We start from the raw sequence: 103,289 nt of genomic DNA, 5'->3' as shown, positions 1-103,289 counted from the left end.
AACCTCTGGTCTGAACCCAAACAGTGACAGAAGAATGTACTCTCAGCCTTTCCCCCATCTGCAAGGTCAACCCTCAGACCATGAAGTTAGTACTGAATTATAAGGAACAGCTTGTCCCTTTTGTTCAACTCCTCCCTTCCCCTTTCCAAAAGTGCCTCTTCAAGCCTATTGGGATACCAAAGGTGCCCAGTGCCAAGTAGTATATTTTTTAAATTGAACTTTGAATTACAAAAAGAATACATGTTAATTAGAAGAATAGATCAAAACAACAGAAAATATATGGTAAAAAGTAAAGATGCATTTATTTGTTAAGCTGCCCTCAGCTACACATGATAGAAATCCTTATAAGGATATTTTCTAACAAGGTGTCCAGAGGCCCTAAAAATGCCAGGTCACTGGGTCTGCGTCTCCATAATTCTCTCGGCGTTTCCTTCATGGTTGCAATATGGCTGCAACAACCCCAAGCATCACATCTTCACCCCAGTATCCCAAGCAAGAATGGAAAGGGAAAGGTCAGAAAGAGGTTTTCTTTTTACCAAAGAGGAAACTGTTCTCCCAGCAGTTTCCCTTCATATCTCACTGGCCAAACTGGGTCTCACGACCAGATGCAAGGTGGGCTGAGAAAGCCAACTATCTGGCAAAAAGGAAAGAGATTGCCACACCTGGCTCGGGCCAATCATGATTCATCCCTATGCTACCCTAACAAGATGGTTTTCGCAAGCAAAGGATAAGTGGGGAGGGTCATTGGATAGGCAACTTTAGGATTTGCCACAGAACTCCTTTCTTCTCCCCCAGTACCACTCTTTTCCCCGGGGGTTCCCACCATTAGCAGCAGTTTGGGGTGTATCCTTGCAGATTTTTCGGTACATACATGCAGACATTTGGTCATTTTTCTTCTCTTCCACATTGTCAGAGTTGCAATTTTACTCTGTTGTTCTCTTTTCCATGGGATCTAAAAGAAATCCTGATTGCTCAGAACCAGAGATTGGTTTAAAGATGGACCTACTCGGGGCGCCTGGATGGCGCAGTCGGTTAAGCGTCCGACTTCAGCCAGGTCACAATCTCGCGGTCCGTGAGTTCGAGCCCCACGTCAGGCTCTGGGCTGATGGCTCGGAGCCTGGAGCCTGTTTCCGATTCTGTGTCTCCCTCTCTCTCTGCCCCTCCCCCGTTCATGCTCTGTCTCTCTCTGTCTCAAAAATAAATAAAAAAAAACGTTGAAAAAAAAAAATAAAGATGGACCTACAACCCAGCTATGGTCAATAAGACATGAGGGAGATTTTACTGGAGGGTTCTAGAAAAAAGTTTCTTTGCTCTTAAAAAAGAGCTGGGAGGGGTGCCTGGGTGGCTCAGTTGGCTAAGCGTCCAACTTTTGATTTCAGCTCAGGTCATGATCTCATGATTCATGAGTTCGAGCCTGAAGTCCGGCTCCACACCGACAGTGCGGAACCTGCTTGGGATTCTCTCTCTCCCTCTTTCTCTCTGCCCTTCCCCCGCTCATGCCCTCTGTCTATCTCAAAATAAATAAACTTTTCTTAAAAAGGGCTTGTAGATAAACAAACCGAGCTGCAGCAGGAGGAGACCATCCTTTCTCTTCTGCTGGTCATTGAAATGTATGAATGGGATGCTGGAACCGTAGTCAGCATTTTGCAGCTCTGACAAGGTCTAATCAGAGGGTAGCAAGGTAGAAAGATGGGAAGTACCCAAGTCCTTGATGAGGAAGTCAGGTCACTGAATTAGCCATCCCAGAAGTGTTCCACCTCTGGACTTATTGTTATGTAAGAGAATATGTCTTCAATGCTGAAGCAAATTATCTTGGGGACTTCTGCACCAAAGTCAAAATCACCCATTTGATACACATATATAGATTCGTTTGCTGTTTTTCACAGAAATGGAATCAGTTATATGCATTGGCACGGAGTTCATTTGCAAGGAACGAAACCCAAAATAGCAGTAATGGAAATAAGACAGGAGTCTATTTCTCCTTCATGTAAAAGAAGTCCAGGGGCGCCTGGGTGGCTCAGTCAGTTAAGCAGCTGACTTCGGCTCAGGTCACGATCTCACAGTCCGTGAGTTCGAGCCCCGCATCGGGCTCTGTGCTGACCGCTCAGAGCCTGGAGCCTGTTTCGGATTCTGTGTCTCCCTCTCTCTGACCCTCCCCCGTTCATGCTCTGTCTCTCTCTGTCTCAAAAATAAATAAACGTTGGGGCGCCTGGGTGGCTCAGTCGGTTAAGCATCCGACTTCAGCTCAGGTAACGATCTCGCGGTCCGTGAGTTCGAGCCCCGCGTCCGGCTCTGGGCTTGATGGCTCAGAGCCTGGAGCCTACTTCCGATTCTATGTCTCCCTCTCTCTCTGCCCCTCCCCCACTCATGCTCTGTCTCTCTCTGTCTCAAAAATAAATAAAAATATTAAAAAAATTTAAAAAAAGGGCGCCTGGGTGGCGCAGTCGGTTAAGCGTCCGACTTCAGCCAGGTCACGATCTCGCGGTCCGTGAGTTCGAGCCCCGCGTCAGGCTCTGGGCTGATGGCTCGGAGCCTGGAGCCTGTTTCCGATTCTGTGTCTCCCTCTCTCTCTGCCCCTCCCCCGTTCATGCTCTGTCTCTCTCTGTCCCAAAAATAAATAAAAAACGTTGAAAAAAAAAATTTAAAAAAAAAAATAAAAAAATAAAAAAAATCAAAAAAAATAAATAAACGTTAAAAAAAATTTAAAAAAATAAAAACGTTCTTCTTTTCTAGTACGAACATTTAAAGCTATTTTAAAAGGGATGCAACTCTTAATCTTGGGATTGTGAGTTCGAGCCCTGCATTGGGTGTAGAGATTACTTAAAAATAAAACCTTTAAAAATAAAAAATAAAGCTATTTTAGAAAAAAACTACATAATTTATATAAAGCTATAAATTTCCCTCTACGCACTGCTCTAGATGCAGCCCAGAAATTTTAGCGTGTTGTTTCCATGATCACTCAGTTCAAAATATTTTCTAATTTCCCCTGTGATTTCTTCTTTCCACAGGTGATTCAAAGGCATGTGGTTTAATTTCCAAGTACGGAGGGGGGGCAGTTCTACGTATCTTTTTTGTTACTGATTTCTAATTTAATTCGACTGCAAACTTGAAATTTGTTCTATAGCACAACATCTGGTCTACCACGATTCATGTTCCACTGTGCGCTCGAAAATACTATTCATTCCATGATACTATTGAATACTGTTCAATGTCATGATTGGGTGGGGTGCTCTAAAATGTCAGTTAGGTCAAGGTAATTACTAATGTCGTTCAAGTGTTCCACACACTCACTGATTTTATCCCTATCACTTCACCAGTTGCTGAGAAAGCAATGTCGGAACCTCCAATTATAATTGTGTTGTGTCAATTCTTTCTGTCTATTTGTTTGTTTTCACCTTGTTCTTTTTTCATGGGTGCCAGATATTCCACAATATGGATGTACATAGTTCACCCACTGAAGGACATTAGTTTACTGTAAATGTTCTGCCCTTACAAACAGGGTGGCAGTGAATATTTTTGCACATATAGGAGAAATCACCAAATGCAAATCTACTAGGTCAAAGAACATGCACCTTTTACATTCTGACAGGCACTACCAAATTGCATTCCAAAAGGACTGCTTTTTTTTATATTCAGACCAACAGTGCCCAATTCCCCATACCATGACCCACATTAGGTATTACTAATTTTTTCTCGTTTCACATTTTCTTGGGGCCAGGATGAGGAAAGTTTGGAAACAAAGATGCCTCATTACTTACTTTGCATTTCCTTAATTATAACCAAGTTGAGCAGTATTCCTCTTGGTGATTGTGCCCCTTAGCTGCCCAAAACCCCAGTGAAGCTTTGAAATTACAGCTTGTAAGGGCTGGATTAAAAATCTCAGCCAGAGCTATTCTGCTCTTTATTATCTGCCTGAGGCAGAGGGATGTTCTTTCTTCCAGTTACCAGAGCCTTGGTTAGAAGAGGAAGTCTGGAATCAGCCAGATCTGAGTTTGAATCCCTCTGGCTCAGCCATATGACATCTCTGACCTTGGACAAGTTACTTAGCTTCTCTGAACCTTTGGACCCTCAACTTTACAAAGGGGGTGACAGCACCTTGCACAGGTGTTGTATGGATTAGAAATCGGATACATAGGGGCATCTGGGTGGCTGAGTGTCCGACTTCAGCTCAGGTCATGATACCACGGTTCAAGCCCCACATAGGGCTCGCTGCTGTCATCGCAGAGCCCGCTTCAGATCCTCTGTCCCTCTCGCTCTCTGCCCCTCCCCCACTTGCACTCTCCTAACAATAAATAAAACATAAAAAAAAAAAAAAAAAAAGAAAGAAATCGGATACGTAAAGCATGTAATACAGCATCTGGCCTCTAGTAGGCTCTAATAACAATTAATAAAAAAAAATAGGTATTCGTTGAACACTTGCCATGTGCAGAGTGCTCAGCTTATTTTATTACCCTCACAACAGTAAGAGACAACACCATTTACAGATGGGGAAAACTGAGGCCCCAGGACGTGTCTTGTCCAAAGTCACACAGTTTAGTAACCAGCTAAGCCAATGAATAAATCAAGAATGTCTGACTCCTGGAGTGCCTGGCTGGCTCAGTTGGTGGAGCGTGCAACTCTTGATCTCAGGGTTGTGAGTTCTAGCCCTACATTGGGTGTAGGGATTTCTTAAAAATAAAATCTTAAAAAAAAAGTCTGACTCTCAAGCCTGCTTCCCAAGGTAGCTAGCTCATTTCACAGATTAAGAAACTGAGGCCCAGGAAGATAAAATGACATACAAAATTAAAGGGTCCCAGAGCGGCAACCAGTTGACCAAGTAAGTATTTCCCCTCCTTCTGGGTCCTGGTGACCAGCTGGAGAAGAGGCTAGAGAGAGTGGAGGCAGGGACGGCTACCCAGCAGAGGAGTCAAGAGCATGGAAAATGTCTCTTTCAGCCAATTTTCCTGAGGAACCCTGGCTGGGGCTCAGGGCTGGGAATAGAAAGCGTGCAGGGAGGAGGCAGCAGCCGCGTCCATCCGTCCATCCGGAGAAGCTGTTTGCAAAGTCCTGCTGAGAGAGACAAGTGGACTGGGGGCGGGGGGGAGAGGAGCAGATCCCGGGGGCCAACGGTCTGGCCTCTGCCCAGGGCCTAGTCTCCTGGGAGAGGGGGAGCAGGCGTCCCCTGAGCTCTCTGCTTCCTCCTTGGGCTCCCCTGCTCTGCCTCTCCTGCTGTGCCCTCCCCACTAGTCTGGGCATCAGTCATCCCGGAATTGAGACGCTGGCAAGTCTGACTCTCTAGGGATTATGCAAAGCCTAGTCCGAAGGTGCAGTGACCAGGAAGAAGGACGGATCCTCCTCTCAGAGATCTTGATGAGGGCTTGGCTTGATCCTTCGCTACTCAGTGCCTATAATGCCACTATCAGAGACACAACAGAGGCTCGCGCTCAGCCAGTATGCAGAGTTATGGCCACCCCAGTGGTCAAAATACTTAGCTATTTGCCTACTTGTTGTTAACAACCCCTGTCCCGAGTGCCCTCCAGGTACCCCTCAAGCATACTGGCCACTCTGGACCCTCCTCTGGGACTCCCCAGACCTCCCCACTTACAGCTACTAAAGGGATAACCCCTGCCACTGCAGGGCAGTCCAGGCCTGTGTGGACGGGTCCGTGAGCGATGGCCAGTCAAAACAGTTGTTAATACTTTTCCGATCATTCCTGGAAACTACCCTTTGGCTTAAAACTTGGTCTCTTATTTAAAGGCAAACTGATAGGAATCTAGAGTGAAAAGGGCCTTGTGCAACGTCTTCATTTTCCGGATGTGGAGAAAGGCCCAGAGAGAAGCAAAGACTTGCCCAAGGTTACACAGCGGGTGACGATAAGAGAAGGCATGACAAGGCAGGTCCCCGACTCCTGACGCCATCTTTGGGCGTCAGTTTCTCTGCCCCCCCCCCCACAAACACTGAACTTCAGTGGGTGATGGAAGGAGGTGACGGCGAGGGACCTGTGTCGAGGCGGGACTGATAGCCAGTCCATTGGCTCTTGGACCTTGTAATCATAGTCATGGCAACAGTCACCTCGGTCACTATCTCCACAGAGATTGTCGTCAAGGCAACCACGACCTAGGGCCCCAACTTCCTGACACCAAGAGCCTTAAGATAAACCAGAAGCAAGTCTTTTCCATAGCACTGACCCAGATCGGAGCTCCGAGTAGGAAAGAGACTTGCCTGACATCACACAGCAAGTTGAGGGTGAAGGCTCTCACAGCCATTCCGTCCTTTGGCTGACACCCCCACCCTTGACCCATTTTTCTGCCTGCCTTGGTGCTTCCCACATTCCTCCAGCCCTCAGTCAGGGTCTCCTTCCCACGGCATCTCACCCTTGGCTGCCTGTCAGCCAGATCACCCTCCTGGGAACAGGCTGACATGATCTCAGTGTAGAACTCCTCACAGGGGTTTTCATCATTCGCTGGGGTTCCCTGGGGGCCAAAACGTCTTCGACACCCTTTGGCCCCCCAAAGAAAGTGATCTCTCCACTGGAGGAGCTTCAGGCACTCTTAGCTCAGAATTGAGAAGCTCTTTGGGGGGGGCGGTCAGGCCTGTCCTCTGTGTAACACCAGAGTTGCTGCCCCATCGTGGAAAGGGCTCTGGGCTGGGAGGACAATGGCCCAGATTTCTAGCACAGTCCTGAATCTGATCCCCTGTTGCTTTTCCCAAGTCCCTTCTTCTCTCTGGGACCCTGTATCCCCACCAGAGAGACGGGCACGAGAATACTGGCCTTCTTCAGCACCACCACCGCCCGAAGGCTGCTGGAGACCAGATGCAATCCAGCATTTTAGTGTTACCAGAGAATGATGTGGTTCAAAGACCTGGCCTCCCTTCCGGCCTTCTCCTTTTAGAAGAATGGAATCTCAGGATTGGAAGGACGGTCCTGGCACAGGCAAGGGCTGGAGCCAAAACAGACAGGCTGAAAGAATCTGGAGACCCAAGAGTAGTTAATATGTTGAAGTGTAGGTATGGTGCTGGGGGCGAAGAGAGACTAGGCCAGAAGGAGAGGCCAGAGGTGAGTGAAAACAATCAATCGGCAGTTCTAGGGGGAGGACATTGCCTCAGGGACTCCCGCCTGGGTCTGACCCTTGTACTCCCGGGCGCCGTGGGACACAGCCATGCAGGAGGAGAGACGAGAGCATACCAGGAATCAGTCCCTCATCCGTTAATTCATGAATACTTATTAGACATGACGCAGGCTGTGTGACCTCGGGCAAGTTATTTAGCCTTTCTGAACTGCAGATTCCTCACATGTAAATGAGGGCAATGAAGATGCCTGCCCCTGGGATGGCGTGAGGATCAAATGGGTTGGTTACTATATACAGATGTCAAGCACTCCATGCGTGTGCGTGACAATGACCATGATGATAATTGAGTATCCACATATGCTTGGCGCTCTCTAGACAGTAGATGTGCAGGGTGAACACGGATGAACACTGTCCGTCATTCTGCCCTCGAGGGGCTCACAGTCTAATGCAAGAAACAAACCAAAAAAGAGAGCCTCATAAAAGCGGAAATAATAAAAAAAATAATAATAATTACAGACTGTCACATCAGATGGAAACCTTAACCCCCAGACTCAGGTGTGCAAGAAATACTCATTTCTTTCTTTTCTCAAAAAACAAATCAATTTCAGGATGCCTGGCTGGCTCAGTCGGGACACTATGTGAATCTTGATCTCGGGATTGCAAGTTTGAGCCCCACATTAGGGGTCTCTACCCTTTAAAAAAAAAGAAACATGGGGTGCCTGGGTGGCTCAGTCGGTTAAGCATTTTGACTTCGGCTCAGATCATGATACCACAGCTTGTGAGTTTGAGCCCCACGCCGGGCTCTGTGCTGACAGCTCAGAGCCTGGAGCCTGCTTCCAATTTTGCGTCTCCCTCTCTCTGCCCCTCCCCTGCTCGCACTCTCTCTCTCAAAAATAAACATTAAGGGGCGCCTGGGTGGCTCAATTGGTTAAGCATCTGACTTCAGCTCAGGTCATGATCTCGTGGTCCGTGAGTTCGAGCCCCGCGTCGGGTTCAGGGCTGACCGCTCAGAGCCTGGAGCCCATTTTGGATTCTGTGTCTCCCTCTCTCTCTGACCCTCCCCTGTTCATGCTCTGTCTCTCTCTGTCTCAAAAATAAACAAACATTAAAAAAAATTTAAAAAAAAATTAAAATTATTTTAAGAAACAAAAAAATAAATTTCTACCCCTACTGCCTCCATCCTTCTGGACTAGAGAGAAATTTAATCTCTGCCCTTACTGAAGGCTACTCCCCGCCTGAGGACAAGAAGGGAAGCCAGGGGGCTCTCCCTGGCACTGGACCACGGGAGGCCTCTGACGGCTGTGCGCAAAGCCTCAACAAGCCCTAAAGTCCAAGCCTGCTTCCAAGCCTGGGGCCTCAAAGTCTTGCTGGAGTCTGGCATCTCCGGGCCTGGATCCATCCCCACAGAGCCTGGCCACCTGTCGCTGCACTATCAAGAAGGGGGCAAGAGGATCCCCTCCCCCCACCCCACGCCAGCCTCCATCGACCTTCCTTCACAGCTTCCTAGAGCTCCTTTGTGTCTCCCACCGTCCCTGCCCTCAGAAGCAAGGAGCATTCTCTCTGCAACAAGAATTGGCAAACTCAAGAGTCTCTGGAGACCAAACACTTAACAACAGCAACCAAAGTGTGAAGCTTGGTACCGAGAGAACACGTGCTCTACCTAGAGAGGGCAGCACAGCTCAGCCCACAAAACTGCCATCAGGCCATGCGGTCTAACGGTTAGGAGCCCACATTCTAGAGCTTTGCTACCTGGGTTCAAATGCTGGTGCTGCTGTTTACTGCCCGTGAGTTCTTAGGCAAGCCACTTAACCCCTCTGTGCCTGCTTCTTTAGCCATGAAAAAGAATATTTGTACCTACCTGTACAACAGCTCCAGGGGAGAAAGCACTTTGAACGGTGCCTGACATCAGTAGGTACTCAATATATATTAGTGGAAATACAAGCGTGAGATTGCCAGATCCCCTAAGTGTTCAAGAGAAGCTAGAGATCCAAATTTTTGCTTTGAAATTGCTTTTTCAAAAAATGTGTACTTATTTATTTTGAGAGAGAGAAAGAGAGCACGAGCATGAGTGGGGAAGGGGCAGAGAGAGAGGGAGAGAGGGAATCCCAGGCAGGCTTTGAGCTGTCAGCACAGAGCCGGATGTGGGGCTCAGTCTCATGAACCATGAGATCATGACCTGAGCTGAAATCAAGAGTCAGACGCTTCACTGACTGAGCCACCTAGACACCCCCAAATTGCTCTATTTTTGAACTTTGGCAAGAGTGAAAACAGTTGTTGAACCCGTGAAGGTGAAGGTCATACAAGACACATCTGTGAACAGGACTGGACCTAGGGAGCTGAGTTTCCGTATCTGTTCTATGATGTTTAAACGTGTACAAAATGGAAGCCAGAGAGGAAACCGTCTTGGAGGCAGCTTCAGCTTTGAACTCTATGACCAAACCTTCCCTAGGCAAGAAATACAAAAAGGGGAGGAGAAAAGAGGGACAAAACCACAAACTGATATGTCAAATTACCCTGGTACACAGCACATTACCCACTGCAGTGTTATGTGCTATGAGGATTTTTTTAAGATGCCGAGATAAAGAATTTAAGGTAACATTATCGACTGATGAATGGGTAAAGAAGATGTGGTGTGTATATATACAATGGAATATTACCCGGCGATCAAAAAGAATGAAATCTTGCCATTTGCGACAACATGGATGGAAGTGTTGTATTACGCTAAGTGAAACAAGTCACTGGATGATAAAGATAAATATATGATTTCACTCATATATGGAATTTTAAAAAAAAGAATATAGGGGAAGGGAAAGAAAAATAAAATAAGATAAAAACGGAGAGGGAGACAAACCATAAGAGACACTTAAATATAGAGAACAAACTGAGGGTTGCTGGAGGGGCGGTGGGTGGGGGAATGGACAAAATGGGTGATGGGCATGAAGGAGGGCGCTTGTTGGGATGAGCACAGGGTGTTATGTGTAAGTGATGAATCGCTAAATTCTACTCCTGAAATCCATACTGCACTATATGTTAACTAACATGAATTTAAATTAAAAAAAAAAACTAATTTAAGGCAACATTTAAGCTAAGACTCATGAGAAGGAGCTAGCTTAGCCAAGAGAGTCAAAAAGAGAGAAGACCAGGAAAGGAGAAACAGCTTATGCAAAGGACCTGAGGCTGAAAAGAATTTAATGCAAAAGAGGAAAGCAATAATGGATGAGCTAAGTATCTTGGCAGGGACAGTGCATTCAGGGCCTTGAAGACCATGGTGAGGAAGGAGCATGAGATTATCTTGAGGGCAGGGGGACCATTGAAGGGTTTCAAGCAAAGAGATAAGATACAGGGGGGGTCTCCAGGAGTTGAATGAGGAAGCTGTTGAAATGGCCTAGAAGAAACAATGTGGCCTGGATTGACCAGCAGCTTTGGGCATGGACAGCCCCAGACTTCGGTGTCTGAACTGGCCTCAAAGTCAAAGGCTGGATTTAGGCCTGAGAGCAAACCTACTGCTTTTCCATAAGCCAGGCAATGATTGGCTTTTCCAGAGTCAGCGTCCCTGGGACCGTCCTGGATATCCTCCTACCACCTATGCTGTGTCCGTTCACTGGCCTAGTCTGCCCTCTGCTGGCAGAAGAAGGCACTAGCGCAACGGGAGCATCTGTCTCTGGAAGAAACAGTAACGACAAGAGAGGACACCCGGGCTCCCAAATCTCCCCCATCTCAGTTCATCTTTATCTCAGCACCTTTATCATCCAGTGACTCTGTTCCGAAATGTAGGACTCAGTTTCTCCTCCTCCCTTACACCCCATCAGGGAGTCTTGTTGATGCCGTTTCCTAAATAGAATCCTAAATCAGAAATTTCCTAAGTATATCTTAATCACACCCACTGCTCCCCATCTCCACGAGGCCACAGTAGCCAAAGCCGCTTCCCTCTCTCCTTTGGTCTACTTACCTTGTTCTGGCCAATCCATTTCCCACTGGGCAGCCAGAGCCCTCACGATACCCTCTAATGCCAAAATTCTTTCTCCTCAATGGATAGCTCCCCGCACCGCTCAGTGTGGAGCCCAACGGGGAAATCCCTGGCATACACATGCCCTGGCATACTCATGTCCTTTCGTTGGCTCCTCTCCTTCCTCCATCATTGCTGTTTGTCTCATTCTCTGCCTCCTGTTCATGTCTACCACAAAGCAGATTTGCTATTTCTGTTTCTTTGGCACTTGCCAGCCAGGGCTCTCGGGGTCTCACATTCCCCTGGTGCGAATTGTCAAGGTCTTCCCATGCTAACCATACAGACAGTTGCTTCCCTGGGAAAAATACCAATGCCAAGGCGATAACACTTTCACCCTGAGTACAGTGTGATGCTAACATGCTAGGACTCTAATGTCTCATCATTCCAACATCCTATGGCTTGGCCCATGGTTACAGAAATCCTCACTGACCCTCCCAACCCCCACCATGTAATGGAAGGCTCACCCACCCCAGAGGCCTTCTGACAGTGGGGCGGCACATCATGACCACCCTGAACCAAGAGGGTTCATGAACCCAGGAGCCTCTGGGTTCCCAAGGCAAATCATAACATGTTAACTTAGCTCATGGGAGATGCCATTTGTAACGCACAGGTTTGCTGTGAAAGAGAATAAAGACAGGGAGCAGAGACGAGCCGAGAGACAATCCTGGCAGCACAGGTGCCCTGGTTTCGGAGCGAAACTGAGGCCCAGCTCGGTCCCTGACGTCCTGTCCACAGGTTCAGTTATTCACCTCTTCCTTGTTGTTCAAGAGCCAAACATTCCTATCGTTGCCCAAAGTGTTTCCAGCTGGGTTTTCAGCCCTTGCAAACCAAAGAACCCTGACTCACTGTCTGAAGGGCACTTCATTCCTTTTGCAAATCCAGCCTCTGTCCCCAACCCAACAAAGAAGAAAGAGAACTCTGAAATGAGTCTTTGCTTCAAGTCTTCAGAGATCTTGTCTTTTCTTTCTTTTTTAAGTAGGCTCCATGGCCAACGTGGGGCTTGGACCCATGACCCTGAGGTCAAGAGGCACATGCTCTCCCGACTGAGCCAGGCAGGCGCCCCATGTATTTTCTTTCTTGAATCTCCAAAGTAGAGGGATGAGTTCATCATACTCCTTCCTTCATGGCAGACTGTCTTCACTGCTGTCCAGCAAAGTCCCTGTTTTATTTTACTTATGTAAGTTTTGTTGTTGCTGTTGTTGTTTAAAGTTTATTTATTTTTGGTAATCTCTACACCCAACGTGGGGCTTGAACTCGCAACCCCGAGATCAAGAGTCGCATGCTTTTCCAACTGAGCCAACCAGGCACCCCTGTTGTCGTTGTTTTAATCCCCAGTTCCCACTCTCATTCCCACCCCTCTCTAGGGAACCATTCTAATGTGCTTGATGTATACTCTTTTCTTTTCTTTTCTTCTTTTCTTTTCTTTTCTTTTCTTTCCTTTTCTTTTCTTTTCTTTTTAGGATTTATTCAGACCCAGGGTTTGGTTTGTTTTTTTTTTATTATTTATTTATTTATTTTTAATTTACATCCAAATTAGTTAGCATATAATGCAACAATGATTCCAGGATTAGATTCCTTAATGCTCCTTACCCATTTAGCCCATCCCCCCCCCACACTCCCTCCAGTAACCCTCTGTTTGTTCTCCATATTTAAGAGTCTCTTATGTTTTGTCCTCCTCCCTGTTTTTATATTATTTTTGCTTCCCTTCCTTTATGTTCCTCTGTTTTGTATCTTAAAGTCTTCATGTGAGTGAAGTCAAGAAATTGGTCTTTTTCTGACTGACTAATTTCGCTTAGGGTAATACCCTCTAGTTCCATCCACGTTGTTGCAAATGGCAAGATTTCATTCTTTTTGATTGCTGAGTAATACTCCATTGTGTATATATATCCATTCATCATCCCTCAATGGACATTTGGGCTCTTTCCATACTTTGGCTATTGTCGATAGCGCTGCTATAAACATTGGGGTGCATGTGCCCCTTCAAAACAGCACACCTATACCCCTTGGATAAATTCCTAGTAGTGCAATTGCTGGGTGGTAGGGTAGTTCTATTTTTAATTTTTTGAGGAACCTCCCTACTGCTTTCCAGAGTGGCTGCACCAGTTTGCATTCCCAGATGTATATTCTTTAATATGCAAATATTCCTGTTAGATTTGCAATGTTGCTATGTGATAAGGACTTGTGATTTATGGAAATCATGTTGCACATTTCTTCATACTCAGCTCCACGTTTTAAAGATCTCTACATGTTGATGAAGATTAGGGAGATTATAAGGGATGTATTTGGTGCCCCACCCAGATCCCCTATAACAGACATAGTGGCCCATCCCCCAGCTGCTGGGAGTGTTGGCTGAAAGCCACTGGCAATGGCCACCTTCTCTGGAGAATTGCCCTTGGTCAAACGGGGGACAACTAGTCAGGGTACCTCACCTCCAACTCTTACACTTTGGCCAGTGACGGACAGATACAGGGTACAAGAGGTCAAGGCAGGAACGATTCTGTGATGCCCCAGAGCTCTCCTTGGGGTCACAGAGAACGAAGTCTCTGGCTGAGACCTCCTCCTCACTTAGCCTTTTATTTCCTGCATTCCCTCATGCCCGTCCCCCTAAAAACACTCTCCCTCAAAATCGCTTAAACAATGGGGTGTCTGGTGGCTCAGTTAGTCGAGCGTCCAACTCTTAAATCTCAGCTCAGGTCACGATCGCAGGGTTATGGGATCAAGCCCCGTGCTGGGCTCTGTGCTGAGTATGGATCTTGCTTAAGATTCTGTCTCTCTTCCCCTGCCCCTCTCCTCTGCTCAAACATTCTCTCTCTCTCTCTCTCTCTCTCTCTCTCTCTCTCTCAAAACTAAATAAATGTTAATTTTTTTAATAAATAATAATTAGGCCAGGGCAAAGGGCATATACCATGACTCCCCACCAAACCAGGAGGCAGCGTCACCCCAGCTGAGCATGCTCTGAGATTGCTTCTTGTTGCTGGCTAGCGTTCCATAGACACATCCATCACATTTTGTCAATCCTTCCCCAGTGACACAGACCTAAGTTTGCTCTAACTTCCTGCTACCAAGAAAAATAACAAACACTGCTGGAAATCCCTGGGCATGTCCCTTGATAGACCCGCGTGAAAATTTCTCTAGGATTATGGAGCTGAAAATAATCCACATGAGCCATTTGGGCCTCCAAAAAGATTTTCCAGGGCACCCGGGTGGTTCGGTTGGTTGAGTGGCCAACTTCAGCTCAGGTCATGATCCCGTGGTTGATGGGTTGGAGCCCCACATCAGGCTCTCTGCTGCCAGGGCAGACCCTGCTTCAGATCCTCTGTCCCCCTCTCTCTCTCTGGACCTCCCTGCTCATTCTCTCTGTCTCTCTCCCTCTCTCTCTCTCTCTCTCTCTCTCTCTCTCAAAAATAAACATTAAAAAAAAGATTTTCCTGAATGAGAATTCCAGCCCTAAGGCAAGGAGGTATGGAAACACCAAAAGTGTTTCTCCGTGTTTCTTTCATCTTAGTGAAACCCCAGGGGCATTTCTGCCAGCTCTACTCTGCCAGAGATACAGGGGTTCCTTGGGGTTCCCCAATACTGGAACCTGACACAGAGCTGACGTTCAACTCAAGCTCGGAGGGATTGTGGGGTGAGAAAGTGAAGGTTACCTGAAGAGAATGGTATATTCCCTCATTCATATACAAACATTTATGGATCACATACATGTAAAGGTCCCATGGCCTTGGAAGATATTGAGAACAGTAAACATTTATAGAGTTTTACTGCTTTCCTGCCCATTCTCGTACAGGGATCAAGAACATGGGACTATTTGGGCCCTCGGGCAGACATATACCATCTAAGAATAAGGAGCTTCTCCTACACCGGCATTTTTCAGACTAAATGTGCATGTGGATCAGGTAGAGATCCAGTAGTCTGGGTGGAGCTGAGATTCTAGATTTCTTCCAGGTTCCCAGGTGATGCTGATGGGGCTAACCTGGGCACCACACCTGGATTAGTGAGGTCTTACAATCAACAGACAATCATCACACCTAAACAATCCATGTTTGAATTTTCCCACTCATCTCAAACTTTCCTTTCCAGGCTTTTTAAAAATGTTGTGACCCAGGGGCGCCTGGGTGGCTCAGTCGGTTGAGCGTCTGACTTCGGCTCAGGTCATGATCTCGCGGTTTGTGAGTCTGAGCCCCCCCGTCGGGCTCTGTGCTGACAGCTCAGAGCCTGGAGCCTGCTTCGGATTCTGTGTCTTCCTCTCTCTCCGCCCGTCCCCTGCTCACGCTCTGTCTCTCCCTCTCTCTCAAAATAAATAAATAAGTAAATAAAGAAACATTTTTAAAATGTTGTGACCCAGGAACCAATCAAGAATGGTACATTACATTTGTTTCCTTTCATCAGCAACAATCCCCCCATAGAATTTTTCCCCCATGGCACCAACATTTTTGAAGAGTCCAGGCTACCTGTCTTGTAGAACCTTCCACAGTCTGTACTTTTCTGACATTTTCTGAGGTTCTTTCATGAGTAGATGTGAGTCAAACATGTTTGGCAAGAAGACCACCCAGATGATGTGTCCCACACCTCACATCACCTGTTGTCATATTGTCCCACCCCATCCCATTTTGTCACTCCATTGTAAAGGAAACCTTTTGTAGCTAACAGGTAATCTGTGAGGTGACACTCTAAGACCGTACGGATAGTTCCTCAACCTTTCTCACAACAACTTTAGCATCCGTTCACACTCTTTGCTTGTGGGGTCTGGAAATATTTAAATATTTGATAGTGTGTGTAAGTGTGAGTGAATATGTGTGTGGGCATAGATGAGGGAAAAAATCAGAAAATCTGAAACCCATTCATGGTGACTGAACACAGTAATAAGTGAACAAGAGAGAGGGACTACATCCGTCTCTGGAACAAATATTTGGTCATTTAGCTACCTCAGGCTCTCAACAGGCTGCTTTCTTGACGTCAGTTCAGAAATTGGGAAAGTAACCCCCTACAGCAGGCTTCAGCAGATAAAGCCTCAGGGAACCCACCTGCAGACTGTCTCATCCCCGTCTCCAGACAATATCAAGACAGGTCTGCTCCAAGCCAGAAATCCAACCCTCCAGAAGCCTTGACAGGATCTTTCTGAACTTGGGTCAAACCCTCAGTTCCCTGGGTCACATTCACAACCTCCCACTCTGGAGTGTGAAGAGAGATGGCCGGATCCGCCTTAGAACAAACTAAATCAAGTGCTCAGCCTAGCGGGAGACAGGAGTGTCCAACTTCCGGTCACAGACTCTCAGCTGGGGAGGCACAGAGCCGTGAGGCCTGGTTGCTGGGCAAATCCTGTGGCCCGAATTATTGATGGATGAATTGATCGGGCACACCACCTTCACCCATCCATTCATGTCAGGCCCAGCTTAGTGAAAAACAGAGGCTGAAACTGTACGCCATTCTCCCAAAACTAAGTTACTCTGGTCCAAACTCCTTAGCCTCTTGTGTAGCTGGAATATTGCAAAGAGCAAAGGCTTTGGAGTCCTACAGACCTGAGCTCAAGGATCTCCTTTTCCACTGCTGACTGTGTGTCCTGGGCTGGCTAGTTTAGCTTACCTCAGTGAGGCTCAGTTTCCTCATCTGTAAATTGGGACCAATCAACTCCTACCAGTATTGTGGAGATAACACACACACACACATACACACACACACACACACACACACACACACACACACAAAGTTACTAGTACAGTGCCTGGCATGTCCTAGGCAAATAACTCTATCATTCCAACTCTTATAGTCTGACTCCTTGCCTTTGTCTGCCTTCACCATGAGCCCCACGCTCCAACCCCACCTCACCACCTGTCAAGCTTGGACCAGGCCATGGGATTTTATACCCTCTGTGTCATTTATCAACTTATTGCCTCTCAGCTCTCAGTCCACTCTTTTTGCCTGCTCTGGGCTGATGGAGATGGGCCTTGTAAGTATTTCTCCTTTTCCAGCTGACATAGTTAAGCTTTTTCAGTACCGTGTACTAAAGGGACATTGGAGGGGTGCCTGGGTGGCTCAGTCGGTTGAGCGTCTGACTTCGGCTCAGGTCATGATCTCGTGGTCTGTGAGTTCAAGCCCCGCATCGGGCTCTGTGCTGACAGCTCAGAGCCTGGAGCCTGTTTCTGATTCTCTCTCTCTCTCTCTCTCTCTCTGCCCCTCCCCACTCATGCTCTGTCTCTCTCTCTCTGTCAAAAATAAGTAAACATTTTTTAAAATAATAATAATAAAGGGACATTGGAGGGGAATGGATCTTCCTTCCTGGTTTCAGATTGGCTTGCTTCCTGGGTTCCAGGAGAGCATACTTTTTCTCCATCACTTGGCCCAAAGTTTCTCCAGTGCTAGGTTTCTGCGGGGTGTAACTTTCTCAGTTTGTCTGCCACATACTTTCTCCAGCTTTTAACCAGGGCAGCAATAACATAGCCAGGAGCCCCAGACAGCATGGGACTGCACCCAAACTCAGATCACGTCTACCCACACCTTCTCAGCCCTGGACACACATACATTGGAAGCTCCACAGGGCTGTCCATCTACAGAGCCAACCACCTGACTTTTGTCCGCTGGAACTGACTGAAGGGAATCACTCTACAGAAGTGCCCAAGCCATATGCAGAAGTACACTAGATTCCTAGAGAGGGAGATATCTATGAACTGTTTATGTCCCTTAACATGCTATGGAACACACAACTACACACTAACATCCTACACGCTTCATATTTTATTTTGCTCATTTTATTTATTGTTTTCCCAACACCTCCCCCTACCACTGCACTAAAAATGCAACAACCCTCATGAGTATAGGGACGGACTTTTGCCTGTATTCTCCCTGTGTGCCCAGAGCCTAGGACGGCGTCTGGCATATAACGGGATATTCAAATACTTAAGGAGCGATGCAAAGATTCAATATTGGATGAATGATGCATGCAGAAACAAATTCTCAGTTATTCGGATGAGGACTTGTAGGGAGCAGAACAGCCTGGGATCAAGGAAGCCGGCGAGCACCGGGGCATGGGGTCCTCGGGTCTCTCTCTCCGGATGGATGCCCACCGCAGCGGTCCAGTGTTCCTTTCCCGACCACTCGCGAGTTGCTTAGCAACTGGTCGCCCGGCCCTCCGCTTCCATTAGAGGGCGCGCGGGCGGGGAGACGTGAACGCGCACGCGTGCGCGGCGCGGGCCGGCAAGCGGGGCACGTCACTTCCTGTTTCTTTAAGGGAACGTGGCTTTTCCCTGCAGCGCCTGTCTTCCTGTCTGCGTCTCTGCTGCGGCGGCCGGAGCTGGAGTCGGACCCCGAGCGCAGCGTCGCCATGGACTCGGCCCTCAGCGACCCGCACAACGGCAGCGCCGAGGCGGGCGGCGCAGCCAACGGCACGGCGCGGCCGCCTTCCACGCCCGAGGGCATCGCGCTGGCCTACGGCAGCCTCCTGCTCATGGCGCTGCTGCCCATCTTCTTCGGCGCCCTTCGCTCCGTGCGCTGCGCCCGCGGCAAGGTAGGTCGGGTCGGAGGCAAAGCCGCACTCGCTTTCCACCTCCTCTCCGGGACGTGACTGACGCGGATCCTTCCCCCACCCGCCCTACACGGGACAGACACTACCTCTCCCCGGACACTGACCTTTCCCAGCTTGGATCACCACCGCTTCCCCACCACATCCGGGAGCTGGCCTTAGGTGTCCCGGGATCTGACACCTTCCCAGATAGGGGACTGGCTTCTACCCGCAGTCGGACCCTGACACATCCCTCCCTCTCCGTGCATCATGCTGCAAACACTGTCAGCCTCACATGCGACTCGGGCATGTATTGTTCTGAGCCTACTGGACCCAGGCAGATCGGCCGCACCCTCTGCTCTGGCTGCCCATCCCATATGGGGCACCTCATCTTGGGCTCTGGGTCAACCCCAATCTGTACCTGATGGGGCGCTGGTCCTGACAACTGAGTGGTACAATCCCTTGTCATTCCTCCGTTAGGAACTCTGCCTCACCCACCCTAGGGCAAGTTCTAGGATCCAGGTCCATCCCTAAGCTGTGACACCTGCCTAACTGGAATCTGTGAACCGCAGTGCGCTTTCCTAGAACGCCCAGATCAGGCCCCTGCACTGCCTCAAAAAAAATTAACCCAAGGATATAGCCGCAGCTGAAGCCCCAATTTTTTGCATCACCTCTCAAACCACTTCCACGCAGCTAGCCCCTCAGAGCCTGACTCCATAGCACTTCTCTTTTTTACCAGGCATAGACCCTTCTTTTGCTGGTTTGCTCTCCCTGACTGGTAGACACCTCCTACCTTGGACCTGTCCTGGGCTGAACCCAGACCCTACCTCAAAGTAGCTTTTCTTCCTGTGCTCCCTAAAACAGTCTCTCCACCAACTTTGGCTTACCTGCTGAGGAACTAAGCCGCTATGGGCCTCTCTTAGACTAGGCCAGATCCACTTCTGACCTTCCTCAGTATATGTCCCATTGGATACCTAAGAGGACCCTGGCACCTTCCACCCCCTGACTTCCTCCCCTCACCCTTCTTCCCTGTATTAAGCTCTCTCCAGCCCATTACACCGGTGGCTTCTCACTTCCTGGCACCCTCTCCCCTCCTGATCTGTAACTCCTCCCTGGCCCAAACCTGAAATTGAACCTAAGCGGAAGCTGTCTTACCCAAAGAGGGCAGGTCCACAAAGCAGCTGCCACTTCGGAAACTGCTCAAGCCTGGGTTCTCAAAACATTACCCAACTTGAGGGCTGGCACCTTCCTTCCCCACGATCAGAGAACCTGCTGTTAGCTCCTTCTGTGGACAAACACAAAGGGGAGTAGTCAGGCAGGGCTTAGGTGGCCCCATTTGCCTGCCTTTCCATTCTACCTCTTCTAAGCAGAGTTCAGATGGCTTTCAGCCTCCCTGCCATGCCTTTTGGGCAGACACTTGTGTGGGGCGGGAGGCGGGGGGTGCTGAAATAGACCAGGACAAAGGAAAGTGAAGGTGGCATGGCGTGAGCTGATCTGAGAGGGGCTCCCAAAACTGAGTAATTCTCCTTGGTGTCTTCTCCACAAGGATCACTAATCTCTTAAGAAAACACGTTACTGACAACAGAATTTCCTGAACCTCCACTGTTGTTGGGGGGGCATGCTGCAAAAATGAATCGGTCAGAGCTCTGTCACCAAGGGCTTTAGGTGCCTGAATGGAGAAGGAATAGCTAGTTATGTGATTGCAGTACAGTCGTGCTGCAGAGTTTAGGGAGAAAGTTGGAGCACACCTGAGGCAGGGCAGAGAGACTTTGTGCTGGAGGTGGGCTTGAGCCTTGATGCAGAGATAGAATTTCAGCTAGAAGACATTCTAGGCAGAGGAAACCAGGTAAGGAGCTGTATGAAGCAGTTTAGGAGGTGGTGGAAGGTCTGGTGTGGCAGGCACAGAGGGTGTGCATAGAAGGGAGCTTTCGATCCACCGTAGCCTCTAAATACCTCCGCCACCGTCTCCTGCAGGGTAGGGGAGTTAGAAAGCCGCATGAAATCGCTGGCAGCCAGACCCACCACCAATAACTAGGATATTCTGAGAGGTACAGAGCCTTCACCGTCTTTGCTTCTCCCAGGAACTGAATGGGACAGACGGAGCCAGTTTTATTTTCCCTGTGGTACAGAGAAAGAAACTGAGAGTCAGAGAAATGACTTCTCATGATCCCTCTGCCAATTAGGGACAGAACTAGGTGTTGCTAGATCTAGTCCAGGTGCCTCCAAAGACCCACACAAGTGGCATTTGGGCCTAGGGGAGGAAAAAAAAAAAAAAAACAAGCCAAACAGCTCCCTTTTTCTACCCTGACTCATGTTTCCCTGGTCATGTGGCAAGGAGAGAGAAAAGTTAGTGTGGGGGCCCAGGAGTTTTGATTTCCCACCAGTGTTAGACCTTAAAGCCAGCTGAGAGAGGGCATGTGAGGACAGAGTTCTCCCGGGAGCCAAGTTGTCCATAACAGGCAGAGCAAATTGTGAAATCATGGGGAGAAGAAGGTGGAGCATCCAGGAGTGTGTTGGGAAGAAGTAGCCATGGGAGGAGCAGCCTGAGAGGGGTGCCCATCCCTGTCAGAGACCTGTGTTCCCAGAAGGGAGCAGATCCCAGCCCAGGCAATAGCTGGGGATCAGATTGCTTCAGAGGCTCTTGGCCTGTAACTCAGAGGAGCCCCTCAGCCAACTGGACTGGGCTCCTGCTGTGTGCCAGGCCCCGGGCTGGGTACCAGGGGTGCTGGGACAACGAAGGCCAGGACCTGCCCTCCCGGAGCTTAGTCCCCATAGAGAAACAGATGTGTGAGCAGCCGCCTAAACCGAATCCTGACATGCCTTCCAGAGGAGAGCACAGCTGCCTTTACACGGATGGGCGCAAGTTCAGCAGGCAGAACAGGAGAGAGGGAGGCGTGGCACCACGGAGTGTGTTCAGGGAGGCAGTGAGCACTGTGATGTGAGCTGGGGCAGGGGCTGGGAGATCGTGACAAGAAGATGCTCAGGCAGCCTGCAGCCTTCCTGGGCGACAGCATCCTGAAGGCAACAGAGCAGTTCATCTTCATAGTTAACAAAGCGACCACACACTGGCGCTTGTAAAGCCGTGCAGAAGTATAAAGGAAAAACCTCCTCAGTGCCACTCCTCGAAGGAACCCAGTTAGCTGTTTGGTGTGTAATCTTCCAGAACTTGTCCTGTGTGTATACAAATGTATTATGCATGTGCCTATGTGTATACACGTACATAGGTTTATTTTTACAACAGTGGGATTTTACAGTACTTACTGCTCTGCAATTTGATTTTTTTTTCCTGCTTTAGCCCTATGTCTTGGTCATTTTTCTATGTCAGTACATGCAGATCTGCCTCATTTTATGGTGGGGAGAGTGAGTAATGCATGCTTGTGGCATAGATTTCCAAAGGCGCAGAGGGGCACATGGTGAAAACCCCCCACCCACCCCTGCTAGCCATTTTCCCTCCCCAGAGGCAGCCCCCTTTACCTGTTTCTTGGCTGTCCATCCAACAAATTCTGTGCCTTTACAAATAAATAAGCATATGCTTTCCCCCGTCTTTGTTGTATAACTTCTATGTTGTTATAAGTACTCTCTTTTTTGCACCTTGCTCTTTTCACCAAATATATGCTGGAGATCAAATACGTCAGTACATACGGAGTGGTCATGTTCTTTAACAGCTACATAGTAGCCTACCTGTGTCCCACAGTTTGTTTAGAGCACTGGTTTTCAAAATGTGGTTTCCTAGACCAGCAGCGGCAGCATCACCTGGGAACTTATTAGAAATGTAGATTCTGAATTAGAACCGAAGGTGGGCCTGGCAGCCTGTTTTCACAAGCCCTCCTGGCAATTCTGATGTGTGCTCAAGTGCGATTTAGAGTCCTCCACTGGTCGTTCAGACGGGTGTCAGTCTTTTACTATTACAAACGGTGCTGAAATTAATCTAATACATTTGTTACTTGACACTTGTCTGTGTTTGTGGGATGATTTTTTTTTTTTAATCGATCTGCTGGGTCACAGGCTATGTGCATGTTTGACTTAGATGGATTTTACCACATTTGCACCATAGAGGTTGTATAAGTTTTACACCCCCACCGGCAGTGACCTCAATTCCTGGGTGACGGCTGTGTGATAGTCCAGTCTCCAGGGCTTTCTGAGCCAGGTACGTATATGATACAGTCAAGCCTAGGCTTCAGAAAGTGCTCCTGGCAGGGTCAGTGATGGGCGGGAGAGAGGAGAGGAAGGAGGCTGGTGAGGTGGTCATGGTAAAGACTCAAGTGGGGCACAGGATTGGAGTGGGTAGTGCTAGAAACGCCTATGAAGCAGAGTTGTGGTGACGTGAATGAGTGAGTGTAGTGGAAAGGAGAAGAGACCCTGGGGTCTCCAGCTGGGGTGTCAGAGGAACACAATGGTCCACAAATCCCAGATCATTTCTAGGGCATGGCCTGGAAGCAGTACTCCCAGAGCTCAGGCCGAGCCAATGACTTGAGGTTGGGCATCTGTCTTCCCTCACTACTTTTGCTTCTGCCCTGCTAACTGAACGTCCAGAATGTCACTGGAAGCTAAATTTATTTCTCCTATTTGTGTCAGCTTCCCCCCCCCCGACACACACACACACACACACATATTCTCTAATTACGTTTTGCGTTTCGGGAGCTATTGTGTTTGCACAAGAGCGTCTGGCTTAAAAATCCACATTGAACTGATGGAGAATCCTCATAACCTTTTGTATTTTTGTAATGGTGAAGGTCAACTGTTTTATTGCCACAGGCCCCCTGAGCATCCTGTCACCGCTTTCCAGCAGGAATTTCCAGGTAGGGAAGGTAGAGGTCATCTAGGAAGTAGGAGCTAAGAGTTGGCACACTAGAACCAGACTGCCTCAGTTTGAATCCTAGCTCTACCACTCACCAGCCGTGTGACCTTAAGCAAGTTGCTTCACCTCCCTGAGCCCCTGTTTCCTCATCTGTAAAGTGGAGCTCTTAAAAACACCTGCCTCATAGAGTTTTTGCGAAGATGAAATCACGTAAAGCACCTAGAACAGTGCTTGGCATCTAGAAAGCTGTCTGTAAATGTTATGCTTATTACTGTTGTCACATTTCCAGTCTCCCATTCAGACCCGGCATTGCAGCATGGGTATTTACACAGTCACCCGCCAAGGAGACCAGGTTCCTCTGTATAGTGGAGCATGTGTCCCACCTTGGCTTGTTATCAAGTAATTTTAAGCCTCTCCCCACCCAGGTCACTGGGCCGAATTAAAAGGAATATGTGGAAATGAGCCATAACACCGGTTTGTAGGTGAGGCCAGAGTCCCATGTGTTCTGCACCTGCAGCTCCCTCTGCCTTGTTCCCTACCTTGTACACAGAGCGGATTCTTCAATTCAGCATTTATCTCGCTCCTGCCCCATACCAGACCCTGCGCTTGACCTTCAGGGCCTTGCCCTGCTTTCATGTGATTCCCTTCTACACCACCACCACCACCACCACCACCACCACCGTCATCTTACAGAGAGTCTAGACAGCTTGTGTGATAGCTCAAGGCACAACACTAAGTATTTCCAGTGCAAAAGTCATAGAATCCTGAAGCTCACACAGGATGAGCAAATCGAGGCTTTGAGAGAGAAAATGACATTCCTGGGTCTCACAGCTGAGAAGAGGCAGAACTGGAAGTCGGGCTGGGCTTTCTGACGTCAGAACCTTCTCTCAACCATGTGGCACTCGTGCTGGGTATCACACCGGTATACATCTTACTTTGTCACGTGTCACATTGTATTGTGATACTCTGTTTACACAGCAGGGTCTTGGCCCGCCTGCCTGTGAACTCTCTGAGATCAGCAGCTGTCTAATTTATGTTTGTGCCTAAGCTCCTGCTACAGGGGACATGCTCTGGATTTGTGGAGGAATTTTCCCAAGCCCCCCCCTAGCACGCTGCTGCCCAAAGCAGAAACCTAGGGCCAGGGGAGAAGGAGGGAGAGAGCCCTGCCTCTCTCTGTCAGTACCACTCATCTGCCCCACTCCCCACCTCCCAGCAGAGCTGCCCCCGGGGGCTCCGGAGACAAGGGTCTCCCTCCCAGCCCAGTGCCTAGCCCACCTCAGTCATGCGTGTTGGGGTTTGGTGAAGTGCCTCCCACTCACCTCTCCTGACCATCATGGCTCCTCATGCAGTCATGGTACTTTACAGTTTGCTATTTCACATCCCATCTCATTTCGTTGAAGTCTTTTGGCCCTTTTAGAGGTAAATAAACCTAGAGATTGTGCTCCTGTTTGACAGATGGGTAAGCTGAGGCTCAGAGAACAAGGACTTGCCACAGTCACCCAGCAAGCTATTAATAGAGCACTGCATACCTTGGCCATGCTTTACATGCGTCATTTGCAGGTGTGTGACTTATCTGTAGGAAAAATTCCCAGCAGTGGAATTGCTTGGTCAAAGGTATGTGCATTTGTTGTTTTTTTTTTTTTTTTTAAGTTTATTTATTTTGAGAGAGAGAGAGAGAGAGAGAGAGAGAGAGAGAGAGAATCCCAAGCAGGCTCAGCACTGCCAGTGTAGAGTCCGATGCGGGACTCGAACTCACGAACTGTGAGATCATGACCTAAGCCACAGTTGGACCACCAAGCAACTGAGCTACCCAGGCATCCGCATTTATGGTGTTGACAAATATTGCCAACATGCTCTCTGCAGGAAGACCGATTTACCCTCCTGAAGGCACTGTGGGTCAGGCCCTGTTTCCCCACAGCCTTACCAGCTCCACCTGTTAGTCAGCATGGGGACCTTTGCCATTCTGATAGATGAAAAATGGAATCTCTGTGTACTTCATTTCAAGTTTCTCTTATTAAAAAAGTGAGGGTGAACATGTATACCTGCGATTAAAAGCTTTAGGTGGTTCCTGCTCTGTGAACCTTCTCTGTCCTTGGACATGTGCAAATTACAGTTTGATGCAACTGCTAAGTCGTCCTCCTCAAAAGGCTGGACCAGTGTATACTGAAACCTACAGTGTATGTGCATCCCCGTTCCCCCACCCCCCCATCTCCATCTCATAACCATTTAACGGGCTTGCTGCTCTCTGCCCCCCTCACCTTCCCCTCCTGCAACTTTCCTTCCATCCTTGAGCAGAAGGCCTGCCTAAGCCAAAATCTTCCCTCTCTGGGCAACTTCCCCTTGAGCATGTTTTGTCCTGTTGGTTTTTAAGAGGCAGCTGTGAGCCAAAAAATTAATGAGACTCTACGGCTGAACATGATCCCTTGTCCCAGGCGTGCTGGTACCTTACTCATAGGACAGATGTGGTGATGGTGGACTCTCGGGCATTGTGACGAGAGAACTTCGCTTCGACATGGGCAGAAGTCTCATCTGGCATTGCTAGGACTTCAGGTAGCTAGGTTATAAATAGAATTACACATATAATAGGAATTGCCTTGGGGGGAGTAGGCTTAGCGTGGTGGGAAATCTGGGAAAGGTTGGTGGCAGGGACATTGGCCAGGTCCTTGAGGACTGAGGATCCTGCCTAGCAGAGAGGGCATGGAGAGCATGATGATCTTGAAAGCTGTTGACTCTGTGTCTTTTTACTATAAATTTAAACCAGAATTCTACTACCATTGATGGATTTTCATTAGAACGTTTTCTGGCAGGAATTCTATGAAGCTGATACAATCCCTGTGCTGCACTGTTGCCCTACTTTCATTTTTTTCCATTTTTAAAGTACTGACATTATTTTGACTACATTCAGGTTTTTTTTCATGTAAATATTTATCCTCTGTCATCTCTTCACCCAAATCGCATTGTCGCCAACTATGGCATCTGCCATTGTAGATTTAATTGTGGCTTTTACTCTTACCAGATTCACTTTTCCCAGTCAGATTCCTTAAGTTTAAGTATTGTCCAGATTTTCTTCTTACAGTTGGTGTCTTCCCACATACGGTGTCCGCGGCTGTTGTTGATTTGTTTCTACTCGTACCTATTGGATAAAAAATTCATCCCGTTTAGCTAATCCAGAAGGAAATTGGGAATAGTTCTCACGAGGTCTAGGACTACTCTCGTGTTACCAGTTTCCAGGGTTTTTTCTCTTGATTATCATATACTGGAACTGCTCTCGTTGTCACCCTTCTCCCCAGATGGGCCACATGTGCCCCGTGTCCTCCCTGGACTGTCCCTGTCGGGGTCCAGATCTCCCCAATGGCAAAACGGCAGGGTAGACCATCTTGCTCCAGACCGTCTTTGTCACACGGACAAGTCTTGGGTCCAGAAGACGTGGAGGGGAAGGAGGTGAATGAGCTGTGGCCTTTGGAGGCCCGAACCACAACCCCTGCTCACAGCCACCTTTCTTGTCTGCTCCAGAACGCCTCGGACATGCCTGAGACTATCACCAGCCGGGACGCCGCCCGGTTCCCCATCATCGCCAGCTGCACGCTTTTGGGGCTCTATCTCTTTTTCAAAGTAAGTCCTTTGCCACCTGTGTGTCATTTGGTTTCAATAACTTTATTTTGTTTTGTTTTGTTTTTCCCATCACAGGGGACATGCATGTTCATTTGTAGAAAATAAAGAGCAGGGGGAAAACCATTAATCATTCACCCCTAGACCGACTCCGTAGAGATAACCACTGACAGTGTTTGGAACTCATTCCCATGGTCTTTATTTCTCTTCTCCACGTAGCTCTTGTGTTTTGTTTTCACGACACTGTTTTGGTTGCACTGTCGTGTTCATGCTGGGACGGGGTGTGTAGCTTGAGTCTCCGCCACGCCTCTGCCCTACTAATTGCCTTCTTCTTTTTTTTTTTCTTTCTTTCTTTTTTTTTTTTTTTTTTAATTTACCGAGGTTTATTTTCCCAATAAAAGTTACACAGGCTCAGTGTTGAAAACCTGGAAAACACAGAAAAGTAAAAAGGGGAAAACAGCAGTCATCCAAAACCCCACCACCAGAGACAATCACAGATTCCCTTTGGAGGTGTGTCCTTGTTCTGTCTTCCCGGTGCGTGGTTGTCCGTCGCTGTGGCCGCGCGGCCGGCGTACTCACTTGCGTAGCTGCTGCTTTCCCTCCCCACTAATGACGTCATGGGCATTCGCTCACGTGACCTCAAACTCTTCTTACGCTTCCGTGTTTTTTTTAACGCAGCACGTAATATCTCCCGACTGTGAAAGCAGTGGTATCTGCGGAAAACTTAAAGGGAGGGGAAGATATCAAGAGAGGGAAGAATACGCAGAGGTGACGATCGCTGTTAACATTTGGGCAGGTCTCCTTCCAGGCTTTTAACACGCACGCTTTTAACGTAATTAATCATCCTCTTGTAACCGAAGCGGTGTGTCTTTTGGTTTTGCGGTAGTGCTGCGTCACAAGTGCTTTTGTCCTGGTCACTGAAAGTTCCTCAAGAAGGACTTTTAATTTACATTTAAGACATGTTTTCATTTTTAAATGTTTTTTTATTCTTGAGAGCGAGAGAACAGTGCGGGAGGGGCAGAGAAAGAGGGAGACACAGAACCCAAAGCAGGCTCCAGGCTCTGAGCTGTCAGCCCAGAGCCCGACGCGGGGCTCGAACTCACAGACTGCGAGATCATGACCTGAGCTGAAGTCAGGCGCTTAACCGACTGAGCCACCCAGGCGCCCCTAATTTACATTTTAAAAATACACGTAGATGGTTAAAACACTGTTTTCAGTCTAAGGGAAGGTGTCAGTGAGCCATAAGCTTCTCCCTAGCGTAGCGTCTTGTGAGTCATACGCGTAGATCTACGTTTATGTGAAAATTTAAAAGCATAGATCTGTGTCAGATAAAGGGTTCTTACCACGGAGATATTTTTGTATCGGCAAAAGTCACATCTACCTCATTCTTTTTAGCAGCTGCTTGTGGTTGTATTTTACGGAGGTGGCCCTGAGGGATATCTAATGCTGGGCTATCACCGCAGGGCCGTGTGAACATCACGCACAGTATTTTGGCCCGGCCCGTATTCTCAAGTGTATCTGCAGCGGGAGAAGCAGGTCACATACCACCTCCACTTGTCATTTGAATAGATAGTGCCAGATCCCTCCGAAAAGACTGCACTCATTTACATTGCCTCTAACAGTTAGGAGTATGCTGACTCCCCTGTACTTTCACCTGCATGGAGCAGTATCCGAATTCTTTCCCAGTCTGTGAGTGAGTCAGAAACATAATTTTTAACGCCGGTTTGCTGTTCCATCGCTCCCTCGTTGTTGGATCAGAGCTGCACTTCTTAACGGTTTCAGGATACCCCCACAAGCAGATTCCCCACAGCTCACCTCCAACATCCCCCTCACTTTAAACAGAAGAGGCCATCCCAGTTTTTACTCTTAAAAATAAGAGTGCATCAAATAACGTTAGGTATTGACTGATGGTTTTTTTTTCCTGGACCTCAGGTGAAGAGTTGAATTTATTCTCTGCTTTGGTTCACAGCCCACGATCATGCGTCTGTGCCAGGCTCCCCTTCACCCCTAGTGCCCGCCTCCATTTCCCACCTCATCTCCCTCTCCACGAGCAGCACCCGCTCTGATGCGTTTGCTTTATGTCCTCAGATGTGTGTCTCCTTATAAAATGTACGGTGTTAGTATATCTGTGTGTGCCGAGAGTCTAGCTTCCCTAAATAGAACTGTGTGGTACATCTCCCTGTATGCTTTCTCTCCCCGCTATACTTCTTTTTTTTTTTTTTTTTTTTTTAATGTTCTTATTTTATTTTATTTTTGAGACAATGCAAGAGACAGAGTGCAGTCAGCGGAGGGGCAGACAGAGGGAGACACAGAACCCGAAGCAGTCTCCAGGCTCTGAGCTGTCAGCCCAGAGCCTGACACGGGGCTCGAACTCACAAACCGTGAGATCATGACCTGAGCCGAAGTCGGACGCCTAACCGACTGAACCACTCAGGCGCCCCAGCCCCTATAGTTTTGAGAGCGCTCTGTGGCTGTCTCTACATCCAGCCCATTGCCCCCAACTTGGCTTTTGGCAGATAATTCTCAAGTCTCTGCCGTGCTGAGTGCCAGGGATATATACCCAGGCCCTTGCCTCAAGACCTTCTAACGTTTTTACTACTTAGGATTCTTTCCTTCGGCCAGGTTCCCTCTGAGAGAAATTTCTGGCAAGTGAAGGCATAGGCATTTTTCTTTAAAGCACTGGATGCTCAGCCTGTCCCCCTCTCCAGGTAGGTAAGCCCCAGCCTGCCTTGTGGCAGAGGACACAGCATACCTCTTGCCCAGGTCTCTAGAGGGCCCATACTGAGATTTCTGAGAGGCAGCTGGACAACACAGCCAGCGGATTCTCACCAAACTCTGGGCTGGCAGCTTGTGGAGTGGTTTGCCAAACGGTGGTAGCCCTCAGCCCCTTTCCTCCTCTCCCGCCGGGTGGGACAGAGAGAATTTGTAATGTTTTTCAATATCCTAAAATTTATCTTCTCCTCACCTCATTCAAAACTGATTATTCGAGGCAGCTTATAAAAATTATACCCAACAGTGTAAGGAAAAAAAGTAAAGGAAGAAATTGGGGTGAAGGAGAAAATTAAAACATGAGAAAACAAAGCCTTGGGTAAGGACCACACCCTGACCCCAGGCTCTAAACTTGAAAGACTTGCACTCTTGTCAGAGTGACTCTGAAACCCGTGTGGCTCTGAGTTTCTAACAGCTAAAGCACAAAGAAAGCCAGACCTGGTGCACCATTCACAGGCCGCACAGTCAAGCCCACTGGGTAGCTCAGAGTTGCAGCCAGAGAGGTTTCGCCAAGGGCCCACGTGAAAGGAACGCTGCCGAGAGGTTATGCCGCATCTTCTAAAACACGGCCCACGTGCCATGGAATATGTCCATGGGGCCTTTTCTTTTCCTAGTCACATTATAGGCCACTGCTTTGCTTATCTATTCATTCTTCAAACATTTATTGAGTGCCTGCTATGTATAAGGCCCAGAGTGAGAAAAACAGCTGACCCATCCCTGCCCTCGAGGAGGTTCTTATTAATTGGTGGAGGTGGACACCAGTCAATCACATCGATAAATGTGAAGTGACGGTCCCGGGAAGCATCGCAGGGGCAAGGTCTGTGGCACCAGGGAAGCACGGAAGAGCCAGCCTAGCTAGCGGGAACCTGCTCCTGCCCCCACCCCACCCCTGCACCCCCCATCTCAGACAGCAGCACCTCCGCTTCTGCCGGTCCAGAACAGATCTGGAATCTGACTGCTGCTCATCCCTTCCCTCCGTCCCCCAGCTGAGGGCACCATCCTCCATCCGCCAGACTATGCAGTGCCCTCCTCACCAGGCTGTCTGCTTCCACCTTTGCCCTGTGGAGTCCGTCTTCCACACAGCAGCATGGGATCCTCTCACGCCGTCAGATCAAGCCAGAGCCCTGCCCTCAGCCTCCAATACCAGCCTGCCTCACCCAGAAGAATCCAGTTTTTCTCGTGGCACTGCAGGGTTTCTCTCCCTCTTACCTTCCCAGCTTCATCTCCTGATACACCATCCCATTACTCCTTCGGCTCCAAGCTCACAGGCCCTCACTGTTCCCCACACACATAAGCAACGTACCCACCTCAGGACCTTTGCACTCACCCTCACCTCTGCCCCAAATGCTTCCCCTGCCCGCCCCCCGGCCCTCCAGTATCCTCACAGCAGCTCTCTTGCTTCGTTAAGGTTCTACTCCTGAACAACAGAAATATCTTCCCATTGGGAGGCTTTCCCTGGCCACTTGTCTACAGGAGCAGCTCTCCCCTCTTCTCTCTGTCTCCTTGCCCGGCCCTGCTTTTCTGAGCAGCATTACCCCCTGACAAAATATAGTGCATATTTGTTTCTTTTGGGATTCTTTGGCTCATGAACTCCACGAGGGCAGGGACTTGTAGGCCTCATTCCTTGCTGTATCCCCAGGGGCTCTCACAATGCCGTGCGCATAGTAGGCAATCAGTAAATGTGAGCTGAATTGATGAGGGGTGGTTGTACCCAGGAGAGCTGCTCCGAGCTGAGAGCTAAAGAGGGAAGAGTGGCCTAGGCGAGGAGAGAAGAGCGTGTGCACAGGCTGGCTAACTGTGCCGGGGCTGTGGCGCCGACAAGGCCCCGCAGAAGGGCCACTGTGGCCACAGCAAGTAGAAGGAGAACAGTGTGGCCTGAGCCGCAGCTGAGAAGGTCCGCAGTGACCGTCGGGGGTGGTGAGGGCCGAAGGGAGCGTATGAGTCTCGAGCTTATGAAAGCGAGGCTTGAAGTAGGGGAGCAGCGAGGGGAGACAGGCGTTTAGACAGATTCCGTAACAGCCTCCTTGCGAGTGCCTGGTGCCCCGTACCACGGCTACAAACCCTCCTAAAAACAAACTCAGCAGAGGGTGCGGAGAACATGGAGTGAGATGGCAGAGGCTTCCCAGACTCCTGAATTCACAACAGTGACAGCTGGCTTCGGAACACGGTGAAAGAGAGCTTGACAGTAAGGCCGAGAAGCCGAAGTCAGGGCCTGCTGTCATAACTTCCAGCCATCACCATGGGAGGAGTCATCCAGAAGCACATAACGTAGAGGATGAAGCAAGGCACGAGTGACTTGTAACTAGTGTGCTTGGGGCGTTGGTGGCCGCCGTAGGGGGCTCCCTAGATATTTGGGCAAGGAGAAGGAAACTTGGAAGAGGTCATTCTGAGGTTCAGATGACTGCCTTGGGACTCTGCACTCCAGACTGTCCTCCCCCGTGATTCCCACCCGAGGACGCTGAGCACAAATCTATTGCCTGTCCCCCGATAGCGGGGCCACCAAGCCCGAAAGTACAGACTCCTTTGCGAGTGCATCTGGGGACCTGAGGTTCCTCCTTCTTCTCTATAGCCACAGGAGCTAGAAGGCCCCTAGCACTCCCTGAGATTCTTCCTGACACCGTTCCCTAACTCCAGCGGGTGAGACCAGCCTGGAGAAGAGAAGCGGGGACTCTGGTTTCCTCCTAGCCACTGGCAACCCTGACTTCCTGTTTCTTTTTTTATTTCTGCCTCAGATATTTTCCCAGGAGTACATCAACCTCTTGCTGTCCATGTATTTCTTCGTGCTGGGGATCCTGGCCCTGTCCCACACCATCAGGTCAGAAGGCATCTCTGCAACATTTGAAGCAGCTTTCTCAGGAACCAGTACAGGGTCTTGGATGAGAACATGACCTTTGGCGTCATTCAGAGCCAGGTTTGAATCCTGGCTGTAAAACCCAAGGGCACCTTTCCCCTGTGTTACACCGTGGATGACCTAGAACAAGAACCTTAACCTCTGGGGGACACCGTTTCCTTACAAGGAGTCATAAGAGTATCCAGTGGGTGTTTCCCACCAGCACGGTTGTTGGGAAAGTTAATTTGTGAGCAGTAACGTGATGTCAGTCGTCACGGTGCTGAGGTGGGGAATACCAGTGCCACCTGCCAGGTGTTGTAGGCTGTTGTGCACCAAGCACTGAGCCCGGCTTCTCCCACGCGATCTTATTTCATAATGAGAGAGAGGCAGTATAGTGAGAAGAGTGCAGGCTCTGGAATTTGATTACCTGAATTTGAATCCAGACTCTGCTACTTAATAGCCCTGTGGCTTTGGGCCGGGTATTTAATCTCTCTGGCCTCAATTTCCTCACCTGAACGTGGAGGAAAATAACGGAACCTACCTCGTGGGTCGTGTGGAAAGCTTTTCGCGTAGCATCTGGCACCTGATGTGTCCGGTGACTTAACTGTCGTTGCCATTATTACCTGTGCTCATCTGCCAGGTCACTTTATGAGGTTAGCTGTTGCTTTTAATCCCGTGTTATCTTCAGAAACTGAAGCTCAAAGAGATTAAGGAATTGGCTAGGATCACACATTGGATAAGCAGCAGAGCCAAGATTCAAATCCAGGTCTGGGTGACCCCAGAAGCCCATCTTCTCACTGCCAGCCTGCTAAGACTGCCACGTGCTTATGTCCGTTCTGTGGGGATGAAGGACCTAGGCCAGAGGCCCTCAGGGGGTGCTGCTGTTAACGTTGTGGACAGGCCAGTTCTCCGTGTGTTGTAAACATTTGGCATCCCTAGCCCTGCTTACCGAATGGGAGTTGTGTCCCCCGCCCATCCCCTAGCTTGTGACTACAAAAGCGTCCCCAGCTGTTTTCACCTGATCCCTGGGGGTGGTACAGCCTCAGGTTGAGAACCACTGACCATGAGGTGGCCAGCAGACCAGGAAGTTCCCAGAAGGAAGGAACTCAATTTGTAGTCAACTTTGAAGGGTAGGAAACCTGGAAGAGGTGTGAAGGAGAGGGGGAAGCCAGGAGCTGGAAGGTCTGTATGCAGTGAAGGCACAGTCAGGATCTTTCCACAGTAGTCAGAGAGAAAGCTAGAGAGGAAGCGCAGGGCCTCTTCACCAAAGGCATTGGAAGCCATTTGAGTTTGGCTTTGCTCCTCTAGGCACACTGGCAGGACAGTGTGGTTGGTAATCAGGAGCGTGGGTTCAAGAGACAGTTGGTCCTGGGACCAAGGCCGGCTCTGCCGGCTGCATGATTTGTGTAAGTTTCTCAAGCCATCTGAGCATCAGTTTCTTCACCTATAAGACAGAGGCACTACAGCACCTCCTCATTGGGGCGTGGGAAGGAGCAAGCGAGCCACATCTATCACCTGCCTGGAGCTCGGTGCTGGGCACACTGTGAGTTGTGCCTCTGGCCCAGGGTCGCATACTTGAACTCTGGTCTTCTGACTGAGTTCATTGTTGTCTTCAGCTATACCTACCCTTTACCCACAAAATCTTGTTCTGGCCATCTTATGAGAACTTTAGTCCAGCCCCGTCCTTAAAATTAAGGCTCAGAGAACCTACCTAGGTAACTTGGACCTAGCAGCAAGATAGAGGCAGACCCGGTCTCAAAGGGCAGACCTTTCTATCTGATGGATCTGGGGTGGGGTGGGGGCAGTCACTTCCAGGCACTGGGGCCCCTCCTTCCCCATGATGATTAGGATCGCCCTCCCCCCCTTTCACCCATCCCACCCCTGCATCTGAGAGGCTTGAGATTCCCAGGCCTCTTGGTGGCCCAACCCCCACCTCAGAGTGAGAGAACCCAGTATAGTTTGTTTGTCTGTCTTTTAACTAACTCGTGATTTTGACTGGTAGAAATTACTGACGGGAATAGAACCAACAGCAAATGGAAGTGCGTGTAGTAAAAACTACATCAGTGACCGAAACTTCACGGAGGAGTCATTTTCTTGATAAAGTTGAGGGCACGGTATTTGACACATGGGAAATTCCGACGTCCTAAGGCTAACAGATGACCAGGGACAGGCAAGGTGTTCACCGCACAGGGTCAGGGCTGTCCTCTGAAAAATTGCATATGGACCAAAAACAGTGGCATGAAAGAAATTGCTTTGGAAAATTTACAGGGAAAAGAACTAATCAGATGCAAATAATTTTAGTAAAAAGGGCGGAGGGCATAATTTAATCAACGTTGTTTAGAAAGCTGAGCCAAAAATTAAATTTATTTTTCTTCTTCAGTCAAATTGAGTTTCCTCAAATACTTTATCTAAGAAAGTCTACAGTGTTGTTAGCATTTCCATGAGCTGTTTATATCCAGACTTGGAGTCAGACCTCTGTCGGGATCCAAACCAGAGGGTCTGAAGGTGGGATTCGGGGAGGGTGTGGCTCCAAGGGGTTGTGTGACCACCGGGATTCACAGCTGGTGAGAGCAGACGGGGTTTTGAGCCCAGGTCTGTCCGACTTTGCAGCCCATGTTCTTTCCAATTTGGTGAGAGTAAAGGGGAAGCAGAGCTTGGAGGGGGTGACTGGCTGTCCCCTTGTAGCAGTCCTGCGGTCCCCAGAGGACTGGGGTGGGGAACAGACCTGCTGAAGGGCTGGAAGAGCCCGCCCCGAGCCAGATCAGCCCCGGGAGGAGATTCGCATGGATCCTTCCACCCCCGCTGCCATCGCCTGGCCGGCCACCTGCCTTCACCTTGTACAGCCACCGAAACTCGAGCCCCTGCCAGCACCCTTCCTGCCAAGCGAACCTCAGCTTATTTTTATCATATCTGCGCTCACACCCCCTCCAGCTGACCTTTAGAGGGAAAAGGGCCCACAAGGCAAAAATCTGCCACCCCGGGAGGAAAAGGCCAGTTTCACTGCCCCCTTGCTTTCCACTCCCAGGGGAGAAGGGCACCAGGATGTGGTTTCCCAGCAGGAAGCGGTGACCTTTATTTAGGTTTGATGTGAACCATCAAGGGCCAGAAAGAATCTGTCTGCTACAAAGTCTGCATTCAGAGGCATTCAGCAAGCGTTTGCTTACCACCTGCCTCCCAGGCACCAGGCCTGTGGTGGGTGGGGGTGAAGGTGATGAGACAGGACCCCTACTCTCAGGTTCAGCCTCACCAGCCAGGTTGCTTGACTCCTGTCCCATGTCCTCCAGCAGCCCTTCTTTTCTAGGGATAACCAAGTCGTCAGTCTAGAGACTTCCTACTTTAAGTCGAAGCTGCAGTCGAGCTTACAGGGTGTTGAGCATTCATTTAATACCCTTAATAACTAAGAGAAAGATACTATCGTAGTGTTCCAAATGATCCAGATGAAGAGACCGTTGTACAGAACAGTTAAGTAGCTTTCCCAAGGTCACGCAATTGATCAGTGGCCGGGTCAGGATTTGAAGCCAGGAAGTCTGGCTCCCAGAGTCTGTGTTCTCAGCCACTGCACCCTGCTGGTTCCCAAGTTCAGCATCAAGCTCCTCAGAAAGAGACCGAGCTGCGGTGAAGGGCTTCGCTTCTCAGCCTTTTCTCGGCCTCTGCTTCAAGCTCTGGCCCAGCATCTCCCAAAAATGATTCAGCAAACGGAGCTGAAAGTAGTTTCCAGCCTTACCTGTCCCAGCCTCTGCCCCCCACCTCTTCAGAGCCCTCCTGTGGAAGCCTGCTCCCGGTTCCGTCCTTGTGCCCACTACACTTCCGTTCACAAAGCCTTCTCGTTCATGGCACAGCCCTGCAGACAGGCGTTGGCTGTGTGATGAGTGGGGAAACTGAGGCCCTAAAATAGTTCTTAACTCCACATCTTCTTTCTCTAACCTCCAGGGTCTTAGAAAGGGAGCTCTCTTTCCCTGCCTTTACTGCTGTGCCCTGGGTACCTCTTGGCCTGCCTCCATTTACCTACCAGTCGGGAGCACCATCCTGGATTTGCCCACCTCATCTGCCATTGTCAGTCTGATCCGGTGTTGCCAAATGCTTTTGAGCTCATGCTCTGGACCAGTGCCAACGCTGATGGACACTCACAGTTCTTACCTCCCTGCTGTGGGTCCAGAGCTGGACTAAAGCCTCTTCCCTGCCTTCTCTCTAGCTTTACAGCAACCCTTTCAGACAGTGGTATTATTACCCTGACATACAGCTGAGGAGATGAGCCACTGAAGTGAGTCGCCCAAGGCCACACAGCCTGGTACATGACAGAATAGTCTTCCGGGCTGGGCTACCCCCAGGGCCAGGCTGGGCCAAGAGGTCCTTATCTGCTCATCTTTTTCTGAAGGTGATCCAGAAAAGAATTTCCGTTGCCTGCCTGGCCAAGGCATAGAGTACACTGGATAATCAGAGACAGTTTTTCCAGAGATGAAGCTAAGCCCATCCTGAGCAACAGAGGCCTCATGGAAGAAGTGAATGTGAGGTGCTTCCCCCCACCCCCCATCCCCCACCTTGGGGCTGTGATTCATCCAGCTAATTGAGTCCAGCTGAGTTTATAAAAATCCAGGCCTGACAAGTCATGGAGTCAGAGGTAGGCAGTAACCATCAGGTCATCTGACTTGATAGGTCTGGAAGGGAGTCCAAGAATAGGCATTCTTGACAAAGGACTCTCACAGAGACAGTAAGTGGACCAGGCTTTGGCCTCTCTTGCTGTCCTAAAAGTGCATTTTACATGGAAGTCTGCCCCTGCTTCGTGCCTCTTGGACGATAAGCAAGAGGCAGTGTGGAAGCACTAGGAGTCCAGAGGCCTAGGTTTGCGGCTCAGCTCAGAGACCCTCAGCTGTTGACCCCGGGCGGTCACTAACTCTCTGAGGGTCTCTGTTTCCATCTGTAAAATAGGGACAATGACTCTTCCCCACCGGGGCAGCCGTGAGGGTGCCAGAGGGCAAGAGCTGTGAATGGGTGCCTCTGGGGTGGTGTTGGGGCTGTGACTGCCCGTGGGGGCCCAGTTTGCCAACCTGCTTTGTCTTTCCTTCCAGCCCCTTCATGAATAAGTTTTTTCCAGCCAACTTCCCGAATCGACAGTACCAGCTGCTCTTCACACAGGGCTCTGGGGAGAACAAGGAAGGTCAGTGCTGCCCGCTTTCCCTTGCCTTGGGGATCTCCCACCTCCGTTCCCCTTTGTCTCCAAATTCGGGGCTCTCCAACAGAGCGAGTGATGGAAAAGGTGGGCTCTCGAATTACATCACCTGGGCTCCCGTCCCCACTCTGCTGCTACCTACGCATAGGACTCTGGGTGAACGCCTTTACCTCTCCGAGCCTTGGGTGTTTTGTTGGGTGTTTTTTTTTTTTCATCTGTAAAATGAAAATGATAATCTAGTACCTCCCTCATAGGCATGTTGTTGGGACTGCGAGTACGTGATGAGGGGAGCACTCAGCACCCTGCCTGGCTCACAGGAGCACTCAGTCAAGCTGGCTGTCATGGCTCCTGGTGTCATACCTACTTTTAGTGTGATTACTCTCCCACCAAGACTTGGAAAAGGGGTTCTTTGGCTTGAAAAAAAATTGAGAACTATGAGGGGCGCCTGGGTGGCTCAGTCGGTTGAGCGACCGACTGCAGCTCAGGTCGTGATCTCACACCCCGTGAGTTCGAGCCCCACCTCGGGCTCTGTGCTGATGGCTCAGAACCTGGAGACCGCTTGGGATTCTGCTGTCTCCCCCTCTCTCTGTCCCTCCCATGCTTATGCTCTGTCTCTTAATAATAAATAAACATTTTTTAAAGATTAAAAAAAAAAAAGGCTAAGCTTACACCACAGAGTCTTTGGGGTCCCAGGTTTCATCTGTCTTGTACTCTGCCACACTTGGGTGGCCCTTAGGCCCAGGATGATGTACCGTCCCTCCACAGGGAGGGAGAGGCAGCTGTATCATGGGCCCGTGTTAGCTACAGGGCAAGCCAGAAGATGTGGCCGTGAGCTAACTGACCTCATGTCTAGTTAAAAATCGCCAGGGTGCTATTACCGCAGAGGAGAGAACAGAAATTGGGGCCAACCAGCAGTCCACTCCACTCCAGAATCTGAAAGAAATGGCTGCACTCTGTGATCGTGGGCAAGCCCCACCACCTCCCTGGGCTTCCTTACTAGGAAACTTGAAAGTGACGGAGATTGGCTGTAAAGGGATGTCTACCATAGGGCTCCCCACGGGAGCAGACTCAGGGACTCCCTCCTGCTTTCTCTCCAGGCCTCCCACTCTTACCTCCTCCTCCTTCCTCCTTTGCTGGTGAGGTAGGGCTGCCAGCAACCTTCTTGGTTTCCTTTGGTGGCAAAGTAGAGAGATTCCTGAATGAACTGGGACCTAGCTAAAGACCGGGGCTCAGTGGCAGCTAGTATTCATGGAGCACCCACTGTGTGCCAGGCACTGTGCTGAGTGCTTTCTAAGGACCATCTCACTTGGTCCCCATGGCGGCTCTATCAGGGAGGTGCTGCAACCCCCTTGTTACAGAGGAGGAAACTGAAGCTCAGAGAGGGAACTGCCTCCCCCAAGGTCACCCAGCTACAAATGCTGTGTCTGTGCTTCTGGCACCTCAGGCCACCTCCCACTGACCCTGTGCCAGGCCTGAGTTCTCTCTGGGCCTCCAGTCCCTCCACTAGGAAATCGGGGAGGGGGGGTGCTGGGGAGGCTCTGACGGTGCCCACAGCCATGCCCTCCTCCGTCCAGGGGCTGACAGGTGGGAGGGGCAGCCCCGCCCCGGGGAGTGGACTTACCCGGCCTCTCTGCCCAGAGATCATCAATTATGAGTTTGACGCCAAGGACCTGGTGTGCCTGGGCCTGAGCAGCATTGTGGGCGTCTGGTACCTGCTGAGGAAGGTAAGGAGCCAGGGCCCGGGGGAGGGGACGTGGGGGCAGAGGGGGCAGAGAGCTGATCTCACTCCCCCCTTTCCCCAGCACTGGATTGCCAACAACCTCTTCGGCCTGGCCTTCTCCCTTAACGGGGTGGAGCTCCTGCACCTGAACAATGTCAGCACCGGCTGCATCCTGCTGGGCGGACTCTTCATCTACGATGTCTTCTGGGTGAGTCGGGCAGGGACACAGAGGGCCCCTCGCTGCCTCCTCCCTGTCTCTCTGGCCCCGGCGGCAGTCATCTGGTGGAAGGCAAGACCCCAGAGCGGGTCCTCTCTGGGTCCGCTTGCCCTCATCTGTGAAACAATGAGAGAACAGACACCCCCCTTGGCTACGAGCCCACGGTGTGCCCGGTGCCTTCCAGCCACTCTCGCCTCTTCCCGCTGGTGGCCCTGGCAGGGCACTTCCTTTCCCATGTCTTCCCAGCAAGCGAACTGAGACTCAGTTCAGGCAGGGGCGGTTAATGATGATGAATGGGCCCAGTGAGGGCACTGATCCAAGGACAGAGGCTGCTGTTGGCAGCACGCCCTGGCACACACCAGCCCTGGGCCGAGGGACCTGCCACACACACTCCCGACAGGCATTGCCGAGGCATCAAGGTCAGCCTGACTTAGGCCCCCTTTCCCTGGCCTCATGCAGCCTCTCTCCACCTTAAGTGAGTGGTACTGAAGGACTTTATCTCTTGGGAGGGGCAGAGCCCTGGGCAAGCAGGAGGCCTGGCTGTGGCCATCAGAGGCCCTCTTCCAGCTCCTTCGAATCGTCTGTTTGTTGCCCAGAACCAGGAGCCCCATGAGGTGTCCATGTGACCAGTATCGGTGGCCACCTAATCTCAGCTTCACATCTGCTCTGGAGCGCCTCCTCACTCCCTGCCCCTCCCTGCGGATCTCAGGCAGCATCGCATCCAGAACCCCTAGGACAGCCATTCTTTCCCACCTGGCCCTCACCTCCCTCCAGACTCCTGTCTTCTCCTCCTAGGTATTTGGCACCAACGTGATGGTGACAGTGGCCAAGTCCTTTGAGGCACCAATAAAACGTAAGTGATCACATCCTTGTGGGGAGCCCCTCTGCTTCTGCCTCATGGCCCTTCCCCTCGTGGTCCTGTTTTGGTCAGTACCTCTCCTTTGGCTCTTCCCCACGCACCTCCTCCTTCTCCAGGCTTCCCTGTGTCTCAGGCTGGTTTCTTTCCCCTCTTAGACTCATCTGGCTGTGTTCGTGCGCAGCCACCCTCTGCCCAGGTCCTGGCGTCCGGCCGCTCGGGCCCAGTGGAGTGTGACACGGGATGAGCTGGAGGGGAGCCAGCATAGAGGGGGCATCTGACAGAGCCTGTGGTGGGGCATGCGAGGACTCTCCAGGAAAGGAGATTCCACGCTGAGACCTGAAGCCTCACTGGATGCCTAGCTATGGGCGCCATCTGTCCCAGACCCCTCCCACTGCTCAGGTTTTGTTCTTTGGTGTAGCTACCCATTGTATAAATATGAGAAAGTCTAGCTGTAGGCACCTAGGCGTCAGTGAGCAGTGCGGAAATTTTTTTTTTAATTTTTTTTTTAATATTTATTTATTTTTGAGACACAGAGACAGAGCATGTGCAGGGGAGGGGCAGAGAGAGAGGGAGACACAGAATCCGAAGCAGGCTCCAGGCTCTGAGCTGTCAGCACAGAGCCTGACACGGGGCCCGAACTCGTCAACCGTGAGATCATGACCTGAGCTGAAGTCAGACGCTCGACCGACTGAGCCACCCAGGCGCCCCAAGCAGTGCGGAAATTTTATCTCACGCTATAGCAGGCCCATGGCAGAGCGTCTCAGGAGTGAGTTAATGACCCTCACAGGGTGGAGGCCCCAAGAGCTGGCTTGCTCCAGTGTCCACACCACCATCTTCAACACGTTCCCCTGTCCCTTCAGCTCATCACTCCATGGTCCCAAGCTGGCTGCCGCAGTTCCTAGCACTAACTGCCCGTGTCCAGGGGCAGAGAGGGAACTCTGTGTCTCTCTCATCAGAGAGAGATTTTTCCCCCACAGGCCCAAATCCAAACTGGTCATCAGCAAGGAGGTGGGAAAAGTATGATTAGCTTTACGTTTAAGGCTCAAACCACTCAGTCACCTCCTGGGATCACGAGACCCAAAGAAGAAGATGGGATGAGTCAGGCCGATCGCAAGGAAGAGGGTAGCGTCCTGTTGGGAAGGCATCATCATTGAGAAGTGAGCGCCACGGGCACTTGGCAGCCAGGGTGAAGCCAGCCTCGGAGAAGCAAGAAATAACTGTCCTTCTCACAGTCATACCCACCGCTGCTGCAGACTGGCCTCCATGAGCTAGACAGGCTCCTGGCCAATGCTGCTCCCAGATGCTATGGTCCCGGCTCAGAGACCCCGAGGAAAGGAGTTTCTGCCAGCTTGGGCTTGAATAAACTGATGGGGCCCAACCCAGCCCATGAGCCAGGCCCTCCCACTGGGAAGATGGGGTATCACAATGGACAGGCCTGGGTCACTGCCCTCCTCGGTGTCTGGGAGCAGGGTATTTGAATTGGCCGTCCCCCAGAACCAAGGATGTGAAGCAAGGCAGTTCTCCAGCAGGAGAACAGATGCTGGGGCCAGCCGGAACAGCAGCTATTCCCCACGTGCTGTGATAGATGAAGCCAGCCAGGGTGCCAGGAAAGCTTTCATGAAGGATGAACACATGTTTGCCGAGTAGGCGGGGGCAGTATGCAAAGGGCAGAGGCACAGAAATGCGTGGAGGGCCCCGGGAGCAGAGAATCGGGGAGGGATTCTCATGGCTGAGTTTAGGGGAACAGCAGAAAAGAGGCCGGGTTTGGGAAGTCAAGAGTATCGTGCCAAGAAGCCTGGGCTGCCCAGTGGGCGGTGAGTGAATTACTGGAAGACTCTGAAGGGGGAAGTGACACTATCATACTTGGGTTCCAGCGTGGGGAGAAGCCCCATTGCCCTCCACTGCTAGGTGCAGAGCTCAGGAACGATAGCACAGTGGTTAAGTCAGGCTGCCTGGTCTAGAATCCCAGATCTGACACTCGCTGGCTGTGTGGCCTTAGGCAAGAGACTTCGCCTCTCTGGGGCCTGGTTTCCACATCCGCCACTTCGAAGTGGATGGTAGCAGGATTGGGAAGATTGAATGAGGAGATCTGTAAATCACTGTGACTGTGCATTCAATGTGGAAAGAAGTGGGAGGGGAAGGGCATCTGGGTGTTCGCTAGGGAGGCACAAGCCTCCCCCAGTTTACCTCTGCTTACATATCATTGGCCAGAGCTAGGCCCCACAGCAGGGTCTGTGCTAACAGCTCAGAGTCCGGGGCCTGCTCCAGATTCTGTGACTCCCTCTCTCTGCCCCTCCCCTGCTCGCTCGCTCGCTCTCTCTCTCTCTCAAAAATAAATAAAAACATACCAAAATTAAATTAAAAAAAAGAAGGCATGGGGTGACGGTTAACAATGTGTGCAAATCATCTGATCCTCACACAGCCCTATGGGGTCAGTTCTGTTATACCTGTTTCACAGATGAGAAAGTTAAGGCACAGAGCAGTCAGGTGACCTGTGCAAAGTCACGAGCAGAGCCAGGATTCAGACCCACTCAGTCTGACCCTGAAGCCCACACCTAATTGCTCTCCTGCATAGCTTGCAAGATGCTGTGGGTGAAGTCCGGTGACAGCCACCTCTTGCCATAACTGGACACAGAAGGAGGCATTTATCTCAGTGTGTGTTTATATAAATAAGCAAGTGGGTCAGCGTGGTTTTCAAGTGGGGGGCTTTAAGTACAGAGAGTGTAGGAATGTGGCCTTTTCCATTCAGCATATCCAGAAGGAGCCTATAGCCAGGGCGCTCCCTGCTGCGGACCAGGCCCCACCACCTGTCTCTACCCCTGCTGTAGTGAGACGGAAAGCCTTTGAGATGTCAGCACCGTGTGGGCTCTTTGGTCTCTTTTGTACATGTGGCTTTAGGGTCAATCCCACTTAACCAAAGGGTTCCATAGCTATCAGAGGTCACCGAAAGGGTATGGTGTGTCTTAGCTTAGATTCTTCCTCTTCTAACCAGCCGTGATTCCAGGTGGAGGCTTTGCCGTTCAACCTGTCAGCATCCTCTTACTTCCCCTGCCCCCTTGACCGCAGGTGTGCAAGTTTTGTGTCACAGAGGTGGGGAGGCTGGGAGGTGGTCTGAGCTGGGCTTTCGCCAATTCCTTACATCCCCGCCTCCCCCCCCACAGTGGTGTTTCCCCAGGACCTGCTGGAGAAGGGCCTCGAGGCAGACAACTTTGCCATGCTGGGACTTGGAGATATCGTCATTCCAGGTGACGGGGATGGGGTGGGGGCCGCAGTGCGAGTGGTGGAGGGACTGAAAGGTGGGGCAGGAGCACTGTGACACAGTCTCGCCCGCCGGGAACCTGGAAGGGTGAGGCCGGGCGATTCCAGACACCCACCCCGTGGCTCAGCCCAGGGTCTCAGCACACATTGTAGAGCGCCAGTCACATGCCTGGCCCCGGGCTGGGTACTGGAGGGACGGCAGTGAGTGAGACTGTCCCCACAGAGCTTCTGATCTGACGGAACACACCTTACTCAAGAGCTGCAAAAGTGTCTGTGGCCGACCGAACCATGTTCTGTGAAAAACACAGTTCATGACCCTCTCACACCTACACACGTACGCTTCCCTTGCCAGTGTTTATAGGTATTACCAATATGCTAGAACTGCCAAGGCCCCTGTGGTCCTCCTCCCCCAGCTCCCAGGAGAATGTGCCCGGGTGTGTGGGCTCCTGTACTCTGGGCAGAGGGACGTGTGGCACACGCCTGCTCGTCCACATGAGCTGACCTTTGGACCGTCTGCATGTGGGCGCCAGTGCACCTGTGGCTGTGGGCATGCATCTCTGGGGGCCCACGGCCTTGCCTTGGGGTGCCGGAGCCCGAACCACCAGTCAGAAGACTCAGAGCTGCTGCTCTGCGCGTAGCTGCAGCGACTGTGCCCGGGATACGCACATCCTGGTGACAGGTGTCCAAAGGGGACACTTGTTCCTGTAGTCCAGAGGCTCAGACTCAAAGGATCAGAAGCACCCCTGGTGCTTGCTTGAAAGAAAGAACAAATGAAAAGCCAACCTGTTCTTCACTCGAAGAAGTAACAGCAGTTCTAATAACCTGAGGTGGCACAGGCACTTCCGTCGTGACACTTGGATTTTGTGTGCGGTAAGGCAGTGGTTTTCTCTTTTACCAGTGAGGGAACTGAGGCTCAGAAGTAAATGGACTTAACACACCTTCACACGCTGGCCCCGGGCCAGGGCCAGGACTCAGGTCAAGTTGTCTGTCCGCAGAGAAGGGCTTCACTGTCAGAACTGCCCTCTACCAGCAGTTACAGTGAGAAGAGGATGATGAGCACAGCTACCATTCGCCAGGCACCTGTTTCGTGCCCACCACCGTGCCGGATGCTTTTCATACAGTGTCTTTGCTGCTCCTAGCAGCCCAGGGAGCTAGAGGGTATTTCCATTTTACAGACGAGTTAACTGAGATTCAGAGACTTGCTCACGTTCCTGGGCACGTGGGGGTATGGTCTTGAACTCAGGAGTTTCCATAATTTGCAGTGCTGGGAGGCAGGGAGACGCAGTTCCGTCAGACAGAAACTGAATCCTGGAAAGCAGTCAACCCACCGTGCAGGACACCGGCTGCCCCAGGCACCCACACAGACTTCCCCGGTAGCCTTGTTGGCTATAGTTCTGGACTTGAGGTGTGCACGGGGCGTCACTGCACGTCCCTGTGTATCTAAGTCTTTGAGCAATTTCTGTAGGTGGAGGTTGATGACACCCTCACAGCGCCCCGGTGATGCTCTTCAGAGGATAACGGGTTGCTGCACACCGTTGTTTTGAGGACCAGATGCATTACTAGGAGTGAAAGCTCTTAGCAGAACTCTGGCCCCTGGATTGGTAGGAGAGCAGATGTAGAATTCGGCCGTGGGGGGCGGGGGGGAGGGCACTGGGTTCCCAGCTTTGTTTCCAGAAAGGCAGCATGTATCTTCTCGTTGCACCCGCCCACTCCTTCTCACACACAGCCTCATGGTCTTCAGGGAGGATTAATTGATTTCCCGATTTAAAATAAGTCCTGTGTTAGGGCGCCTGGCTGGCTCAGCAGAGCACGTGACTCTTGATCTCGGGGTTGTAGGTTCGAGCCCCACATTGGGTGTAGAGATTGCTTAAGGATAGAATCTTTTAAAAATACAAGTAAAAAATAAGATGATAAAATAAAAAAGAGTCGTATGTTGCCATTCGGTGCTTCTGACCAGTACAGAATGTTTTGTTTCTTGAGAGCCTACTCTCAACTAAACGAGATTCAGCCCTTGCCCTGTCTGAGCCCAAAGACCAGTAAGGGGGACAGACATTGGTATGTGAACAGCATACAGAGTCTGGGCTAGCCTGCTGTGTCTCAGGGACTCTGGCTTTTGGGGGTGTCTGGGCTGGGTTTTGAAGTGCGAATAGGAGTGCAGCGGGTAGACAGAGTTAATCCTCTCCTGCGCTCCCCCAGGGCCTCCGGGTGGTCTTCTTGCTCCTACTCCCTCCAAGCAAGCAATTGCCACATGATTTGTTTTCAGAATCTGTTTAGGTTTTTCCCCTGCTTGTAATTTAATTCTTCCACGTGTTCCCTTAGTCAGGATGGAGACCCAGTTCCTCCTTGTGCCCCATGGCCCTCCCTGCATGGCTGGTCCAGCCCCTGCATCTCCTGCTCTGGGCTGCGTGCAGTCTCAGCTGGCGCCTTGACCCCTGCCACAACTCCAGCCCCTCTTTCCTCGGGACCTTTGCACGTGCCGTTCCCTCTCTCTGGCAAGTGTCACTTCCTCAAAGAAGCCTGCCTTCCTCTTTCCCTCCACTCCCCCCTAGCCTGGCATATCTCCTGATAGACCTTCCCATGACACAGAAAGCACCCTTTCACGGTATGATCTTACATTGCATTTTGTTACTGTTTGATCAGCTTGTCTACCTCCTGCCACCTCAGCTGAGCTCTGTGTGCGCAGTGGTCTTGCTTACTGTTGCCTACAGTGCCTGGTACTTATTAGGAGGCCTTAAGACACATACGGGTGGATGGACCCAGTGTGACACAGTGTGGTGCTCTGAGGTGCCGCGTCAGTGTGGTCCCAGACTAAAGCAAACCCCTGGGACCTTCTCATTGTTCTAGGTGGCCTGATGGCAGAGAAGCGGGATTTCTGCTGGCAGTTGGCAGTGTTGGCCACACCCTTGTTCCCCAGTGATTGCTGCATGACTGGGAACACGAGGCTGGGGACCCGGTTGCGTGTTAGTTTACTACCCCCCGCTCCTCCCCATCCCAGGCAGGGGACTCCATCCCCGAGCCTTCCTGAGTGCCAGTTTCCCTGCCACCGTCTAACCCTGGCTCTCTGCCCACAGGGATCTTCATTGCCTTGCTGCTGCGTTTTGACATCAGGTAAGCTACCTGGAAGTTCTAGCCCTCAAGCTCCATGAGTGGGGGGCCTTCTCTGGGCAAGGTACTCCAGGGGCTTCCCAGAGGCTTTCAGACGCCCAGAAGAGTAACTTGGAGATCAGACCCTCCACCTCCATGGCAGCCAGTGCAATTCTGATTTTGTCTGCACTTGACGTCTGAGTGTTCAGAGAGCCTATGGCCAGAAAGAAAAAAGGATCACGGTCCGAGAGATTTAAACGCGAAAGGTCCTAGTGGTACTCACGGTGCTTTCACTGTGTGTCCTTGCCAAGTGAGCTGACCTTTCTGTGCTAAGGTTTTGCGTTCTGAATGTAGTGTATTACCAAGAAAATCTGGAGGGAGTAAGCACAGGGCCTCAGGGCAACCCAGCTGCAGCCCAGTCAGCCGTCACCATGTATTATCAACTGAGGGTCGGGTCACTGCATCCCAGCTGCTCTAGCTGCTCCCGCCCTCTCTTTACTCAGACTTTTTCAGTCCATTGTAGGAAGTGAGCACAGGGAGAGGGAAGGGGGCCAACTTGAGTCCCCACTTCCAACAGAAGAGGTTGCACTGTTAACTGAGCACTTGGGCCCCTGGGCCTCCCACCAGCAGGTGGCGCCCGGTCTTCCCTGTGTAAGGCTGGCAGCGTGTATGCCGAATTTCGAGGTGGTTCATGAACTTTTCTTAATCTCCTCGTGCCCAGTAGTTGCAAAAGCAGTAATGGTGTCGACAGTGATAGCAAGAAACTCTGTACCAGTGTCACTGAAATCGAATTGGCCTATGAAACTTGACCCTGCCGACGTACATCTGGGTTATTTGTGTAGTACCACTCGGAGCTCACGAACATGGGCTTACAGGCGGCCTTTGGAAGGGACCTGGCCAGTTTGTAAGTAGAGGCACATCTGTGCCAACTGGCTGTAGTCCTGGCTGTTCAGAGGCAATGCAGAGAGAACCCCAGGAGAGTCCCTGGGCCACTGGCTAGGGACACAGATTCACATTCGGCTGCCAGCACCCTCAGAGGCGGGATCTCCTTCCTAGCCTGAATTTGCAGGATCAGCTAGCCCTTCAGAGCTGGTTCCAGAATCCGGGCGGCATGCCCGAAGTGGTCAGCTTCACCCCAGGGTCCACGGCAGCATAGCTTCGAGAGCACTTGCAGCTCTGGGCTCAGCAGCAGCCAGGACAAGGAGAAAAAGGACTGGAAGGACTCATTCACTCCACAGATGGTGCTGGGAACACGCGGAGGTCATAGAGCTGATGTGAAAGGGAAGTCCCGTCATGGCAATGTATCCAGCCCTTCTGAGGCTGATCTTGGATGAATTGCCTCCAGGAAGCTACTGGCACTTTATCCAAGGTAGTCAGGGTCTATTTAGCGTACGGAACAGGTTGCTGAACTGTTACATCCACTGTACTGAAAAGTAATAACTCAGCTTTGCAGCTTCTGCATCGGTGTTTCTCAAAGCATGACTCCTCCATGTGAGATTCTCCTGGGTGGTTTTTCAAAGTGCACATTCCTGGGCACCTGGGTGGCTCAGCCAGTTAAGCATCTGACTCTTGATTTCAGCTCAGGTCATGATCTCGTGGTTCGTGAGTTCAAGCCCTGCATCCGGGCTATGTGCTGACAGCACAGTACCTGCTTGGAATTCTCTCTCTCCTCTCTCTGCCCCTCCCTGACTCATCTGCATGTGCTTTCTCTTTCTCAAAATAAATCTATATTTTTTAATGTAGGGGCGCCTGGGTGGTTCAGTTGGTTGAGTGCCTGACTTCAGCTCAGGTCACGATCTCATGGTTCATGGGCTTAAGCCCTACATGGGGCTCTCTGCTGTCAGTGTGGAGCCCACTTCAGATCAGATGTCTCCCTCTCTCTCTGCCCCTCCCCCCCACTCGCATTCCTTCCCTCTCTCTCTCAAAAATAAACTTTAAAAAATATATGAGGGGCGCCTGGTTGGCTCGGTTGAGCGTCCGACTTCGGCTCAGGTCATGATCTCGCAGTCTGTGAGTTCGAGCCCCGTGTCGGGCTCTGAGCTGACAGCTCAGAGCCTGGAGCCTGTTTCAGATTCTGTGTCTTCCTCTCTCTCTGCCCCTCCCCCACTCATGCCCTGTCTCTCTCTCTCTCTCTGTCAAAAATAAATAAACATTAAAAAAAAAAATTTAAAAAAAAATGGTCAACTGCTAAAAAAAATATATATATGTGTATATATATATATATATATATATATATGAAAAATAATTTTTAAAAATGCAGATTTCTGGGGGCGCCTGGGTGGCTCAGTTGGTTAAGTGTCCAACTTCGACTCAGGTCATGATCTCACAGTTAGTGGGTTTGAGCCCTGCATCGGGCTCTGTGCTGACAGCTCAGAGCCTGGAGGCTGCTTTGGATTCTGTTTCCTCTTTCTCTCTCTGCCACTCATGGTCTGTCTCTGTCTCAAAAATAAATAAAACATTAAAAAAAATTTTTTTTAATAAATAAAAATGCAGATTCCTGGTCCTTGCCCTAGACCTATTTAATCAGATTCCCTGGGATTTGGACCTGAAAGTCTGTTGTTTTTTTGGTTTTGAGGGATTTTTTACAAGCTTTCTAGGGAACTTGTATGTTGGCTGAAGTCTCAAAGCCACTGTTACAGGTCATGGTGCTCGATATTCGCAACCACTGAGCAGATGGGTCGTGGTTTTCCCGTTTTGCAGATGAGTAAACTGAGGCCTAAAGAAGGAAAGTGACTTGTCCAAAGACACGGCTGGGGCAGCACCTGAATACACAGCCAGTGCCAAACTCTCAGCCGTCCCAGCCGGCCTCCATGGAGGCTCTCCCCGCGGAAGAGGTGGCGCTGCTCCCATGCCTGTAACTAACCCTCCTCCTCTTTCTCCCCACACCTTCCTGAAGCTTAAAGAAGAACACCCACACGTACTTCTACACCAGCTTCGCGGCTTACATCTTCGGCCTGGGCCTTACCATCTTCATCATGCACATCTTCAAGCACGCTCAGGTGAGTAGGACTGTGCTCGGTGCCTCGGGAATGTTCTCACTGCAGGTAGTAGGGACTTACATACCTGGGGCTTGTCTGTCGCATACACAAGCAACCCAGAGGTAGGTGCTCCCCAACGATGTCAGAGTGCGCACGTCTGTGACCCTTGGCCTTTCCCCCATGGCAGGATGCTGCTGCTTCTCCAGGGAGCACAGGCACATGAGTGGCAAGGGAGAGGAGCACGGATACCAGCCACGCCTGTGGCCTTCATCAGGAAGGCAGAACCTGTCCCGGAACACTTGTCAGATTTTTGCTCGAATCTCATGGGCCAGATCAGGGTCACATGGCCCCTACTGCAGGGAGCCTGGGAAAGAGAGGCTGCAGCTTCTGAGCCTCCGGAGTGGGGCCAGTGGAACAGTGTCGGGTGGGTGTTGAGTGTTTCAGCCCGGTGCCCACCCTACCGGGTGAGGGAGAAGCTGTTCGGGGCCCTCCCTGACTCCCCAAGCATCCAGCCTCTGCTTCCTCCTCCCACCAAGATGGGTACTGAGCCGCCGCAGAGTGAAGCAGGGTGGATGAGGGCTGAGAGCTTTTATTGAGACCTGAGGAGGGGGCAACAAGGAGGAGACCGCCAGCAGATGGGCTTGCTGAGTACTGGAAAGCAGGGCCCTTCCCGTACACCAGTCTCCATTCAGTTCCTCTCGAGGGTCCTCACGAGCAGGTAAGGGAATTGGAAGTCAGGTGCCACATGGCAAGCATGTGCTAGAGCAAGGATCCCAGATTGTGACATGTGGAAACCAAGCCCAGGCTCTGAACCCCTGGCAGTGGGAGAGGCTGGGTGAAATGAAGGCCAAGGGGACTCAGGGGGGAGGAAGTCCAGACTCCCCCATCTGTTCAAAGCAGGACTGTGGGCAGGTTGCAGAAGTCCTGCTTGATTTCCTGTGGTAGTTAATTAAGAAAAAAAAAGTGAGATTAGTTCATCGTAGCTAGCTTGGAGTTTTTTGAGGACGAAATGAGTTAGCGTAAGGAAAGTGCTCACAGTTGTGCCTGGCCCAGGTAGTAGTAGCTGTCATTGTTGTCACTGTCCCCTCCATCCTCCACTCCCTCTGCTCCCCCGCTTTCTCCCCTCCCCAGGGCACCAGCCACAGAGAAGCCACCTTTGAATTAATCACAAGAGCTGTTGGTTGAGCAGTTACTCTGTGCCAGGTGCTGTGCTAAACCCTTTTGCTCATTAACTCATTTAGTTCCTACAGTACCTATGATGTTTATGAACCAAATAGTAGTCTCTTTCTACAGAATGTCCAAGGGCCAGAGTCCCCTAGCCTATAGGTAGAGAAACCAAGAACCAGTGAAGAGCCATGTCTTATTCACTTCTACCCCAAATGACCTGCAAGCCGAGAGTGACACACACCTGACAAGAAGGTCTCCAAGAGTGACTGGGCCTGGCTTGGGGGACGAACTCAGAGTCGTCTGGGAGGTCTCTGCTCCCAGCCCAGATTCCAAGCCCGGAGCCATTCCCCCAGAGGCCACCAGGTGGCAGCCTAGCCTGCTGCCTGGGCTAGACTCGAGGATCCGGTTGGGAGCTCCCATACTGGCTGGAGAGGTGGTCCTCTGTGCAGGGACACTGTAGGCCAGAGAGAAAAGGAGACTTCCTGGGTCACACAGCAAGTTAAGCTGGGCCCTGGCTGGAGCCCCGGACTCCTGACCCCTGGCCCCAGGCCTGTGCTGCCCCCTAAGTAGCAGCCCAGCCATTGCCCCATCGTCATCCACGTGGGCCTCCCCCTAGATCTTGGGAAGGGGATCCAGGACACAAGGGCAGCCTGTTTCTTGAAGACCCTCTTCCTCTCCATGACACAGGCAATCCCAGTGCCAGTAATTCCCTAGGTGGAAGTCCCAGTGGTGCTGCTTAAGTGGTTTTCAACCCATGTAGCCTCTACCAAAAACCCACTCCAAGCCAGGGGTCTGGCAGCCTCCTAGAAAAGCCCCCTCCAAGATGATCAAGTGTTCTCATTGTACAGAGAGAGGGAAGCAGTTTAGCTGTGGTCACACAGTAGAGCAGAGGCCAGATGGAAAGCCAGGAGCCTGACACCCAGTTCACCATCCCAAGCTATACATCCTAGCCTCTCTTCAGCGCCAATTTTGGAGAGGTTCCTCAGTGCCTTGAGAGGAAAAAAAATAGTAGGCGTGTATTCCAGTGATGATAGCAAAGTCGCCACCTCTCAGAGGAGCCTCAGTGGCCCCCGGCCCTCAAGTGAGGCAGGCCTGGAGGGAGCCAGACTTCTTCCACCCTCCCCCGGGAAGCCCTGTACCTTGCCCAGCCTGGTGCTGGTGACTTAGAGACAGAGGCACCTGGAGCCACATCCTGGCCAGCTGTGTGATTAGGGCAGTCCTTTCCCTCCTCTGATCCTCAGTCTCTTCATCTGTAAAGTATAAGGAGATCTTTTCAGGAATTAAATTCTATTAAGTTTGTATTTATTTCATTTTCTGTTTCACAAATTTCTGCTTTTTGCCTTCATTATTTGCTTTCTACTTTTTGGTGTTTTATTCTTTTTCTGGTTTCTTGACTTGAAAGTTAAAATTATTTCAAGTCTTTGGTGTTTTCTAATAAATGCACCTAGAGTTAATAGATTTTCCTCTGAGTACTGCTGTGGCTGCCTTTCACAGGTTTTGGTGTGGACTTTAGTCATTGTCATTTCTATCGCTCTCCAAAAGGCCTAAAGCCTAACTCGCCCAAGTCCTGACTCAGCAAACACCTAATATAGTGAGAAAAGCTCAGCCATTTACACACCTCGTGTGGCCTTGGGTGAGTCATTTCTCCTTATCTAAACCTCAGTAGCATCATCTGTAGAACTCAGATTGTGTTACTAGCTCCAAGAGTAATACATAGGAAGCGGTGTGGTACATGACCCATGCGTGGCAGGTGCCAAGAAATGGTCTGAAGGTCAGGCTTGGGGGGCTCTGGAGTCCTGTCCTCTGAGCAGGGGCTGGCTTCCCCTTCGGAGTGAGGTCTCACCTTACATCTACAAGACACCCTCTTAACTTTGCAAGCACCCATGAAGAAGCCACTTGCTTAGGATTTACCAGGCCTCCTCCTGAAATGCCAGGAATAGAGCAGTGACGAAGACGGCCGTGGACCCAGCCCTCGTGAAGTTCACAGCCTAGCAGCAGAGAGGCTGAAGTCTGCAATGATACAGCAGTGTTCCACTCCACATTGCCAGAGAATGCTGCAGGGCATGGCAGGGGGCCTTGAGAGTGGATAACAAGGGGGCCTGGCTCCGTGCCAGGGAAGGCTTCCCCGGAGAAATAAAACTGAGCAGAGGTCCAAGGAGGAGGAGTCTAGGCAAAGGTGGGAAGAGCATCGCAGGCAGCAGAAACTGCCGGTGCAGAGGTCCTGTGGCTGGAGGTGACAAGGAGGACCAAAATCAGGTCCTCCTTCCTATCAGAGTAGGGCAGGTCAGGTGACACTGGAGAAGGAAGCGGGGTCACGTCTCACGGGGTCTTCAGGCCCTTGGGAGCATTGGTGGTCATGGAGGGCTGGGCAGTAATGTCCAACTTTCGGATGCTGTGGGGAAAAGAATAGGTTCAGTCCCCAGTTTACCGTTTAATAGCTGAGGCCTGTGCTGTCCCCTGTCCTCCCGAAGCCTCAGCCTTCCTCCTGTGAACAAGAGGATGGTCATAGGGAATTGGAGATGGGCTGAAGTGTTCCTTGGGAGGCTGAGCTCAGCATAGTGTGTGCAGCACATGCTCCATCCTGCCCTCCAAACCCAGCTTCAGCAGGAGTCTCCGCACACAGGATCTGGAGCCAGACTGCCTGGGTCATGTTATTGTAACAACACCTCCTGGAGTGTTTGTTAAGGACGCAGACTTCCACCCTCAGACTCGGGAAGCAGGGGTGAGATCCGAAGCCTGAGCTCGGCACCTGCCCTCACCCTCTGGCTCATCTGTTCTCAGCCACCCCGCTAGTTTCTGGGACTAGGACCCACCCAGGAGGTTGTTTGTTTGAACCTGATGTCCCAGGTGATTAGGATACTGCCAGCCAGACTCCTGGGGACCCTTAAAGCCCTGCATGCTTGAGTTTCTTTGGGTTCCTTGCATTCCCTCCCAGGGAGGAGCAGCCTGGTCAGAGAGCCAGGAGCCCCAGATAAGGGCCCAGCCACTGACTTGCTCTGGGAACCTGGGCAGTCATTGTCCCTCAGTTGCGCCCAGAAGAGGGTTGGAGTGATGGGCGTGGCCCTGAGCAGGTACCCTATACAGCATTTCATCACCAGCCTCTGTTCTCTCATAGCCTGCCCTTCTATACCTGGTCCCCGCCTGCATCGGCTTTCCCGTCCTGGTGGCACTGGCCAAGGGAGAAGTGACAGAGATGTTCAGGTAAGGCAGGGCGGGGGCGGACGTCCGCATGGCCCAGGTGCACCTGCAGGCAGCTAGTGGGGCCTGCCGGGGCTGCTTGTACACGTCTCCAGGGGAACATTGTTCCTGCCACCAGCCCACCTCTTGTCCTTTCTGCCAGCATGTGGGTGCCTGGCCTGTGGCGCCAGCGGGCACCTTTCCTCGGGCCGAGAGCCAGGGGAAGGCAGCCCCCACATCCAGATGCCTGCTGGGTCTTGAGAAGGGACTGGCTGGGAGAGTTTCCCCCCAGGCTGCCCCACTGTCAGGAGCCCTGGGTTCCCAGCCTGACTCTGCCACATGACTTCAGCCTTCCTTTCCCCGACCTCAGCTTTCCCATGTGAGTAATAGGGAGGATCCTAGTGTGGTGGGAGGTGCCCCAGGTTGGAAATCAAATGTCAGTCCCTGTTGAGCTGCCTCAATGGCTCTGACCCACAGCTCTGTCTCAGCAAATGTCTCACGCACACACATACCCCTTCCCCGTGGCCATACGCACACCTGCCACGCCCTGTGCACAGCCCCACCCATACCCCAAGGCCTGCGTGACTCTGACAGGTGTCTGTTCCCCAGCACCACTGACCCCGCCTGCCGGGGACCCAGAAATAGCTGCCAGCTGCGACTGAAGCTGCCCACTCGGGGGCCTTCCACCCAGCTCCACCTGCCTGGCCTCCAAGTTGTCCCTCGAGTGCCTGCCAGGGCCATCTGTGCACCTGGCTGCCTGCAGGGGAACCCGTGACTCACCCCCTCCCCCGTACCTGCCTCTGCCCTCCCTGTCTTGCCTAGAAGCCCCAGGCTCCCAACCTGCCTGCCTGAATCTCCTGGCCGGGCAAAGCCCTGTGGACTCACGCGAGGCTGGGGGATGAACTTGGAGGCAGATCTGGGGGCAGGGGTGGGATCTGGTGTCTGAGCTTAGCACCTGCCCTCACCCTCTGGCTCATCCATTCTCAGCCACCCCCCTGCCTTGGGGTAACCCCCTCCCGCCAGTCCCAGTCCTGTGGTGTCCACACTGGGCCAAGCTCTGAATATCCACAGCCAGGGCACCTGTTCGGTGCTGGGCTCCCCTGAATATTCTACCACTTAGGCACTCTACACCCCTTCTGCCCCCACCCCCAGGATATCCTCTGGTTAAGGTGAAAAAGCAGGTGGTCTCTCTCTTTCTCCATCTCTCCCTAATTCTCCACCTTACCTTTCATTTTACTTTTCCCTTACGAGGCTCTCTCTTTTTTTATTCACTTATTTTCAAATAGGTAACACAGTCACATGGCTCCAAATTTCATAGCCATGGAAAGGAAAACCCCCTGACACCCCAGCCATCTCAGAGCTCTGTCGCATAGACGTTCAGAGAACGCTTTGCTCCTAACAGCACGTGTGCGCGTGCACGCTCCTGCACAGCCGGTGGCCCTCTCCGAGCATTCTGCATCTGGGTTTTTCACACCACGGTAGATCTCAGAGACGTTTCTGCAGCAGCACGTGCACATCTAGAGCATCCTTGTTCTTTTGCACAGCTGCATAGTGTCCCCTTGTACGGGTGCATCATTTTATTCTCCTAGTAATTCCGGCTTCTTTCCGCGGAGTCCAAAAGTGCAGAGGAAGACAAAATTAAGACACGGCTCTGCTCCCTGCTCATTGCAAGAGAAGTCTCTGTCCTCCCCCGTCTTTTCCTCTCCATCTCTTTTTTCTGTCTTCTCTGTCTCTCACACAGCTACGAGTCCTCGGCGGAAATCCTGCCTCACACCCCGAGACTCACCCACTTCCCCACAGTCTCGGGCTCCCCAGCCAGCCTGGCCGACTCCATGCAGCAGAAGCTAGCTGGCCCTCGCCGCCGGCGCCCGCAGAATCCCAGCGCCATGTAATGCCCGGCGGGTGTCCACCTGCCCGCTTCCCCCCACTGCCCCGGGGCCCAAGGTAGGGCAGACATCCCAGCTCCAGTGTACGGGGCAGGGAGCATTGCCAGGGGCAGGCAGCAAGTGGCACCTCCACAGCCATGAGGCAGTCACTACACCCAGCCTCAGGGCCGGGAGCAGGGCTCTAGAACCTCACTGTCCTCACCGGTAGCGTGGGGCTCATGCGAGAGAGAGCGGACAGTACAGCCCTTGTCGTCCAGGAGTAGATATTCTTACATGTAACCCTGGGCAGATCACTTTCCTCTCCCGGAGCCTCACTCTGTTCATCTGTAAGTGGGCACATTCCTGCCTCATGGGGTTCACCTGGGGAAGAGATACAGGTACTACCCTTGGTGTGAACTCAGTTGTTCAATAAATGGGGCCCATAGCAAGAGCCAAGCCAGGGTGGCGGCCTTCGAGAGTGGCACCTTGCCACTTGCCAGTAGAGCAATCCCCTACCTGCCTGCACCCCTGGGGCTGAGTTGTTTGACCCTTGCCATGTGCTCTGGGAAGCAGCCCATCTCCATAGCCTCGTCCTGGTTGCCCCATTTTTTCCCCCACTCTCTCCAGTGGAAAGTTCAAGAAGCTTAAAGTTAGTCCACCCAAGGCCAACCAGCCCTTCTTCCATCTGCCACTGCCCTTGCCACCTCGTGGCACCACCAGGCACAGAGAAAGGAGAGAGCAGCCTGTCTGAGGAGGGCATAAAGTGGGGCCAGGGCCAAGTACTGGAAGATGCTGGGCCATGGATGCCAGGCTGGTGTTCCTCGTGTGCCCAGGGATTTTCCTGGGATGGTGGGGAGGTGGGGCCCAGAGATTCTGCCCTCCGCCTCCTCTAAAGGTGTTGTTTTTTATTGTTTTGTTTTTTTGGTCAGTTATGAAGAGTCAAATCCTAAGGATCCAGCAGCAGTGACAGAGGGATCCAAAGAGGGAACAGAGGCCTCGGCATCGAAGGGGCTGGAGAAGAAGGAGAAATGATGCGGCTGGTACCTGACCCTCTGAGGGCCAGACCAGGCAGGCGGGGACGGACCAGCATAGGCCTGCACGGGCAGAGGGCGCAGGAGGCCTGGCAGCTCCGGGAGAGGGGCGGGGGCAGCAGGATCCCTCCAGCAGGGCCTCCCGTGGCCTGATTCCCTCTTCCCCCTTCTCTGGCCTTCTTCTGCCCCTTCACATCCCCTGCAGGCAAAGGAAGCCCCCAAACTCCCCCACCCTCCCAGAGGCCAGGTGGGAAAAGTGGGTCTGATTTTTAGACTTTTGTATTGTGGACTGACTTTGCCTTACATTAAAAATTCATCCCATTGCCCGGGCAGGCCACTGTGCCCCTGGAGGGGTTCTCTGCACCCAGCATATTGCATTGACTTTACTAGCTCTCACCCTCCCACCCAGAAACTTCCCTGCAAGCCCCTTCCTGGGGACTGTGAACTCTCACAACCTGGGGGAGAGGCCCCGACCTCCAGGTCCTTCCATACTCCTGGATGCCCACCCAGTGCCTGGCTAGCTCAGCCTCCCATGGATACCCTCTAGCCAGCAGAGGGGGCCCACGAGCCTGCCTTCATTCCCCCCCACCCCCACCCTTTCAGTTCTCCTTGCCACTTCCTCCAACATTTGGGGGCTATGAGGCTGTGGGACAGGTGCTCTATGTGTCACCCACCCACCCCAGCAAGTCCACAAGGAAAGTACCAAAAAGCCGACCTGACTCTGCAAGGGGACCAGTATCTGCAAAGCTAGTGAAATGTGCAGGGCCTCATGGATCCCAGGGATGAGTTTAAATTTTATTCCCAGGCTGGCAGGAGCCTGCTTCTCTGGGCCTGATGTCCATATGGCTTCAGCTGGAGAGCACTTGGACTCTAGGTCACCCTGGAGATCAAGCCCCCATCATTCCTATTCTGCTCATTCCCAGGGTTGTTCCCACAATGACTGTGCAAGGCCAGGAAGATGCTGTTGCTAGAAGCCACCCACCCCACCCCACCCCCACATTGACGCCACTCACAGCACAGGGGCCAGGGCCCCTGAGAGGCTGGAGTGGGAGGACAGGAGGCCCAGTGCTTCTGGGAGGTGATCCAGGCCCGAGAGCTGGAGATCTCAGAGCCAGCGTTTCTCCAAAGTTTGCTGAAGACAGCAAGCAGCCCAGACCTGTAGGAGAATCTCCAGTGGACCAGGCGAGGCATGGGCACCGCCCTTCTCCACCTGCCTGGTGCGGGGTCACTGGGTGGAGAAACAAGTGGGAGGGGGTGACCACCAGTCTGAGACTCAGGCCTCCAACTCCCATTCCAGAGCTCTCCTGCCCAAGCTTCGGGTTCAAAGGCTGGAAATAACAGTGGCTTCCAGACAGTTTGGAGGTGGCCAGAAGACAAGTATGAGCAGAGAATAGGAAGTATCTCTATAATAATCACACCTCCATACGGGATTTCACTTCATTTCCGTCTTAGGCTCCAGGTGCTAGTATTAGTCCCCTTGTGCAAATGAGACAATTGAGGTGGGTTGCCCACGGGGGTGGATATGACCTCAAGCAATCCATGCTGAATTCCAAAGTTCCTAAGGACTGTGCAGCTCCCCTCTAGACCCTGGGCCTGCGTCACTGACTGCTGTTCTGGGCACCTTTGAGACAACCGCCCAATTTCTCTGGGCCTACAGAGAAGGAAAGAAAGGGTAGGAAATCTCAAAGGTTTCTCCCAGCCATGGGGTCCCTTTCAGGGGCTTCTCGGATCTCTGCCGGCTCCTGCCGCCTCCAGAGGGGAGGCCGTGTGGTCCTGGAACAAGGCCCCTCTGAGGGCAGCAGATGGGGCAGGCAGCCCAGGCACACAGCATGGTTGGCTCTGCGGCCCAGGGCCCACAAAGGCTTCATTGAGTCACCGCCGGCCCCCGGCGGAGGCTGAGGTGGCAGTGGCGCCGGGCGCCTGCCACCTAATGACCGTCCTGGCCCGGCCAGATGTTCCACAGACCTCGGCAGCGGCCATCCAGGGCCCGCCCGGCCAGCCGGCACCGCAGAGGCCACTCTAATTCCAATTAACCAGCTTCAGCTGAGCAAACAGCGGGCAGCGGTGGCCCAGCCCGGGCGGTAGGCCCGGCCCGCAGAGCCTCCGAGTCTAGACTCCAGATGTGAACCGCCACCGCCAGAGTCCCATGGAAAAATGGCACCAGGCCGGGCACGGATTGGGCCTGCACGCGGGAGAGGTGGGGGTGGGCGGGTGGCTGGGCAGGGCTCTGGGTGGGCCTGGTGCCAGCCTCACCCTGGGGTAGGGGTGGACTCTTGGGAAACAAACTGCTCCAAAACCCCCAAGTTCTGTCCCTGATAGAGGAAGTGTTCCTCTCTGGCCTCCCATTTCCCCTGACTACAGTAGGCAGCAGGGGGCTCCAATGGGGAGGACCAGCCCTGCTGAGAGCCCTGATACGATTTCCTTTGTATTTAACATGTTTCTAGCAAGATGTTAATGTATTTTTAAAACATTTATGTGATCGTTATAACAACCCTGTAAGGTAGTACCATCATTTTTACAGATAAAGGGAACTGAAGCAAAGAGACATTAAGTGCTCAGGGGGGGGATCTGAACCCAGGATGTCTGGCTTCCAAGACCACGATGTTCACCACAGGTGCTGTTTGACATAAATCAGGATACTGGAATCCAGGTTCCCTTCCTTGGGAGCAGCGCTGGAGAAGAGGGTCAGCATCTGGCGGAGCAGGGCTGGCTGCCACCCTGTGCCTGGAGGGGCCTGCCCGCTCTGTCCTGTTTCCTCAGCTGTGAAAAGGGTAAGACCCTCCCAGGGCCGCTCCAACTTCTGGGGTTAAAGCCTTGAGATAACCCTGTCAGAGCTCAGCACCAGGAATGAGCTGGGCACCGGTCAAGTCAGTGGGCACAGCAGGGAACACAGGTCAGCCCCCCCCCCCCCATTCCCGATCTGAAACTGTGATGGGGAAATAGACTTGAAACGGCTGAAAAAGTGAATAATGTCAACACTTGGGGCAGGAGTGGTGCCTCCGGTTTCCACAATCTTGTCCGGGGTCCCTTAGAGGCAAGGCGAGAGCTTTCGAGATCCAAGAGGTCAGAGTTCATCGAATGTCCTTGCACACGTGGGAAGACTGGGCCCCACCCCGCCAAGGAAGGGCAAGCCTTACCCGGGGTCTCACAAGGAGTGGATACTGGGGAGGGGTGCTCCGACCCCCGCCGGCTTTCCCACCGCTGGGATTCCCTCCGCGACTCCAGGCCGGGTCTTGGGAGGCGGACGCATCCTGCCCGCGGGTGCGTCAGGAAGGGCCGAGCGGGAAGGAAGGCACCACCCCCACCCCCGCCGCGGCCACACCTGGGCTCTCCGGGCGGGCGGGGGGCGCGGGCCGGCGCCTGGCTCCAGCGAGTCTGGGCCGCCTCCCCGCGCCGCCTCTTGGGGGCCGCCAGATGGGCCGGCCGCCCGCCCAGCGACGCAGGCAGGAAACGGCCGCCGGGGCTGCCAGGGACGCGGCCGCGAGCGCCGGGGGCGGGGCCCGGTCTGGGGCCGCCCCCTGTTGGGAGGGGCCAAGCGGCCAAGCGTGGTGTCGGGTCAGCGGGTGTGGTTCCTGAACTCCCTTGGGCAAACCTCTCCCTTTCTCTGGCCCTCAGTTTCCCCACCAGTGGAACGGGTCTGCTTTTCCTAGCTCTTTTCTCAGCACCACACGACACGGGGCAGTTTCTTGCCCTTCTGTTCCTTTGTTCCCTTACCCGGGAAATGGGGTGACGGTGACGGGCCATCTCCACTAAAATACCAACTCTGAGAGGGCTGAGCCGCCCTCGCCACCATTTGAACCTGGCCCAGTGACCGAAAGATGAGAACACTCAGTACTCTAGGGGCCTGACACATAGTAGGCACTTCATAAACGAACACACGTTACCTTGAGTCCACCGCTTACCAGAGGTACAGCTTCAAGCAAGTGGCTTCTTGTCTCTGAGCCTGTTTCCCCATCTACCTCGTGTGTGGCTGTGAGGATTAAGTGAAATCATCACGGGAAGCACACGTAACAGGTCCTCCGTAGATGATATTTACCAAAGCATCTACCAGATGTGTAAAAAGAGATATTATTGGGGTAAATTTGAAGGCCAGAAAGATAAAAAGGAATTGGTCAGCTTGGGAGGAAAATTCTGTTGTATTGGTATTCTTTTGTATGTTTTGTATTTTTAAAATTTTGAGCCAGGTGAACATACTTTTCAAAAACAAATACAACTGAAATAATACAAATGAAATGGAGAATAAAAAGAAATCCAACCCCAGCAGAAAGAAATATTAACTATTATCTGCCTCTGGCAAAGGAGGCATCTAAAACTCAGGAAGGGTCTGAAACCTGCCCAGGGTCCTGAAGAGCTAGGAAATGGCAAGGATGTGATTTGCACACCAATTTGTTGGACTCCAATCAAATACACAGAGGAGAGATCACAGCTTCCAGGAGAGATCCAGTCTGAGCAGAGGGGCCAGATGAGCGAGAGTGAGATAGAGTGAGAGAGCCAGCAGAGTGAGAAAGAGTAAGAAATGAGGAGAGGTAAGCAGGTCCCACAGGCCAGGCCATGGAGTGTAGGTTTTATCCTGGAGGCAGTGGGGATCCAAGGAAGGATTCTGAGCAAGGGAGTGACATGGTCCTTTCTAAGCATTAGAAATGGAGGTCAGGAGCCAGGTGTGGAGCTATAGGCCAGTGATAGTGATGTTAGGGCAAGGGCCATGGACATGAATAGACGAGAGCAGGCCAGAGAGTGGACCCAAGTTCATCCAGATGTCCCTCTGTAGCACAGCAGGGCCACAACCCCAGATGTCCCAGCTCTATTTACCTCTGTCCTTTTCCTTGGAGGTTTTGGGGGGGTTTTCATGTCTATTTTTTGAGAGAAAGAGTGCACACGCCAACAGGGGAGGGGCAGAGAGGGAATCCCAAGCAGGCTCCATGCTGTCAGCGCAGAGCCGGATGTGGGACCCCAATCTCACAAACCCTGAGATCATGACCTAACCTGAGCCGAAATCGAGAGTCTGATGCTTTACCAACTGAACCACCCGGGCACCCCTGCTTGGAGGTCATTCAACCCACACCACTCTCACCCTTACAAATGTCCTGAGACCCCTGAAGCAGCCCTGGACCTGGTGAGGTGCCAGGAAAAAGCCTAGATTTCCAGCGACTTTCAGCTGAAAGAATCGGGGACAAGGGTGCTGGAGGTGGAGAACTGAGAGGGTGTCAGCACCGCCCACCGAGGGGCCCTGGGCCAAGGGTCTGGCTCCTGTTTGCATGCACTTTGTGCATGTACGTGATGTTCCACGCGTGTGCAATGTGCATGGTTTGGGTGTGCGCACATGGGCGGATCTCTATGCGTGTGAACCTGCACAGGAAGTCAGCCTAGGGGACTCGCGCACACCCTTCCCTGCGGGCAGTACAGATGACACTGTACCCTGGCAGTGTAAGCAGAAACCTTCACTGGAAGAATAAGAAGAGCAGCTGCCTTTATTGAGCACTTACTGTGTCCCGAGCACCAAGTGTTTACATGCAGTACACCCTTAAAGCTCACATTGCCCTCCATGTGGCGAGTCTCCATTATACAGATGAGGAAAATAAAGGCACAGAAGAGAAGGCACCAGCCACCGCCCGCCTGCAATCAAGAGCCTGCCCAAGCTCTGGGCTCCCATGAGGCCACCACCTCCTTGTCATTTTTTATGCCATTAAACAATCATTTACAAAAACCTGTTACTATCCAGAAGCTGCATCCATGCCCTGTAGAAAATTAGAATATGTGTTTTAAAAATGGGAAAACAGCATATTCCTGCCACCCAGAGATCATTGCCTGCCGTTGATACTTTAACATAGATTTCAGATTTGGGGTTTTTTTTTTTAATGCTCATTATGTCTTTTTTGTAACGCAAATTATATCTAGGCTGCATCTATGTTGACATCTTTTTTTGTTTCCACAGTTAACAACCTTCCCCTTCCCATTTTGGTCAGTTGTCAACTCAGCTAATGCCCTGACTGCATCCAACCTTTTTTGTCATTTAAAGGCAGACCAGGTGAGACAAACAGGCTATCTGCATGTGAAGGCAGACCCCTGTGTGGCGGATGAGACCCGCTGGGATCTGCGGTGAGCCCTTCCTCCCCTCTGGGCCCTGCCCTCCTCAAACCTAAAGAGTGGAGTGGCCCGGCCCCATGCTCGCCTGGGAGCAGCCCTGCGGGGACAGCGGAAGGAAACCCAGAGAAGAATGAGCCCTTGGCTCTGCATTCAAGGCCTCCACGTGCCTGTCCCCCGCAGGCAGGTGCCCACCCTTGCTGCTAAGAGCTGGATGCCCACCGCTTCTCGGGCTCCCCCAAGGGCCAGCCGGGGCACCCCAGCTGGAATGGGGGAGAGGGGGTGGAGGCACACTAGACACACGCGTCACAGATGGTGGGGGACAGTAGAGAAAACCCAGGGGCCAAGGCTGGGGAGCCAGCTGCCCAAGTGTGGAGTTGGGGGAGGGGCCAAGGCCCTCTCTGCTGGACCTGGGTCCTCTCTTCTGGAGAGTTGCCCTGTGCACTTAGGAGTACGTGTGTGAGCCTGTGAGAGCGAGACCGAATGTGTTCTTTCGAGAATCCCTGTGTGCTTGGGTCTGTACAAGTATGTCGTAAGCACGAGGACATCTTATGTGGGACAGTGTTGTAGACGTGCCTCCACCTGGTTGCGTCTGTGAGCATGCACTTGGGCTGTGTTTAAGGGTGTGTGTTTGTGAGCAAATGCCTGCCCTGGTGTGCGTGTGAGAGAGAGCAAGATCGATCGTGCATGACTGGGAGAGTGTCTAGGCTTATGAAAGGGTTTTTGGAAAAGCTTGACTTGGAGGAACTTCTGCAACCTTCTTCCTGCCTACGTGTGTGTGGGTCTGTGTTCCAGATCTCCTTCTGTGGTCCGTGCTCCCCTCTGCGTGGGTCCCTCTGAAGCCTCAGTTCTCCTACCCGTGAGACGCGGGTGCTTGGTGACTGGTCACTGTTGGGGTTGTTCTGATCACCCTTATCTTCCTCCACCGCCTGCCTCCTTTCCAAGCACTGGCCAGTCCTTTCTGCTCCAGTCAAATTGATGACATCTTTGTTTTTTAAGCCGAAAACCTGCTTCTCCCAATTTGCTCAGCAACTCTTTGCTAATCACCCTGGATTTACCTAGGACATATTTTACAGGAATGAAAGAGCCATTCAGGGAACAGCCTGGAAAATGCCCCCACGGAGCTGCTGATCTGTGCGGCATGCTGTGAAAGGCTCTGACTTTAACTGTTCAGGCCCAAATGTGCAGCGCTATCAACGGAGAGGGGGAAAACAAGGGTTTTTTTGTCCTTTAAAAAAAAAAAAAATCTTTTTGTTTTCAATCTATGTCTCTCTCAAGCCCCACAGGATGGAGATGTCCTAAAATAAGAAATTAGACAAGAGGGGAATTCCCATTATCTGAGTTTTTTTAATGGGTCCCTTAGGATTCCACAGGGACCCCCTTCCCAGCTGCTGTGTGGTCCAGGCCTGTGAACGCCAAGCCCCCCGCCCTGGGGCCCGCGCCCACCCACCACCCAGCCCCGGTGGCAGTTTCCCAGGATTCACATGGTAATGAAGGCATCCATCTTCTCCCAGACACACACTGGGCCCTCCGACCCTCCCCGGCCCCCCGCACAATGGCCCCCAGCGCCTCGGCCTGCCACCTGTTGGACTTTCCCAGGGAAGGGGGGGAGAGGGTGGAGGAGAAGAGCCCCTTCCTCCCAGCCCCCAGCCCCATTTGCCCCCTGGTCCTGGGAGTCAGACACGGGGAGAGCGCCCAGGTCCTCGACTCCCCACGCCCCTCAGCCGTCTGCCCCCTCAGTTTCCTCATCTGCAAAATGGAGGCGATGTACCTGGGGCACGGTGTGGCTGGAGGGATTCCGTGGGGGATGGCGCCAGGAAGCGTGGGCTATGGACAACGGAGAGTCAGACCAATGACAAAGTGTCAGGAGTCGCTGCATCCTTGTCAGGATGCGTCCCCACCACAACCTTTCCGAGTGGCACTGCTAGAATCCCATTTGCAGAAGAGGACACTGAGGCCCAGGGAAGACGGACCGTGCGCCCAAAGCACCACGGTCCCCAAAGCCTCAGAGCCCTGGTTGGAATCGAGGTGTGCCTCACCCCAGAGCCTGAAGTCTTAACCCCTACATTAGATCATTACCACCATTATTATCCTCACAATTACTGAATTAGATAATGATCCTGGAATGCATACTTCTGCCTTGTGACAAGTAACAGGGACCTGGGGTGGGGGTGGGGTGCAGGGGGAGAGCATTCCCAGCAGGTCTCTGAGAGCAGGGATAGTTACCAGTTACAGCAAGCAACAGAAAATCAAAATCATGGCCTCTTTAAAAAAATTTTGTTTACATTTATTTATCTTTGAGAGACAGAGCGAGACAGAGCACAAGCGGGAGAGGGGCAGAGAGAGAAGGAGACCCAGAATCCGAAGCAGGCTCCAGGCTCCAAGCAAGGGGTCCGCGCAGAGCCCGACACGGGGCTCGAACCCACGAACCGTGAGATCATGACCTGGGCCGAAGTTGGTGACTTAATCAAGTGAGCCACCCAGATGCCCCCAAATCATTGCCTCTTTAAATGGAGTCTTGGGGGAGCCCAGCTGGCTCAGTCGGTAGAGCACACGAGTCTTGATCTCGGGGCCATGAGTTGAAGCCCCACGATGGGCAGAGAGTTTACTTAAAAAATAAATGTATTACCTATTTAAAGAAATAAGTCATAATAAACGGAGTCTTTGGAAATCACTGGATTCTGCCCCACCCCCCGGCTGCTCCCCAGTGCCTTCCTACAACTTGCCCAAATCCAGCACCCCACACACACACACTTAAGTATTCAGAGGTTTTCTCTCTGCATTTATGGGTGCACGGATAGGATTAAGGAGGATTTTAATTTTGTTTAGAGTTGACCTGCATGTCCAAATTCTTTATAATGAGTATGTATTACCATTGTAACCAGCTTTTACACCAAGAATGAGTCCATTGTTATGAAAAAGCAGATCCTAGAGAAGTACATACAACAAAAAAGAGAAGGTCCACCTTCAGTCTGAGCCCCCTACTTATAGGAAGTATCCAGAACAGGTAAACCTGTCGAGACAGAAAAGAGGGAATAGATTAGTGGCTGCCAGGGGCTGAGAGGTAGGGGCAAATGGAGAGTGACTGCTAATGAGAACGGAATTTCTTTTTCTTTAGAACATCTTGATGAAAATATTCTATACTTAGCTGTCATGAAGGTTGTGCAACTCCATGATGTACTAAAAACCGTTGAGTCGTACCCTTTAAATGGGTGCATTGTATGATATGTGAATTGTATCTCAAGAAAGCTGTTGGAGAAGGGCGCCTGGGTGGCTCAGTCGGTTGAGCGTCCGACTTTGGCTCAGGTCATGATCTCGCGGTCCGTGAGTTCAAGCCCCAGGTTGGGCTCTGTGGGCTGACAGGTCAGAGCCTGGAGCCTGCTTCAGATTCTGTGGCTCCCTCTCTCTCTCAAAAATAAATAAACATTGGGACGCCTGGGTGGCTCAGTCGGTTAAGCGTCCGAGTTCAGCTCAGGTCATGATCTCACGGTGCGTGAGTTCGAGCCCCGCGTCAGGCTCTGTGCTGACAGCTCAGAGCCTGGAGCCTGCTTCGGATTCTGTGTCTCCCTCTCTCTCTGCCCCTCCCCCATTCACGCTCTGTCTCTCTCTGTCTCCAAAATAAATACACATTAAAAAAAATTTTTTTAATAAAAATAATAATAATAAATCCTTAAAATTTTTTAAACAAATAAATAAACAAGTGTAAACATCTGGGTTTTCCTCCTCAGAGGCAGAGATTGATCGGTATCCCAGCGAGATACAAACAAATGCAAAACAGGTATATGATCCTTTTTCTTTTCTTCTTCTTTTCTTTTAAGTTTATTTACTTATTTTGAGAGAGAGAGAGAGCAGGGGAGGGGGGGAGCAGAGAGAGGGAAGGAGAGAGAATCCCACATAGGCTCTACACTGTCAGCACAGAGCCTGACGTGGGACTTGAACTCACAAACCATGAGATCATGACCTGTGAGCCAAAATCAAGAGTCGGATGCTTAACTGACTGAGGTACCCAAGCACCCCTTTTCTTTTTCTTCTTTTAATTTTTTTTTTAATTTTTCTCCTGTTTAAAATATAAGTAGATGGGGTACCTGGGTGGCTCAGTCCATTAAGCGTCAGACTTAACCTCAGGTCATGATCTCCTGGTCTGTGAGTTCGGGCTGTGTCGGGCTCTCTGCTGTCAGCTGGGAGCCTGCTTTGGATCCTCTGTCTCCCTTTCTCTCTGCTCCTCCTCCTCCCCTGCTGTCACTCTTCTCTTTCTCTCAAAAATAAATAAACATTTTAAAAAATTTAAAAATAAGATAAAAATCTAAGTGGCGGCAGTCTATATGCATAGTACTCGGCAACTCATTTTGTTTGGGGTTTATTTCCACTTAACAATGTACCGTGTCGATCTTAGGTCCCTGTGACAGGCAGCTTCCTCCTTCTCTTTGACAGCTGCTTGGATTCCGTTATATGGAGAGAACATCCTTCATTCAACCAATCCCCTAGTGATGGGTTTTTTCCAGTTGCCTGTTCTTCCTGTACATACATCATTTCACACATTGGAGTGTGTCCTTAGTATAAATTCCTGAGAGTGGAAGTGCTGTCTCATGATTTCCCAGGGCCACATGGCATTTCGTAGTTTATTTAACCATTCTCCTTTTGTTGAACACTTAGGTTGCTTCCAATTGGTGGCGCTTCTGAACAAATTTGCTATGAACCGAATAAATCCGCTATGAACACTTTTACATCCCTCTCAGACCCCTTGAGCAATGTGTTAGGACCTGTGGATCCTCCCCACTTCTGGCAGCCACCCTCAGGGAAAAAAAAAAAAAATGCATCAAATTCACCCAACTTGGAAACCTACCCAGAAGCATCAAAGTTAAGAAATTCTGATCTGGGGGCATCTGGGTGGCTCAGTCGGTTAAGCGTCCGACTTCGGCTCAGGTCATGATATTGCGGTTCGTGGTTTCAAGCCCCATGTCGGGCTCTGTGCTGACAGCTCAGAGACTGGAGCCTGCTTCAGATTCTGTGTCTTCCTCTCTCTGTGCCCCTCCCCTGCACTCTCTCTCTCAAAAGTAAATAAAACATTTAAAAATTTTTTTAGAAAAAAGAAAGAAAGAAACTCTGATCTAAACCAACTGCTGCCATCATTCAAGTGGAGAAACCCGAGGGGGTCAGGGCCATGCTTCACACAGTGGGGATAATGACTTTGCAGGGGTAGCATCAGAGCTGTTGAGATTCAGCACAGAGTCAGGTCACACAGTCATCTCTGCCGAAAACCCTCCCTTGGCTCCTGCCTCACCGAGAGTAAAAACCAAAGTCTTCACTGTGGCCTATATGATCCCAGCTATGCCTTCTACCCACTCCCCCGTATCTCCTTGACCTCACTTCCTAGCACCCTCCTCCTTGCTCATTCTGGCTAAAGTCACACTGGCCTCTTGAACACACCAGGCACACTTCTGCCTCAGGACCTTGGCACTGGTTGTGACTTCTGCCTGGAATATTTTTCCCCTGATAGCTGAAGGTAGTGAGAGAACAAGTTTTGTTTTTTTGTTTTTTGTTTTTTGTTTTTTTTTTAATTTTTTTTTCAACGTTTTTTATTTATTTTTGGGACAGAGAGAGACAGAGCATGAACGGGGGAGGGTCAGAGAGAGAGGGAGACACAGAATCGGAAACAGGCTCCAGGCTCCGAGCCATCAGCCCAGAGCCTGACGCGGGGCTCGAACTCACGGACCGCGAGATCGTGACCTGGCTGAAGTCGGACGCTTAACCGACTGCGCCACCCAGGCGCCCCTTTTTGTTTTTTTTTTTTTAATTAAATTTTTAAATATTTTTTTATTTTTATTTTTAACGTTTTATTTATTTTTGAGACAGGGAGAGACAGAGCATGAACAGGGGAGGGGCAGAGAGAGAGGGAGACACAGAATCTGAAACAGGCTCCAGGCTCTGAGCCGTCAGCACAGAGCCCGACGCGGGGCTTGAACTCACGGACCGCGAGATCATGACCTGAGCCGAAGTCGGATGCTTAACCGACTGAGCCACCCAGGAGCCCCAATATTTATTTATTTTTGAGAAAGAGAGAGCACGAGCAGAGGGGCAGAGAGAGACAGAGACAGAGAATCTGAAGAAGGCTCCGCGCTGTTAGTGCAAAGCCCAATGTGGGGCTCGAACCCACCAACTGTGAGATCATGACCTGAACCGAAGTTGGACTCTCAACCATCAGAGCCACTCAGGCACCCGGAGAACAAGTTCTTTACTGAAATATCACCTTTGCAGAGAGGACTTTGTTGACACACACCCCCCCAAACCCCAGCCCTCCTTATTCCCTCCTTCCTGATTTATTTTTTTCCATAATATTTATCATTAGATAATATATATTGCACTGACCCTGTTCACTGTGTGCCCCCCCCCCCCAAACACAAACTCCCACAGGACAAGGACTTCTGTCTGTTGTGTTCACTATGACATCCCAGCTGGCTCAGAGCCAGGCATACAATAGGTGCTCCCCAAATTCTTGTCCATCGAGGGTAAGAATAAAGTTTGCAAAGCACGTAGCACACAGGAAAAGAAGTGTGGTATCCAGGAACCCACAGGCTTCCAGAATCCTGAACTCCGACTCTAGCCCTGCCACAAAATTGCTGTGACCTCGGCCAAGTCACTTATCCTTCATGACCTCCATGCTCGTGCTCCCTCGATCCGGAGGGGAACTTAGCGCACGCTCGGCACAGCGTGGTTGTGACAATTAAGGTAATGATGTTAAGTCCGATAAATGCTTAATAAACGTCAGCCAGCACTGCTGCCTGGACGGTGGTGGTGCAGCCCCGGGTTGTGCGCGGACACCTCCACACGTCCACCTGCCAGGACGCCGCGTTAATACGGGTGGCTGGCGGGAGTAGGGCACAGGGGCAGAGCTTTCAGCCCAGATTCCTTTCTGGCACTTAACTGAGACAAGTGGGGCGGCTGGGGGCAGGGCCAGAAGTAACATATTTGCCCTAGAGAAGCCCTTAGACCCTGCCTCGGCCCCTCCTCCCCAGTTGCCCCGGGCGGTGGACACCCCGGCCGCACCTTGCTCGCTGCTCGCCCTCAGCAGCCACAGGGGGAGGGCGGCGGGAGAGCAAGCCGGGTTTTCCCAGGCTCCCCACCCCATCCCGCGAACATCTGGCCGCGAACATCTGCCCCGAGACTTTGTCGCCCGGCCCCAGGCCGGCCTCGCACCCATCTGCCGGCGCCCGCGGCCCCCGCCCATCTGCACGCGCCCCCTCCCCCCCGGGGCGGTTCCCGGCGCCCTCGCCCCCGCCCTCCAGGCTCGGTTCCCACGGGTCTAGCGCGGGAAGCCGGGCGGCCCATCTGCCCGGCGCGGCGGGTGCAGCCGCCAGGCGTCCCCAAGGGGCGGGGCGCCGTGCCCAGGAATGCCTTTCAGGCGGGTGCGCGCCCCGAACAAAGCCCGGGGTGCGGGGCCTCTCCTGCACCGCTGGGCCCGCAGTCCCCGCCCCCGGGCTCCTCCGGGTCTCCTGCTCTTCCCTCCGGGGCCATTTGCCAACCTGCCCGCCTTCTGCTCCCCACCTCTGCCGCCTGCAGCGGACAGTCGGGGTGCCCCTGCGCACCCCTCCACTTCCAGCCCCTAGACCCGTAACTGTGCTGCTCCCGCTGCCTGGAGACGCCGCGGTCCCTCTCTCATTGCTCGCCTAACTTGGGCTGTGAAATGTAAAAGTTACCGACTAGTAACAGCGATTTGTGCTTCTAACACCACATTCCCACCACCCAGAGCTACCAACTGTGGGCAGCGCGCTGTATTTGCCCCCCTTTCATCTCCTTTTTTTTTTTTTTTAAGTTTATTCATTTTTCAGAGAGAGAGAGACAGAGTATGAGCAGGGGAGGGGTAGAAAGAGAGGGAGACACAGAATCCAAAGCAGGCTCCAGGCTCCGAGCTGTCAGCACAGAGCCCAACGCGGGGCTCGAACCCACAAACTGTGAGATCATGACCTGAGCTGAAGTCGGACGCTCAACCGACTGCGCCACCCAGGCGCCCCTCATCTCCTTTAAAATAAAAACTTTAGGGGCTCAGTTTTATATTTTGGTTGAGCCTGGGACTCTTGATCTTGGCTGAGGTCACGATCTCATGGCCCTGGCATGGAGTTCCCTGCTGAGTGTGGCCTGCTTAAGATTCTCCCTCTTTCTCCCTCTGCCCTTCCCCCACCCCTCAAAAAAATAGAGAAAATAAATAAAATTATGTCTTAAAAATAATTAATTAATTAACAACAAGACTTTACAGATCGGGCTGACCATTTTGTAACCAGAGCCGCTGCCCTTTTCTCCAAGACTTTTTGTCACCCACTCCCCAACTAGCCATGACTTGGGCATGTTTCCTTATACCCTGACTACACATACATGTATCAGTGTTACTTATTGTGTGTGTGGTTTTTTTAATGTTTTATTTATTTTTGGGAGAGAGCACAAGTGGGGGGCAAGAGGGGAGGGGCAGAGACAGAGGGGGACAGAGGATCCCAAGAGGGCTCTGCTCTGACAACAGAGAGCCCAAGAGGGCTCTGCTCTGACAACAGAGAGCCCAATGCCGGGCTTGAACTTAACAGATGGGTGAAATCATGACCTGAGCCAAAGTGTGACGCTCAACCCGACTGAGCCCCCCAGGCGCCCTGATATTAGTGTTACTTGTGTGTGTTTCTGTGTTTCCGCTTTTTAAAAAAATCATTCAGCATTTTCCCCAAGTAACATCAGATCTTGCGTGTCTCCAGCAGAACACACATAGGGTTAATTCCTTCCCGTTAACTCTTGCCGATTGTGCCACTGTCATTTTGTTTCCGCTTTCCGTGGTTGGACAAGGAGGTAGTTTTCCATCTGTTGCTGCTGTAGACAAAGCCGCCATGTCTGCCCCCCCCCCCACCCCCCCTCGTCTCCGGTGTCTGGTGTGCAGAACTTGCAGGGAGTGTCCGTGGGAGTGAAGTGCCGGGTCACAGGGTGTCCCAGGGTGCACTTTTACTCGATATTGCCAAATTGAGCCCCGAAGGGATCATACCAGTTTACACGCTCACCAGCAGGGGATGAGGGTGGTTTCCCCACATTCTCACCACATGTTATCTTATGGGACTTCGAAGATTTTGCAGTTTGATGTGGCACTTGCGTCCTTGGCTCGCTCCACATGTGAAATGCTGGGGCTCAGGAGCGTCTGTCTTGCTTTTCCTCATCTTTTTTCATCTCAGCCCAGATTTTGCCTCCTCTTAGGAGAAGGCCCTCCCTGACCTCCCTTAGCGGAGGGAGGTCTCTCCGGGCCACGCCTCCTCAGCCTCCTGTGTTTCCCCATCACAGCACCGGGTATAGGGACATGACCGCCTCCCCCAGCAGACTGGGAACTCCCCAGGCGGGACCCAGGTTTGCAGACCCACTGGGCAGGCTGCGAGGAGCCCCGAGGGGCTACAGAGAGTGCCCTCGGAAGCCTTCATCTACCCAAAATAAAGGGCTCCTCTTTATTTCTTCTTTTTTTTTTTTTTTTTTTTAATTTTTTAAAAACGTTTATTTTTGGGGCGCCTGGGTGGCTCAGTCGGTTAAGCGTCTGACTTCGGCTCAGGTCTTGATCTCACAGTCCGTGAGTTCAAGCCCCGCGTCGGGCTCTGTGCTGACAGCTCAGAGCCTGAATGAAGCCTGCTTCGGATTCTGTGTCTCCCTCTCTCTCTCTGACCCTCCCCTGTTCATGCTCTGTCTCTGTCTCAAAAATAAATAAACCTTAAAAAAAAAAAAAAGTTTATTTTTGAGAGATGGAGTACGAACGGGGGAGGGGCAGAGAGAGATGGAGACAGAATCTGAAGCAGGCTTCATTCAGGCTCTTAGCTGTCAGCACAGAGCCCGATGCCGGGCTCGAACTCGACCTGAACTGTGAGGTCATGACCTGAGCTGAAGTCGGGTACTTAACCCACCGAGCCACCCAGGCGCCCCAAAGGGCTCCTCTTGCTAATTCCTACAAAGTGCCCCCTTGGGACGGCAGCAGCCCACAGATCTGAGGCGTCCGCGTCCCAGCATGTGGCCACAGCAGCCAGGAACCGACCACCCGGCTCGTACTGTTCATTTCCACTTGGTTACTCCCAGCTGCACATGGCTCCCTGAAAAGCGTCAACCCGCACTCATCTTGTTCTTTCACCGCTGGGCCTAGCTCGAAGCAGACGTGCACTAATTGTTTATGGGATGAATGGTTGGCACGTAACGACTCTAAAGTTTTGTAATTCAGTGGTGGAGCATATACCCAATTACTTAACAGGGGTTACGTGGAGGAGAGGTAGAAACGTCACAGTACTAGGAACGACTCGAGTCGGGGCCCCGGGCTGGCCCAGTCGTTAGAGCAACTGGATCTCGAGGTGTGAGTGCAAGCCCCATGTTGGGCCTGGAGCCTACTTAGAAAAATAAAAAATAAAGTAAAATAAAAAGAACAATAATAACAACTAGAATCTATTGAACGTTGCCATTGCCAGACACCGTTCTAAGCTCTTTGTTGTGACTCAATTCATTTAAGCTTCATGGAGATGGGAACTCATACCTTCCTCACTTTCACAGATGGGGAAACTGAGGAAACTGATAAGAGGAAATGAGGTGACTTGCAGTCAGCTCATAAGCAGAGGGCAGGATGCAAACGGGGGCTCCTTGTCTCTCTGAGAGACCTCGGTCTGCAGTGTTCTAGAATAAAGTTATCTTCTTAAGTGTTTCTGAGATGTCGACTTCCTTTCAACCGGAACAGCTTTGCTTTTGCATCAGCAAAAAATAATAAGCCTTTTTCAAGACTTAAGAGACCGTCGTGAGTCACAGTATCTGAAGAGTAGAGCCACTCCTGTGACCTGAGGCAAGGGCGCAGCGGAGGTGCCACCCCCTAGTGACAGGGTACTAGGGTTGGGGTGAGCAGAGAGGGTGGGGACTGCTGCAGGCTCTTCTGGGTGGGCAGGTCCTGGGCAGGTCTTGAGAGATGCACCCTCAGCTGGTTCCAGGTTCCGGGCCCCCAGGCAGGGGGAGGAGCCAGGTGTAGGGAAGGCAGGTGAGTCAAGGGAGGGCTTGGCCAGCTCGGGGTAGAGGGAGAAGAGGTGCGGCTTCCGGGACGGGAGACTTTGGGGCCTCCCGTCCATCCCCCCCGCCCCCCAGAGGGCATATGAGGAAACACCACTGGAGACCCACTAGAGGCCTCTTGCCGGGTCTCCCTTATCCCACCTCTGGTCCTACACTGCGCTTGCCCAGGGTCAGTCGTCTCTGCCGGGGCTCTGCAGAGGGCCCCGAGTTGGGGTGCTCCTGGCTGGTGCCATCGGCCTCCGGCCGCCGAGCTCAGACCGGCTCCCGCAGGACGAGAGGCCCCAGGCCTGCATTCCCTGGCAGGAGTTCCTGGGGTCTGCGCGGGTGTGGTCGAGTGGTGCGTGTCCCCGGGGTTTTCGCGGGATTCTGAACCGCGTGTGTGTTGCGGGGGTGACGTCCGCACCCGAAACGGCTGAGAGGAGAGGAGGCAGTATGGGTGCTTGAACCAACCGGTGGCGGTGAGTGTGGCTCAGGGAGGTGCACTGCCGTCGGGAGGAGGGGCGCGGGGGCGGGGAGGTGCTCCGTCAATTTGCACGTCATTTTCTCTAAGGCTGCGGGCACTGTCGGTGGGCACCCGTGGGGCCAGCGCGGGTCGTGTCTGGTGGCGCAGAGGAGGGCGTGTGCCTGTGTGTGCTGTGTTTGTTGGGGGCCTTACTGTGGGGTGTGGCTGTGGTGGGGTTCTGGGAGGTGTGAAGGTCAGGTGTGTTGATGCGTTGCCTCCTTGGTCTCCGAACTCTTGCCGGTGTGTTAGTTGTGCGGAGTTGGCTTCCGATGGTGTGGCTTGAGGTCAGCGCGGACAGAGGGTGCGTAGCTGTGTCGTGCGTGCTGAGGGGCTGCTCTTGTGTGTCGTGAGATGCTGCTGTCCATCGGATGTGGCAGTTACACACAAGTGCTCTGTCTGGTGTGCAGATAGGCGTGTTTGTAGTCGCTCTGTGGGTGTGGGTAGCACCGTGTTTGTGCAGCCGTGTGGCTTTGGCCTGTGCTGAGTGTGGAGCTCCCAGGGCCTGACTGCCCTTCCTCTTGGCCCCTGAGACCCCAGGACAGCAGTGGTCCTTTGTCAGGCCACAGGAAGGCCCCACCCCCTCCATCTGCAGGGGACCCAGGGAGGGGCCCAGACTGGCGGGCTCCAGCCTCCCTGTCCATTGTTCTGGGGCCTCTTTGGAAAACAGGATGAGAGGCAAAAGGTGGACCTAAGCCTGGACCCCTGTACTCCCTGAAATGACCCAGGAGTCCAGCACAGAACCCTTAGGGCGGAGGGTCGGTAATAGTCCCCATTTTGCAGATGGGGAAACTGAGGTCCAGAATGAGAAAGGGACTGGGCAGAGGTTTCACGGCAGTTAAGGACAGAGAACTTGAAGCCTCCACACCCTCATCTGCCCCTCCAGGGCCCCTGCTGGGTGTGGGGGGTGGAACAATGAAATCCCTAGAAGGACACACAAGTGTATTCTGGTTCCCATTTCTTTTCTTTTTCTTTCTTTTTTTTTTTTAATGTTTTAAAATGTTTATTTTTGAGAGAGAGACAGAGACAGAGACAGAGACAGAGCTCAAGCAGGGGAGGGGCAGAGAGAGAGGGAGACACAGAAGCCGAAGCAGGCTTCAGGCTCTGAGCCGTCAGCACCAGAGCCCGACGCAGGGCTCGAACTCACAAACTGTGAGATCATGACCTGAGCTGAACTCAGATGCTTAACTGACTGAGCCACCCAGGCACCCCTCTTTTCCTTTTTTTTTTTAACGTTTATCTATTTTTGAGAGAGACAGACAGAGAGACAGATCACTAGCAGGGGAGGGAGGGAGACACAGATATGAAGCAGGCTCCAGGCTCTGAGCCGTCAGCACAGAGCCCAACGCGGGGCTCAGACTCACAAACCGCGAGATCATGACCTGAGCTGAAGTCGGACGCTCAACCGACTGAGCCACCCAGGCACCTCTGGTTCCCATTTCTGAGAGCTTACCATAGGTGCTAAGTACTGAAGTGTCATATCTGTAGGTTAAGTTTATATTTTGTCCCCATTTGGCACATGAGGAAACTGAAGGCCATAAGGTAACAATTCATTGATTCAACAGATATTACTCTAAATATTACTCTCTTCTAAGTACCATGCTGTGCGACTTTGACCTCACTGATGGAGAGTGCAACTTCACAGCTGTTTTTTTGTTTTTTTTTTAAAGTTTATTTATTGGGGCACCTGGGTGGCTCAGTTGGTTGAGCGTCCAACTTTAGCTCAGGTCATTATCTCACAGTTCGTGGGTTCGAACCCCACATCGGGCTCACTGCTGTCAACCTATCAGCACAGAGCCCTCTCAGATCCTGTCTCCCTCTCCCTGCCCCTCCTCCACTTGCACTCTCCCCAAAATAAATAAATATTTAAAATAAATAAGTAAATAATAAAATAAAGTTTATTTATTTATCTTGAGAGAGAGAGAGAGAGAGAGAGAGAGAAAGCTCAAGAGGGGGAGGGACAGAAAGAGAGAGAGGGAGAGAGAATCCCAAGCAGGGTCTACACTGTCAGTGCAGAGCCCGATGCAGGGCTTGAACCTATGAACTGTGAGATCATAACCTGAGCTGAAGTCAGATGCTTAACCGACTGAGCCACCCAGGCGCCCCAATTGTATGTTTTTTTTAAGTAATCTCTATGGGGCACCTGGGTGGCTCAGTCAGTTAAGCCTATGAGTCTTGATTTCGGCTCAGATCATGATCTTGCAGTTTCGTGAGTTTGAGCCCCGTGTTGGGCTCTGTGCTGGCAGCTCTCTCTCTCTCTGTCCCTCCCCCACTCATGCTGTCTCTGCTTCTCTCAAAAATAAATAAATAAACAAAAAATTTTTTTGAAATAAAAGTAATCTCTATGTCCAACACGGGGCTCAAACTCGTGACCATGAGACCCTGAGATCAAGAATTGCATGTTCAGCCGACTGAGCCAGCCAGGCATCCCCTGTGCTGTGGGGCTTCTAGCAACTCACTTACCCACTCTGGGCCAGGGCCTGTGCTTAGCTCTAGGCAAACAGCAGTGACCAAAGGAGCCATGCTTCCTACCCTCCTAGGGCCCTCTTAGGGCTCACAACTGTACCTCCTGGGGATAGAGTTGGGAGGGAGAGCATGGAGCGAGGAAGATGGGCAACACCCAAGAAAACAAAGATCATTTCAGATGGTAATAAATTCTATGGATAATTAAGACCAGGGGAATGTGAAAGAAAGTGAATACCCATAGGAGGTTCTAAGAGGGCCTCTGAGGAGGTGACATTTAACCTGAGACTTGAAGAAGAAGGAGAAGTCTGGTGCTGATCTGGATCAGTGTTCTAGGCAGAGGGAACAGCAAAGGCAAAGGCCCTGAGGTAGGACCTGCTAGTGTAGCAGAAGAGGCCCTGTGGTCAGTGAGAGGAAGGGTGGGGAAGACAGCGAGGTTTGAAGCGGTGAGCCGGGCCTGCAGGCTGGGGAGAGGTTTGGATTTGATCCTCAGTGTGATGGGCAGAGAAGCAATGTTGGCTGAGGCACGGTTCTGGGGGTAGAGTTGGGGGGGGGGGGCTTGTCGTCTCCTGTTACAAGGGAGGGGGCGGAGACTGCCAGAGCCAAAGGTCTCTCCCCCGCAGCTCCGGCAGTCCCAGCCCAGAGGCGCCGGCCTGGCGGCTGGAAGACCATGCTGTGGGCACATCTGGGGAACAGCTGCCGGGCCAGGGCCAGAGCAGGTCACGTGGCACAGGCTGGCCCGCCCTGGAAACTACAAGGCCAAGACTCCGAGAGGGGCAGCGGTGAACGTGCCGGGCACGAACCCGTGTCAAAAAGGATGCGCTCTGCAGTGTAGACACACATGCACACAAGTCTTTCGGCCCCACACGGCCAATGCCTCAGAAGCCAGAGCCCTGAGATTCAATGCCTTGTCCCAGCTGATCTGAAGCAAATCACTCAACTTCTCTGTGCCTCGGTGGCCTCAGTTATAAAGGGAACACAATATGACTACTTCTGTCATGGGTTGTTTTTTCCTTCATTCGACAAATCAGATGGTGCCAGGTGCGTGTAAAGGGCTTCCAAAGAGACCACGAGCACGAACCCTGGGCTGGGACCACAGGAGTTCATTTAATGAGTCCTCCAAATTTCCTGGCCACCAAGAGGAGTCTGTCAATCTCAGCTGACCAGTAGGTAGGACTGGGAGGAAAATGCTCCCTCAATAGCGCCAAGGAGAGGGTGAGAAAAATGCCCATTTGGCAACCAGATACACAGGGAGTCTTTGTTTCAATTCCTTGTCAGGCCTTAAAACTGTAAGAGGGGCCCCTGAGTGGCTCTGTCAGTTGAGCGTCCGACTTCGGCTCAGGTCATGATCTCACGGTTCGTGAGCTCGAGCCCCTCGTCGGGCTCTGGGCTGATAGCTCGGAGTTTGGAGCCCGCTTTGGATTCTGTGTCTCCCTCTGTCTGCCCCTCCGCTGCTTGCACTCTGTCTCTCACATTGTCTCAAAAACAAATAAACCTTAAAAAAATTAAAAAAAAAAAACTGTAAGAGATGATAACCAATGCCTGGGAGTACTGAAGATTTTCTGGAATGAAATGAAGCCAACTTTTACCCCTAGGCCTGGGATCAGTGTGCGTATAGGAGGATGTCCTTATTTCAGTTGGAAAGTCTGAAGGGAGTGCCGTGAAGAGAATGTTTCAGGGGGTGTGGAAGCCCGTCTTACAGAGCCCACTAAAAACCCCCAGAAGCAGAACCGTAACCAAATGGGTCCTAAGGGCCTGGCTTGGAATTGACCAGTTGCTACTACCATCGGCTGTTTAGTTAGCATCTACTGTGTCCCAAGACCATGGCAGGCACTTTGCCAGCCTAATCTCAGTGACTCCTCTTAGTAACTTAGGGAGACTTGTACCTTCAAATCCCGGCTCTACCGTGACCAAGCCACAGGACCTCAGTTTCCTTGTCTGTGAACTTACCATTTTGCCAGTGGGGAAGCAGAAGGCTCTGAGAGGTGAAGGGTGTTCCTCCAGGTCACACGGTATAGCAAGGATTTGAAGCCTGAGCTGATGGAGCCTGAGCCCCGGCCCTTTCAACTGGTCCACAGCCAACAGACTCTCCTCAAATTGTCAAGGTTTTACATGTGTCCAGACACCAGTGCCCTCACAGGTCTTCATTCAGCCCATTTCTCCTTGTGCCTTTCCTATACAGAATGCCCAGAGGATAAGTCACCTCCTCTAGGGAGCCTCCCTGAAACAAACTTAAAAAAAAAAGAAAAGAAAAAAGAAGTGGGCAAAAGATTGACAGGTAGCATGGGGGTCTCTGCGATGGAACTGTTCTGTCTTCACTGTGGTAGTGGTCGTGTGAATCTGCACATGTAATAACATCGCATAGCACTAAAAACACGCCTACAAATGAATGTGTGTAAACCTGGTGAAATGTGGTTGTGATTTCGTATTGCCAGATGATACCCTTAGGAAACTGGGTGAAGGCTAGAAGAGATTTCTCTGTATTATTTCTTTTAATTTAATTTTATTATTTAAAAAAACCTTTTTTTTTTTAACGTTTATTCATTTTTGAGAGAGAGAGAGGGAGACACAGAATCCGAAGCAGGCTCCAGGCTTTGAGCTGTCAGCATGATGCAGGGCTTGAACCCATGAACCGTGAGATCATAACCTGAGCCGAAGTCAGATGCTTAACCAACTGAGCCACCCAGGTGCCCCTCTCTGTATTATTTCTTATGACTACATGTGAGTCTACAGTTATCTAAAATAATGGTTTTTTTAATGAGCAAAAGAAGTGAATAACCCTAAGAAGATATATGGATGGCATATAAACACATGAAAAGATGCTCAACATCCTTAGTCATTAGGAAAATGCAAATTAAAACCGCCGTGAGCTTCTACCACCCATCTGTTAGAATGGCTGAGAAAGGGGTGCCTGGGTGGCTCAGTCGGTTAAGCGTCCGACTTCGGTTAAGCGTCGGACTTCGGCTCAGGTCATGATCTCGCGGTCTGTGAGTTCAAGCCCCGCGTCGGGCTCTGTGCTGACTGCTCAGAGCCTGGAGCCTGTTTCAGATTCTGTGTCTCCCTCTCTCTCTCTGACCCTCCCCTGTTCATGCTCTGTCTCTCTCTGTCTCAAAAATAAATAAACGTTAAAAAAAAATTTATAGAATGGCTGAGAAAGACTGAGCATACCACCTCTTTGAGAGGACGCAGAAGAACAGGACTCTCAGCACCCCTGATAGGAATGTAAGTGGTACACTCACTCCGGAACACAGTTTAGGAGCTTCTTGTAAAGTTACATACATTCCTGCTTTGTGACCCAGTCATTTCACTAAGTATTTGCCTAAGAGAAATGAAAGCAAAGATTCATAGACTCACTTGTACACAAACGTACAGCAGCTTTATGTGTACTACCCCCAAACTCCAAACAACCCAAACGTCCGAGACAGACGAATGGATAAGCAAATTGTGGCATATCCACACACCGCTACTTCTGAGCAATAACGAAGAATGACCACGGATGAATCTCCAAATAATTATGTGGAGTTGAAGAAACGAGGCTGAAAAGCCTTTACTTATTATTTATTTATTTATTAAAAAAAATTTTTTTTTGAGAAAAGAGTATATATACAGTATATCCTATACTCCATTTATATGAAATTCCAGAAAATGTAAACTAATCTATAGAGAAAGTTAGTGGTTGCCTGGGCACTAGGTGAAAGAGGGGGGAGGGAAGGATTACAAGGGGCAGTATTTGTGTCGAAAGTTATCAAAGTGTACACGTTAGGGGCGCCTGGGTGGTTTAGTCGGTTAAGTGTCCGACTTGGGCGCAGGTCATGGTCTCACCGTCCATGAGTTCGAGCTCCACATTGGGCTCTTGGGCTCTGCACTGATAGCTTGGAGCCTGCCTGGGATTCTCTCTCTCTCCTTCTCTCTCTGCCCCTCCCCGACTCATTCTCTTGCACTCCCTCACTCTCTCAAAATAAATAAACTTTTAAAAAGAAATTTAAAAAAATGTACAAGTTAAATATTTGCAGTTTGCATGTGTCAATTACACTTCAATAACACTGTTTAAGGACAAATCTAAGAATGAAACATCTATGTGAAGGTAAAAGTGAAATTCCTACTTCATAGTGTTCTCCTTCCCTTACTCCTCTTCACAGTGGTGAGTCATGTCAGGAATTTGATGTTTGTTTATCTTTTTTTTTCTTTTTTTTTCTTTCTAACACTTTTTGTTGAGGTGCAACTTATTTATTAATTTAAAAAATTAAACTTTTTAGACATTTATTCATTTTTTGAGAGACAGTGTGAGCGGGGAAGGACAGAGAGAGAGAGAGAGAGAGAGAGAGAGAGACAGAGGGAGACAGACTCCAAAGCAGGCTCCAGGCTCTGAGCTGTCAGCACAGAGCCCCACGCGGGGCTCAAACTCAAGAACCGTGAGTTCATGACCTGAGCAGAAGTCAGACGCTTAACCAACTGAGCCACCCAGGCACCCCCTAAAAAGAATTTTTTTTTAAGGAATATCTACCCCCACACTGGGGCTGGGTCCTGGGATCAAGAGTCCCATATTCCACTGACTGAGCCAGCCAGGCACCCCTGGTGAGGTGCAATTTAAATACAATGAAATGCACGAAGTATACAATTCAGTGTGTTTTGACTAATTCATGCACTGTGTACCCCACACCTCATCATCATATAGAACATTTCCATCACTCCAGAAAGTTCCCTCACACCTCTTCCTTGGCAACCTCCCATAAGCAGCCATCATTCTGATTTCTTTCACCATAGATTGGTTGTGCCTATTCTAGAACTTGATATAGGAGAAATCACACAGCACTGTGTTTGAAATTCTTCCTGGAGCTTGATTTCCTCCCTTTTTTATTTTTATTTTTATATTTCTTAAGGATTTTATTGTTAAGTGATCTCTACACCCAACATGGGGCTTGAATTTACAACCCCAAGATCAAGAGTCACATGCTCCGCTGACTGGTGACCTGACTCAGCCAGGTAACCCCTATTTCCTCTCTTTTTAAACATTCATTTCCAGATACACTTGTACTTGGGAGCAATGTTTGCTTTTTTACATGCAAGAGGTCCTACCTTGACCCCCAGTCTCACACTTGCTTTCCCAACAGCAGAATCTAGGTATCTCTCAGCCATACTTCCCGTCTGCTGCCTGGCCATTCCACAGCACTGATGTTCCATTCATAGTGTATATGTTCCATTCATAGTTTACATAATGCCCCGTTGGTGGACATTGAGGTTATTTCAAATTCCCCTCTTGCCAATAGCACCTCAGTGAACATCCTTGAGCAGATATCTTTGTGTCTGTGAGTGTAGGTTTCTCTGGAATTAATGCCAGCAGGTAGAATTGATCCGTCAATGAATAAACACTAGGCAATGAAATAATACTGTAATTTCCTCTGGCCAGTCATTATCCTTCCAATTCTTCAGGAATTGTTTCGCACACCAAAAAGTTCTCTCTGGTCATTGGAAGATTGCTAAACAAGGCTTAGGGACTTTGGAGAGTTGGGGCGAGGGGTGGTAAAGGGGATGAGGAATCCAGTTAATTAATTAATAATGTGTCTCTCCTTTGAAGCTGGTCTCACCGATCAGTTTTCCTGGTTTCCCCATGTGGAGGCAGAAGCCGGGGTTTACTGGCCCCTCCCCTAGACTTCTGTGGGAAAAGCAAACCGGCGGATGCCCGGTGAATTAATTGCTGGTGGGGGGTGGGGAGGGACCATAATATCAATTCTGTCTTTGGTGGGCACAGTATTTTAGTCCTGCTAAAGCTGTGTGCCCTTGGGTGGCTATTGTAATCCACCATGTCCCCGCCTGTGGCCAATCTAGGGCTCTGGAGCAGACTGCCCACCCCGGCAGGAAGGGATTGCATTACAATAAAGTGCCCCTCTTATAATAATGCAACCATTACCATAGCCATGGCTCTTGGGAGGCTTTTTGAGCCTCAGTTTCCTCCTTTCCAAAAAAACAACAGAGCCCCACTCGAGAGCTGGGGCCAGGGTTACAGAAGATGATAAGGGCAAACGCCTCACACACAGTGAAGTACACAGTGCCCGACGCGAACTCAGAGTTCAATAAGCCGTCACCTTTGTCATTATTATCAAAATACCAAGCAGATGCTGTATTAGGAATCAGAGAGGGCGGAAGACCACTAACTTCACCCAGCTTCAGAGTTGGGATCAGAACTCTCCCCAGACGGGAGGGGAAGCTGGGGTGGATAAGGAGGTGAAGAAACGTCCCAGTGATCTGAGGTGTGGGCCTGGTGGGGCGATTCCCAGGTGTGGAGCCGGGAGGTAAGGTGACCCTTCCCAGCGACCGCGCCCGCGAGGAGTGCATTCCCAGCCTTCCCGCCCGCCCGAGGTCCGCAGGTGACTGGCCGAGCGGGGCTCAGTGGGGGAGCGCTCTAGCCGGGTTTGCAGTCTCCATGGCGACCGCCCGCGCGGCGCCAGCCTGACAGCCCGTCCCGGTTTTATGAATGGGTGACGTCACGGGCCTGGCGTCTAACGGTCTGAGCCGCTTGTTCAGACGCTGACACAGACCCGCCCGGGAGGTGGGGGGGAGACTCGAGCTCCGCAGCTGCCGCGCCGTGGGAGGGAGACCCTGATCGGAGGTCTTGGGGGTGGGGGGGAAGGAGGGGACAGGAAACAGCCAAAAAAGGGAGAAAAATTCAAAAATAACTAGTCGATGAAGATACGGGGAATTTTTGCAGGGCGATGCAAACTTAGGGTAGAATCAGGGGATGCAGACCCCCTCGGGGCTCCTTCTATCTAGTTCGTGTCCCGGAGGACCAGCCCCCCAATGCCAGAGGAAGACTTTCTCGAATTAATTGCTCCCAGTCCGAGGAGCCTGGGTATATAAAAAAAAAAAAAAAAAAAAAAAAGGTCCCAGAAACATTAACCAGCAACTTTCTCCGGGAATTGGGTAAGGGAGACCAGCTCTGGGAAGCAGAGTGTGAAGGGGGGCCCGCTTTAAGTTTTGGTCCAAAGAGCCGGGAGATCAGGCTCCCAGAAGCCCAGGCCCCAGTCAAGGGCTCTCTAGATAACCCAGAGCCAGCCCCTTCCCCACAGGGGCCTCAGTTTCTCCCATCTATAAAAGGGAGCTGAGAGGTGAGAAAATGAACCTGAGAAAACGGATTGTTCAAGTCATTTTCCTGTCGGCAAAGCCTCCTCCGCGAGGAGCCCAAGGTAGCCCTCGCCTCCACTAGCCACCCCGCCCCGTGCCCTCCCACTCTCTCTGCTGCTGAGACTCGGGTTCCCTTTCCAAGGCCGCGAGGGTGCACAAGCAGAGCAGGAGGCGGAACCCAGAGGCGCTCGAGGCCACGCCTTGAGATCTCCCATTGGCTGCTTTTGAACCCCTGAGCCCGCCTCTAGTGGGGTGTGTTGGGTTGGCGGGGGAGCGCCCGGCGTCTCTATAAAACGTGGGCTGCGGGGCTCCGACCTCGCATTCTACAACCGTCTTTTCCCTGCTCCGAGGTCTCTCTTTGCCTTCGCCCGGCGTCCTCTGTGCGCTTCGTTGCCTTCTCACTCCGACGCCAGAATCATGAAGGTCGCCACTGGCAGCGCCGCGGCCGCCGCGGGCCCCAGCTGCGCGCTGAAGGCCGGCAAGACCGCAGGCGGCGCGGGCGAGGTGGTGCGCTGTCTGTCCGAGCAGAGCGTGGCCATCTCGCGCTGCGCGGGGGGCGCCGGCGCGCGCCTGCCTGCCCTGCTCGACGAGCAGCAGGTGAACGTGCTGCTCTACGACATGAACGGCTGCTACTCGCGCCTCAAGGAGCTGGTGCCCACCCTCCCCCAGAACCGTAAGGTGAGCCGGGTGGAGATCCTCCAGCACGTCATCGACTACATCTGGGACCTGGAGTTGGAGCTGAACTCGGAATCCCAAGTCGGGACCCCCGGGGGCCGGGGGCTCCCGGCCCGGGCTCCGCTGAGCACCCTCAACGGCGAGATCAGCGCTCTGGCGGCCGAGGTGAGGTCCGAACTGGAGCACGAGAGCATTGTCCTTCTGCAGATGGGGAAACTGAGGCCCGGGTGGGGGGAAACTCGGCCCGAGGTCCTCCCCCTCCTTTCGGGCGCTTACTTGCCTACGCGAGATCGGAGAGAGCGCTCCCTTAACGCTTCTCTTGGGGAAGGGCTTGCAGCCTCGTCCCTTCCAACCTGCCCGTCTCACCTCTTCTCTCTCGTTCCCACAGGCGGCTTGTGTTCCAGCGGACGACCGCATTTTGTGTCGCTGAAGCGCCTCCCTCAAGGACTGGCAGACCCCAGCCCTCCAGGGAGCGAGAGGAATTCGTGCTCTCTGATCCTACCGAGCGCCTCGCCGGAGGTGGGGAGTAACAAGATTGAGATCAGCGACCGTGGGGCGCTTGCTGAATGCAGCCCAGGGTTGGCGGACTGAGAGGGCAGGCCGACCCTCCCCTCTCCACCAACCAGCCACCAGAGACTTGGGGGGACGGCCCCCCGTGTGTTTCTATTTTTTGAAAAGCAAACATTTTAAAAAATGGTCACGTTTGGTGCTTCTCAGATTTCTGAGGAAATTAATTGCTTGGTATTGTATATTACAATGATCACCGAGAATATTGTTTTACAATAGTTCTGTGGGGTGTTTTTGTTTTTGTTGTTGTTGTTATTAAACAAATACTTTAGACTGCGGTACAGTTGCAGTGACTTCTTGGACTCAGGGGAGGGCCTTGAGGGAGGGGGTTGACCCCTGACCCCATTCCCAGCTGGTGCTGGGAGGGGGGAGGGGGACTAGAAGGCCACATCTGGACTGTCGCTTTTACCGACCTGAACTGAGTGTTTTCCGGTGTCTTTCAAGTCAGTTCTTTTCCCATCACTGGTCATTTCCCTGCTCCCCAGTGTCATAAAATTAAATCCTCTAGACTTCTAGAGTCTTGCCAAGTGGTCATTGGGCCACCTGGGTCACCTGGGGAGGTTAAAATGCAGATCAACCTAAGTCCCCCTCTGGGTTGAGTATTCAAACAAACCATGTAAGTCGGAGAACCAGGTCACTGGGCCACCTCCCTCTTCACCCAAGGTAGAGGAAGGGGAGATCTAAAGGAAAGACTTTCCCAGAGCCTGTCTGAGGTAGGACTTCTGTCACCCCATTTCCCAATAGGAGGTGCCTTCCCCGTCTCCCTGTTGGGCCGCCTAGCCCTGGATTGTAGCAGGCTGCCCTGGGGCTCCTGGCTTGTCCAAGTGGGTGAGCAAGTTGGCAGGGCCAGCCTGGGCACAGCTGCTGAGCCACCTGCTCTGGGTCCAGACTTGGCCCCCTCACCCTGGCCTGGGTATGCCAACAGCTCAGACAAACGTCTCTCCCTCCCCCAGGGTTCCCGTGTGGGCCAAGGAGTGGGCGAGTCCGTCCCTAGCTCCAGAGCAGGAAAAAGGTGTCACTCGCAAGGGACTATCTGCCTGGACATGTGTGAGTTTGTACACGGGGTGGCCCTGTGTGTGTGTGTGTGTGTGTGTGTGTGTGAGAGAGAGAGACAAGAGCCAACTAGTAATTCTCCCCCACGGGGTTGGGTCATCTGTTGGGGTACAGGCCTGGGAGTGTGGATAAGGATGTGCACGGGGGTGCGTGCAGGAGGGCAAATGTGAGCACATGTGTTCTACAGATAAGTGTGTGCAGCCGCCAGCCATTTGGGCTTGTGTGTTCTGCCTAAATGCATCATGGGCATCTCTGCGTGGGTCTGGCTTGATGGATGGGTTTGTGTGTCCCAGAGATGTGGAACCGCACTGTGGGTTTCTAAGTGTGTAATTGTTCCGTAGGCCGGCTGGCATTCCTAGGCCTCCGCTGGTCTGGGGTGGAGGTGTGGGCAGCTGTGTTCAGGCAAACCCTCCCTCAGGAGTTCAAGTACCCACCCTGGGAGCAATTATTAGGCCCTGGGGCATCACCCCTCAAGTATCCCTACCACGTGGGTTCCGGGGGAACAACCAAGCCCCCTGCCAGGGCAAAGAACTTGTCCCCCAGAGGGTAAGGCCTATTAATACATTTTCCAATAAATAGAATAAAGTAAACAGCACCTAGTACCACGAACCTGTTCCATGCTCCACTCTTTACATAGCGGATCCCATGGATCCCTGTGGGGCTAACGGCTGCATTCCGATTTACAAGAAACAGGCTCAGAAGGGATGAACAGCATCAGCAGCCAATGAAAGATTATCACCCACTGAGCACTAACATTGAGCCAGGTACCTTCCCACCCGGAGCACGTTATGGACTTAATCGAAGAACACGGCATTTGGAGGTAAATCATGTCCTTTGCTACTCCCCGCTCCACACCCCACCCCGCTGCTGTTTTGTGGCATCGACTTCTCAGAATTGTTGTAGAGAATAAACGGAACGGAGCGCTTCGCACGCAGTGTTTGGTAGTTATAAATTATCATTATTAACTGTCGCCTGTGTGTCCTTGGAGCGTCCTCAGAGGCACACGTGTGCACCCACTCCCTCCCGTGTGCGCCCCCCCCCCCCGCAAGCCCACCCACGGGCACGTGGGCGTGTCCCCCCGCCGTGTCCTCCCACGCGGGAGGGCCTTCCTCCAGGGGAGGAAGGGGCTGTGGCGGGGGCCTCGGCCACCTCCCCCGCCATTCAGGCACACTCTGGCTTCCACGTTTCCCTCTTTTCCCCTTTGGCCGGGGCCCAGCCCATCTGGAGGCCGGCTCGGCGGCGGCCTGGGAGCGTTTCCATCAGCTGGGCCCGAGGAATGCGGAGCTATTTAACCTGAGCATCCCCAGGTGTACGGAGGCGCCTGGCTGTCTGGGGCCCGCCGCCCTTGGCACGGCCGCGCTAGACAAACAGCGCCGCCCCCGCCCTGCCCCTCCGCCCGCAGCTGCAGCCGGGCCTGGGAACCGGCGGGCGCCGGGCTTGCATCAGGCTCGCCTCGCAGGGCGGGGGCGGGGTGGGGGGACACGACCAGGGGCCGTCGTGACTGTGTGTGTGTGTGTGTGTGTGTGTGTGTGTAGCACGCAAAAACCTGCTCTGTGTATGCACAAAACCCTGCTCTCTGGGGTGTGTGTGTGGGGGGGGGGGGTCAAATGCAAAACTCTGCTCCTTTCAGTGCTGCTTGGGAAACCATTAACTCCTTAACCCCTCCCGGACAGGGTGCAGGGAGGAGCAGGCACAGAAGCCACAGAGAAACACCAGGACGGTTTCTTGGGCGTTAGACCGACCCTGCCTGTCCATGGCTGTGGGTCTGAGACTCGAAGTTTTTTGGGTTTTTTTTTTTTTTTAATTTAACAAACATCTATAGGGCACTTATTATGTGCCAGATATCATACCAAGGTCTTTTAAAATTTACTTCATCTAGCCCTCCTCACAGCTGTACCAGAGAAGTGCTATCATGCTCATTTCAATCAAAATAACAGCAACGACAATAATAATAGGCTAACATTTCAGTTGGGAGGCTGCTGGATCAGCCTGGGGATCAGCCTTGCCGCTCATCACTTCACCTGTTTCAGCCTCCATTTTCTCATCTGAAAAATGGGATCCAGAACGTTGCCTCCAAGGATCAGGTGAACCAGAGTATATAAAAAGCTTTAGCATCGTGACTGGCTCATAGTGGACACTTAGTGTATGTTGGTGCTTTATGGGCTTATTGCTATTTCTACTTTTCAGCTGAGTAAAGTGGAGGCATCAATCAGAGAGGTGACGGGACACTGACTTAGAGGGCTTTTCAGAAATCAGGTTGGTCCAAACAAGGCTAATGAGGGGTTTCAGGTTCCCATAGGACATCCGGTTGGGCCGTTTCATCATAGTTCCGGTCGAAATCATACCTGGTCATTATATATTTTTGTTTGAAATGTATAAGCTGGAAAAATGCAAGACACATAACGCAAATCACAATGTTTGCAACCCATGTTTTGGCATTTCTTAATTAAAAAAAAAATCGAATTATAGCCCCAAAAGATGGAAATGGCCCAGGCTTTCTTGACCTCTAAGAGGTGCTGTGGGTGCAGGTTCTTCTGTGGGAGCCGGTTGTGAGAGGCAGGTCACATAGCTAGACCCAGGTCTCGAAGCAGGTAGAGACCAACCAATCTGTGGAAATGTCTGCTCCTTCCGAGGCCGAGGGATCACCAGGCCCTTACCTCTGGATGCACACTCTCCCCTCTGCAGAAGTAAGGGTGCTTCACACACAACCAACCAACCTTGCACCTGCCTGTTTGAGTTGCCCAGGGCTCAGAGTTGGCTTAATAAAGAGGTACCCTGGTACCCCCCACATTTTTGTCTCCTGAGACTAAAAAGCTCAGCCATATAACCTTTATTTGTGCCAGCTACTCTAATTTGAGGTCCAGGAACTTCTGGCCAGATAGGGCTTTCCACCGCCAGGGGTCATACAGAGCAAGGCTTTCCTGGGACGGGCGGGCCTATGATCCCAGCACGGCTGCCGGAGAGAAAGGAGGTGAGTCATGGCCAGGCCAGGGTCCGGGAAAGGGAAGGGAAGGGAAGAGGAAACCAGAAGGCCTGGAGGCGCACATGGTTGGAGGGGGAGCCCTTATCTTCCCAGACCCGCCCTGGCTGGTGCTTCCTGCCCTAGCTCTTGCAAAATCTCTTTCCCAGCGCTGCCCCCAAGGTGGGTGCCTTGGCCTAGTACAGGGTTGCATCAGGGGCTTGTGCAAGGGGCAGCTGGGGACAGGGGACTGGGGCAGTGCCTGCAGGCCAAGAGGGGCAAGAGAAGGCAGACTCAGCTTCTAGGCCCCGTGCCACTTGTCACCGCGCACTTGCTGCACCTTCCAGGCCCTCGACATCCTCAGCTTTAAAATGGGTGTTACAGTCATTGTTCAGAGGTTTCAGTGACCTCATCCTGATCCCATCCACTCCTCAAGCCCCAGGCTAGGCTATTGTCATCTCCACCTGGAAAACTGTGCCAGCCTCAACTGGTTTATTCAACAGATAGTTATAATGCTCCTACCATGTACTAGGAACTAACAGGGCTGCAGGAGCTAACAATTTAGATAAAAATCCTTGCCCTCTTGCAACTTACGTTCTAGTGGAGGAAGACAGACAGGAAATAAATATGCATAGGTATAAGTAGAGGCAGCTTCACCCAGAAATTACTGAAGCTTAAACTTCAAGTCTTCTTGCCTGGAAAGAGTCCTAGAAACATGTTCATGGTGTGTGTGTGTGTGTGTGTGTTTTGTAAAATTTGCAAACCATTGTGCCTAGGATGCAAAAATCTAGGTTCCATGAAACCTAGATTCTCCCCTGGATATGCAAAGGGGGAGGGGCACCTGGGTGCTCAGTCCGTTAAGCCACGGATACTTGGTTTTGTCTCGGGTCATGATCTCAGGTTCACGATGAGTTCGAACCCCGCGTGGGCTCCGCTCAGCCAGTGCAAAAGCCTGCTTGGGATTCTATCTCTGGCCCTCCTCCATTCGCACTCTCTCTCAAAATAAATAAACTTTAAAATAATCACAAAGGGGGTGGCGCCACAGGATCCAAGCTTGAAGGCAAGGGTGCAAGAGGCGCAGCAGAATCAATTCTACGGGTGTTAGTCGTTTCTTCAGCTACAGCCCCCAACTTCTGCCAGTGGTAGGGAAAGTTGGGTAGATGAGAGCACTCCCGCACGCCGCTGAACAACTCCGCGCCCCAGCAAACGCGGGCGCCCTGCTGGCTCCGGCCTTCCTCGGTCCACTTGCGCCCCCTGGCGGGAAGATCCAGAAGTGCGCCAGCGCCGGTGAGAAACCAAGCAGGGCCGTCGGAGCCGTACGGCGGGCGGCGAAAGCTGGTGCCTTGGCGGCCTCTGGCGGACTATCTGGAAACTGCAGGTGGCTAGAGCTGTACGCACATTGGAAGAGCATTTCTGTGTCTGTGAATGTTTGTGTACAGGTACGCCGCAGGCTTGGAATCCAGAGATATCCGCCTTTCAGCCCTTGCTCTTATCAGGGCATTAGCTACCCTTTCCCCAACTCTTTCATCCCCTTTTTTCTTCCTTGCTCTGTGACAACCCCCTCTGAGGCCTCATTACTTCATCTATAAAAGCAGATCTTGGACAAATCCTTGAAATGTTTCAAAAACTGTGAAATGTACTATATATACAAAAAAGCAGATATTGGCTAATGTATACAGTTTGAAGGTAATAATGAGCACTCAAGTACCAGCCACTCTGCTTAAGAAATGAAAGATTAGGATGGGGTGCCTGGGTGGCTCAGGTGGTTAAGCATCCCACTTAGGCTCAGGTCATGAACCCACCCACGGTGGGTTCAAGACCCGCGTTGGGCTCTGTTGCTGATAAGCTCAGAGCCTAGAGCCTGCTTCGGATTCTGTATCTCCCTCTCTCTCTGCCCCTACCCCTGGTCCCTCTCTAAATATTTAAAAAAAAAAAAAATTTTTTTTAAGAAATGAAAGATTAGTTTCTTTTTTTTTTTAATTTTTTTAACGTTTTATTTATTTTTGAGACAGAGAGAGACAGAGCATGAACGGGGGAGGGGCAGAGAGAGAGGGAGACACAGAATCCCAAGCAAGCTCCAGGCTCTGAGCCATCAGCCCAGAGCCCGATGCGGGGCTCGAACTCACGGACCGCGAGATCGTGACCTGAGCTGAAGTCGGATGCTTAACCGACTGAGCCACCCAGGCGCCCCTAGTTTCTTTTTTTAATGTTCATTTATTTTTGAAGGAGAGAGCAGGAGCGTATGCACAAGCCAGGGAGGAGCAGAGAGAGGACAGAAGATCCAAAGCAGGCTCTGCGCTGAGAGTGGAGAGTCCGATGCAGGGCTTGAACTTACGATCCAGAAGATCATGACCTGAGCTGAAGTCAGACTATTAACCAACTGAGCCCCCCGGGCACCCTAACAGACTTGTTCTTTTGAGGCCCTTGTGTGCCCCTCTAGATAACAAACCCCAGCCCTCCCTGCAACACATTGTCACGATTCAACTTGGTGTTAATTAGTCATTTGTTCTTTTATTTTTTCCACATGTGCACCAGTTTGCATCCTGAAATACGTTATTACTTAATCTTACCTGGTTTTTGCCTTTTATGTAAATAGAATCATACTACATGCAATGTTTTGTCACGTGCTCATAAATTACACAAGAATCATCCATGTTGGTGGGTGTAGACTTAGCTGCATAGTCCTCCACAATGTGATTTATTTACCTGATCTCGTGTGGATGAACCTTTGGGTTGTTTCGTGAGTTTTGCTATTGCCTAGTGGTGTGGCTCTGAACGTCTTTGCGTGCGTCTCCCAGTGAACGTGTGAGGAGGGAGGGCGTGCGCACAGTTTCAAAGTTACCAGGTTGGACTAGAGTCTATGTTCATATTAAAAAAAAAATTTTTTTTTACATTTATTTATTTTTGAGAAACAGAGTGAGACAAAGCGCGAGCAGGGGAGGGGCAGAGACAGAAGGAGACACAGAAGCAGGCTCCAGGCTCTGAGCAAGGGGTCAGCACAGAGCCTGATGGGGGCTCGAACCCACAAACCGCGAGATCACGACCTGAGTCGAAGTCGGATGCTCCACCGACTGAGCCACCCAGGCGCCCCAAGAGTCTATGTTAATGAAACAGAGGAGTCAGAACTGGGAGGTCCCCAAGGTATCACTGAACCCAACACACTTATTGTAGAAAGGGAGACCCAGAGAAGTGAAGAGTGATTTGCCCAGAGTCCCACAGCCTTGGTCTCCTATCATGGCCCCGGAGTAATTTGGGGGACATTTCCTTCCCATTTTGAGGAGTAGCAAGCTTATTTATTTATTTATTTATTTATTAAAAAGTTTATTTATATAAATAATCTCTACACCCCACTGGGGGCTCAAACTGATGACCCAAGCTCAAGAGTCGCATGCTTTCCAACTGAACCAGCCAGGCACTCCTATTTTACCTTCAAAATTGTCCTCTCGGCTGCTTTTAGAATTCTGGGCAAAGTGGAAGCACCGACTGCTCCTTGGAGAGCGTCCCACGGGCAAACAGACTCACATTCACCGGATCTCCAAGTCCTGCCAATTTAACCCCTGAATGTTCCCCAAATCCACGCACCTCTGCCCATCCCCCCCCCCCACCCCCTGGTTGCCATCATGTTTCGTCTGCACATTGCAGTAGCCTCCCCACTGGTTCTCCCTGCTTCTCCCAGTGTCTGCCCCATGTTCTCCACACAGCCGTCAGAAGGACCATTCTAGAACATAGGTAGGTCCTGTTGCTTGCCTGCTTAAAACTTTCCTGCGGCTTCCAGTTGCACTTAGAATGGAATCCTAGGGGCGCCTGGGTGGCTCGGTCGGTTAAGCATCCGACTTCGGCTCAGGTCATGATCTCAAGGTCCGTGAGTTCGAGCCCCGCGTCGGGCACTGTGCTGACCGCTCAGAGCCTGGAGCCTGTTTCGGATTCTGTGTCTCCTTGTCTCTCTGCCCGTCCCCTGTTCATGCTCTGTCTCTCTCTGTCTCAAAAATAAAAAAATAAACGTTAAAAAAAAAAAATTTAGAAAAAAAAAAAAAAAAAAGAATGGAATCCTAATTGTTTCCCTCTCAACTTTACTGGAAACCTAAAACTGTTCCAAAAGTAAAATCTTTAAAAAGAATCCTCATTTCTTTCCCACGGCTTCCGAGGCACAGTAAGGTGTGGTTCCCACCTGAGTCCTCCTTCTCCTGCACTCCCCCTCATCTACCCTGCTGTCCTCTGGTCCCCTTCCAGTCATTCATTCCTGACCCCGGGGGCCTTTGCACATGCTGTGCCTGCTGTCTGAGATTCTGTGCCCCACAAATCCTTTTGTCTTTCAGGGCTAAGCCCACTGTTGCCTCTTCAGAGAGGTCCTCCCCATTCACATCTGTCATTGTCCTTGGGGGAAGTTGCTTAACCTCTCATGCACTCAGAGGCTTCTGATCCTCATGGCGGTTTTTAAAAATAACCGCGCGCGCACACACACACACCTCACAAATTCTTTGACACTTCCTCCCATCAGAAGGTGGCTCTATGTGAACCTGGATGGGCTTTTGTGACTATTTTAACCAACTGATTACAGCAAAAGCGATGCTCTGTTTTCCAAGGCTAGATCATGAAAAGTCATGCAGCCTTCTGCCAGGTTTTCCCCGGGGCGCTCAGTCTGGAGGAAGTAGCCGTCCTGTGAGCCTGCCATGAGACTGTCACGCTGGCAAGGCCCTGTGTAGTCACTCTGGATGACACTTCCAGCTGAGCTCAGCCTTCCAGCCACTCATGTGGGGGTGAAGCTATACCGGATCCTTCAGACTAGCCTGTCAGCCAGCTGAGCCCTCCTGAGAGACCCCAGCTGATGCCACAGGGAACAGAAAAATGACCCAACCAACCCCTCCCAGAATTCCTGACCCATAGAATCTGTGACATGTAATAAGATGGCTGTTGTTTAGCGACAATAGCCAAAGTATGGAAGGAGCCCAAATGAATGGATGGGGATGAATGGATAAGGAAGATGTGGTGTATATATATACAATGGAGTACTACTCGGCCATCAAAAAGGATGAAGTCTTGCCATTTGCAATAACGTGCATGGAACCGGAGGGTATTAGGCTAAGCGAAATTAGTCAGAGAAAGACGAGTATCATATGACTTACGCATATGTGGCATTTAAGGTACAAAACAGATGAACATAAGGGAAGGGAAGCAAAAAATAATACCCAAACAAGGAAGGGGACAAAACAAAAGAGGCTCTTAAATACAGAGAACAAACGGAGGGGTGCTGGAGGGGCTGTGGGTGGGGGGATGGGCTAAATGGGCAAGGGGCATTAGGGAGGACACTTGCTGGGAGGAGCACTGGGTGTTATATGTAGGGGGTGAATCACTGGATTGTACTCCCGAAGTCATTACTGCACTATATGCGAACTTGGATGCAAATTTAAAGTAAGTAAATAAGTAAGTAAGTAAATAAATAAATAAAAGTTAGGATATCTATAATAAATAAAGAAATAAAGAAATAAGAAAGAAAGAAAGAAAGAAAGAAAGAAAGAAAGAAAGAAAGAAAGGAAATGGATGTTGTTTTAGCTAAGTTTTGGGGTAGTTGGTTGCAGAACAATTTATCCCCGGAACAATCTTGTTTGTTTCCTTGTCCGTCGTGTCTCCTTTCTCTCGAAAAGGTGCTCCATGGGCTGCTTTGTTCTGGGCTGTGTGCAACCCTGTGGAGCACAGAGCCTGGCACACCGTTGGTGCTCAATAACAACCTGTTGAATAAATGAGACGATGGGTGAATAGAAGTATGCACACCAGACTCGGGCCCGGCTCCATTCACCCTGCTGAGGAGCGTTTCTGGGATAATCTTGCAGATATCTCGGTACTGGGAAGATTTCTGGCTTCTGCCATCCCCTGGCGGCCCAGTCCCTAGCCCTGGAAGGGGGTACAGAGAGTGGCTCTGGTCACTGAAGCTCACTGGGGCCTCGGCGCCCTTCGGTAAGTGCTACCTGCCATGGCCTCTCCATGACGTTCTATCCTCCAGACTTCGCCTAAGGAGGCCTCCTTTATCTCAGGGCACCGCCTCCAGAAAGCTGGCCCAGTTGGGCACTGTCCCAGGCTGGTCCTGGCCTCCATAAACCCCACTCTGTCCCCAGCTTCTTGATCACAGACAATTGCAGGGATTCATCTGCGATCAGCCCCACCCAGTGCCTTCGGAGCACCTCTTTTTCCCACATTGTCACCTCCCAACCTGCACTTAGAGCCCTCTCTCCCACAGTTCAGTCCTCAAACCATGACAGTCCCCTTCCCAAGATACCTACTATGCGTCATGCCCTGTGATGGCTCTTTTGCTGTGGTACCTCATTTCAATATCTCCACAGCCCAGTGGGATCAGGTTCATAAGTACCCCATTTTATTTATTTATTGTTTTAAGATTTTTTTTAAGCAATCCCTACACCCAATGCGGGGCTTGAACTCACAACTCCGATATCAAGAGTCACATGCTTTTCAGACTGAGTCAACCAGGTGCCCCATTACTATAAAGAGAAGGATCCCCTAGGGGGCGCCTGGGTGGCTCAGTCAGTTAAACATCTGACTTCAGCTCAGGTCATGATCTCACAGCTAGTGGGTTCCAACCCCACGTGGGGCTCTGTGCTAATAGCTCAAAGCCTGGAGCCTGCTTCGAATTCTGTGTCTGAATCTCTCTGCCCCTCCCCCACTCGCGCGCGCGCGCCCTCTCTCTCTCTCTCTCAAAAGTAAATAAACATTAAAAAAAAGAGAGAGAATGACCGACTAAAGGATGCTAAATTCAATGCATTAAACTTTAAGCAGACACAGGCTATTTTCATAATTTCAAAGTATCTCCCTTAACACATTTAATCATCATGCAGAGTAAAACGGTAGTTTTATAGCAGAGAAACCCAGCAGATAACACTTCAGACAAGTGATCGAGGTGAGGGTCACCAGCCTCAGGTTCCGCCCCCCCCCCCCCCCCCCCCCCGCCCTCCCATAGGACGCACTGAGAAAGGCGTGATGTCGCTTCTGTGATATTTTTCCCAATAGTGCAGAACTTCAACTTGATCATGAGAAAACTTCAGACAACCGGCAACCGACAGATATTCCACAAAATAGCTGCCTGGGCCTCTTCAAAAGTGTCAAGGTCATGAAAGAGAAGGAAAGACTGAGGACCTGTCATAGACTGAAGGAGCGTAAGGAGACATGAGGACTGGACTGGGTCCCAGAACAGAAAAGGAGTGCAAACTGGTGAAATCCAAATAATCTCTGTCCTTTAGTCAGTAGTAATGGGCCAAGGTTAATTTCTTCATTTTGATAAGGGCTCTATCATGCAAGATACTGACAAATGGGAAAGCTGGGTGAACTGTCTGTAACTTGTTTTATTTTTGTTACTTCTGTAAGTTTAAAAATTATCTCAAAGGGAGGGGCACCTGGCTGGCTCAGTCCGTGGAGCATGTGACTCTTGATCTCCGGGTTGGGAGTTTAAGCCCCACGTTGAGGGCAGAGATTACTTACAAATAAAATCTTTAAAAAAAAAAATTTTTTTTTTTAATGTTTATTTTTGAGAGGGAGAGGGAGAGAGACAGAGCGCGAGTGGGGGAGGGGCAGAGAGAGAGGGAGACAGGATCCGAAGCAGGATCCAGGCTCTGAGCTGTCAGCACAGCTGCGGGGCTCGAACCCACAAGCAGCAGTGAGATCCTGACTCGAGCGGAAGTTGGACGCTCAACCGACTGAGCCCCCCAGGTGCCCCAAAAATAACATCTTCAAAAATAAATACAGTATCTCAAAGGGAAAAACATGTAATTAAAATTAAGAAAGAGAAGGAGATAATGAAGTCTAAGCTGGAGCAGGCCCACCACTACAGCCCCTGCCTCCCAGGGATTACAGCTGAAAACTCTGGGCAAACACAAAAAGCAGCCACTTACAGAAGGAGTCTGTAAATAATAGAGAGCAGATTGGGGTGAAAAGTCCAAATGTGAAGAACTAGCATGGCATTGGTGAGTTTCCTGGTAAATGTTCTTCTTGTATCTTCTTGCTTTGACCCAGAGTGCTCTGAATCAGAAACTGTACAGTTGACCAGTGCAGCAAAAACGCCAATGGAAAAGCCTGACATTCTGGGGGCACCTGGGTGACTCAGTCGGTTGAGCGTCCGACTTGACTTGATTTTGGCTCCGGTCATGGTCCCAGGGTCGTGGGATCAAAACCCACATTGGAGGGGCGCCTGGGTGGCTCAGTTGGTTGGGTGACCGACTTCGGCTCAGGTCACGATCTCTCAGTATGTGAGTTCGAGCCCCACGTCGGGCTATGTGCTGATTGCTCCGAGCCTGGAACCTGCTTCGGATTCTACCTCTCTCTACCACTCCCCTGAGCATGCTCTGTGTCTCTCTGTCTCTCAATAAATAAACGTTTGTTTATTTTATTTTTTTTAACGTTTATTTATTTTTGAGACAGAGAGAGACAGAACATGAATGGGGGAGGGTCAGAGAGAGAGAGCGAGACACAGAATCTGAAACCAGCTCCAGGTTCTGAGCCGTCAGCACAGAGCCCGACGCGGGGTTCGAACTCACGAACCGCGAGATCATGACCTGAGCCGAAGTCGGAAGCCCAACCGACTGAGCCACCCAGGCGCCCCAATAAACGTTAAAAAAAAAAAAAAATTAAAAAACAAAACCCACGTTGGAAAATAAATAAATACCCAGGTCGGGTTCTGCGCCAGGCATGTAGCCTGCTTGAAATTCTGTCTCTTCCTCTGCCTCTCTCCCCTGCTCCTGCGCTGTTTCTCAAAATGAAATGAAATAAAATAAGAAGGAAAGCCTAACATTCTGGCCAGAGAAGCTGGAAAACGCCCCCCATTGTGAGCTAGAGGGTGAGGAGAGTCCTCCTCCTCATTGTTTGTATTTAATCATGTTTGCACCCGGTTCTGCCCCACGGCAGCCCCAGTCTGTTCTGCTGTCCCCAATCCCGTCGACCCTCTAAAAGAAAAGAACATGGAAAATGGGGTCCCTGTGGCGCAAATAGTGTGGGAAATCCTCCAAATCTCCTTTCTTCTCTATTTTCTCTTGCTGCTTTGCCTTGGGGGCAGGCCCAGTGGCAAGGAATTGGGAGACGGAACCAGCAGTTAGAACTCTAAGAGTACTTCATTTTTTTAAGTTTTTATTTTTATTTTATTTTATTTTTAACCAAACTCATCAAGTTGTATACATTAAATATTTACAGCTTTTCATATGCCAATTACAACTTAATATAATTATTTAAAAATTTTTTTTAATTTTAAAGAGAGAGAGAGAGAGAGAGAGAGTGTGTGTGTGTGTGTGCAAGCAGGGGAACAGGGAAGAGGGAGAGAGAGAAAGAGAGGGAGAAAGAGAGAGAGAGAGAAAGAGAGACAGAGAGGGAGAGACTCCCAAGCAGGCCCCACGCCCAGTGCAGAGCCCGACTCCAGGTGGGATCCCACAACCTTGGAATCACAACCAGAGCCAAAATCAAGAGTTGGATGCTCAACTGCCTAAGCCACCCACGCGTTCCTACATCTTAATGAATTTTTTAAATCTTAATGATTTTTTAACATCTTAATGATTTTTTAAAAATCACTGTTGGGGCACCTGAGTGGCACAGTTGATTGAACATCAGACTTCGGCTCATGATCTCGTGGTTCATGAGTTCAAGCCCCACATCAGGCTCACTGCTGTCGGTACAGAGCCCACTTCAGATCTTCTTTCCCCCTCTCCGCCCCTCCTCTGCTTTACTCTCTCTCAAAAAAAAGGAAAGAAAGAAACAAACAAACAAAATAAATAAATAAATAAATAAATAAATCACTGTTATACTAGAAAGAAAGAAAGAAAGAAAGAAAGAAAGAAAGAAAATAAATCACTGTTATACTAAAAAGAGAGAATGAAAGAAAAAAAAACTAAACCACCAAATGAAGATTTTAGGAGAAATATAATATCTCAGAGCTTAAAAATTTGCTAGATGGTCTTAATAGTAGAGGGGAGGTGACAAAGGAAAGACTTAGTGAACCTGAAGTGAGATCAGTAGAAGTTATCCAATCTAAAGGACAGAGAGAAAAACATTTTTTTTTAATTTATTTTTAAGTAATCTTTACACCCACCGTGGAGCTCAAACTCACAACCCCGAGATCCGGAGGCACATTCTCCACCCACTGAGCCAGCCAGGCACCCCAAGAAAAATATTTTTTAAACCGAACAGAGACTTAGGGACGTGTAGGACAATATCAAAAGATCTAACATTGGGGCGCCTGGGTGGCTCAGTCGGTTGGTTGTGTCCAACTTCGGCTCAGGTCATGATCTCGCAGTCTGTGGGTTCTAGCCCCATGTCGGGCTCTGTGCTGACAGCTCAGAGCCTGGAACCTGCTTTGGATTCTGTGTTTCCTTCTCTATCTGCCCTTTCCCACCTTGCACACACTCTCTCTCTGTCTCTCCCTCAAAAATAAATAAACATTTAAAAAGTTTAAAAAATCTAATATTTATGCCACTGGGGTCCCTTATTGGTGCAGAAAAAAAATTTTTTAAATGATGACTTAAATTGTCCCCAATTTGGTGAAAAATATAAACTTACAGATTCAAGAAGTTTAGTGAATTCCAAACAGGGTAAACTCAAAGACAACTTTGAGTCCGGATGCCGATAACCAAATTGCTGAAAACCAACAGAAAGGAAAAACAACCTTGAAAGCAGCCAGAAAAAAGAGAATACTTTAGGGGCACCTGGCTGGCACAGTTGGTTAAGCGTCAGACTCTTGATTTTGGTTCAGGTCACAATCTCACGGTTTGTGAGATCAAGACCCGTCCCATTGGGCTCTTTGCTGAGAATGGAGCCTGCTTGGGATTCTCTCTCTCCCTCTCTTTGCCCCTCTTCCTCTCTCTCTCTCTCTCTCTCTCTCTCTCTCTCTCAAAAATAAATAAATAAACATTTAAAAAGAATCACAATTTAGCAGACCTAAATTTGCATTTCCATAATTATATAAATATACTAATTATTACATAAATGCACCAATTAAAAGAGAGCAATTGTTGGATTAAAGTTGAAAAAAGAAGCAAGACCCAACTATTTTCTGTTCACAAGGGGCCCACTTTAAATATAATTATGTAGGCAGATTAAAAGAAGGCTATAAAAAATATACCATGGAACCACAAATTTAAAAAAAAAAGTTGGGGGGCACCTGGGTGGCTCAGTCGGTTGGGCATCCGACACTTGATTTCAGCTCAGATCATGATCTCATGGTTTGTGAGATTGAGCCCCAAGTCAGGATCTGTGCTGACAGCATGGAGACTGATAGGGATTCTCTCTCTCTCTCTCTCTCTCTCTCTCAAAATAAATAAATAAACATAAAAAAAATTAAAATTATGGGCACCTGGGTGGCTCAGCTGAGTAAATGTCTGACTTGGTTTCAGCTCAGGTCATGATCTCACGGTTCGTGGGTTCAAGCCCCACATCGGGCTCTGCACTGGCAGCGTGGGGTCTGCTCGGGGTTCTCTCTCCCTCTCTCTCTGCCCCTTCCCTACATGTGTTCTCTCTCTCAAAATAAATAAACATTACAAAAATAAATGTAAATAAAAATTCAAAAGTTGGCATGGCTATATTAATAATAGGCAAAGCAGAATTCAAAACAAGAAAAATCACAAGAGATAAAGAAGGACATTGTGTAATGAACAAAGAGTTAGTTCATCAAGCCATGGCAATCCTGAGTGTCTGGGCTTATCAACAAAGCTTCTAAATATATAAGGCAAAAACTGGTAGATCTGAAAAAAGAAAAAGGAAATAAAGTCACAGTTATACTTGTGGATGCCATCACTCCTCATTCAGTAACTGATAAAATAGCAATTTAGCAAAAATATGAAAGACCTGAACAACACTATCAATGAACTTGACCTAACTGACATTTCTAGAGAACGCAACCTAACAGTAGCACAGAACACGTTCTTTTCAAGTACTCGTGGAACATTCACCACGATAGACCCTCTTTTGGGCCTCTTATGTTGAACAAATGTTTGAAAATGTAAATGATACAAAGTATGTTCTCTGATCATAGTGCAATTAAATCAGAAATCAGGAACTGGGAAGGGCACCCGGGTGGCTCAGTTGGTTGGGCTCCGACTTCGGTTCAGGTCACGATCTTGCGGTTCATGAGATCAGCCCCACGTCGGGTTCTGTGCTGACAGCTCGGAGCCTGGAGCCTGTTTCGGATTCTGTGTCTCCCTCTCTCTCTGCCCCTCCCCACTCACACTCTATCTGTCTCTCTCTCACCAAAATAAATCAACATTAAAAAAACATTTCAAGGGGCGCCTGGGTGGCTCAGTCGGTTGAGCAGCCGACTTCGGCTCAGGTCATGATCTCTTGGTCCGTGAGTTCGAACCCCGCGTCGGGCTCTGTGCTGACAGCTCAGAGCCTGGAGCCTGTTTCAGATTCTGTGTCTCCCTCTCTCTGACCCTCCCCTGTTCATGCTCTGTCTCTCCCTGTCTCAAAAATAAATAAAACGTTAAAAAAATTAAAAAAAAAATTTAAAGAAGTCAGGAACTGAAAGATACCTGGAGAGAAAAATCCGAATATTTGGAAACTGAACAACACACTTTTTTTTATTTTGGTCGTTAATGTTTACTTATTTTTGAGAGAGAGAGAGCCCATGATCAAGGGAGGGGCAGAGAGGGAGGGAGACAGAGGATCTGTAGTGGGCTCCGTGCTGACAACAGAGAATACGATGCGGGGCTAGAACCCACGCATGATGAGATCATGACCTGAGCCACAGTCGGTCGCTCAACTGACTGAGACACCCAAGTACCCCTGAACGATGCACTTCTAAATAAATGGTGGGTTAGAGAAGAGGTTTGGAGAGAAGTTAGAAAATGTTTTGAGCCAAATTAAAAAGAAAATACAACGTATCAAATTTGTGCCAGGCTGCTAAAACAGGGCTAAGAGTGCATTCTTCTATGAGAAAAGAAGAAAAGTCTCAAATCAATGATACAAGCTTCCACCTTCAGAAACTAGAAGAAGGAAAAACAAATTAAGCCCAAACCAAGTAGAAAGAAATAAAGAACAGGGGCGCCTGGGTGGCTCAGTCAGTTGGGCATCTGACTTCGGCTCAGGTCATGATCTCACGGTCCTTGAGTTCGAACCCCGCGTCGGGCTCTGTGCTGACAGCTTGGAGCCTGGAGCCTGCTTCTGACTCTGTGTCTCCCTCTCTGTGACCCTCCCCCATTCATGCTCTGTCTCTCTCTGTCTCAAAAATAAATAAACATTAAAAAAAAAAGAAAAAAAAAGTCTACAAAAAAAAAAGAAAGAAAGAACAGAAATCGATGATACGGGACACAGGAAAACAATGAAACCAAAAGCTTGTTCTTGGAAAGATCAGTATGACTGGTCTCCTTATGAAAAGGGGAAGTTTGGGCACAGAGACGCCATGGATGATAGTAAGAGGCACAGGAAGAAGACCGCCAGCTGTAAGCCAAGGAGGCCTTTCCTCACCGATGTCAGAAGGAAGCAAATCTGCAGGCGTCCTGATTTTGGATTTCTAGCTTCCAGAACTGTGAGACAATATATTTCTTTTGTTGAAGCCACCCAATCTGTGGCACCTCGTTACGGCAGCCCCAGCCAACTAATACAGCCAATAGATGAATTTACCAGGATCACAGGATATGAGGCCAACATGCAAAAATCAATCGCATTTCTACATAATAGCAGTGACTGTCCATTGGAAATGTTTTAAAGTTGCATCGACAATAGCACCAACAAAAAGGAGTGACGCATCAATCTTTTTTTTTTTTTTCAGTTTATTT

At 51.0% G+C, this 103,289-nt stretch overlaps 2 protein-coding genes and 1 long non-coding RNA gene across 6 annotated transcripts; 2 read left to right on the top strand and 1 right to left on the bottom strand.

Moving 5' to 3' along the window:
- The first annotated feature begins 18,275 nt into the window (after nucleotides 1–18,275).
- HM13 (histocompatibility minor 13) lies at nucleotides 18,276–57,446 on the top strand. 3 transcript variants are annotated; one of them, XR_006215533.1, is made up of 13 exons: nucleotides 18,276–18,556; nucleotides 26,862–26,960; nucleotides 32,459–32,541; nucleotides 37,623–37,711; nucleotides 39,362–39,447; nucleotides 39,526–39,651; nucleotides 40,456–40,513; nucleotides 43,681–43,764; nucleotides 46,849–46,885; nucleotides 49,758–49,860; nucleotides 54,122–54,207; nucleotides 55,925–56,127; nucleotides 56,978–57,064. XR_006215533.1 is itself a non-coding variant. In XM_015537034.2 (13 exons), exons 1-13 carry the CDS (start codon nucleotides 18,374–18,376, stop codon nucleotides 57,078–57,080), a joined length of 1,284 nt encoding a protein of 427 aa, XP_015392520.2. In that variant the 5' UTR covers nucleotides 18,276–18,373; the 3' UTR covers nucleotides 57,081–57,446. The 3 variants fall into 3 exon arrangements, 2 of the variants coding, with proteins under 2 accessions (XP_015392520.2, XP_042836624.1); XM_015537034.2 differs by having other exon boundaries at nucleotides 55,925–56,071; nucleotides 56,978–57,446; XM_042980690.1 differs by lacking the exon at nucleotides 55,925–56,127 and having other exon boundaries at nucleotides 56,978–57,446.
- LOC122237230 lies at nucleotides 50,413–60,558 on the bottom strand. Of its 2 annotated transcripts, XR_006215535.1 has the most exons (5): nucleotides 60,217–60,558; nucleotides 52,918–53,398; nucleotides 52,146–52,256; nucleotides 51,248–51,460; nucleotides 50,413–50,775 (listed from the first exon to the last, which is right to left on the bottom strand). It is a non-coding gene; the product is annotated as an uncharacterized LOC122237230 (long non-coding RNA). The 2 variants fall into 2 exon arrangements; XR_006215534.1 differs by lacking the exon at nucleotides 52,918–53,398 and having other exon boundaries at nucleotides 60,217–60,552.
- Nucleotides 60,559–84,047: 23,489 nt separating this feature from the next.
- Nucleotides 84,048–85,801, top strand: ID1 (inhibitor of DNA binding 1, HLH protein). The gene is made up of 2 exons (XM_007073664.3): nucleotides 84,048–85,121; nucleotides 85,345–85,801. The coding sequence occupies exons 1-2, from the start codon at nucleotides 84,699–84,701 to the stop codon at nucleotides 85,384–85,386; spliced, it is 465 nt and encodes a 154-aa protein (XP_007073726.2). The 5' UTR covers nucleotides 84,048–84,698; the 3' UTR covers nucleotides 85,387–85,801.
- Nucleotides 85,802–103,289: the final 17,488 nt, after the last annotated feature.

This window comes from Panthera tigris, chromosome A3, assembly GCF_018350195.1.
Source record: "Panthera tigris isolate Pti1 chromosome A3, P.tigris_Pti1_mat1.1, whole genome shotgun sequence".
Lineage (NCBI taxonomy): Eukaryota > Metazoa > Chordata > Mammalia > Carnivora > Felidae > Panthera > Panthera tigris.
The sequence above is the reverse complement of the archived record's forward strand: the minus strand, read 5'-3'. Positions and strand labels throughout refer to the sequence as shown.

Excerpts from the sequence above, each read along its gene's own strand:
- HM13 (XM_015537034.2), top strand. The coding sequence starts at position 18,374 with ATGGACTCGGCCCTCAGCGACCCGCACAACGGCAGCGCCGAGGCGGGC. Across the intron at positions 18,557-26,861 it reads TGCGCTGCGCCCGCGGCAAG|AACGCCTCGGACATGCCTGA; the intron begins GTAGGTCGGGTC and ends TGTCTGCTCCAG. Across the intron at positions 43,765-46,848 it reads TGGAGATATCGTCATTCCAG|GGATCTTCATTGCCTTGCTG; the intron begins GTGACGGGGATG and ends CTCTGCCCACAG.
- ID1 (XM_007073664.3), top strand. The coding sequence starts at position 84,699 with ATGAAGGTCGCCACTGGCAGCGCCGCGGCCGCCGCGGGCCCCAGCTGC. Across the intron at positions 85,122-85,344 it reads TCAGCGCTCTGGCGGCCGAG|GCGGCTTGTGTTCCAGCGGA; the intron begins GTGAGGTCCGAA and ends TCGTTCCCACAG.